General features: G+C 41.2%; 7 protein-coding genes and 1 pseudogene across 22 annotated transcripts in view; 3 read left to right on the top strand and 5 right to left on the bottom strand.

Moving 5' to 3' along the window:
- The first annotated feature begins 3,490 nt into the window (after window positions 1–3,490).
- On the top strand, window positions 3,491–36,842 carry LOC116044563 (multidrug resistance-associated protein 4-like). 2 transcript variants are annotated; one of them, XM_031291849.2, is made up of 31 exons: window positions 3,491–3,740; window positions 4,440–4,550; window positions 9,304–9,424; window positions 9,824–10,048; window positions 10,595–10,684; window positions 12,543–12,706; window positions 13,848–13,973; window positions 15,056–15,305; window positions 19,902–20,009; window positions 20,416–20,505; window positions 20,672–20,863; window positions 22,170–22,264; window positions 23,151–23,237; window positions 25,009–25,105; window positions 25,747–25,929; window positions 27,038–27,175; window positions 27,573–27,610; window positions 27,733–27,836; window positions 27,931–28,077; window positions 28,649–28,728; window positions 29,792–29,942; window positions 30,065–30,184; window positions 30,284–30,394; window positions 30,673–30,773; window positions 32,290–32,481; window positions 32,583–32,738; window positions 34,005–34,094; window positions 34,184–34,356; window positions 34,973–35,078; window positions 36,089–36,223; window positions 36,321–36,842. In XM_031291849.2, exons 1-31 carry the CDS (start codon window positions 3,670–3,672, stop codon window positions 36,408–36,410), a joined length of 3,942 nt encoding a protein of 1,313 aa, XP_031147709.1. In that variant the 5' UTR covers window positions 3,491–3,669; the 3' UTR covers window positions 36,411–36,842. The 2 variants fall into 2 exon arrangements, with proteins under 2 accessions (XP_031147709.1, XP_031147710.1); XM_031291850.2 differs by lacking the exon at window positions 19,902–20,009.
- Window positions 36,843–44,075: 7,233 nt separating this feature from the next.
- On the top strand, window positions 44,076–45,562 carry LOC116044702 (annotated as a pseudogene).
- A 49-nt stretch (window positions 45,563–45,611) lies between these two features.
- Window positions 45,612–50,293, bottom strand: LOC116044598 (multidrug resistance-associated protein 4-like). The gene is made up of 7 exons (XM_031291924.2): window positions 49,985–50,293; window positions 49,245–49,400; window positions 48,850–48,939; window positions 48,586–48,758; window positions 46,581–46,686; window positions 45,939–46,073; window positions 45,612–45,860 (listed from the first exon to the last, which is right to left on the bottom strand). The coding sequence occupies exons 1-7, from the start codon at window positions 50,174–50,176 to the stop codon at window positions 45,834–45,836; spliced, it is 879 nt and encodes a 292-aa protein (XP_031147784.1). The 5' UTR covers window positions 50,177–50,293; the 3' UTR covers window positions 45,612–45,833.
- Window positions 50,294–52,963: 2,670 nt separating this feature from the next.
- timmdc1 (translocase of inner mitochondrial membrane domain containing 1) lies at window positions 52,964–59,761 on the bottom strand. 3 transcript variants are annotated; one of them, XM_031291920.2, is made up of 8 exons: window positions 59,504–59,761; window positions 57,532–57,872; window positions 56,893–57,058; window positions 56,425–56,513; window positions 55,694–55,761; window positions 55,316–55,394; window positions 53,619–53,729; window positions 52,964–53,487 (listed from the first exon to the last, which is right to left on the bottom strand). In XM_031291920.2, exons 2-8 carry the CDS (start codon window positions 57,849–57,851, stop codon window positions 53,337–53,339), a joined length of 984 nt encoding a protein of 327 aa, XP_031147780.1. In that variant the 5' UTR covers window positions 57,852–57,872; window positions 59,504–59,761; the 3' UTR covers window positions 52,964–53,336. The 3 variants fall into 3 exon arrangements, with proteins under 3 accessions (XP_031147780.1, XP_031147781.1, XP_031147782.1); XM_031291921.2 differs by having other exon boundaries at window positions 57,532–57,877; window positions 59,510–59,723; XM_031291922.2 differs by lacking the exon at window positions 59,504–59,761 and adding an exon at window positions 58,940–59,184.
- Window positions 59,762–59,773: 12 nt separating this feature from the next.
- Window positions 59,774–66,792, bottom strand: poglut1 (protein O-glucosyltransferase 1). Its single transcript, XM_031291914.2, has 11 exons — window positions 66,669–66,792; window positions 65,924–66,014; window positions 65,489–65,632; window positions 65,169–65,304; window positions 64,945–65,066; window positions 64,719–64,778; window positions 64,436–64,535; window positions 64,164–64,222; window positions 63,844–64,011; window positions 62,230–62,286; window positions 59,774–61,776 (listed from the first exon to the last, which is right to left on the bottom strand). Exons 1-11 carry the CDS (start codon window positions 66,739–66,741, stop codon window positions 61,620–61,622), a joined length of 1,167 nt encoding a protein of 388 aa, XP_031147774.1. The 5' UTR covers window positions 66,742–66,792; the 3' UTR covers window positions 59,774–61,619.
- Window positions 66,793–67,213: 421 nt separating this feature from the next.
- Window positions 67,214–75,594, top strand: LOC116044590 (calsequestrin-2-like). Of its 2 annotated transcripts, none has more exons than XM_031291913.2 (11): window positions 67,214–67,701; window positions 70,828–70,912; window positions 71,192–71,292; window positions 72,083–72,191; window positions 73,626–73,699; window positions 74,021–74,151; window positions 74,236–74,281; window positions 74,405–74,454; window positions 74,543–74,648; window positions 74,743–74,817; window positions 74,897–75,594. In XM_031291913.2, exons 1-11 carry the CDS (start codon window positions 67,459–67,461, stop codon window positions 75,104–75,106), a joined length of 1,230 nt encoding a protein of 409 aa, XP_031147773.1. In that variant the 5' UTR covers window positions 67,214–67,458; the 3' UTR covers window positions 75,107–75,594. The 2 variants fall into 2 exon arrangements, with proteins under 2 accessions (XP_031147773.1, XP_031147772.1); XM_031291912.2 differs by having other exon boundaries at window positions 74,405–74,459; window positions 74,548–74,648.
- Window positions 75,595–80,756: 5,162 nt separating this feature from the next.
- LOC116044577 (vang-like protein 1) lies at window positions 80,757–130,580 on the bottom strand. Of its 11 annotated transcripts, none has more exons than XM_035998633.1 (11): window positions 130,380–130,580; window positions 128,705–128,841; window positions 120,234–120,512; window positions 108,914–109,040; window positions 94,070–94,501; window positions 93,334–93,509; window positions 86,454–86,587; window positions 85,465–85,503; window positions 83,088–83,238; window positions 82,641–82,875; window positions 80,757–82,225 (listed from the first exon to the last, which is right to left on the bottom strand). In XM_035998633.1, exons 3-11 carry the CDS (start codon window positions 120,302–120,304, stop codon window positions 81,965–81,967), a joined length of 1,626 nt encoding a protein of 541 aa, XP_035854526.1. In that variant the 5' UTR covers window positions 120,305–120,512; window positions 128,705–128,841; window positions 130,380–130,580; the 3' UTR covers window positions 80,757–81,964. The 11 variants fall into 11 exon arrangements, with proteins under 11 accessions (XP_035854526.1, XP_035854527.1, XP_035854524.1 ...); XM_035998634.1 differs by having other exon boundaries at window positions 128,745–128,841; XM_035998631.1 differs by having other exon boundaries at window positions 128,758–128,841.
- Window positions 130,581–140,407: 9,827 nt separating this feature from the next.
- Window positions 140,408–143,852, bottom strand: part of LOC116044608 (helix-loop-helix protein 2-like) — a 10,344-nt gene continuing 6,899 nt past the window's right edge. The window contains exons 1-2 of one of the 2 annotated variants that reach the window (XM_031291934.2): window positions 143,825–143,852; window positions 140,408–142,806 (exon numbers count right to left, since the gene is read on the bottom strand). The exon at window positions 143,825–143,852 is cut by the window's right edge and continues 685 nt beyond it. In XM_031291934.2, coding sequence (XP_031147794.1) covers window positions 142,394–142,765 — 372 coding nt within the window. In that variant the 5' untranslated portion in view covers window positions 142,766–142,806; window positions 143,825–143,852 and the 3' untranslated portion in view covers window positions 140,408–142,393. The remainder of the gene's footprint in view (window positions 142,807–143,824) is intronic. The other variant, XM_035998762.1, reaches the window with a different exon arrangement.

Below are 143,852 nucleotides of genomic sequence, written 5' to 3'. Positions count from 1 at the left end.
GTTGTTTTTATATTCTGTTCTGTGCTGGTGCCCTTGGTTGTCTTAAGAGCACACTGTGTGTCTCAGTTGAAATGTTACTGTAGTAGGATGACATGATTCGATTTAATACTATGACTGTCATTAACAGTAAGATGAGCAGAAACAAACCAGAGAAGCCAAAGTAAAAAAACAAACCCCATGGGCTTAATTACTGTACTGTATAGAATGACAACATTTAGTGGCTTCTCGTTTGTCCTGTGTCAGCTCCCTAAGGGCTGCTAAGCAAGCAGCAAGCTTTAAATGGGGATCAGAGGAAAAACATAATGGAGAAAGTAAATCAAAAAGTAATTGAAAGGCAGTCATAAACTTACAAGTAAAAATATAACATGTTGAGAAATGTGGAAGCAAGCCAGGTACTAATTCAGTGAATGTCTAATTGTGTAGGCCTACTGACAAACTGTTTTCAGTGTTATGGGTCACCCTCTTTTATTACAGAGGTTTTTCAAACAATGATTAGATGTTAATCTCTTTTATAGAAAAGGATTGTGTTGTTTCCGGGGCAAATAATTACCCCAAACATTTCCACAGTGGCTGCCGCCATTGATCCTGATCCTACAGTAGTTTCTGGGGTCATAAAACAGGCACAGTTACAGTGTTCTAGTCAGCATTCCATGAAAAATAAACCCAGGTGTTTTACTGTCAGTAAATGAAAGGGAGAAGGTGCTGAGAACATTGTTACGTAACTCTCTAGATATTTGAAGCTGTGATGGGTTTCCATGTTCGCGGTTGCTAAGCAATCTCAGAGGGGACTCTTATCCTGTAAATCTGCTAATGCAAGGGGAGCTGCTTGAACAGGTTGCTTGTTATCTGTGTCAACCTGTTGATAACATCCCAATGAGACCACAAATATGATAAGATCAGACATCAGCAGATATCCTTCTTGATAACAAACTTGAAATGTGATTATAAAATCATGAATGAAGTTTCTAGTACAATCATACATATCCACAGAATGAATGAATGATAATAACTTGGTAACGTTTCACATAGCGCCATTATCAGGTAAAAATTTAGATTTCTCTAATGATTTGGTTTATGTTAACATGCATGCAGTAACATGCTAAACTAAGATGTTGAAAATAGTAAATATTATGCCTGCTAAATATCAGTATTTTAGCATTGTCATTGTGACCATGATGCTGATGTTAATATTTAGCTTAAGAGCCCCTGTGCCAAATTACAGCTTTAGAGAGTTGTTAGCATGGCTTTAGCTTTGGTCAAGTTTTTTGGAGTGGAAGAATGGTGGACATTTCAACAATTTATCTATTACATTTCGTTAAGCACATTGTCTTTTCTCACTTTCTTCACTATACGACTATGGCTTCTTGGCCTCATTTCACCTCCGTTGTATGTCTTTTATGTTTTATGCTGTTAGTAAAAGTAGAATTTGCCCTGTCATGTTGGACCCGTTGATATTTTACATATTGTTTTGCATATACGTTTCCTGATGAAGACAGTTTAATTGAATTACTGTTTTCACGAGGTAATTATGACAACAATAAGACATGCTGCATACATCTTGTAAACTTTGATTAAAATGAAACAAAGTGAGCACTTCTTCCTTAGTGCTCATTGAAGGGAGAAAAGAACCTGGGAATATGTGAGGAAAAAAATAGGCTTATCACACGACTGGGAAAGAGTGTTGATCCCCTGCAGATGAATGTTATTGGACTGAGTTCAGCTGCTTGTAATAATCTGCTGGCTTTTCTCTTTCAGCCCTTACCCCAGTCTGCGCTTGCTAAACATCAATAGGAGGATAACATGCACGTGTGAGGGCCAGGGACACACCAGTCTGTTATCATTAGATTGTCGGCGTCAGGATAATAGTTTACCTTGTAAATGGATTTCCTTGTGACTGAAAATTTCCTTGAACACTGTAATGGGAAAAGGAGGGTAAAGGGCGTTTAGTTGCAAGAGAAGAGGAGGGAGGGGTTACCTACCTCTCCCAGCCAGGTCTTTTATTTCAGTGCAGGAAACACCTGCAGTGTCTCAAAGGGCATCTGTCATCCATAGCCGGTTCTTTATTTATAGGATATTCTCCATGTGTGTACATAAGGTATCTCTGTATGTTTGTTTAAGGGACCAGAAAAACAGTGAGAGACAGAGAGCAATCAAACAAAAATCTTAAAAGGGGAAATGGTATGCAGTTATTACCACATGGCCAAATTAACATTAGAGATTTTGCTGAGTCATTCTGATAAATTTGCCACAGGCCACACCACCAACTGGAAGTTTACTTGGACATCTTTGAACTGTTTAGTAGTACTGAACCTTTGAATTTCAAAACTGTGACTCAACAGCACATGTCTGAATGGCACTGGTGACTTTACAGTATACCTAGTAAAAAAATGTTTTAGTTTCATAAATCATTTTCATTTTTGTAAAAATATTTTATAGTTATAAGACCCTATTTGTCCAGGTAGGATAAATGAAGAATATGTCAAGAACAATTGTATCCACAAAGTACACAAGTAACAGATTGTGTGAAATTTAATGAAGAGCTTAATGACCCCGTGGAATTGTATATAACACTTTCAAGAGTAAAATAGAAAAGGTATATAAAAAGATTTATTGTAGACGAATATCATAGCCAAATATGTTGAATAAAAACATCTACAAAGAATGTTATGAAGACCAATAGCATGTGAAATGTAATTAGTATAAGAGCCATGTGATCCCATTAAATAGTGAGAACACTTATAAGAGTGTATAGACAAAATATAGAAAAAAAAATATCGTAAAAATATCATAGAGAAATACATGTAAACAATGTAATAAATACACATAGTATATAAATGGAAAACAAGAAAAAAACAATGAAGACTATGGCAATGTCAACTGAATTACAAGAATAACCAAATCTATACTATACATACATATAGACAATAGGAATAGATCCGATATGCCTCCCTCTGTAATAGAGATCTGTCCATATCACCCTTTTTTAAAGGGCATATTTACACCCTTATATTTAAGGAAAGAGACATCTCATGGCCGATAACTGATAAGTCTAACCAATGACTCGTATGAATGTGGACTTATGTAGTGGCCCTATGTTCATTTTTAAACAACTATAAAAACATATTTCTCCCTTACTTTCGGAACAGTCATTTCATGTTTTGTTCCGTATGTAGGACTTTTAGAAATATTTTACGTCATATCTTCACAAGGCTTCCACATGATTGCGTAAATTGTGACTGTTATTGTGTAACCCATACATCCATGATTTTACCCAATTTCGACAGCAAATCCAGCTGTCTTAATTCCCCCCAAAAGATCTAAGTAAATATCAAACTTTAATTAGTTTATGTTGAATACACAGCCAACTGTATGCGCTGTCAATATTTTTAAGCCAATCGTGTGAACGCAGAGCAAGAAACAGAGCCAATTGCGTGGAACGGTAATTGTTTTCAGCCAATCAAAAGTCTCCGGGGCGGAGCTATTTACAATGCCTTTTTTTAATGTCTTTCTTTCTTTTCGTGCTACTAGTCTAGCACCTAACATACCTTGTGGCTGCCGACAGCTACAGTATGTGATTTGAGTGTAAGCTAAAGTTACGCAAATAGCCTGGAGCAGCTTTTTAGAAGTGGAGAAAGTTGAAAGGAAACTACCGCGTGAGTGTGGGTTATCATGGAAAAAGTGAAGAAAGATAAGACTAACCCGGCAGCCACGGCGAGCATTTTGTCCAAGATATTTTTCTGGTAAGTCGACTAAATGCCCCGGATGGTAACCGTTGTTAGCTAGCTACCGTTAGCGGGGCATTTAAAAATGTTTTCAACGCACCGCGTGATAATATTCATATCTAACATATTTCGTGTCATAAACGTATAACTAGCTATGTCACTTTTAACTGAAAGCCAACCGAAACCAGAAGTGTTACTCTTTATTGTTAAAATAAAATGTGACTGAGCTTTTACATTTGATGGAAAGAAAGTTGTTTCACTTAAATATTTGATAGTTGGTCATAAACACCCCCTGATGTACTTCCTTGCACGTTCATGCAATGATGGTTTCCTGTTCATCATCTGCTTTTTTCAACGTTAGGCTACTCAAGTCTAATGGGAAAGTTGCTCATGTGTCACTTCCACCTGTCTATCAAATTCACCGAAAACAGTGGTTGCTTTTGGCACCATGTACCCGTGATTAAACCCGTTTAACCGTTTTATTTTTGACCTCCACATCAGATCATGGAGTATCGGTTCACCACACTTTAAGAGCTAAAGTGACACCATTTGCTCACATTAATGCATCTGACAAGTGCATTTTGTGACTATTTATGCTCTAACACTACCATGTAGAATGGATCATCTGAATAAAATCATGAATGATAACGCTGTGCTCATCTCTGTCAAACTCCATATTCTCCTCCTTACTCCTGACTCTGATTATTTCTGTGTCAGGTGGCTCAATCCTTTGTTTCGCATTGGACGCAAACGCAAGCTGGAGGAAGATGACATGTATGAAGTGCTCACAGAGGACAGGTCGGAGAAACTGGGACAAGATCTGCAGAGGTATATAGAGGGAGACCTTCAAAATCATCTTTCAGCATGTGAATAACTACCACAATACACTATCACAAGTAGTGTTTACAATTTAATAGCTGCACAAGATTCACATCACAGATATCTAACAAAACAAAATTATATTTTCAATTGCCATTTAGTTGCCCCAATTCATGGTATCAACAATTTAAAAAGTCCGAAACATGAATTCCAGATATCTTAGATTTAAGGTACTGCCACTTTAGTTTTGACTGCTCACAGTCGAAAGAAAGCATAATTCATTGAGACTTAACATATGTAAATGAGTCTTCTGATATCTACAAGTATGATATTATAAGTCAAAATGCAGTTGTAGATCTCGAAGTGCAGCTATGACAAATCAAATTCAAATTAGAGTTAACTCAAGTTCAAATGTATTGTCGTGTAATAAAAGTACAATAAAATGCTTGTGCTCAGTAGGACTCCGTAAGAACTACTTGTGGTAGTTCAGTCAAATCAACAACAGGTCAAACGACTTTAAATCACAAAGGAGAGATGTGCTCATAATTGACGGTAGTTTTGACCCAACAGATCCTTCTGACACACAAGCATGTATTTATAAAAATCGAATTATCAGTCTGACAAAACAAGCTGTTGCTGTAGATATTAATGCCAACGTTAGAGGAGAGCAGTGCTCTAAGATTAAACAGACCATTGTCTTGTATGTATCAGGAAACAAAAGATGTATTATTCTAAGTGGATATCTTGAATAGCTGTCGATAGCACGTGGTGCACCTTCACCCCAAATTCCTTGATGATGAGCTCCTTCCAATTCACAGCACATCCTTGCTGTTGTTGGCAGAGCAGCCACTTTCATCACTTAAAACCAAATTATTATCTCATTCTTAGACAGGGTCTTCATTTACGATCCTAGTGGCCTGAGGGTAGAAGCTCCTCCTGAGCCTCTTAGTGCTGGCCGGGTGTATCCGGTCCGGTACATTCTACCCGACCTCAACAGGGAGAAAAGGCTGTCATCTGGTTGGTTTGGATATATAATGATTCTCCTGGGGTTTTAATCACAACGCCTGTTCTAATATCCTTTGGGCAGGGTAGGGCACTGCCTATTGTATGTTCAGCCGAACGTACCACTCTTTGCTGCTCCTGTTCGGAGCTTTTTCTGTACCAGGACACTCATTGATGCAGGAGTAGAAATTGCTCAGTATTTGAAAGGGATATCTGGAATTTCTTCAGTCGTCTGAGGTGAAACAGTCTCTGCCTTCTAGGGCTGGACGATTTTGGCTAAAATCATAATCACGATTAATCAAACAAGTTACCTCGATTACGATTATTGAACGATTATTTTAATTTTTTTTCTTTTCTTATACTGTAAATATATTCACGGTTATTTTTTCTAATGAAAGCGTGCATAATCCTATCCTTGTGATTCTAAAATAAGGAAACAGCACACAGATAGCAATTAATGCTTATTTATTAAATATTTCAAACAACTGAACTGAAATCTACAACAGTAGATTTTACAATGAAATAAAAACGTCTTATAAAAAAGTAATTTAAGTTTTAATGTAAAAAAAAAAAAGTTTCCTAAAAATGTAGAAAATAAATAATAAATGTCCATCATAAGATTAACGGGAACCTGTGGTTAACTGTCTTTTCAGAGTTAAACTCCACAAGCGTGTCCTGCGGCTCGCCAGCTGTCACACACACACACACACACACACACACACACACACACGTCCACAGCGCTGCAGGCAGAGGCGGGGTCTGTTCCGAGTATAATAAAGCCCCGTCTGTGTTGAGCAAAACATTACGTGAATTACTACGAGAATGGACCTGCATTTAATATAGGAAAAGTGCTCAAGTATTAACATCATTTGTTGTTGTTGTATGTGACGCTAAGGTCTAGTGACGATGCTATAAAGACAGTTGCCGTGCTTGCGTCGCTCCCTTACCCCTCCTACCAGTCCCTATGGCCACTTGGCCAGTGGGAATGCAAACGGGAAAAAAGATTTTGGGGGAGAGTAGTTCTTAGAACTGCTTAGAAGTGTACTTTTCCTCTAAAAAGTACAAGTACTATCCGATCGGAAAGCACCTATGGTCGCAGACTGGACAGGGCGGAGTCACGTGGCTACACACGCGGCGGCTGTAATATGTTTTAAGGGGAAAGTACATTAACACACAGTGGGCGGCCGCGGAAATATTGATAGGATTAAAAGACCAAAATAACCGACTTGGTAAAATTACGTCGGTTATAGGCTCTGAATTTCGGTTAGGATTATTTTTCGATTAATCATCCAGCCCTACTGCCTTCTCTTTCTCACCACTGAGTCAGTATGCAGCGGCCAGGTCAGCCCCTCTGTGGTGCGGTCACCAAGGTACTTGAAGCTGTCCACCCTCTCCACCGAGGCCCCGTTCATACTGAGGAGGGGCTGGTTCCTTCCTTGCTTTTTCCCAAAGTCCACTATTAGCTCTTTAGTCTTGCTGACATGATTAGGTTGTTGTTCTCACACCAGCTGTTCAGGTCCTCTACTTCTTTCATGTAGGTCTTTTCATTAAAGAGAACTAGAATCGTGTGAAACCGTTTACATGGATGTTTTATTTGCTTTTTGGAGAATGACAGGAAAGTTGGGGGATAGAGGGGATGACACGCAGCAAAGGGCCGCAGGTCTGCCTAGAACCTGGTGAGCTAGCGGTGTCCCCAGTAAACACGTTTACACGATAAACCGACATTTAAAAGAAATGTGTAAGCCTAGCGACATAAAGGCTGTGTTCATGCTGACTTGTGCCCTAGTCGTCGGTTTTGGTCAAGCATGGTCCTTTGGCTAAATATCTTACCTATCAGTATTTCTGAGCGTTAACACATAATGACTGTAGATGTCTAAAATATAATGGGCGGTGTAAACCAATGGTCCCCAAATCTTTTTGGCTAGCGACCTCTTATAACGAAGCTTTGCTACTTGCACGCCCTCGTTTGTGGTTGCATATGTCAATTAAGTTGTGACAAAATGAAAATTATTTTTTAATCGCTTTTGTGGACAACTGGAAGACACCAGGTTAATAATTAAATGTACAAATGTGACTATTTTGTAAAGCCTACAACATGTGCAGTAGGGCTGCAACTAACGATTATTTTCCTAGTCGATTAATCTGTTGATTATTTTCTTGATTAATTGATTAGTTGTTTGGTCTCTAAAATGTCAAAAAATGCAACAGCAACAAAAAAGTCAATCAGTGTTTTCCAAAGCCCAAGATGACGTCATCCTCAAATGTCTCTTTTTGTCCACAGCTAAAAGATATTCAGTTTACTGTCGCAGACGCATGAAGAAACTAGAAAATATTCACATGAGAAGCTGGAATCAGAGAATGTTGACTTTTAAAAACCGATCTATCAATTATCAAAATAGCTCTTGATTCATTTAATAGTTAACTTATGGATTGATCTTTGAACCCAATGTGCAGGCTGCTTACAGGAACAAACGGTGGAGTTTAGGGCTAGCTTCTAAACACAAACTTCCCCACCAGACACACTCCACTCCTCTTCCAAACATAAACCAAAGTAAACTCCAAGGCTGCCAAAGACGCACTGGTTGTGTCCTCCAAATATAGGGAAAAGTAGGCTTGTTGGTCTCTTTTTTTTTTTAAATTTAGTCTAGAAATATGGACTACACAGGACCCAGTTTTAAAATTTTACGCACAGCTTTTGATTACTTGGTTGTTTAATGGTCTGTTTTCTAGCAAGAATACTGTATCGCGCTCTTTTTTTTTTATTTAACAAGCAACACATTTTAGAAAAAAAGTCTTATTACTTTACTGCCTGTAATAATGAAGTTATGTCTGCACTGTTGTACCTGTCCTTATGATTCTCCTCCTCGTGACTCGCCTTGTAAAGTAATCGCCGATTCTACGAGCCATATCTGCAAAGCTTAAAACATTACACTGATGTGATGGAACGTTCATTTAGGAAACCTTTTTATAAGAAATTGCTTGGACGCAGAAGAAACAATATTCACCTGTTTGAACAGCCATGGAATATCAGGGCGCTGCCTGACACATTTCTGCTGTAGGGAAACTAGACTGGGTTAAAACCTGTATGTGGCTGGACTGTGGATGGTCAATGTGCTAACTTGTGGCCAAATTGTTGCAGGTATAGAGATACAGTGGTAGTGTCTAGCATGGGAATCCCTGGACACTAAATGTTCACCTGTCATTTTTGTTCCTAAGTTTATGAAGTAGCATATCACATGACATGGTTAAGTTGTTTGTTTGAAACATGTACTGATACAATAATTATCCTGTAAACAATTTGAATCTGGTGGCAACATATCACTTACACAAAGGTAGATCTCCTGTTTTTTGAAGCATTTTAAAATAAATTTGCAAAATAATTGTAGTTTAAGTTATCCCCTCTCCCACACTTTTACAAGACACTTATATAAGACAGTTATCCTTTTTTTTTTTTAAATAACTTATTTTTATTATTTTACTTCACCACTGCGACCAGCAGCCATTCTCCTGTCATGTTGCATTTTCATATGTCAATGGACTAATTGGCCTAATCTTCACGGGTCTTTAGTCTGTGGTGAAAACGCAGGTAAGACGTTCCAAGAAGTAAAAAGTCCCTGGAACTTTGGCTCACCTCTTTTTGATTATGCATAAATGATTTCTGCCTTCCATATGAGTCCTGACTCATCTTTATGCAAGGCTTGTCTTCTTATTACACAATGGGAAAAAAAACATCAAATAACATGGCATATTCAAATGGCAGATGCTGGGATCATCAGCTTCAGATGGCTACCAAAGAGCTGCGGACACCTAGCCTTGCCAAAGGCATCATTAAGTGCTACTGGAAGCCATATGGAGTGCTGGGACTCTTTACCCTCGTTGAAGTAAGTGTTTTAGGCTTTGGGAATTAGGTGAGAAGGGTGTATAATCTTTGGCTCTCAAGTGGTTTTAGATGAGAAACTTCTTTTTGTTAAAGCAATCTGAATCAAATTGTACAGGCTTTAACAGACCAAAAAACAGGCCAGATATAAAACTACATGTTCATATGTTCAGCAGTAATTCTATTGGTTTGTCAGCTGCAACGGTAACCCAAAACAAATGTAACAAATATTAAAATGTGTTGATTAAAAACAGGAGATCTATTCTCGGCTTAACAGCCAAAGCACAGCGCCGTTCTACAGATTTTGATCAGAACATGCTGTGGTTTAATTGTTAATTTCAGACCCTTGTAAATCAGTCTGTCGGGGTGCTCACCATTCTTCATCTCCTTCCCTGCATATCAGGAGGTCATCAAAGTGATCCAGCCAGTCATCTTGGGGAAGATGATTGAGTACTTTGAGAATTATGACCCAGATAACATGACAGCTCTGTACGAGACTCTGGGCTATGCAGCTGGCTTGTCTATGTGCACCATCTGCCTGGCCTTGACCCATCACCTCTACTTCTTCCATGTCCAGAGGACGGGCATGAAGATCAGAGTGGCCATGTGTCACATGATCTACAAAAAGGTCAGTAGGAGGACAACTTGCTTGTTCTTCTTTCTTTTTCTTTTTAAGATTATTTTTTTTGGCATTTTAGGCCTTTTTATTTGAGAGGACAGCTTAGACATGAAAGGGGAGAGAGAGGGGGAATGACAAACAGCTAAGGGCCACAAGTCAGAATTGAAGCCACGGCCGCTGCAGTGAGGACTGAGCCTCGGAACATGGGGCGCACGCTCTACCAGGTGAGCTAACCAGGTGCCCCTGCTTGTTCTTCTTAAAGGAGAAAATAAAGTTCTGAATAATTATTATTAATTATTGATCGCTTCTCAACTTAAACGCCCTGAAAACAACATTTTATACCTCTGCCCCTTATCTGCATCATGTACATCAAGTAGTCTTACTTGAGTTACTTAATATGGTCATTGAAAAAAAATCTACATCTACATGTAGATCATCATCATTTGTAGATCTGTGTAGCATTTAGCACCGGTGGAATGGACAGTGTTTGTAATATTTTGAAATGTGTTTGCAATTGATGCTCCTTCACTGATGATGATTCCTGTCTTTTTCTAGGCTCTGCGTCTCAGCAGTTCAGCCATGGGAAAAACCACCACAGGCCAGATTGTCAACCTGCTATCCAATGATGTCAACAAGTTTGATGATGTACGTGAAATTTAAGGCTTTTAGAGAGGAAAAAAGCAGAAGGGCTGCTATTTTTGCTGCAAGGTCAACGTTGGCCAACAATTTTAGATTCGAGCTTGGCCCTCCGGTTAACCTGTTCTCCAGCATCTGCTGTGTAACAGCTCCTCACTTCCACTGATACATTTCTAGCACTGTAGACGAGAGGCACAGGAGACGGTTTCTTTGTCATTTGTGTGAGGGTTTGCAAGACGCGTCTCTCTCCTTACCGACTCCGACTCGATACTTATATTTACTTAAAGGGAGACTTTGCAGATTTTCGACCAGCAGCAAAACTACACATGATGATGCAAAGTGACGTGTTTTTTGCATTGAAATAAATAGCCTGACATCGGCAGATCAAATCGCAAATGCAAATTAGTCTGGAACCTCAAAGTTGTCACTTGACTTATTTCTCACAAATATCCACATAGTTGTTCAACTGGTTGTGTAGCAACACATTATGTAATAACAACGCATTATGTAATAAAAAGTCAAAATGTATTACATTTTCACTTCATTAAAGCTATAGTGCGTAGTTTCTGTCGCCCCCATGAGGAATTCTAAGTAATGACAACAAAACTGTCGGCGCGTCCACATGATACAGCCTTCCGTGATAGCGCACCCCCGCTCCTCCACGCAGTTGCTAGTAGCCAAGGAGGACACGGAGGATTAAAAAAACATGATGGACTCTTCAGAAGAGGTCATTATCTTCACTCGAGTTTCTGCACGGGAAAGTCGCCAGACGACACAATCTTCTAAACATAGTCATACTGAGAAATCCAGAGAGAGTTGTGTGGAGCTGATAGTCTTAATTAGCTTTGTATCAACTCATTTGGCAATGGCTTGAATGTAACGGACGTTCATTAATATCACAAAGTTACGCACTAAAGCTTTAAGTAATAACGCCCGCATTATGTAATAATCTGCTGCTGGACTAAACACAGAATGGATCAGACTTTTTTCATTTTAGCCGATACGATGCATTAAAATATGCTTGGCTCGGCCCCAATGCTGACCTCCAGCACCTCTCGCAAAAACACTAAGAGGCTGCAACTTCAGCTTTCTTTTGATAATACACTCATAGTGAGTGTTTGGCTGCATTTACCTCAGCATTCTAGTGAGACATCAGCTGTATAAACAGTATCTTCACCTCCACCTGCTGCTGCGTCCTTCACTTTCTCTGTGGCCCATGACCAAATCATTTAAATATCCTACCACCTGGATGAGCGAGATTCTACATAGATGAAAAACGGGATCATGTTATGTGTAACAAAAAAAAAGGGAGCGTAGTCTGGCGAGGAATGCGTATTTGACCTAATTTTGCAAGTCACCACTGAGGAAGCATTTGAGTTCTGGCATGATTATAGCTGCAGGGTAAATTGGTTTAATGGGTTGAACATATTTTCATATGTGCGTGGTTACAGTGTCTCACGACAGCACTGTCTCGACTGTATTCACCCAGAGAAACACAAATCTCTCCTAGCATGAGGCTCGGGCTTGATTATGCTCTGAGGCTTTTGGCACCAAACCCACTTTGTCTCATTAGAGTGTTGAGTTTCGTTTTAATCAGTCGGTCAGAGCCTGCTGTGAAAACTCCAGTTTCTTGGGCATTTTGTTTCTTGGCATTGGGCTCTTAATTACACCATGTCATGCTATCATGCTGGTTTGAATTAAAGTATTTTAAAAGTAACTGTTGAGTGACTCTACCCCACCTGTACAAACTGCCCAGTACTGAATGTGTGTGTGTGTGTATATATATATATATATATATATATATATATATATATATATACTTTTCTGATGGTGTTGCAGCTCATTTAAAGTAAGTTCTCTTGCACAGGTGACTATCTTCCTGCACTTTCTGTGGGTCGGGCCCCTCCAGGCAGCAGCGGTGGTGGGACTGCTGTGGGCAGAGATCGGCCCATCGTGCTTGGCAGGGATGGTGATTCTCATGTTCCTGATGCCCACGCAAACCATGTTTGGAAGGCTCTTTTCTAAGTTCAGGTAAAACACACGCACTCACAAAATTCCGATATTCCAGTCATGCTGAACCCAATCAAACGTTGCAACCATAATGATTGATGATGATAATTATTTGGTGATTTGGCTCCTGATGTGCAGTCTTGTTCTGCAATTGCAGACGACGACGAAGAAGAGATTTAGCAGTTTTTTTCAAGTGTTTCACTGTGAACAGAGGTCTCTACTAAAACGACCTGGAAACTGGTGTTTTGAGATATCATCTTTGCTGCATGTCCTCTCCTCTCTCCTTCCCCTCATTTCCTGTCTTTCTCCAGCTGCTTTATCAAACAATAAAAGCCACAACAAATGATCTTTAAAAATAAATAAATGAGCTTAGCGTAGACGTAGTCTCAGACTTTTTAATGTTTTTAAATAGAAAGAATAGAATTGGCTGCAAGTTTGTGTTTATTGGTGTTTTAAGCCCCCAACGTCTCCTTCCAGGCAGCGCTAGGATTAGGCAATGGTTATGGTTATTAAGGTATCATGCATGTGCATGATATCAAGACTGAGGCTGAGGTGTGTGGTCTTTGGCAGAGAGATGACCGGATGATTAGCAACTCAACTGACTAAAACAAACCATCAAACACATTTGTGTATTGTATGAAAGTTAAGGGATGCTAATTTAGATTTTCTTTTCTGACCGATAGCTGACCCTTATTAACCATTAGGACAAGCAGGCAATGAGTCCTAGCTGACCTGTCAGGGAGGCTTGGACATCCGTTCCCCAGCCACGGACAGCTACGGCCACGATGTTGCGTGCATTGTCGTGGACACAAGCAGCCCCTTTCATGGAACTGCTTGCGTGTCCACGCAACATGAAAGTCAAACTTCAATTCAAAAGTCATAAAGGGAAGAATGTACAGGTTGTCAAGTAATATGGTGTTTATAGGTATTTTGTACCAATTTTCAAATCTGATTTCAATTTACTTAAAATAGCTCTAAGTGGAAGTAGCTGTTTGTTGTTATTGTAACGTTGTAGAAAAATATGTTGCAAATTGTGTAGGAATCAGTACACATTTGCAATAACATACAAACTCATTTTGAAAGTTGTCAACATTGTTTCTTTGTGCTAAACGATATTTTTGCAGTATTTAATCATACTTACATTTTTGACTTTTCTTTACAGGAGTAAGACAGCTGTTCTCACTGACGAAAGAATCCGCACAATGAACGAGGTGGTGTCTGGAATGAGGATCATTAAGATGTACGCCTGGGAAAAACCCTTCGCTGCTCTGGTCACCGAGGTCAGAAGGTAAAAATATGAAAGGATTCTTTCTTCAAGTTAAGGATATTTTTAGATCAAACTTTAGGGAGGCACTGCCTCACAAATAAAATCTGTTCACTTTATAAAGTAGTCTTCTGTTAGTTTAGTGTTCATAGAATATGTCATAGTTACTTTCATAACTTGCCGCATACCGAATATTTACATTAAAATTTCACATTTATTGTTTATATTATGTTATAGTGGACAACCACCAGTGATAGAAGTCAAGTCACAAATTCACAACATCAACTGCATAAAGTTTTATAAATAAAATAAAGCACACAGTTACAGTACTTGTGATTCCTAAATCAAAGGTATGGGAAACTCAAAATCAAATCAAAAAAATGTGTTGCTAAATACTACTAGAGGTAATAATTATGTTTGTGCTCTTGCCTCTCACACTGTACGCACAACCCTGCCCCCACTTGCTCGCAGGCTCTCCTGCATCATGGAGGGAGACACAGACACCGGTCCACACTGCTGACATTTGCCTACATTTTTATTGTTAATTGCACAGCTGTATATTTTGTTAAGGAGGAGAGGAAAACCTGTAATTGTTCAAGTGTGGACGTAGGATCAAGATGTGACCCATGACCTATTTTTAGTTTATAGAAATGCAGCGCAGTGACGACACAGATTTTATACACAAGACTTATGTAGCACATCAGCGTTAAGTGGACCTGTACAGTAACAATTGGCTTCGTGATCAAAGGAAGTTTTCGTATCATACACTGCAGTCCAACGCACGTAATAGTCGGCTCAAAACCATGGCAAAAAAACGACAAGACAAGTGGCTGCAGCAAACTTACCATTAATTTATTTACAATGTAACAAAAACAACTACTTGCCTAAATAATGCTGTATAGTGTGGCAGTCAGTAGTGTCATCCCTAACTAATGTAATCTGGATTAAAAGTTTCTGAGTAGAATCATGTGCTTCTGATAGATTCTACCATTCGCCTCTTCATTATTATGAGGAAATTTCAAGGGTACAATCCATTCATAATGCTCGGTAAAAGTGAAGCTTTATGCCAGTCCGTGTGATAGTTGGAACTCTCTGTGTCCTCTTAGGAAGGAGATCTCCAAGATCATGAAGAGCTCCTACCTACGAGGCCTTAACATGGCCTCCTTCTACTGCGCCAGCAAGATCATCCTCTTCGTCACTTTCACCCTTTATGTCCTCCTGGGAAATACCATCACGGCCAGCCGTGTGTTTGTGACGGTCTCGCTGTACACTTCTGTGCGACTCACCGTCACGCTCTTCTTCCCAAGTGCCATCGAGAAGCTGTTTGAGAGCCGTGTCAGCGTCCGCAGGATTCAGGTATGCTGCTTTAATGTTCTGATTTCCCATCTGAACATGTGGTGTAGTATTGAAATTTAAAACCGCTGTATTCATTTTTTACCTTTTTTAAGATGGATGCAAATGCCCACCACCCAAAATGCACATTATGTTAAAAATGTGATACACATTTTTTATTGGAGGGTGAAAAATACAAGTCAACAGACATGGCTCCCGCTTGGACTTCAGATAGGCCTGGCACACACGTCAGTTAATGTTTAAGGTTAGGGCTGCACATTACGAGGAAAATATGTGATAAGCAATAACGTTGTTGAATATCGCGATAACGATAGGGGTGTGCAAAAAAATCGATTTACATTCGAATCGCAATTCAAGCTCTACCGATTCAAAATCCATTCATAGAGTTCCAAAAATCAATTCTTATTTTTTAATAAAAAAAAAAACTACTGTACTATTGTCTACTGCAATCACATGGGAAAAGTAACTACATTTACATACTGTGAATCATTTTTTGAATCGAGAATCATTTTTGAATCGAATCTTGAGCCTAAAAATCAATATTGAATCGTGACATTTTCTGAATCGTGCACCCCTAGATAACGACATTACTTACGATAAATAAACATGTATTAAAGTGTACTCAGTTCTGCCTTTTTTTGCTGCTTTCAGTATTCTGCTAAAATACAACAAATTGCCTGTGTAAAAAAGAATGGCATAAAGTGCAGTTTTTTACTGATATTTTCTTTCAACTAACACAAAAAGTCTTTGAGTGTCTTTCGCGATATGTCGCAGCCTTTCACAATGTGTATATTGCACCAGTTGATATTCCGATGACAATAAAAAAATCGATACATTGTGCAGCCCTATTTAAGGTCATTGTCTCCTATTTTAAAATAAAAAATATAACACTATTTGTCTTAGACGACTTTAACGTGATAAACTTATCTCAGCATAGTCTTTGAGGTCTTATCTGGTCTTGCTTTCAAAAAAGCAGTCACATAATAGCAGATAAACAACTACGCTGTTCTGGCTGCATCTGGTTCTTTTGCTGATATCACAGTTCAGGCTGCTTACCTCTTATCATTGCTGCTGTCACATGCATCATTTTGAAGGTCCGGCTCCGTAAAGCCACTATCTCTCTCCTTGAGTATTTTTCTCGTAAAGATATGGTTAGCTTGAAATGTAATTTTTAACCTGCTAAACCTGCAGTTGTGAAACACTACCCAATGATTTACCCGACCACTGTAGCAAAAGACTCCTCTTAAAACATACCTTGATCACTTACTACTAGTGAGGACTATTGTAGAAAAGGCCGCAAAGTTACAAGTTAGTGTTGGAAGACTGTGGAAGATTTGGCCTCAAGTGGTGTTCTGGCTTGTGGCTCAATGGCGTTCCTCCAGCCCACTGATAGACATGGTGGAGTGCATCTGTTATTCCTGTTGGCTCGTTACAGAGTCGCTCCAAAGCAATTCACTCTATACCCTGATAAGAACTCTGTGCTGCCCTTACTATTGGAAAGCTCTCAGAGGTAAAAGAGAGGGAGCTTACCAACATGCCCCGCAAGTCTACCGTCTATGGGGTCACTGCAGTTGCATCAAGTCAGCCTACTTCAGACCTGAGCCAGTATAACTCTTGGAAGGAGCTGCATGGGGCGGCCAACTCTAATGATCACCCTACAGCTGAAGACTTCAGACAGGCTGAGCGGTTGATACTCCAGCGGGCTCAGAGGAATGGTTTCCAGCAGGAGTACAGCCTACTGAAAGCTGGTAGGCAAGTCATTAGGAGCAGTTGACTTATTACGCTTTCTCCAGAGCTGGATGAGAATGGAGAGCTCATCCGTGTTGGAGGACGATTCCGTCGAGGCGAAGATCTAGAGAGCAGATAGCGGAGGAGAACAGAGCGCTGGCCACAACAGACTGGTAGAACATCTCCAGCATCTTGCTGCACACGTTGAAGGATCTCAGCTTCCTCAGGAAATAGTCTGCTCATCCCCTTCTTGTAAACAGCAGTGCTGTTAACTTTCCAGTTCAGCCTGTTGTCGATGTTGACACCCAGGTATCTGTACTCCTCAACCATGTCCACATCTCCACCCAGAATGCAAAGGGACTGCGGAGCCGTTCCCTTCCTCCTGAAGTCAATCACCATCTCTCTGGTCTTATCCACATTCAGCAGCAGGTGATTCTTACCAGACCACTCCAGAAAGTTGTCCACCAGCGCTCTGTACTCTCCCTCCTGTCCATCCCTAAAACACCCAACAACTGTAGAGTCATCAGAGAACTTCTGTAGGTGACATGACTCTGAGTTGTACTGCAAGTCTGTGGTGTATAAGGTGAACAGAAAAGGAGACAGCACAGTCTCCTGTGGAGCCCCCGTACCACTCACCACCACATCAGACAGAACACGGTCCAGACGGACAAACTGTGGTCTGTCTGTCAGGTAGTCAGTGATCCAGGAGACTGTGGACGCACCAACACCCATCATCTGCAGCTTCTCACCTTGTAGCAGTGGCTGGATGGTGTTGAATGCACTGGAGAAATCAAAAAATGTGATTCTCACAGTGCTGCCACAGCCATCCAGGTGCAAATGAGCTCGCTGCAGAAGATAGATGACAGCATCGTCCACTCCCAGACGAGGCTGGTAGGCAAACTGTAGAGGGTCCAGAGAAGATCTCACCTGCGGCCTCAGGTGGGCCAAGACCAGCCTCTCCAGCACCTTCATCACATGGGATGTGAGAGCCACTGGGCGGTAGTCCTTGAGGCTAGATGGAGTCGACTTCTTGGGGACCGGGACAAGGCAGGATGTCTTCCACAGCAGCGACACCCTCTGCAGGCTCAGGCTCAGGTTGAAGACATACTGGAGAACACCAGACAGCTGACTGGCGCAGGTCTTCAGGACCCTGGGGCTGATGCCATCTGGGCTGGCAGCCTTGCGCTGGTGAAGCCTCTCCAGCTGTCTCCTCACCTGGCCAGGTGTGAATGAAAAGCAGGGGGGGGTGCTTGAAGTGTCTGTGGGGGAGATGAGATGTGCTGTAGTTGTGGGGGGAGTGGGCAGACCACAGGGGGGTGAGGAGGAAGGTGTGGGAGCAAGAGAGGGGGGGGGGAGGAGGCAGAGAGGGGGTGTGGTGGGTTGGTGGAGTGGTAGAAGAGGGAGGGGATGGCTGTGAGCTAAACCTGTTAAAGTAACAGTTCAGCTCGTTTGCTCTCTCATGGCTGCCTGGTGTTGGTCTTCTTCTACCCCCACACCCGGTGATCTCTTTCATCCCTGTCCACACCTCCCTCATATTGTTCTCCTGTAGACTGGCCTCCAGCTTCCTCCTGTAGGAGTTTTTACATTCCCTCAGTTTATCCCGTAGTTTGTGCTGTGCTTCCCTCAGCTCCTGTCTGTCCCATGACCTGAAAGCTTTCTTCTTCTCATTCAGGAGAACTTTCAGGTCATTGGTGATCCACGGCTTGTGAGTGGGAAGGCAGTGTACAGTCCAGGAGGGCATGGTGACATTCTCACAGAATTTGATGTATTCTGTGATGCAGTCTGTCATATTATTGATGTCCTCCCCATGTGGTTCACAGAGCACGTCCCAGTTTGTAGACTCAAAACAGTCCCGCAGAGCCTCCTCAGCCTCCTGAATCCACCTCCTCACAGTCCTTGTTTGGACAGGCTGCCGCTGTACAAGAGGAACATACTCAGGAGACAGCAAGACAAGGTTGTGATCTGATTTGCCAAGGGGGGGAAGGGCAGTGGCACTGTATGCATCCTTGGCATTAGCATACAGGAGGTCCAGAGTTTTATTGTCTCTTGTGGGGCAGTTAACATATTGTTGAAAGTCCGGGAGGGATTTATCCAGTGAAACATGATTGAAATTCCCAGTGATAACCATGAACGCATTGGGCTGCTGCGTCTGAAGTTGTGAGACAGTGGTGTGAATGACAAATAACAGAATGACAGAACACTGCTGCTCGAGTCCTCACTAAGACCGAAGAAGTAGATCACATCACTCCAGTTCTGAGGTCTTTACACTGGCTTCCTGTCCTTCAAAGAATTGATTTCAAAATAATTTTGTTGGTTTATAAAGCACTGACCAGTTTAGGGCCAAAATACATTTCTGATCTTCTGCAGACATGCTGCTCCAGACCTCTCAGGTCATCTGGGACAAGTCAGCTTTGTGTCCCCAGAGTCAGAAATAAACATGGAGAAGGAGCAGTTTTTTGGCACCACATATCTGGAACAAACTCCCAGAAAACTGCAGGTCTGCTGCAACTCTGTTCTTTTAAATGTTGGTACTCGGCAACGGCAAGTACCCAAATGTATTTACTTGTACGTGGTCTGAAAACTCATCGGTGCATCCGTAATAGAAACCACACACACAACCAGGCATAAACAGACTGGAACATTTGTATATGTGTTACTGAAAAGGGAAGAATTAAACAGCATATAAACCGTGTCTCTTTATTCCATGCTCTGTAAGATTTGGCCTTAAGTGGCGTTCTGGCTGACACACGGGTGAACCTAGTGACAAACACGATAGTGGAAGGGATTTTACTGATAAACATTATGACAATGGGTTTTTGTTTAACCTCTTAGAACTGGGCTCAGACTCTGTTTTGTTTTTTTATGGTGAAGGAGTTCTTAATGCTGGATGAGATCACAAAAGGTCCAGCTGCACTGCCACAGGATGAGAAGAAAGACGCCTTCGTGGAGATCCAGGACCTAGTCTGCTACTGGGACAAGGTCAGATACCTTGTGCTCACTGGTATACACACTAGGAATGCCCTGAGCCAATACACTAGATATATACTAACAAATCCAAGAATTTCCTTTAACATTTTATCACCCACTGTTTTGCTCCTAGAACATTAGCACTCTGTAGAACCTCCACAGACTGCTAATATGATGACAAAATTACATACATATTAGTCTTGCATTGCCAGACCTAACGTTACCTCCACACAGGGTCTGGCTAGTCCACACAACATTCCGGGACGGGAGAAAAAAAACGATCCATGGTCTATTGGCATTTCTTTTAACCAATCAAAATTGTCTTGGGCGGCGCTAAGCGCCGGACGGAGCAACAGTGCCTCTGCAAAATAGCCTCGGGGAGAAAAAACAAATTTAAATATATGTTGTACCCCTGCAGAGTCTGGATGCTCCATCTCTGCAGAACCTCTCCTTCACTCTGAACTCAAGTCATCTGTTGGCTGTAATTGGACCAGTGGGAGCTGGAAAGGTCAGCTATCTCACGTCATCATTTTAGCGCCAGGAAGCAGCTAGAATTGTGACTTGTAGTAGACAGTCACTGCTTAGCTGGAATAGTTCAAGTAGTTTGTGTACATTTTTTCTTTCCCCATCATAGCTTATGTCTTACATTTCTTTGTGCCTGTATGTCCATCCAGTCATCCCTGTTGAGCACCATCCTGCGAGAGCTGCCTCATGAAAAGGGGGTGCTGACGGTCAAAGGTCAGCTGACCTATGCTGCCCAGCAGCCGTGGGTGTTCCCCGGAACCATTCGCAGTAACATCCTGTTTGGGAAAGAGCTCGACACCCAGAAGTATGAGAGAGTCATTCGAGCCTGTGCTCTAAAGAGGGTGAGAGGTTTTTAAATTATTACTTTAGATTACATGGAAAAGTCAAGGCAAGAGGGAAACAGAAATAACAATCCATTTTTTAATCACAACAAATTGAACACGAGGAAGGATTACGGCAAGTAAAATCTGTTTCAGTGTCCATATGGGTTTAAGACAGGTTCACATTTTTTCTAGTCACCTTTTGATAAATAACACCTAAATATAGTTTTATTTTTTAACTTTGATCTTTGCTTGTATATCCATGAATGCTTATACTACTAATTTTTTTAAGCCATGCACATCAGTTTGAACTCAATCAAAGTGTCAGACAGTGTCCTCATTTAGGATCGTAGTGGCCTGAGTGTAGACGCTCCTCCTGAGCCTCTCAGTGCTTCTACCCAACCTCAACAGGGAGAAAAGGCTGTTACCCGGGTGGTTTGAAATATTCATTATCTCCTAGCCTTTTTCTTGCTGCGCCTGGTGTTAATGCCTTTTAAGAAGAGTAGGGCTCTGCATATTGTATGTTCTGCCAAACAAACCACTCTTTGACCTGGCAGTAGGAGATTAGCTGTGTCCAGAAAATGAGTTACTGTGTTAGTTGTTGTTTTAGATTAAACGGTTTGGGAGTGGCGTAAGGATCTACAGAGGTAGAATTATTCTCAACTCCCTCTTCTATTTTATAAAAGAACAAAATATTGGGAAAGTGACATATGCATTCATCATGTTCAGACATGTAAGAATCACATCACCAGAAGGGCAGCCCTAATAGTCCCCGACTTAACTGTGTAAGGCAGGTTGTATAGGTTGTTGCAAGGTTGTATAACACAGCTGTGTCTGTTCCTGAGTCAAGTGATACTTTCCCTAGTATCCATGTAAAGATCAAGTAAAGCATCTTTAATATCTTGTTTCTCTTAGTATTGCAACATTTGTTTCATTTCTGAATTGAAAAATGATGTGTGCAGTGAGTACAGTAGGCAGGCTGGAGAGCAGGAAGAGTCTTGTTGTCCATGCTACCTCAGAGATCACTGTATAGGGGTGCCCTGCTGGCCTAGAGCTTTAGGGTGCTGACCATGTGGTTTAGGCGTCTTTGGTTAATGCCCTCTTTCTGACTCCCCTCATTTTCTGTCACCTCACCATTGTCTACTGTCAAAATGTCTGTAAAAAGCAACATCACTTTGTCGTTGATCCTGTCCCTGTGGGAAGTGAACGCATCCCATTTTGCACACCTTTTTGAATATATAATACAAGTTCAGTGTGATCACTCCTCTGTTTGGATGTTTGTGAGTTCCACATTATTTACTGTATATTGTTCTGTCTGTTTGTGCAGGATATGGAGCTGCTCCCAGATGGAGACCTGACAATAATCGGGGACAGAGGAGCCACACTCAGCGGGGGACAGAAAGCTCGTGTCAACCTGGCCAGGTCAGAGGACATCCAAATTATTATAAGAAAGAAACCAGATGGGTTTTACTGTATATGATTAGACAAATTGTCACTCCTAGAAAAATAGTGTGTGATTAAAAAAGAATTGATACAGTAAAAACATATTTTTTTAAAGGAGGATTTATTTAATTTAAGAATATATTACTAAAGAATGTGTGGCATACTGTAAACCAAGGTTAAAGTTGAGATCAAAAGTTAAGGTAGAGCAAAAGCACTTTTATTCAACATCAAATGGAGCCTTGTTGTCATTCAGCTAGTCATGTTCAGACCAGCTTACCTGCTGTATTAAAAGGTAAGCTTTGCATTTACTGGCTAAAACTGCTGCTGTTTCCCTGTCTCAGCATGGGTGGAGAGAGCTGGTGGCCTAGAGGACCAGCCTCCTGGTTTGGGTGGCTCAAAATCACCATAAATCCCCACAGTCCCCTGTCTGTTAGACTGTCTAATGAGAGCACATTTTAACAAAGTGACCGAAATATTTTTCAAATGAAAATGAGCATAGATGTATGTAAAAATACAAAAGGCTCCTGCACAGAAACACAGTAATTAATATAGACAGAATAGAAGCAAATCATCTTTAACGGTGAACTCCACCGATTTTACACATCAAGGTGTGTTTCTAAAGGAGGAAAAGGGCAAAAGTCTGTCCTATCGAAACTAATACTTTAATAGGCAAACCATTGCAAAGCATGACACTGAATGACAACATATATGTTGCAGTCCAAGAGACTAGAAAGTTTGACCTTTGTCCTTAAAAGCAACAAGCAGAAAACCAAGTAGAATGAAAACCAGTGACTGAAACTTTCCACATAGTGTAGAAGCTACATGCTGTCTGACAGTAGGTGCTAACAACATGTTGTGTTTTCAGGGCTGTGTATCAGGATGCAGACATCTACCTGCTGGATGACCCTTTGAGTGCTGTGGATGCTGAGGTCGGAAGACACCTGTTTGAACAGTGAGTGATCTAACAGTTACATGAAGTGTTTCAGGCACGAATTCTCAGGGTGGGTTTGTCCTCGTAGACAAACTGTTCTGCTCAGTGGTTGAATGCTGGAGACAGGTCTGTTAAGGTCTCATATGCTGTAAGACCACAGCACGGGGGATTTATTTGATCTACCAAACAGGAAGGTACTGGAGTGTTCTGGACAGTGTGTGGGAGAGAGCTTCAAAGCTGAAGCGGAAAGCCTTAGCAGCGGAAAGTTCCTGTAAAAAGAGCTGGGAATGCATCTGCATTGTTTAATAATGTAGCTTTTTCCCCTTAGTTTTCGCCCCTATATAGTTTATACTGAGTGATAAATATGTCCTCTATTTACCAGGTCCAGGTCTATTTACCCTGAGATGGGAAACTCTTGAGTTCGGTTCGGTTCCAGAACAGCTGATTTGAGTTGGTTCAATCAACTCGGAGTGGGTTCACTCGGAGTGGGTTCACTCGGAGTTAAGCGCGTGCACCACCACAATAAAAAGGCATCATGAATGGAGCCATGATACGATTCACCATGGTAACCACAAACAAACTGGTCGGCAGAAATACTCATGCGCACATACAGCGAGTTTGAACATGTATTTCGTTAAAAAAAGGAAGATGTTTTTGACGCCTTTTTTTTCACAGTTTGTTTTTGCTTTTTCCAACGTTTTAAATTGTTAAGTGTTTTTCTTCTACACATTTTCAGCGCTTATTTCTACGTCCCATATTTTCTGATAACGGGTCAATTTTACCCGAAGTCAACACAAGGGTTAAGTTCCAATATAGTGTATTAATTTCATATTTAATCATAAGTATAATATTACTGGTGAAATGGTATTGAACCTATAATAATGTGACACAAAGAACCTGCTGGGATGTAAGAGCATATCCACGATGGGTGACGTTAGTGATGTGAGGACAGATAAGGTTATGTAGGCTACATAACTGATAGACTGGGAAGAAAAACGATACCGCTCAAATAGGTAGTTATCTGGAAATTGAAATGCATCTATAGTCGGGGCCTCAATATCATCTTCCGACGTATGTTTAACTCCCTGCGAAGTAATACAGCTTCTTCATCAACGGGATCGTCGACAAAAGGAAATGCCATGTTTTGAGAAAAAAAAAGGTTTTATAATCTGCTTAACACAGCAACCTTGTTTTTTTTATTCATGCAGATAAACTGCGCTAAAATGCGCCTGATACAGACTGAATGAATGAATGAATGAGGAAATGAAAGAGTGCTGTGTCAGAGGGAGGAGACTGAGAGAAACTCGAGGTTTATTGAAGAAAACCTGCTCCCGACCAGGTTAGGTTCACAGACTCAGTTACCATAGTAACTGACTCTGAGGTGAAGTTCCCTCTCTTTCTGAAACGGGCTGGAGTTACCCCTCTCTCTCAGGTTTGATTAACAGAAAACCTGATGAAACTCTGACGAAACAGAAAACCCAGAGTTTCCCTCATCTCAGGGTTAACAAACTCAAGCGTTTTCACTACACCTGCTTTCTGAAACGGGCCTCTGAACTAAGGCTGAGGCAGGAAGAGGTGCGGTGCTGCTAGTGTCAGGCAGACAATTGAAGTTGGCCCCACGCTTCCTGTTACAGTTTTCCGCTTGGATAATACAATACCGCTTACAGTTACCTAACAAAAAAAACACACACAGTAAATCTAGTTCAATTCTAGACTTCTGCTGCAATTCACATACAGTAGATGTGTTCATACTAAAACCTGACACAATCTTCACTGTATGTCCATGTATCAGGTGTATCTGTGGCCTGCTGAAGAACAAGCCTCGTATCCTGGTCACTCACCAGCTGCAGTACCTGCAAGTAGCCGACCAGATTGTTGTCCTCAAGGAGGTTGGTACCTGTACAGAGTGAAATAATCTATATGTACCCAAACTTTACTAGATGTACAGTATTTACACGTAAGACATACAGTACACATATTTCTTGCTCTTCAACACTGGGCCTCATGAAAAAAAAAACTTGTGAACTTATGTGTTTAAGAGAAATGATGGCATTCATCCATTGTTAATTATCTCTATGGTACAAATGAAGTCTGAGTGAGCCATCGTATGAGTCAAACAGATAGTTTGGCTTTATCTAAAGGATTATAAAATGCTAATCTGAATGAATTTGGAGATTAAATATTCTCTTCGGTGTTGAGTGTGATGTGCATCATGGGTGCCAATTTACTGTATTGACAATTTATACAATTTCATTTAATTAAGAATTACAGCCATGTTACTGGTCATGTTTGTAGGAGCAGAATCTGACAAAATGTTGTTGCAACATTAACATTACAGCCTGCTGAGGTCACTAGCAGCTTTGAGATTGTTAGTGTATTAAGAGCTCAGCACCAGCATCTTTGTACAATGGAATGTATTAACCATAACCTTGTTAAAGTGTGTTTATTCATGATGAGATAGTGTTTATGAGTTGGCAGTGGTAATGTAAACACAGTCGCAGAGTATCCTAACTGTGTGTGCACGTGTCAGGGTCACATGGTGGCAAAGGGGACGTATACAGAGCTGCAGCGGTCTGGAGTGGACTTCACCTCCCTGCTGAAGGAGGAGGAGGAGAAACAGCCCCCTCCAGACATCGTCACCAGGAGCAGAACTCTGTCCCAGAACTCACAGACCTCATCTGTGCACTCGATCAAAGATGGAGACCAGCTACCGGTTTGTATACAATTTCCCTCTCTAGGTTTGTTTAACACACAAACTGCAAGTGTCAAAAGATTGAACTGTTACCTTAATTTCTCCAGAGGGGAGTGCTGATCAATTTGTAATGGCTTGTAGTGGTTTTAGAACATTTAGAATTTCAATTTGCTCTTGAAAGTGTATACAAAGCTCTAGACTATGTCTAACTACTGCTCTAGAATCGATCGCTTTTCCTTGGGTTTCCGGATGTTAACACTGAATTTTAAACATTACATTTTGCAGCTGAATTTGGCAAGTTGACTTTGAGCAACTTGATAAGATTAGTTGAATTTTAAACATTGTATTTTGCATCTGAATTTGGTATATGGATTTATTTATTTTTTAACGTAGATTTTTTGATTCTGAATTTGTGAACTTAGAAAAATAAGGTGAAAATTAGTTGTTGAAAATTTGAAGAGTAATATTCAGAGGCAAAAAAAATCAGATACATAATTTCAATGCATAAATATTCAGTGCTACAAATTCAATGGCTTTTTAATTTCAAAATCCGATGAAACAGCGAGTTTGGTACGTTCCACAATGTCGCTTTTTTGTGGGTTTTTTTGTCTGGGTTTTATTATGACCAGGCTTAGATGGTCAAAACATAGAGGGAGACAACACCATGTTAAATGTTTAGCAATACATTATTAAATCAAATTGAACCAAATTAGACCAAACTAACAGATATGGGATGTAGAAATCAGTGGAGTCGGTGGCAAAGGGTGTGCATGAGCGACAGAGGTAAGTGTGTACTGGTGTTGTAAAGTGTGAACTTAACAAAAGGCAAACTTAAGACACCTAACATAACCTTGGTGTGCCAGTGGAGACAGCCAGAGCAGAGAGAGGGAGAGACAGAGAATACTGCAGCTTTAGAAACCTCAGCACACTGGGCCCAGGTGAGCTGAGTTGCTTCTTTTTGCATTTTATGTTTAGCTCCACCCAGCTGCATCATGTCTGTTACAGTTTTACATACGTTGTTGTTAAATAGTCATTCCTAATAGTGTCAGTTGGTCTTGCTTAGAATGTTCTCTGTGTGGTTTATAATCTATTAAACTGTGCACTGTGATCATGATGTTTGTCCATACAGGCAGAGCATGTGCAGACCGTAGCAGAGGAGAGTCGTGCTGAGGGAACTATTGGAGTGAGTCTGTATGTCAAATACCTGAGAGCTGGAGCCAGCATCGTTGTTCTGCTGGTTGGCATAGTGGTCAGCATTCTGGCTCAGGTACGCAGCTCGCAGAGCTATTTTTATTTTGGTTATCCAATCTGTCAGTTGATACCAGCTGCAATCAGGAGCAGAGCGGCCATGCACACAATCTTTTCGGCGTCTCCTCTATTTCTTCACCCACAGGAAGGCCACAGCGCAGCAGGATACTCTACAAAATCAAAAAATACAAATCAAAAATGTTTTAGTGTCGTCTTAGTATATGAAGACGACACTACAACATTTTATTTATTTTTTATTTTGTAGAGTATCCGGCTGCGCTGTGGCCTTCCTGTGGGTGAAGAAATGGAGGAGACGCCGAAAAGATTGTCATCGAATGTACTTAAAGAATTAGCTATCTCCTCTTGAGATTTAGAGAAACACACTAACCTATTGGCCATTCTTTTTAATCATCTAGGTAGCATACATCATGCAGGACTGGTGGCTGGCTCACTGGTAAGAATGAAAACCACTGAAAAGAAGAACAAAAGTACACTAATCCCCAATATTGGTATATTCCTCAGAGGTCTCTGCTTTTGTATGACTTTATTTATTTTTGTAACGTTTTGATTGATCAGGGCTGACGAGCAAGATAAGCTGACTGCTAACAGCACTGTCATCCAAAACGGGCTAAACATCACTGCAGAGCTGAATACAGATTTCTACCTGGGTGTTTTTGGAGGTAATCTGACAACACATGCTGTAATATAAACGTGCACTGTATGTATTGTATTTCAGTAGTTTAAAGGAGAACATTCTGCTGCTTGTTTTTACAGGTTTGACTGCAGCCGTCATCTTTTTTGGCTTCTTCAGGAATATTGTCCTGTTCCACGTGTTGGTGAGGTCTGCACAGACTCTGCACAACCGCATGTTCAACTCCATACTCAAAACACCTGTGCACTTCTTTGACGTCAACCCTATTGGTAAGCAAAATTTAAAACATTACCTCAAATACTAAGCATATATCGATAGTATTTGGGGCATTAGTTGAATTATTGCATGGAACAATATGTAATATTTCTGTATCTAAAAACGACTATACCTGTGTTATATATTTTGTTGAGTTGTGTGCATATACTATCCCAAATGTTTCCAACAATGTTTAAACGCAGAGAGATCTCCAATTTTATTTCAATGACACAGACATTTCGTTTGGTCGCCTGTCAGTGGAGTCATATAACCTTTGACCCCTCTAGTTCCTCTAACTACCGTCAAAACATAGGAGTTTGAGAGTAATTGTAAGTCATACAATGTCAGAGGAGAATTATACTCCGTAACCGTAATACAGCTTCATTAAAGACGTATTGGAGCATTACCATATCGTGTGAGGGGAAATCTCATTACTAAAAGAAAAGCTGTGATGGCACTTAAACCTACACCAAACCGCAAATAATTCTCCGCATAAATATAAACTGGAAAACAAAATATTACGATGTCTCTAGTTAATATTTCCATAGTAAGATATTCTCCATATTCTCTCCTGTCTCACCTCAGGAAGAGTCTTAAACAGGTTTTCGAAGGATATTGGCCAGCTGGATTCTATGTTGCCATGGACTTTTGCTGACTTCATTCAGGTAAGGATAGATCTCACAGCAATGACAAAGCTCGTGAGAACCTGTACACTAAAGCTACAGAGTTGATGAAAACTAACCACTGGAGAGCCTCTTGGTCATTTAGTATATCAGCATAAATGTAATGGGTTCAAGAATATTGCATGAACGTTAAAATAAGATGACTGCTGCCACCAGAAATATAAATACTCTGCCATTTGCTTACCAGTCTTCTCTTGTGTGTTTGCCTGATTGAAATCAACCCTTAAATGTACAACTTAAATCACCTTTATGCAAAGAAAATCATGAAATTTGATTCATTACCCATTTATATTTATTTTACGCAACTCAGACTGCCTCAGAAATAAGTGGAAAAAGGTTAACGTAAAAGAGAGTGGCGAGTGTCATCAGAAACAATCTAGTAACAGCAAAAAATAACCGAAACATACAGCAGATCAAGATGCATTGACCATCATCGTACAATAAAGGCAGGAATCTTTGTGAGTGAGGGAGTCCCTTTCCTCGTGAACCAGTGTGTTTCACCGGTGTTTCTGACTGTGAGTAGCCATGACTACTGAAGTTGATGAGATGAGCGCTTCTCCAGAAAGCTGCAAGCAGCAATACTCCAGGCCAAGCAGTCGGCCCATTCTGAACAGGCATGTTTTGAACGCACACTGCACGGGTGTCCTTTTCAAAAGCACTGTGGCATTTTCCGTACATGTCCTGTCATGTCTGAATAAAGCTGCAAGGAACACTTATGGGGCTGACACCTATCTTTGAAGCCGGCAGTGTTACACATTCCATGTCTGAAATGGGCTCCACATACATTAAAAAGATCAGCTGGACCTTTTCAGCCTGTTGTGGCAGCAAGAGAATTCTGCACAGTAGTCAATGCTATTGTAATTCAATTGTTACTGTGAGTTATTACCGTCACTAGTTTTGACTTTGTCCTATTGCTCAGCTGGGAGGTCAGACGTCTGTGCCCTAAACTGCATTGATTAATCAGCTGAAATCCACGTCAAACAGTAATCCGTAAACAAGCCAACTTCAGAATTTAAGTAATTTTTTTTTTTTTTTCTCTGAGCAGGTGTTCCTGCAGATTGTCGGGACGATTGCTGTGTCGGTGTCAGTGATCCCCTGGATCCTCATCCCTGTTGTCCCCCTCCTCCTCGTCTTCCTCTTCCTACGTCGCTACTTCCTGCAGACCTCCAGAAACATCAAACGCCTCGAGGCCACAAGTGAGTGTCCCAAAATGCTATCTATATCACGTACAGTATGAAGGCTGGGCACTTTTGTGTGAAATGTATTGAATCAAGTGGCAGCAACCGTGACTAAAATGGCTTTTTCATCTTTCCCGCAGCTCGGAGTCCGGTGTTCTCCCACCTCTCGTCATCTCTTCAGGGCCTGTGGACCATCCGAGCCTTTGGAGCCGAGGAGAGGTTCCAGCAAGCCTTTGATGCCCATCAGGACCTGCACTCAGGTTCTCCTCAACACTGTTATATTCACTGTTCATCAATATGAAGAATTTGGGAGCTCTGTTAGTCCTGGGTCATTAACATATATTTTTTTTCCTGAACAGCGGCCTGGTTCCTGTTCCTGACCACCTCCCGCTGGTTCGCTGTTCGTCTTGACGGCCTCTGCGCCATCTTTGTTACTGTCGCCACATTTGGCTGCCTGCTGCTAAGAGACCGTAAGGAAGGTTCTAAATCTTTGAACACTGACTTTGTACTGCTGTACCATGCATCTGGCGCCTGGGTAGCTCGCCTGGTAGAGCGTGCGCCCATATATAGAGGTTTTTCCTGCCGCCCTTTGCTGAATGTCATTCCCCCTCTCTCTCCTCATGTCTTAAGCTGTCCTATATTAATAAATGCCTAAAATGCCCCAAAGATAATCTTTAAAAAAGAAATAAAATACCATGCATCTTCTATTTCAATAAAATATGAAATGTCTTTTTCCTGCTTCTGTTAGAGCTGGACGCTGGCTCCGTTGGTCTGTCTCTGACTTACTCTGTTACACTGATGGGCATGTTCCAGTGGGGTGTCAGGCAGAGTACAGAGCTGGAGAACATGGTAAGATATTCCTTCTTTTTTTTTTTTTTACAACTTGTATTCAAAGCTAATATATAGGATTTATTTAGTTCACTTTGCTATCCAGATGTCATTGCAACTTGTAACTTCAAGCCTTATCTCCAGTTAGTAACTGACGGTAACAATAAAAACCAAAGGTGCAATTATTTATTATAGTCAATTTATTGAACAAAACTAAATACAAATACAAAATAGAACATTTTAAGAAATTAACAGAAAAGAAAAACAAACAAGATCATCAGCAACATACAGTATAAGCAACTCAGAAGTAAAGAACTTTTCTAGTCCTACCCCCTCTTAATTTTCATTGTTCATAATATAAATTCAAATCGCATCCATAAGTCGGCTTGCACAGATCAGCTGTTATAGTCAAAACACAGCTGTAAACGGTATCACGTTGTTTCAATGTATTACAGACGTTTTCGGAGACGTAAGAGCCACTGGCCGGGTCGCTAGCCACGAAAATGTTGAGCCAGGGTAAAAGCTTTATTATGTTGCTTTATAAAGTTTTTCATATATTTTCAGGTGAGAAAGTAACCGTTTTAATTTGAAATATGTGGTTAGTTTATCCAAATAACGCCTGTTTGGAAATTTGCTTCAACGTTTTCAGAGATGAGAGCCGCCTCAGACCAGCTGGCGGCCATCTCTGGTGATCCTGCTGCCCAGATTCCGGCAATAGACTTGTTGCGTCTGTTTCCGTAATCGCCATCAACGACTACTAATGGCGGATCAGTGTCTTGAAGGGTTGTCCAATTACATAGGGGAAGATTTCAACCACTACCCCTTATAATACTGTTCCAAGGGGGAAGTCAAAAAGCGAGCGGCACTCGAAATCAATGGGTAGGGTTAAAAAGAAGAAACTATTTAAATAACTCAAAGCCCCATTGTAAAACTGTTCTATTCCTGCTTCAGCTTCCAAACCGTGGTCAGGAAGCACAGGGGAGCCTTCATTTTGCCTCCAGGGCTGAAGTTGGTGCTCACTGTGAGGGCTAACCATCTTCACTCTACCCAACAGTTGGGAAGCAAGACACGGGAACTTTACTTGGGTCTTGATGAGCTGCAGCATTTGTTCATGGTCAAACTCAAACCTATGCTGTTCATTTACTACCACTTCCTCTCTGCTCCGATCAGCCTACAGCTGTCTGTTCTAGGGCTACGCAATATATCGTTTTGTTATTGTCATCGCGACACCAACTGGCGCAATAAACACATCGCGAAAGGCTGCGATATATCTCGAAAGACACTCAGAAATTTGTTTGTTGAGAGTACCAGACTTTAAAATGTAACTCATTCTTTTTCAATGTTGCTTTTATATTGAATTTAATTTGTTCAGTAAAATAATATTGGAGATGGAGGTTTTATGTTGTTTTAAAATTCATCAAGGAACTTGTTGCATTTTAGCAGAATACAGAAAGCGGCAGAACTGATTATATTACATTGCAATGTCGGTGTAAATTTGATTAATCGCTCAGTCAGCCCTAATCTCGACTGTCTTCAGATGACCTCGGTCGAGAGAGTGGTGGAGTACACTGAACTGGAGAGTGAGGCACCCTGGGAAACCCAGAAGCGTCCTCCTCCTGATTGGCCCAGAAAAGGCCTGGTGACCTTTGACCAGGTCAGCTTCTCCTACAGCACCGAAGGACCGCTAGTGCTGCAGAGCCTGAAAGCAATGTTCCGACCCAAAGAGAAGGTCAGACATCTTTCTCTTCAGAGGACACAATACTGCTCATTTATCATCATGTTAACCCAAACTGATATTATTAAACCGGATTCTGCTTTTCTCTGTGTCAGGTTGGTATTGTGGGTAGAACAGGTGCTGGGAAAAGCTCTCTGGTCTCAGCTCTCTTCCGCCTGGCCGAGCCTCAGGGGAAGATCTACATCGATGGTGTTCTGACCTCTGAGATCGGCCTCCACGACCTGCGCCAGAAGATGTCCATCATTCCTCAGGTAAACATCAGCTGACCTACTATTGTGGATTAAAACTGACACATGCAGAGACAACACGCTAACACAAGCCCAGTGATTAGCTCGTTGTATGAAATTGACAGTTATTATTGTAGCCCAGGAGGATAGCAGAGGAAAAAAAAGCGTGTATGACTGACAAGTGCCAGGAAGTTACTGGGAGTTTGATTATGTGGACTCAAAACGGAACAAAAAGCCGCCTGTGTGGAAAGGATCCAAATGACCGTTTTGTTTTCTTAGTTCAGTAGCAGAAAATCACCCAACCAAGCAGAAAGTCTTGTCGGCTGTCATTAAGGAGAGCTTTGCTGCTATGCTAGCGGGCTGAGTTGGACAAAACAGCAGAGTTCAGTAAACACCTGTGCTTTTCCTACTATGACAAGTCAAAATGTCTGCTGGGGAAAAAGGCCTGTTGTGGCAAGGCAGCCATGACTTTGATGAGTGGTAGCAATGAGGAAGTAGCAAGCCAATGAGCAGTAGACCCCGTCCTGAATGTAAGATGGGTCTGAGCCATTCACAGCACTGTAGGCAAGTGCCAGTGTCTTGAATGGGACAGGAAGGTACATCACATAAGGAGAATCAGGTATTTAGACAAAGGGAAAAGATACCAATACTCCTTTCTTTGTCTGCTGAAGCTGCCGCTTCAAATAACAAGTGACTTCTTCTTCTTCAACACTAGTGCTCTAGTGCTACTGAGCCTGACGGTGTCATGGCTGCTTAACTGTTTTAAAAAAGGTCTCTTAACTACCCTGGAAATCCAGAGTTCTCGCGAGAGCGCAATTTGAATTTGCTCAGCGAGTCACTCTGGCATCGAGTAATGCTGCTCATTAACTATACCCTTGTAGCCGAGCTGCACCAATCACATCGGTGTATCTGATGTAGGCGGGCCAGAGGCGAGCTAAACAGATGACGACAGTTTAATCTACCAGTTAGCTCCGCTGCTAGCTAAGCGTATGGGGCTCTGGATACGTCACCCAATGTATTGTTGTGATTGGTCGATTGTTATCCAATTGCGTGCAGTGAGATTTTCAAATGCACGCTTGGTGCCGCCCCTCGAGATGGGCGACTTTCATGACTCTATGCCAGACCTTTAATCCTTTCGGATTTGGGTCTGGATTTCCAGGCTATCTCTTAACCCTGGTTTGCAAAAAACTACTAACACCATAGGTTAAAATAGTTGGAGACTCAACTAGATTAAAGTCAACTGATTCAATGACTAACCTGGGAAGCACCCCCCCCCCTCCTGTTTTCCAGGACCCAGTGCTGTTTACAGGCTCCATGAGGAAAAACTTGGACCCTTTCAACCATCACACTGATGAAGACCTGTGGAAGGCTCTTGAGGAGGCTAGTATCCAATCAGCACACTCCAAAAGTTGAGTTTCTAGCTCATGTTGTTGCGTGTGTCAGGCAAACTCACTCCGTGTTCCCTACAGGTGCAGCTGAAGTCTGTGGTGGAGGAGCTGCCGGGGAAGTTGGAGACGGTTCTGGCCGAGTCGGGCTCCAACTTCAGCGTTGGCCAGAGGCAGCTGGTGTGTCTGGCCAGAGCCATCCTCAGGAAGAACCGCATCCTCGTCATCGACGAGGCCACAGCCAACGTGGACCCCAGGTACTGCTGACACAACTCACCTCAGCGGCAGTATTTGCAGAGCACCCCTTCACCCCTGGCCGTACCCCAGCAGAAGCCGTTGCTTCACTGCTGTTGGCCCCGGGGACAACCATGAACTTCAACTGATTTAATGAGAAGACACAGACGTTCAATATCTGGGTTTAAAGGAGAGAGAATACATGATTGTTCGGGATGTGACAAGACCTGATACTACTTTTGTCTAGACTGCGAAAAATAAGTTACAGTACACAATATGTGAGCTTATTGTTGTAATATTTAAAAGCTGACCAGCACAGTGACACTGGGCTGAGCTACTTAGACAAGGAAACAACTGACGCCAGCTTCCGTCTCTCTCTCTCAAACCCTCCATCTGCTATAGTATATCGAAAAAAGTGATTAAAAGAAGTCATAGTATGTCGAAAAAATAATAGGTCATATTTATAAAAGTCATATTAAAGTATGTCAAACAGTCGTGAAAAGTCATAGTATAGTACGTCAAAAAAGTGATTTTAAAAAAGTCCTTGTATAGTACGTAGAAATAATTTTTTTAAAGTCATACTATAGCATAGTCAAAAAATGCATCCCTATCTTTAATGTATGTGCCGTGTCTCTGCAGGACAGATGAACTGATCCAGAAAACCATACGGGACAAGTTCAGAGAATGCACCGTACTCACCATCGCTCATCGTCTCAACACCATCATAGACAGCGACAGAATACTGGTGAGTTGTCTTACTTGTAATGGAAATAAGTCTTTGGGCTTTATTGTGTCATCCCTGACTATTTATGTATTTTAATGTAGTGTACAGAGTACTGTTTCATATTTTATATTTAAGTGGTCAAATAAAATCAATCAAGCAATCAATCAATAGATTCTAGTAGAGGGTACTTTACATTTAATTTTTTTAAAGCATGGGGTTTACACTCAAGATGTCTGCAACTGTTGATCCTGACGCGGTCCAGTTGGTCAGTTAAGACAGAAGACAAACATTTCTCTCATTTAAGGTGGTTTATTATAGCTGGAATAATAATAATAGAACTTGTAATACAAGGAATAAAGCAAAAGGATTACATGACATGACACACATCAATGTGGGCCATCCTACTTCACCCTGGAGCTCCGTAGAATGGCCCCTTTCTTTGGTCTAACAGAAAGTTCTTATCCCCCACAGGGGTGTTGTCTCTTCCTATTGGTTGGTTGGGGCCAGGATCCTTTGGCCCTTTGCTTCAGAGCAATCCTGGCCCAATGACTTCTCCAGCCACCCTCTGAAGGAGGAGTGGGCCTATAAACATATAGTTCCCCTGTGTCCCCACACCTAGTTATGATATGTCTAACCTACAGAATGTGGCAACCCCCTCATTTTATGGCCACATTCCTTTCTACTCTGAGAGTGACTGTTTGACTTACTTGACTGCTCTCCCTCTCAACCTACACAAACAGATTTCAGAAGACATTATAAATGATTGTCTTTTGATCAGGGCCTTGGTGTATCCTTAGCATGTTAACTTTTTTTTATTTCTTCACAATCCCTAGTGGAGAAATTCCATTGTTGCAGCAGTACAACAGAAATAAATACAGGCAGAAAAGCAATAGCTGCTTCCAGATTGATACCTCTCACCATAGATTAAATATGGACCTAGAGCTGCGAGTCACTTAGTTTAGTATAAAGACTGGAAGCAGGGGGAAAATTCTCACACAAACCTATTTTTTTTTTATAATTTGTGTCTCTAGGTTCTAGATGCAGGGAAAATCCATGCCTATGATGAGCCTTATACCCTGCTTCAAGATCCAGATGGCATCTTTTATAAAATGGTGCAGCAGACTGGGAAGCAGGAGGCAGCAGCTCTACTAGAGGCAGCTCAACAGGTGAGTTTTACCCTCTTACTTTCTTTAGACGCATTTTAAAATGTGAAAAAGTTTTATCGTAAGTGAATCTAACTTTGCAAAACATTTGTTTCTTCAGGTTTACAACAGCAGAAGCCATCCTAGCATAGCAAACGGACATGCAGTTACAGCAGACGGTAACTTAGTTATCTTTGAGACAGCTCTGTGAGCTCCGTGAGGCTCTGACTCTCTACTTTGCAACAAGACTTGAGTAAGTGCTCGTACTGCGCCCCTCCAGCCTCTGGTGACCGCACACGGGCTGATAGAAGGACCCCATCCACTCCGGCTGCTGAGGAGACAGGATCTGAAGAGGCTCAGGTGGGCTCAGTAGAGTTGTGAATGGCTGAGCCAAATACACGCACATTATGCTGTTGTTTTCTTCAAGCCGAGAGAGCTTGGAGATCACTGCTGTAAAACTGTTGAAATAAATCACTATTTATTTTCAATGCTTCATATTTATCTTATGTTATTTGCTGCTCAGTATACTGATGCCTTGGAGAAATTGCTTTTAAATGGCTGCATAATCCTTTGTGCCTTATTTTATGTTTATACACACTAATTTAACCAATGATAGTGTGTAGATTTATCCAAAGTTGCCTTTTTTTTAATACAGGAAACATTATTGCACTTGATTTCGTACCAGATTTAAGGAACATCACACAGCAGCATTCATTTCTGTAATCTCTGCGAATGTTTTGTTTCAGCCTTTAGATTCTTGGTAATAAATGTTCTGTTTTTACCGTTCCTACTCAGTTTACAGGGAGGAAGGGAGGGAAATTATTTGACACTTTGTTTTGTTGGTTCTTACCAGTTAAAATGCATGACTATCTGACATGTTAATACTTTGTCTGTTGTTTCAACTGCCAATTTGTACATTTGTTATGTCAACTGCTGCATAAACACCTACTAACCTTACTTTGGTGATTTCCTTGGGGTCAAAATATACACTTTAACCACTGCTATAACTATTACTTACACAGAAAGGGGGAAAAAGTGTTTTGTCATTTCATAATGTCAAAAATGATATCCTGAAAACATTTCTTCTCATCAGTTCCTGTAATGCTTTCAGCAGATTTCTAAGTGACAGTTCCATGTTTGTTAGCTCCTATGGAAGCGCAGGATGGACAGCCTCTCATTTCCAGCTCTGGTCGACAAGCACGACTCTCCCCTCAAACCACATGTCCAGTAAACGGATAATCTCCTCTGGTGAGAAAAGGAAAACATATACTTGTTATCCAGAATGTTTCCTGCACTGAAAATCATTTCCGAGACATCAGTAAACTCACCTGGATCGTTGTCTGCTATAGTAATGAGGTAGAATAACCCTTTTCTGCCCTTTGTTTTCCATGCTGCCCGCTGAAAGAAAAGCACACATTGATCAAATGCTCCTCATCTCTGAACTGAAGATGGTGCTGTACAGAGCCTCGCCACCTCTTCTGAAGGTGTGACCACATAGGGAGGGTTGAAGAGAAGGACTTCCACTTAACCAGGACAGGAGACACTCCGCCTAAATAATAAAAAGGAAGGAAAGGAAAACCACCTATACAATTCAGAAACTTGCACTCAAAGCATGTGAATACCTGAAATGTGAATGTAAAAGTCTCCCCAGTGATGCGTTGACAGGCTGCAGTGAAACATTGTTACAGGGACCTATATAGATAGAGAGCTGAAGGTCCAACCACTGATGCAAGAAAAGCTGACAGCACTCCTGAGCCACAGGCCTTCTCCAGACACACACATGGGCTACAAACAGCAGAACACATTTAAACATCCAGAAGTGATGTTCAGGTGAGCTAAAGGGAATATATGACCCAATCAGGAAAACCACAAAGCTGTGCTTGACGTCATCAGCTGCAGCCTGTCTGCGTCTTTCTCCAGGGCGTCAACCAATAACGGAGTCCTCCGCCGGCTCATAAACATCTCGGAAGTCTCCTCTTCCTGTGTGACGGTAAACTGGTGTGGGATAACTTGCAGACATGTTCTCTTCAGTTACCAGACTCGCTATACACCTGCACGTGCTCCTGGCTCTCCATTTAGTAAGTGACTTAACGAGTTCTGTGTTGTTGGTAGACTTGTACACGGTGTTGCTGTTTAAACGCTTGAGTCAGATTTACCGCTAGAAGTGCCGCTAACTTGCTGCATAAAAGCTGTAAATTAAAGCTACGTAGCTAGCCAGAAAGTGTTAGCCAGCACACTCACAATCCACTTCCTTGTATACAAGCTACGTCACGATGACGAACCTTCACCCCTTCATGTATGATGATTACACATCAGTCTCAACTAAAACAAAATACTTACTACTATTTGTACTAGTTGTTGTTGTTTAATTAGAGATATTTTATGTGTAACTATCGGACACAGAAGGATTTTAAACAGTTCAACCTGCCTTGTTGGTGTAAAACAAAACAGAAACACATCAGTTTCCTCTGCTGTTGAAAAAAAAAAGATGGCTTAATATAAGTTACACATATTTGGCTACATAGTGAAATAAATACTAAAACCAGCGGTGGAGGAAATATTCAGATCCTTAGCAAAACTATAATACCATACTGTAGAAATACTCTGTTACAGATAAAGGTCTGGCATTAGAAATGTTACCTGAATAGAAATATGTACAATCAGGAAAAGGTATTTGACGTATTCAAAGTATTAAATGCAGAAAAATGGGAATTAAGTCAGTCAGGCAAACTGATAAAAGAAGCAGGAACCATACATAAAAATCCAAACGATTTACTCTATGACTTGGATAATTATTCACATTGTGGAGTAAAAGAAGTAAAACCACAGTGTAAAGAAACTGAAACAAGAGCCACGCACTGAAATATGTTGGTTAGTTGAAAGTATGCAAGTATTTTCAGCAACGTGTACTTAAAGTATCAAAAGTAAAAGTACTGATTATGCAGAAGAATGGCCCACATCAGTTATTTTATTATATATTATTAAATTACAATAACTAATAGTAACTATAATAGTCTATGCATAATCTTCTTCAAACATTTTATTTGACTGCTTTTTAAGATGTTTTTTATGCTGCTAAATGTACGTATGTCATGTATGTATGTCTTTGTGTCAGCTGGATTGCAATGCACTTGTCTTTTATTCCTCCTTAAGAAAAAGAAATTTACTGAAGCAGAATAATCCAGTAAATTCTCTTTTTCATGTCATGTCATTATTTATTTTTTAATAAAAAAGTAAGTAATAGTGGTAGTATGTATTATGTACTCTCTACACTGTGCATGCCATAAAAGTTGACGTAAAACATTTTTTTTGTCTACTCTAGTTTCTACTTTTCTCTAAGTTCCCCTATTCTAGTCTCAACTCTTCTGAGGTTCTCTACTCTAGTTTCTACTCTTTGAGCATGAGTCCTATTACTCTACTAATCTTTTCTACCCTGCACACCTTTCCTAACCTCTTTCCTATTCTAAGTGTCCTATCTAAGTGTTTACACATATGCTGGCAGCGAGCAGGTCTTGAGCCTGACGACACAACCCCATGTTGAAAGAAGTCATAGTATAGTATGTCGAAAAAAGTGATAAAAAAAGTCATAGTATGTTGAAAGAAGTCATAGTATAGTATGTCGAAAAAAGTGATAGTCACAGTATAGTATGTCGAAAAAAGTGATAGTCATAGTATAGTATGTTGAAAAAAGTGATAGTCATAGTATAGTATGTTGAAAAAAGTGATAAAAAAGTCATAGTATAGTATGTCGAAAAAAAGTGATAAAGTCATAGTATAGTATGTCGAAAAAAGTGATAAAAAAGTCACAGTATAGTATGTCGAAAAAAGTGATAAAAAGTCACAGTATAGTATGTTGAAAAAAGTGATTAAAAAGTCATAGTATAGTATGTCGAAAAAAGTGATTAAAAAGTCATAGTATAGTATGTCGAAAAAAGTCATAGTATGTTGAAAAAAGTGATAGTCATAGTATAGTATGTCGAAAAAAAGTGATAAAGTCATAGTATAGTATGTTGAAAGAAGTCATAGTATAGTATGTCAAAAAAAAGTGATAAAAAGTCATAGTAAAGTATGTCGAAAAAAGTGACAAAAGCCATGGTATAGAATTTTCACCGTAGTGGTCAACTAATGCAAGTTAGCTTTTTCTCCTTCCAGTTTTAGACTTTGAAAATGATGGCACCACGGCGGGATGGAACCCTCAACCTCCAGTCTTCATGAGAGTTTAACCTTCACCTTATGCAAAGCTTGTAAAGGCTCTGGTTGGAAGATGTATTTATTGTTCAAACTACAGGTGAGAAATTAAAAACTGTAGAGACAAAAATGGGATTCAATCCTTCAATCTCAGATTGTTGAGTCAGTAACTTATCTTAGTTTTTTCCCCTACGCCACTAGCCTTATTAACAAGGCCCGGAAACCACCCTGACTCTCCACCCCTGGCTCTTTATGCCACTGTTCTCTCTCTGCTGTAATGCTATTTGCTCTTTATTTATTTATTTTTTTCTATCTTTATTTTTAATTTAATTTAATACATACTGTGTACATATACCTATACTTATATTGTTTAATATTCCATCTAGAGAATGTGTGACGTGCACCAACAACACCAAAACAAATTCCTTGTATGTGTTAAAAAACGTACTTGGCAATACAACCCTTTCTGATTCTTATCTCTGTGAGCTATTCCTAATTAATAAATTAAGTAACCAACCAATTAACCGATCAATTAATACATTAATCAACCAATTAACATATCAATTAACCAATTAATCAATTTGATTTGTCATATGAAATCAATTAGTCTACAAGGACAAAGTGTGAACAACAAATAATAGAACGGAAACTTGAACTATCAGCTTGAGGAATAGCTCACTGAGATAAGCTTCTGACTCAACAACCTGAGGTTGAAGGATCAAATCCCACATTTGTGTTGACAGTTTTTCAACTTCTCACCTCTGAAATGTGAACAATAAATACAACTTCCAACAAGTTCAGTGTATTAGATCAGATAGCTCAGTGTGATGGAATGCTGGTTGGAAGGACACAATGGTTGTGAGTTCAATACCCATGAGGTCCACTTCATTAAAAGGTTTAACACCCAGAAACACCAAGTCTTTCACAGAAAATTTATTTCTTTCCTAAACCCAAGAGTTCGTGTTAACTGCGTACTGTAACTGTTGGAGGTGGCGGCAGAGGTGGCGGCAGAGTCGAATGAGCATTAGCCCTTCACCCAGGAGACTCAGGTTCACATCCAGTGTGCCCTGGTAGGATGCATGCTACCACACAAGGTACCAGCTACCCCAATGCCGCCCCGAAGGGGCGGCATTGGGGTAAGACAGTAGCAAAGTACTCCGACTGCTACCAGGGTTTCCCCAACTGTCTTAAAAGGTGCGCACAACCCCGAAGGGGTTGTGCGCACCTTACCTTTTGCCGACTGCAACCATGAATTTTTTCTCTAAGTGTCATAAGGACAACACGGGACTTTCACCCAGGAGACCAGGGTTCATGTCCCACGTGTCATGGTTAAGTACTTTCCTAATTCCAACTGTCCTCGGCATCTTTAATAGTAGTAGACTCAAACAGTTGGGTTTTGGAAAGTACTTTTCCATGACACACAGGACACATACCCCAGTCTCCTGGGTGAAGTACCTCATGTTCTTGGATGTTGAACCTCATCATAAGGTGCACTCCTCATGAGTATTGAACTCACAACCATTGTGTTCTTCCAACCAGTGTTTCATCACACTGAGCTATCTGATCTGATGCTCTTTACTGGTTGGAAGTTGTATTTATTGTTTACTTTTCAGAGGAGAGACGTTGAAAAACTGTTAACACAAATGTGGGATTTGATCCTTCAACCTCAGATTGTTGAGGTAGTAGCTTATCTCTGTGAGCTATTCCTCAAGCTGACAATTCAAGTGTTAGTTCTATTATTTGTTGTTCAAACTTTGTATTATAAACCTCTACATAATTGTCAGTTAGGAGGATTGAATTGGATGATTGGTTGGAAGTTGTATTATCACTTTTTTTCGACATACTATACTATGACTCACTTTTTATCACTTTTCGACATACTATACTATGACTTTTTTATCACTTTTTTCCAACATACTATACTATGACTTTTTAATCACTTTTTTCGACATACTATACTGTGACTTTTTTCGACATACTATACTGTGACTTTTTATCACTTTTTTCGACATACTATACTATGACTTTTTTATCACTTTTTTCCAACATACTATACTATGACTTTTTTTAATCACTTTTTTCGACATACTATACTGCGACTTTTTTCGACATACTATACTATGACTTTTTTTAATCACTTTTTTCGACATACTATACTATGACTATATCACTTTTTTCGACATACTATACTATGACTATATCACTTTTTTCGACATACTATGACTATCACTTTTTTCGACATACTATACTGTGACTTTTTATCACTTTTTTCGACATACTATACTATGACTTTTTTATCACTTTTTTCGACATACTATACTATGACTATCACTTTTTTTTCGACATACTATACTATGACTAGGGGTTGTGTCGTCAGGCTCAAGACCTGCTCGCTGCCAGCATATGTGCAAACACTTAGATAGGACACTTAGAATAGGAAAGAGGTTAGGAAAGGTGTGCAGGGTAGAAAAGATTAGTAGAGTAATAGGACTCATGCTCAAAGAGTAGAAACTAGAGTAGAGAACCTCAGAAGAGTTGAGACTAGAATAGGGGAACTTAGAGAAAAGTAGAAACTAGAGTAGACAAAAAAAATGTTTTACGTCAACTTTTATGGCATGCACAGTGTAGAGAGTACATAATACATACTACCACTATTACTTACTTTTTTATTAAAAAATAAATAATGACATGACATGAAAAAGAGAATTTACTGGATTATTCTGCTTCAGTAAATTTCTTTTTCTTAAGGAGGAATAAAAGACAAGTGCATTGCAATCCAGCTGACACAAAGACAAAGTGCGCAACAAATGACGTGTGATACATACTGCTTAGAAAAGTGCTTTACACATTAATTATAAATATATGGTACAATAAACATACACATTCTGCCTGCATGACTACTTTAGATACTTCCTGTACATTTAGCAGCATATAAAACATCTTAAAAAGCAGTCAAATAAAATGTTTGAAGAAGATTATGCATAGACTATTATAGTTACTATTAGTTATTGTAATTTAATAATATATAATAAAATAACTGATGTGGGCCATTCTTCTGCATAATCAGTACTTTTACTTTTGATACTTTAAGTACACGTTGCTGAAAATACTTGCATACTTTCAACTAACCAACATATTTCAGTGCGTGGCTCTTGTTTCAGTTTCTTTACACTGTGGTTTTACTTCTTTTACTCCACAATGTGAATAATTATCCAAGTCATAGAGTAAATCGTTTGGATTTTTATGTATGGTTCCTGCTTCTTTTATCAGTTTGCCTGACTGACTTAATTCCCATTTTTCTGCATTTAATACTTTGAATACGTCAAATACCTTTTCCTGATTGTACATATTTCTATTCAGGTAACATTTCTAATGCCAGACCTTTATCTGTAACAGAGTATTTCTACAGTATGGTATTATAGTTTTGCTAAGGATCTGAATATTTCCTCCACCGCTGGTTTTAGTATTTATTTCACTATGTAGCCAAATATGTGTAACTTATATTAAGCCATCTTTTTTTTTTCAACAGCAGAGGAAACTGATGTGTTTCTGTTTTGTTTTACACCAACAAGGCAGGTTGAACTGTTTAAAATCCTTCTGTGTCCGATAGTTACACATAAAATATCTCTAATTAAACAACAACAACAACTAGTACAAATAGTAGTAAGTATTTTGTTTTAGTTGAGACTGATGTGTAATCATCATACATGAAGGGGTGAAGGTTCGTCATCGTGACGTAGCTTGTATACAAGGAAGTGGATTGTGAGTGTGCTGGCTAACACTTTCTGGCTAGCTACGTAGCTTTAATTTACAGCTTTTATGCAGCAAGTTAGCGGCACTTCTAGCGGTAAATCTGACTCAAGCGTTTAAACAGCAACACCGTGTACAAGTCTACCAACAACACAGAACTCGTTAAGTCACTTACTAAATGGAGAGCCAGGAGCACGTGCAGGTGTATAGCGAGTCTGGTAACTGAAGAGAACATGTCTGCAAGTTATCCCACACCAGTTTACCGTCACACAGGAAGAGGAGACTTCCGAGATGTTTATGAGCCGGCGGAGGACTCCGTTATTGGTTGACGCCCTGGAGAAAGACGCAGACAGGCTGCAGCTGATGACGTCAAGCACAGCTTTGTGGTTTTCCTGATTGGGTCATATATTCCCTTTAGCTCACCTGAACATCACTTCTGGATGTTTAAATGTGTTCTGCTGTTTGTAGCCCATGTGTGTGTCTGGAGAAGGCCTGTGGCTCAGGAGTGCTGTCAGCTTTTCTTGCATCAGTGGTTGGACCTTCAGCTCTATATACTGTATACTGTATATCAGAATCAGATTTATTGGCTATTGGATTTATACTTACATACACAAGGAATTTTACTTCGGTAGGTGTTAACAGTCTCTATATATTCAACGAATAGACATGTAGTAGTAGAATATACCAAACCTATCAGTAGACACATACAGTATCTCACAAAAGTGAGTACACCCCTCACATTTTAGTAAATATTTCATTATATCTTTTAATGGGACAACACTGAAGAAATTACACTTTGCTACAATGTAAAGTATTAAGTGTACAGCTTGTATAACAGTGTAAATGAGCTGTCCCCACAAAATAACTCAACACACAGCCATTAATGTCTAAACTGCTGGCAACTAAAATGAGTACACCCCTATGTTTTCCCATAGAGGCAGGCAGGTTTTTATTTTTAAAGGCCAGTTATTTCATGGATCCAGGATACTATGCATCCTGATAAAGTTCCCTTGGCCTTTGGAATTAAAATAGCCCCACATCATCACATACCCTTGATGAGCCACACCTGAGTCTAGGGCTGTGCTCGACTGAAGAAATTCTTAGTCGACTAACACTCATTCAATTATATCGACTAATCGATTAGTTGATTTAATCGACAGATCTGTAAATCTGAGTTTCTCCGCAACGTGTCATGCAAAAGCACCACTTTAATTCTTGTGTTTACCAGAGATGTGCTCGTACGTTTCTTGGAAATAAGTCATTCAGCACGAAAAAAGCATAAAACATGACTAATCGACTAAAGAAATCTTAGTTGACTAAGACCAAAACGACCGATTAGTCGACTAATCTACTAAGAGGGGGCAGCCCTACCTGAGTCCACTCTTCCTGATTGCCCTTCTCTTCCTACTTAAGGGCTGGAGCTGAGCAGTTCGCACAGCCAGCAGGGTCTGTCTTTGGTTGGGTTTGTCTTTGGGTTCTGTTTTCCATACACTCACCTTTATGCATGCACTCACTACACTACTGATACTACTGAAATACGTGTTTCATCCTATTTTATAGTTATATTTAATTTGGGTTAAATAAATTGGTTTTAATTTAATAATATGCAGTCTTCTTGTGTGAGTGTGATGGAAGGCCTCCAGTGCTCAGAGACTACTTACATCTGGAGTCTCTTATACAGCAGGTACCGCTGGCCTCAGGCTGTCAAGACTTCTTTGTTGCCCTTGAACGTGTAAAAAAGTATCCCATTAGTAAAAACAAGTTAAAAAAAAAAAGTTTAAATGGGGCCTTTTCATCTCACCCGTCTGGCTGACTCCAGCAGGGCTGCTGCCTCGACCTGACCCGTCTGTTGCACCATCTTGTAGAGAGCACTCTCTTTGTTTTGCAGCAGAGTGAAGGGACGGTCTAACTCCTGGATGGTACCATTGTCCAGAACCTTAAAGCAGGATAAAGGCCCACAACAACCATTAATCACCAAATCTGTTCGTATCTGTCTCAGTGGCACTGAGTGCGGACAGTGAACATACTCAGCCACGCATGGAGTACGTTAAGTTACAGTACTGCTTCACAAAAACAAAATCAGAACATGAAGACCATATGCAAATTAAATTAAAAAAAAATAAAAATAACCAAAGCGCTTCTGTGGTTTTTTGATAGCCACGCGTGCATTTAATGCACATGGCCATGAAAGAACGTAAATGTTTTATGGAACGCTCTACTTCATTCACTAGTTTCATAACTACCATGTAGTCATCATGTCCATCCTGCTTGTGGATGCAGCTGATCTTCACTATCTTAAAAGATATGTTTTCCTGTAGCAAGCAGACACTAAATGTATTTAATTAATTATATTTTGATAATAGTTGAGCTACAACAAAACACGATGCTTATCTTTATATGTACATTAGAAGTATATTACACTGAAGCAGAAGAGAGGACTCACCAGTATTCGGTCGCTGTCTATGATGGTGTTGAGGCGATGAGCGATAGTAAGCACTGTGCATTCTCTGAACTTGTCACGTACAGTTTTCTGGATCAGTCCATCTGTCCTGCAGAGACAAGGAAATGACAAAAAACTAACTAAGCAATTATCCAATAGATCAAATGGGAGAAGTATGTTTACCAAAACTCTTTAAGCTTGAAAACCTACTCAATCCCTGGGGGCTATTGCACAAAAGTAGAATTTATAAATCCAGGATAACCGATAAACCTATTTCTAATCAGTGTGTATCCTGGCTAGGTGTGTTTCACGAAGGCCAGGCTGAGGAGGAGCAACTAGGTCGAGCCAGGATGAAGTAATTTGGATAGATGCGCGTTCACGGGTTTCTATGACAGTCCGCGAGGTCGATCGCAGATTTACTGATGCTTAAATGGAGAATGCCAGTTGTGCATACTTTACAGTGAGCAGCAGCTTCTTATGGAAGTATGATAACATGAAACACATTATTTGTAAAAAAAAAACAAAAACAAAAACAGAAACAGCCGCTGTAATGAAACAGCGAGAGAAAGCGTGACAGGCAATCGCAGACCGACTGAATGTGTAAGCAGCCCCAAAAACACACATTTACTGTACTGACCACTGCTCTGAAACCGTCAAAATTATACCATTCAAGGAGTTAGGCTAATTATTTGCACAAATGAACAGTTGTACTCTGTGCCTTAAAAGTGAGCAGAAGATGATGTTACTCAGGAAATGTACCATGGAGATCAATTACAACCACTAATCTACAATGCTAGAATATCATATATATATATATATATATGCCAAAAAACTGTCTCTCATGGGCTAAAATATAAATGTTATAAGTAACACATTTCCACTGCTCGCTTTTCAGGCAAAGTGTACAACTGACTCCTTGAATGGTTTCAGTTAAGAGCAGTATTTTGTGGTTTTTTAGTTATTTTTTCTTCTTTACATATATGCTTTGCTTCCTCGTAGGCCTATATACGGACATAGAAAAGAAAGACACTCAAGAAATTGGACTCTGAAATCTAGAAACTATAAAGATAATGACGTTATAAATATCATACACACTGTAAACATGACTATCACAGCGTATTCATTAGTTATTTCCCCCCCATCAAAATATAAGGTCAAAAACCATTGGGGTGTCCTCTCCCTGTTGTACAGTAGCCTCCATATACTATTATAATACTACAATAATGTTACTGGTCCAGTGAACTTATACTATAATTAGTGAGGATTGTACAATTAGGATTAGTTTTTATGATTGTACAATACTCCCAAATTATAGTCCCAGTTTATTTTAATTAAAAGTTACAGTTTACACACATTGTGTGCCAAGAATGCCAAATAAAATGCACATGATCCTTTGTTAAATACAAAAAGAAATAAATCAAGTAAAATGAGTATTGGTCTCTGACCAGTCTGCCATTGTTAGAACCACTAACACGTGTATAGCACTTTATATATTGCCCTTCATCACTGACTTAATTTAAAACACATTTGCAAGCTTTTTCTAATTATCTCAACAACTGGCGTTATATATTCATCAAACTTCTAACAACAATATGAACAGCAGTTTTCATACAGCAATATAACAGTAACAATGACAGTCACATGAATAATTATAAAAATAATTGTCACAATGTTAAGATAATACTTTATATATATTATAAAGTTTTTTTATTATATAACTATAATTTAATGCAGACTAATAATAAGGTACAACCACTGCTGAGTGAACAGAAAAGGCCCCAGGATTAATAAATCCTGGCTGTTAGCCTGGTCAGGAGCAGGCTAGCTGCACAGACTAAATCTCCATGGTAATTTAGGTGCCTCTGCTTTTGTGCAACCAAGTCAAGGCTAAATGCATCCAGGATGACTGGAATATCCCGGCTTAATCCCTTATTCTGGTTTTGTGCAATACCCCTCTCAATTGAGCTGCATGTGTATATTGTGTGTAGTATTTTTGTGTCAGCAGTACCTGGGGTCCACGTTGGCTGTGGCCTTGTCGATGACGAGGATGCGGTTCTTCCTGAGGATGGCTCTGGCCAGACACACCAGCTGCCTCTGGCCAACGCTGAAGTTGGAGCCCGACTCGGCCAGAACCGTCTCCAACTTCCCCGGCAGCTCCTCCACCACAGACTTCAGCTGCACCTGTAGGGAACACGGAGTGAGTTTTTCCCTGACTCATGTGACAACATGAGCTACAAATTCAACTTTTGAAGTGTGCTGATTGGATACTAGCCTCCTCCAGAGACTTCCACAGGTCTTCATCAGTGTGCTGGTTGAAAGGGTCCAAGTTCTTCCTAACTGTGTCAGTAAACAGCATTGGGTCCTAAGGTCAGGTCAGACAGAAACTTGGTTAGATTCAGCACAACCACAAGCTTTCATTCCAAAGTGGGAAAACATCACATTTAAATCTAAATTCAGCAACTCAAAACAAAAGCTTACATGGTTAAAAAAAAGATTTTTTTTAATTTCGCACTGTTAACTACATTAAATAAGCAGGAATTACTGATATAGCCCAAATAGAACAATGAAGTGGCGACAGAAAGCAGAACTGTTTCCATTTTATTTATTGAATTTCCAAGTTTAGAAACTTTTTAGACTACATTACGTGATGCCATTAGAGGAGTTTACCTGAGGAATGATGGAGCTCTTCTGGCGCAGATCGTGGAGGCCAATGTCAGAGGTCAGAACACCATCGATGTAGATCATCCCCTGAGGCTCGGCCAGGCGGAAGAGAGCTGAGACCAGAGAGCTTTTCCCAGCACCTGTTCTACCCACAATACCAACCTGACACAGAGGAGAGAAGAAAGACTATAGCCCCTTTCAAACAAAGAATGTCTGCTGTTATGCTGGTTTTGTTTATTCACATAGAACCAAGCAATCCACCGTGTAAACCTGACCCACAAACTGCTAATTTTTTTGCATTATGGTGGCACAATTGTGAATAGAGAGAAGGACAGACACGGCCGCAGCGCCAGCGTGTGTGGGTGATGGAGAGAGCGAGTGGAAGAGAAGGTGGACTCTTGCATGCAATGTTTCTGTAGGTTATTGATAATTTTGGCTACTCGAAACGCTGCTTTTTCACTTTTAGACTTGCCTGTGGGTCGACTTGCATGTCATACTGCACGTAGTCCCGCCATGTTGGCTTTCCCTTTCACATAGACGCGGTTTGGCGCCGTTACGGCCCTGTGACACTCTACACTGCCAGCTTAAAGGCACAAGTCTGTGCCCCCATCCCATTTATGTAACTTCCACACAGCCGGTGAGGCAGATTAAAGGCGCAGCAGTACAGCCTCGACCATGCTGTGTGAAAGGGGCTCATAACTGATCGTCTGCAGACTGTGGCTGTAGGCCAAACAGAGATGTGTTACCTTCTCATTGGGTTGGAAGGTGGCGCTGATGTCTTTTAGGACTGGTAGTCCATTGCTGCTGTAGGAGAAGTTCAACCGGTTAAAGATCACAAGGCCTTTGTTGGGCCATTCGGGAAGAGGGCGTTGTTGGGTGGTCCAGGGTGCCTTGCTCTCCAGTTCAGTGTACTCCACCACTCTCTCCACTGACGTCATCTGAAGAGAGTGTCTTTCCAATTAGCTAATTATGCTTCCTTGTGTTCTCACACCTTCAGTCTGTTTCTATCATTTGAGTCAACTGTTTAATATACTCAGCAAAAAAAGAAACGTCCTGTCACTTTCAACTGCTTTTATATTTTAAGCAAACTTAACATATGCAAATATTTGCATGAACATTAAAATATTTAAAGGGGTGATTGAATGACTATATAGGGTATTTCACACTGTTCCTTAAGGTCTCCTAATAGGGTATGTAACATTGGTTGGGCTGAAAATTGCCCGAATGCTATTTTATTAGGCCCTTAACTACCCTGTGAATATGGCTATTTGGAACAAGAGCTTTTCTTCCAAATATGGTATGCGCATTAATATTTAGATGAGCTGCGCGCTGATTGGTTTGAGCGAACCCCATAGAAACACATTGGAGACGAGACAGCAAGTCTCATATTTCAGACACTGCAAAGTTATACATTGTTTGTCGTGCTATTTCGTTATTAAATTCACTTCTGAGACTAAGTGAGAAATCAACTATATAAAGCTCAAATATGGGCCGTTTTACGAAAATTGATGGCTAATTGCAAATTTGGTAAGACGTGTCGGACTTTAGCTAGGAGCTCCACACAGTCTGACGAGAAAGCGGCAACCTCCATACCCAGTGAAAGTCACCGTTTCCCTGGGTACTGGAATACTCGGGGCTCTGTGGGGCTCTGCGGAGCTGGCTGGCTGCCAGCTGCTGGCATAACTAGAGTAGCTATATTTACAGTTTGAATTTCGTCACGCCACTTATATAACGTCTACCTCAAGGTCTTATGAAGCTAACAATGGTGTTCGATTTCAATTTAATGATTTTTTGTGAATTTCAGAGGAATTCTAAGAGGAGGCTAGCTAGCTCTCATTGATAGAGCTCCATCCAGCCGCAGGCTCCATCAATGAGACTCGCGGACAAGAGGCGTTTATTTCCCCGATCGTTTGTTTAAATAACTCAACACATTATAATTACACACATTATAAGATTAACTGGAACCTACGGTAAGAGATTGCTGGCGTAACAAGCTCGCTGACCGCGCTCTCACTCACACACACCGGCCATTTAGCAGGAAGAGGGGAGCTGCAGGCCCTGGAGCTGTCAGGGCAGTGGCGTTTGGTAGTCCATCAACCCAAAAAACGGTGACTTTGCGCGGGTATGGAGTGCCGTGGGCTGCCAGCCGTGACGGAGTTCCATCTACCTCACAGCAGGCCGGGGTCTGTGAAGGAAGGCAGGCCGGGCGGCGAGGCAGCAACACAGGCAGCACCACAGGCAGTACCGGCCGCTGAACTCCGACACACAGTCGGACAAAATTTGCAATTAGCCATCAATTTTCATAAAACGGCCCATAATTGACCTCTACATAGTTGATTTCTCGCATAAAAAAGTCTCAGAAGTGAATTTAGTGGTAAAATAGCAGATGAACAACGTATACAATTTCTGAGATCTGTGAGACCTATTCAGAAGACTACCTGACCTCAGGTCAGTGGTGTAGCCTATGTAATGTGTGGGCGTGACAAAGGAAAAGACTGGAGCCAAATGAGGAGGAGCTGCCGAGTTGACGTCAACTCGGCGGCTCGTTGAGATTTGCCCGTTTTCAGAGGCAGTCTCAAATTGTGAGATTTGCAGAGGAAAGAGGTGTCAATGGGATTTTGAGGTTCTATATATGTCCTAGTTACCCACTAAACTGTCATTCAACTATGACAAGGTAAAATCGGTTTTGCATTCAATCCCATTAAAAGAGACTGGACCTCTTACAGGAGAGAGAGGAAATAGCTATGATCATATTATGTCAGTTAGAATTTAATTCTGTCTGGTCAGATAGTATGTTATTGAAAACTGAGATGAATGTAGCATCATGTATAGTGTATTTGTTCTCCTTTTTATTTAGGGTAAATTTGCAGTTTCACAAAGCCACCAACAGAGGGAACTAAGAGCCAATTTTAAAACGTTAATGCTCAGATAGCGGTCATCCCTTCCCATCTTGTGTGGAGAGAATGACTACAGTATTACATTACAGTACATAATCCCACACGTTTACAAGTTGCCAGTGAAGCCCAGTTTCAAAAGTGTTTAGACATCGCATTAACATTTTGTATTGTATTAGAGTGTTTTAATAAAAGGTTACATGTCCTAAAACTCTACAGTGAGAATGTGGAAGTGCTGCAGCTTGGTCATGATGGGATGGGACCAGTGTCCATTTAAGCAAACCCGTTTTAAAGGATCATCAATGGTTTAACTAAAACTGCTATTCAACAATAGACATTTTTACAGGTGTTTCATAACTCAACGATGCTGGGACACAGCCAACAGACAATTAAAATTTTCTAAACCTTACCGCCAGGGTCTACCTGCAATAGTTCAAAGCTTGCCATCTTCATCATTTCTACTGGCTGTCCATCTGCATGTCAGCAGTGACTGCTGCATCCTGGGCCCCAGCTGTTGCTGTGTCACATCTTGTTTACACCAGGGACCAAGGCTATGTTTGACCTAGTTGCTAAAAAGCCCAAGAGGCAAAGCACACTACACACAACACAGACATGGGGAAAAGAAACAAGCCATTTTGTAATAGACATGAATTCCCATTTGTTGTTTGGTGTCAAAAAAAATAGGTGTGTTAAACATAATGAGCAAACATCAGTAACTACTACAATAACTTACAATGAGAAGAAAGGTCAGGTCTTGGCAGGCCAGCTTAAGTGCTAAGCTAATACACTTTGGCGGTTTTGTGAAAATGTTTGGTTTTAATGAAAGGGGCATTTTGTTAAATTTTTAATTGTTTATTCTTAAGGAGACAATACTGAAGGACACAAGCACACTAAAAACATGAGCTGAGGTGATTTTGAAAGCTAGAGGAAACATTACTTAAATATAGGACAGTGTATTTCTTTGAGGTTAAGGATTTTTGATCAGGTCGTATCCCTTACAATGGCAACTTTGTGATTTTTGACAGGTATTATTGGTACATATTGACAGGTACAACAGTGTCTTTTAATTCTGATGCGAAGCAGTTTTCATTCAGTTAGAAAGAAGATGTGGAGTCCAGGCAAAGAAGTGACCCATTTATCCTCCCAGTTGTGTGAAGTCCCACCTTCAATGTCCAACAGATGACAGGCAGTGAGGCAGCTCCTGTCATTGGCTGTGTGAGTCCTGAGTCACATCCTCATTCTGTGGTAAACTAAGCAGTTCCTGGATCCTTTGCATGTCCTTATTGGTTTCCTCTGCTTGAGAGCTGACATTCAGCTCTCCAATCAAATCATCTGTCAACTGCAGACGGGCCGTCCTTATGATTTAAAAGGAAAAAAAAGGAGAGTGACTGGTGAGCAACAAGACATCAGGATAACAACCACTTACATCGTGAATGTAAATTTGGGTTTGTGTTAATTATTATTAAAATCTTGTAATATATCTCACCATTCTGAGAGTCTGAGCTCGTAAAGTTCTCTGCGCTCTCGCCTCCTCCTCTCTCTGGCAGTTTCTCCTGATATTGACTGCATGCTAATGATCAAAGCACCAGTGGGAATCCTGAGCAGAAGTTACCTTATGTTATTGTAAATATCATAAACATATTTAGAACATGTTTAATTGCTTTATAGTGTATTTTTGCATTAGAACACAAAACAGAAAATCCATTGTGACAGCACAGTTGTTACTACCTGCATAGTCTAGCACTGCCAGACCTATGTCCACAGCGCTGTGTCGGCGCTGGAGTATAGTCTGGCTGCATCCCCTATCTATTCTGGGATAGGGGAAAAATGCTCTGGCTTGTTTGTATTTCTTTAAACCTATCATAACCATTCTGGGCAGCCTGATAGCGGAGATAGCGAGAGGGGAGGGACATCTGGTGTTTGGATGTCAGGCTTTATCCCAGCAATGTTGAGCCAGACTAGTACCTGCACAACAGATGCATCAGCTACTGTAATGTTTGAAACTATCCCGTTGACACTTTACTGGACACACCAACACTGGGGAAACTTGGTATATAATAGATCCCTAAAACACTTCCTGCTATTGTATCATTGATTTTTAACACACCTAGCTGTCACATGTAAGTTTGTCAAAGCTTTAATTGCATAACCCTTCCAAGGTGTCTGTCATCTGCCTCATTGTAATAAGTTAATGCCAAATTTCCCCTTAGCGGTGTCTTACAAAACCACGCCCTCCTCTGCCCCCCCCCTACCCCACTCAAACCTTCCAGTCACACCTCTGCCATGTGCCCGGACAAGAAGATGATTCTTGGGTGAGATCTGGAGCGTGATGTGCTTTTCCGATTAGCTGCCTGCTTTCATTTCATCCCCTTTTGCCCCGGCTGCACCTGGCATAGCCAGGGCTGGGGCTGTTTGCACACATGAAATGCTCCAGGTGGCTGGTCACTCAAGCAGACAGTGAGATGAGGAGGAAATAGAGTATGGAGCAAACAGGAGAACAGACTAGGGCTGAGCCAACACGGAGCTGATGATCACAGAGACAATCCAAACCAGCCCCCTCAGTCTGTTACACCATCAAACACCTGACCCTCAATCTCCATTAAACAATAAAATTCAAATCTGCTCTTGGCTCTGTGCACTCAGCTGAAAGCGGCCAGAGGAAGGAGTGAACAGTGGGACAGAGAGGAGAGAGGGTTGAGAGAGGAGATGGAGTGAAGCATAAGTCCAGATCAGACCACGGTAGATGGAGATGAGAGGCTGGAATAACAGAGATGGCATAAATGGAGAGGGGCAGCTGCTGCCTTGGCCTGCCTCCTTGCTTTAGTACCCAAAACATGGCCCTCTGCAGTGCACATGAGTCCCTCTGGCACCATGAACAGAGTTAGGGGTGGGGGTGGGGGGTTCAGCTGGGCGACAGAGGGTTGCTGGGAGGGGCGCAGCTGGCTGCCAGAGTGCTCACTGCTGTCAAGCACACAGGCATGAACACACACAAGCATGAGCAACTATTCATGTCTGTTAAAAAATGAATGCATAGCAGATTCTGATAATGAAAATCAATTCTGAGGATCGAAATGCTTCAGGGTAGAAACTAGATAAGTTACTGTAACAAGTTGATGTGTTGGGACGGTTTGGGTAATCAATAAATATGAAAGGACAATTGTGTGAAGCAGAAGCCAACCTTACCCCAACACTGCTCCAATGATTGTCCCTGCCACCAGCCCTCCCAGGCCCAGGTTTAGTCTGAAAAGGCCTCCAGTCACAGCTACACACACACACACACACACACACACACACACACTATCATCATGCATAACTCAATGTGTGTGAAATTCGACAGTACAGGCCGACAGTACACAGCAACAACAGAAGTGAATGGTGGATGCTAAGTACAAAACATAAATTTGTACAGAACAACCCCCAGATGGAGATGTGTTGAGATGTGTGAATGTGAAGCAGCCATGTTGTGACACAGCAAGTGCGCTCAGTTCGCTATCCCAGGATAAATAAAAGATTTTAAAAAAATAGGTGTGATCAGGCCCTGTTGAAGCCCATGTGACTTACCTCCAGCTGCAGCATAATGGCTGAGGGAATATTTGTCTCGGTACACAGACAGCCCTGTGCTGACAGTACTAGAGAAGGAAGTGAACAGACAGACAGATGAGGGAAAGACGGTTAGACTGAAACCAAAAGATTTAAGGGGGATGATCATTGGAAATAAAAATATAATTAATACATTCTCTAATATAAATACTATTCTGCTAATCTGTATTACTGCAGATAAATTACTGTTAGAGCTAAAAACTAAAACACTAAAACACACAAAGTTGTTGCCACAGAGCTTGTTTCACTCTTCTCTCAAATCAGGGCTTAAAACGTGTTGCCACTTTTATAAAGTTAAACTTGGGACTTTATATTTATATCTTGCACTTGCACTGCACTGTCATTTTTAGTATACGGTTTGGTTTGTCTTATTCTATTTTGACTTATTTATATATTCGGTTTTAAAAAATACCATGTATGCATCTTTTTATATTGCCTTGCATTTCCCTTATATGTTCTCCGAATGCCTTTCTGTCTTTTGCACTTTGAATTGCATTGTGGTTGAAAGGTGCTATACAAATAAACATTGGGTTGACTTCAGTTGCGCTTGGCTTAGAGGAAAGTTGCTGAATCTAATGCAGCTTATTTGTTATATTCCTCCTTTGTAAACATTTTCCTTTATTTAGTTTATTGTCTCAAATATAACTGTAAACCTAATGATATGGTCTGGAATAACCAATTTGTTTGCTTACTTGAACAAGGTGACAAAAGCAGCCACTCGCCAGCTCCATCTCCATCCATATCTCACGAAACCCCTGATTGCTGCATTATGAGCTGAGCGCTGATTTAGACAGAAAGGACACAATCATAAGGTTGCTGCTGTGTTATTACCATGATGCTATAACATTAGAGGGTAACATTATCTATTAAAGTTTTCCCAGTAGTGCAGTAATTTTCTACTGAAACTTGATCAAGTGTTAGGGTGTCACAATTTACAGCACTTGGAATTATCATTTTCAACACTATCACTAATCAATACTAACTGATCAGTGTCCAATCTAATTGTTTTGAGAAAAAGTTACTCAAACTTCACTCTTATATTGTGATCTTGAGTGATTGCACCTTTGTCGCAGATTTTCCCTAAATCCTCTGCCAATACTGTTATTCAACTACAGGGTTAACGGCACATGCACAGCCATATACTTTCACTTTCCACTCACCACTGCTTCCACTCGGCTAGTATAGATTTCCGCCTGGCTGACTTGGATATACCTCTGCCTGGCATGGCGAGCTGCTGGCAGGCCTCCGTAGAGCAAGCCTGCTAGCGCTGCAACTACACCGCTCTTTATCACGTTCGTCAGCTCCTCTGGGTACCTCTGTGTCGCACTACAGGGAGACAAGAGCCATACATCTTTTGATAACCAACTCTGTGCCACTTATTCCTCATCTTTAGATACAGTAAAACTGCACTGTCAACTACGGTAACTGCCAAAATCACCTAAGAAATTGTGGAGGGACTGAACAGCTTAAGTAATGCAGCAGACATGTGTTAGTTCAATACTATATTTGAGTATATGCAAAGTTTTAAAAATTGGTGTATTATGGTACAGGAGTGGTTGTTTTTGAAAGAAATACCCATATTTACATATTTTTACACAATTTTACATAATGAAACAGTCATGTTCAATGCATTCAAGTCTGTGGTCTTGTAATTGTACCCTTTCTCTCACCCAAACAGCAACACAAACAAAATGAATGCAGAAAGGAGGACAAACTATTGTCTTTTAACAGTGTTAATAAAACTTTTAAGAGAGCAAGGAAATAGAGGTGAAAAACAAGAAGAAATCAAAAATACGAACTCTTTGTCAAAGAGATCCTTGATACGGTCCCATCCTGTGTCTGGGAATTCTGGCTTGCCTATGTTGCTTGGCATTGTGCTGGGAGAGGGGATGGGTGCAGAAGCAGGACTGGTGGTGGAGGAGGAAGAAGAGGGCATACGTTCAGGCTGGGCAGCAGCCACATCAGCTGCGTGGACCCTGGGGAGCAGGAAGCAGAAGGAAGGAGGCCTGGCACTCTGGATGAGGCCCTGCAGTAGGCCGGTGCTCAGTGTGCCCCGAGGGGCTAAATCTGCCCGTCGTCTCTGCAGGGTGAAGCCAGTTCTGGGCTGCTCTGGATTCATCACGCTTCAGCTGGCATTAGGCTGCAGCAGAGGCAGAAACACATGGCCATGGGTTGGGATGTTGCACCCTCTGCCTCATCTTCAGCTTCATCCTCAAAATAAACAGCCTTAAGGCAAATGCAGTCCTGGCAAGACTAAACAGGCTGTCAAACTCAGCAGATGTTAAGTGGTGCAGTCCTATCAAAACACACTGGGCACACAAGCAGACTTTCTGAGGAAAAATTCTTTGACTTCAAAATGCGTCACTGATGTTTCAATGAACTGCTGGGACCCTCAGATCCTCTGAGCAGGGTCTGTTGGCTGCCTGGTTCAGGGTCAAAGATCAATACAATCTCTAAGACTCAGGAAATACCACTCAAAAATATATATAACTGATATCTGCCCTCTGTTGTAAGAAATTACTAAAGAGAAACATTTTTTTAGGTTTTTGGTTATGCAAATATATGTATAATGAAAATTATTTTTATCTGGAGTGACATAAAGGTGACGATAAGGGACTAAAGCGCATGTATGTGTGTGTAGGCTTTTTGTCTATATCTATCTATCTATCTATCTATCTATCAATCAATCAATCAATCTATCTATCGATCTATCTATCTATACACACACACATTTTTTCTCTCTTCAGTGGGACCCTGTAATAGTTCCGCAATATGTTTGTTATCTATCCGTTTATGTTCATTGGAGTAAAAAGCTGAAGTATGCTTCCATGACGTGTATCCTGAAACCAAAAGTGTGTGCCATGTACCAAGCCTGTGAAAAACATAAAAACATTTTAGTCCACGCTTTGTTTCATTTCTATTTTTATTTATCCTGCTTTATGTCCTTATTAGTTGTGTCAATGTAAGGATCCCTGAATGTAATGTACACCAACATTGCTGCTTGCAGCTTCACAAATGTGAACAATTGTTTGCTTTTGTTTTATATCATTTTAAAATGCAATACATTGAATGGTCAAGTAAGTAACTAGCTAGCAATTTTTCTGACAGCGTTGGGCTGTTAACTTGAAATGTACATTTGTCAATACCCGTGTCACCTAATAAAATATATTTCTAATTGACTAAATATTTGAAAGATAAACAACTTACGAAAATAAAGTCACATGCAGCCCGGCTAATGTGTTGGAAGGTGTCTTGTACAGCGTGTTCACTTACTGACTTTTCCCTCAATTAGCTTGATATGGTACAGCTGTGTCAGGTCAATCTTACTTTCCAATGCCGTTAGCTAGGCTAAAATCTCACAACTTCCCTATGACAAAACACCTAACGTTAGCTAACTACCTAACATTAGAATGGCTCATGAAACGTAACATTAAGGTTTTAATTTCCGTCGTCTGTTAACATACGTGCAGTTTAGTGTCACAAATTCCCCATACAATGTCCTTAATTAATTATGAACCTGCTAAACCACCTGTGCTACCCTAACCCTACCCTGTCTCAAATAAGACCCTCATCATTTGGGACGCTCAGTTTTTGGAAAATAATTTGAGACACTAAACTGCACGTAAACCCTGTTAACATGCCTTGGTCGATTAAAAACTACAAGAGAAACGTAAATCATATCATGCATGTCCGATAGTGGGAGCCTTTAACACTTAACGTTAGCATCATAGCTTGGCATGCTATAAGTTTCTGTCGTTGGAAGCATCTTACCTGCAAAAAGCGCAGAATTTCTCAACAATTTACTGTTTGTTTTATAAGGTAACGCAACCCTGGTTAATGCACGTTCAATCTAAATATTGTCCACATTGCTTTTTTCCATAATTGTCCTTCTGTTGTTTGTTTCTGAACGGTGACTTTCACACAAGCTGCCGGTGTTGTTCCGACCTTTGACCTCTGCCAGAGTATACAGCGTCACAAACCAAATGGGAAAACAGCGTCCCCTTCGGTGGAGGACTGAACACTGTGTTGCATGTGCACTACTTTAGAAACCAAACTGTTTATTGGCACAAAAAACTAAAATGCTGCCCAAGGCGATAACAACCTGCCTGTCACACTTTGACCAGGCCCCCCGTCACAGCTTTTTGGTCAAATCAACATATTAATGGACCATCTTTACCTCAGTGTTTAACAATAGTGTAAAAAAATAACCTTACATTGATGAGAATCTGCTTGTTTACAGTACAATGTGAATACTACAACATATTCAACATTATCTGTATAAACTAGCATATCTTAACACCAAGACCCATTCTTTTAAAAAGGTAAAAACAATATGAGTGTTTCTTGGAAACTCCACGCTTACTTACTCAAATGTCATTATTGACACTGTTGGCACTTAAGTGTGGAATGAAATGCAGACTGTGAATATGTATTTTGTGCTTTCTTTAAGTTACAAACTTATGGCAGACCCATGCAAATGCAGACATTGGCATCATTGTTGCAATAAACAAGTAAATCAAACGACACATGGATATGTTGCTGTAATTATGCTTGATAAAGGACTGCTAGTTTCCTCTGTTGTCCAGTAGAGGGAAGTGTAGCAAAGCTCATGTGTAAGCTGCCCATCAACAGATTCCATGTACTTAACATAGAATCTAAATCAGTATTACTTTTGGCCATTACACTTAATTAAAGTAATAGGACTTGGTTAGATGGACTTTTAGATCAGGGTTTCTGAGTAGAATATTTCCCATATTTCCCCAGTTAACCGCATTAAATATGTAACAGCATAGCATCCGTAACAAGTATTATTATTGGTACATCCTTTGTGGATATTTGAGCAGCAGATGAAAGTCAACATCATACTATTTTTAAAATTAGAGTTTTAGGTGCTCCACAGTTGAATATGCAATGTTTTCATGATTTTGGTGGTTGGTCTGCAGGAAAAGGTCAGATGGTCAAGGGTTCAATTCAGATTGATCAAGAGCAAGGAACTGAACTTCTTCTTCCACTCAGTCTTTGCAGGTCACTAAGGATAACCAAGTTAACACTTAATTACAATTTTGAAACAAAAAATAAAATAAAATCTAATTTCCATTCTTCCTCAGTTTTCTGCAAGTGGTCTGATTTTCATGAAGATCTGTCTGAAGCCCAGTCCAGATGACTAATGTTACAAAACAATGCAATGTAAAGACATTGCATGTTAAAGGGTCACTTCAACTATTTAGTATGTCACTTCATAAAGTTGAGGGATTCGCAAGAGACTTAATAAATAGAATGGTCAAAATCGAAGCAGCAGAGGCCTGACTTTTAGTCGATAGTATGGGTCAAGCTCCAAAAACACTGGATCCTACACTTCTCTTAATGCAGTTTGATAGATAGATGATGTTTCATTAGACACTCAATGGCATATCTTTTAAGCTCCACACCCCCAGTTTATACTCACACTTTGCTCACATAGATAGACTTTGCTGGTGAGTATATGCAGCAGCCGTAAAAAAAAAAGTTGAATCAGAAAGTGATCAATCAACTCAGAATTGGCATATAAGCTCCCTTGTGGCACTTGAAGGTATGGCAGCATCCACAGTCAACACACTAAACTACACCTATGACTGTAATACTAAGCTATATGTCCTGTAATTGTAAGGACACATGGTCCAACCATGCTCCACATTAGACTAAAACCCTGGACTCAATAGAAATAAATGTGAAAAGTATCTGGGCACAGTTTTCGATTAGCTAATTTAGGTGTGATTTTGACAAAAACATGGAACGCCAACATTAACATGTGACGTTGCTTGTGAGGAAATCATTTGTTGTGGTGCAGTGATTACATTCATTATCTAGAGTTTTACTTCAGCTGCCCTGGTCCTGCAGAGTCTCACTCTTATAGCTCCGTCTTGCTGGGTCGGTGGACAATCTGGTTGAAGTTGTTCTTTCTTTTGGGTTTGTAGGTGAGAAGATGGCTAAACTCAGTGAGGAGTCTCTCCCAGTAGCAGGAAACATCTTGCATCCGCAGGTGGTCGAGGATGAATTCCTTACCCCTGTGGGAAGAAATCGAAACAGAAAGTCAGTGTGCTTTTGGGACAAGAAATAAAGTGTGTAACTTTAACACTGTTGTGAACGTGTTACATTCCACATTGCATTCTGTGGCAACTCTGAAGAAATCATCTCTCATTCTTTCGTATCTTACTACACGTCATCTAAATGAATGTAGCGGTTGTTAGAAAATATGTATATACTTGTGTCTCATTAACCCTTTAGAACATTGTGAACTGAACTCTGCTTCGTGTCGCTTTGTTCTCTAAGATCTCACCACTGCTTTCCGAATCAACTCACAGGAGGTCAAGCCAGTATATGATAGGATTCGAAGCACAAAACAATTGTGATCCGGAAACAGAAATAAACAGTGAGTAACGTCAACACTCACCTTTTCAAATACATAGCTGCTACAGTTAATTCCCATTAAAATACAATCACAAAATATGACCCGTTACCTCATTGCAATCTCCTCTGCAATGGCATCATTCTCGTTGACAAACTGTAGTAGTTCCCTGAGGAGAGAGAACATGTAACGGCATATCAACGTTTAGCATACATACTGTACAAAGGAGATTTAGACTCTATTCATTCAAGTACTGACCTGCCCATTTGTAAACTTCACCATGAGTTTCAATCAAGGACACAAGTGTGTGAATTTGAACATGAAACTTCTCAAGTTTCTTCTACTATAATACCTTTACATGTGTTTTTGTATGATGCTGACATTCATAAGACTACAAAAGTATGTTTTGTGTAAATATCAAATGGAAAAAAAGAAGAAAGATTTTACAATGTGTGAGAGGACACATTTAAACTTGCTTTGGTTGCATTTGTTTTTCTAAAGTCAGTCAGTGTTTTCCACAGATTAGAAAGCAATTTGTGGCGCGCGGCCCTCCTACTTCAATGCCTAACAAATCTATCTCTCTCTCTCTCCCTGACCCTGTCTTTCACTGGTTGAAGCCTGAAAATATTGTAAACAAATTAATAACATAACTAATTAACTGGTCGGACTGTTCAGCTCAGTTTCAGACTGATACCTCCGGTTGAGGCTGGTCCTTATCCTCAACACGTGCATTTTTCAGTGGAAGAGTAAAAAAAATGACATAACATTATTTATAATACGTTTATTTGATTCACAGCTGCTACATATAGTGTTTTGACCTCGACAACCCAACTGCATTACACCGCAAACTTGCGACTAGTTAACTTTCTAAAGCAGGCGCAATCGCTTGTTTGCCAAGAGTCGGGTCGGGACTCCAACATTAACACACTGACAACATTGTATTCAGAATATAAAATATTTTTATAGCACTTTTTAATGTGGGATTGTGTAAAGGTGTTCACGAGATACCAACCTTTCGTGAACTTGTGAATTTCGCCAGCCGTCTTCTCTCCTTTATGGAGACAGACGCTGTGTGCACGGTAGGAGGGGCTGTGTGTGTGTGTGTGTGTGTGTGTGTGTGTGTGTGTGTGTATGTGAGCGAGACGCAAGTGACAGAGAGACAGAGGAGAGCAGGGAAAGGAAATGCAGCTGAACGAGTTTTAAATAGTGTTTCAAAAAAATAAAAAATAACGAAACGCGAGGTGCGGCGGCTGGTGTTGATAGTGCGGCGCACCGCCACACATTAGTCTATGTATGGGAAACACTGTCAGTGAGTTATTCATTGACTATGCATTTAACTCATAATCTGCAGGAATATTTGAGGTCTCAAACAGTAAGGGCCATATTTACTAAGGATTTGTGACCCTTTTTAGGCCCTAAACTCAAAACTGCATGTTTGGTCTCATGTTAGACTTATTTTAAGGCGTTCCTATTTAGAGATGCAAAATATGGAAGGAAGGAATGGAAAGACTATTTAAACTCAATTAACATGGAATATGATTCCATTAGCAATCTTCATTTAGAGCTAATGACATGGACAAAGACAAAAATCAATACTACATCTGATCTAAGGCTGTGAAAAACGTGAAATCTGTGACATCACAGTGTAGACTAAAAAAACATTTAGACCAGGACTGCAAACAATCATCATAACTAAGGAGAAAATGTCTGACACTAGTTGTGGTACCTGACATCAGAGAGATCCTGCTTGACTGGGATGTAGTGGACCCAGGGCTTGAGCTGAGGGTAGAAAAACTCCTGCCATTCATCTCCCACATGAAACACCAGGGAACCACAGAGGAAGAGATGTTTGAAGCGGAAGCTGGCTGCCACACCTCGGAAGTTGAATAAATATCTGCAAGGGTATAACAAGGCCAGGGAGGGACTATTAAAACTGGTCACACATGGTATGTGCATAATTTTATGGACCTTCAGTAAAGCTGTTGCGGTTTAACATGCTGTCATCTTAAAAGTTACATTTTGTTGTTGATGCAAAATTGAGCCTACTTGTATTTGCAGTGATCGACCAGTGGGATTTCTTTGGCCGGGGGTCTCCCTAGTGTGTCCTAAAACAGACAGAAAAACACAGGTTGGTAGATCATTAACACAGATTTCCCTTTTTTAATCAATATAAAAGTAAAGTCACAAGGGTGTAATGTGGTGTCAATGTGGTGTGTTTCTCTGTCAAACTGTCCGGATGCTTTTAATCTCAACCAATCATTAGACAAGACAGGGTCAGACAGGGTATTTGACCCTGGCGTGGTTTCAGTATGACTGACCTTCTCAGACCTCCAGGCCTGGTTTTTTGTGTACTCTGCATCCACCAGCTCTGGAGCTTCTCTGGACAGAAGAATCAAAGGGTCGCGCTCTGGACTGGTTCTATCAACAACAACAAAAACGAGAAGAGAATGACTAAACAGTCACTTTTTAATATGTCTGAACTGTGCAGTCAACTGTGGTAAGAATATAGCTGAGTAAAGAGTAACGTGAAAACATTTGGATTGTTGTATAATGTCATGTTATTACACAAAGGAATAAAGTCACAGGACTGACAAGACTGACCTGGAGCCTCTGAAGAATCCTTTGGACTCCTTCTTCTTCCATGGCCACTGTGCTGCAGACCTACCACAACACATCATATGAAAATGGCACACTGAAATGATATACTTCCTATGCTATGGCTGCAAATGATTATTATTTAAGTGTTGCATTAAATGCATTTCTTATTTTGTAAATACTCATTTAATGATTTATTCCACCAAATAGCAAAAAAAGTGCTAAACCTTACTTTTTAAGGTCATCCCTCATCAGATCCCATCTTCCCAGTCCAGTGGGGTATATGGGCCACACAGCAGGCCCTCCCTCCCAAAACGTCCATGCAGGGTACATGATGTCCTGGTAGTCTGCTGTCTACTTAAATCAAACATACACATATCCAAAACCAGTTATTGCATTTAATCAACATTTGTGTGTGATTTTAGCTGTGCATAAAACTAATGCGTAGAGTCTGACCTTACTGAAAGAGAAGACAGGCAGGGTTGGCTGCACCCAGCTGGGGACTTGAGGGTAATCCCTGACATTTACCACCATCTCCAAGTCAGGTAACCTGTCAATCACATCCAGGATGAAATGCTCTACCCCACTGCATCTGAAACCGGAAGACAGACTTAGGCAGGGCAAACAAACAGCTGTATACATATATACTGTATATATTCTCTTTCAGTCTGTTTTGGCTGATTGGGAGTAAATAAGTAACAATGTATTCAATATAAACCTTAATCTGAAGTGATCAAACATTAAGAATAATCACATCAAGTGCTTTTTCTCCTCACCTGGCAGGAAACATACAGTTGTGTTCCCTGTACAACTTGTGTCCGATGATCTGGTAGTGGGTGCCCACCCCTCTCTGAACCGTCGCAGCCATGAGATCCTCGGAGATTCTCCCTTTAAAGGGCCGCAAGTCATCTTGTAGGACACTGGCACAGAACACATATCCACATTATATAATTAACCCTTTAAAATGTAACCCTGCATAGTGGTAATGCAGCAACTATATGTCTGTCTTTTTATCTTAGTTACTTATCTGTACTATTTATCTTTAGAAGAAATCTGCACGAAGGGGTATATAAACAAGTCTCAAAAGGTTTAATGCAGCATGGTCAGCTTCACTAATCTAATCATGCCTTGTAATTCCTGTTAGTTAAGAGAAAGCCAAGTTACAATATACAGTATGAGGAAAAGCAAAGGCATGTTGGCATTACACGCACCTTAGATGGCAGCTACAGTTGACAGGGTTGCATGGAGTGTGTCCTTTAGCAACATCAGAAATCTTGGCTCTAATTTTCTTCCACTGTTGACCTAAAGATAAATGCAAATCGGATCAGAATAGATTTTCATATTGGACCAATACTAGAATTTAACGATGGGTCACGAGACGGACAGTTAGGAAAGATAGTTCACTATCCCCACACAAGGCTACTGGGTCAACAAGCAGCTCAATTGTCCTAAAAAGGAGCTCAAATATCCTGTATTTTTCACTGCTTGTATTCACTGTACAGTACCATAACTTTAAGTTGCAATTGCAGCATAAAATATACTTTGTGGCTTTAACTGACTGAGTAAATACTATCAGGGCAACCAGCCAGAGCATTTGTTAGTGCTAACTACCCATAACTGACTACTACTACTACTACTACTACTACTACTAAAACTACACCCAGCCTCAATGCATATAACAATTTTAATATAAATCATATTTTACATATTTTTTACATTTGTTACAATGTTACTGTAAGCGAAACTTCACACAATTCATGCAAACCTTAACGTTAGCACAGTAAGCTTAAATGAGTTAGCTCGTAGGCTAGTTAGCTAATGTTAGCTCGTGAAGTGATGAATGACTTCAACATCAAAAGTTACCCCAAATATGTACAGCGAAACAAAACGCAGCAAAGTCTTCCTACCATTTTTAAATATGATTTCATGAGTCGTATCTGTTTAAATATGTATTACCTGACGCGGGAACCAAACACAAAACACAAACTTGCAACAGTGTAAAAAACATGCAGAGCCAAAAGCGCTCCATTTTTCTTTGTATCCTCCAGCTCTGTCTGAAGAGGAGAAACAAAGCGGTGATCTGTGATCTGTTACTTCGGGCTGAATAGAGTCATTACGGTAATGCGCACAACAAAATTAATTTACAGGTTACATTACCGTAACATTTAGAAGACTATCACAAATGATTCTGTCTTTTTATATTCACATGCACATTCTGCCTGTCTAAATAAACAAATAAATTCTACATTTATTTCCTAACATGAAATGTCATTTTCCAGTGCATATTATTATAATCATTGCTGATTAATGGACTGGTGAAATCCCCACAGTTCCTCTGTTCTAATTTCAGAATGTATGTCAAGGGCAGAGATGACTATAACATGGATTATTGTCCATGGATTGTTGAGGTAAGTTTATCTGTCAGTGAGATAAAAGGAGGAAAGAAAGAGACCCTCCTAGGAGATTTGGGGCAGTAAGACTGTGACGAAAAGAGGAGGAGACAGAAGACAGGTGGAGAGGGAGAGATATAGAGAGAAGCAGAGAGACAGATAGAAAATAGGGATTACATATTTGTGAGAATATTTCATATTTGCTAGAGAGGTAATAGAGATCAAATCTGTAGATGGATTTTAGTAAATCTCCTTTGTATGGTATATACTGTACTCTTCAAGTTGGGCCTTGAGAGGTTCTTTGATTTCTCTGCAAACTTCATCTGGCTTACAAACACCTCCACAACTGAGCAACAATGCAGCAAATCTGGCTTTCTCTATTGTGTGGCTTTTGCCTTCGCCTGGTTATCTTTTGCAGGGCCGAGGAAGGTCTTGAATTCCCTAATTTTGACGGGAAGGACAGGGTGCTGGACATCAGCGAGCGCAACTACAAGAAGGCTTTGAAAAGATACGACCTGCTGTGCCTGTTCTACCATGAACCACTGCCTGCAAACAAGGGCCTGCAGAAGCGGTTCCAGATGACAGAGCTGGTGCTGGAGGTGAGAAATAGGTTCTACAGGGGTGGGAAGCGGGGAGCTGGAGGAGTTAGGAATAGACAGAAAATCAAATGTAGAGTTAAAGTAGAGGACATGGAGATTAGTACTGATATTCTGTCAAAGTGTCCCTGAGCAAGACACTGATCCCCAAGTTGCTCTCCTGATGCTGTATGTATAGCTGTCCACTGCTCCTAATGCTTGGTTAAATGCAGTAATTAAAGTTAATTACATTGTACTGTTTGTATGTGACGAATTAAGAATACAATTTTGTTTCTTTATTATGGAATTTGAGTTAATTCCAATCTGAAAAAAGTGCAATGCCCTTTAATGCTGCCTAAAAACTGGGCATATTTCTACATTTCAGAGATACCACTTTCTTTTCTTCATTAATGGTCATCAAGCATGAGTAAATGATTTATTAAACGTTAACAAATCCATTGGTTACAACTTATAAACCTTGTATAAAGGGTGCCTTAGAACGTGTTGGGTCGGTTGACCACTTTGGTCCAGACTGGAATATCTCAACAACTAATTGATGGGCTGTCATGAAATTTTGGATTTTGGTGAGTTTGCATGTAGCACCACCAGTTTTTACTTATCCAGTAAAAGGATTTTCAAGTTAGTAACATACAATATAATCAAGAAAAGCAACAGTTTATAGGTTTACAAGGATATCATTTTAAAATGATAAAACATTTTTACTTGACAAAACAATGAATCGATGACCAACCTTTCTGATTCAATTTCCGTAGCTGGACTAATCAATTCATCGACTAATAATTCAGGTTTACTTTGATTAATGAAATACCATTGTCATTGTGAGCTTATCAGCATGCTGATGTTAAAATTGAGTCTTTTTCCTTGATAAATGGCATAAATGACTAATCAATTGTTAGCTCATAAATTACAGTTCTAATCAACTGATTCTTACAACAGTCTACTTCCCTACAAATCCTTCATTTTCCAGTGACACTGCCACTGACTTCTTCAGGTATGCACCTGAATCCTGCCAAGAGGACGTCATTACTGATCAAACATGTATGGGTTGTGTCATACATTGCCCTGAACTATCTGATGCCACTGGTAACATAAAAATCTCTCAGGAAGCTGGAGCTCAAATCCCTGTGGGTTAGACTTGCAGCCTCAATGCTGGGCTCATTTGATTCTAACCTGTCATAACAAGTCATTGTATAGTCAGTGATCCCCTCACAGACACGGAATGCCTCATTCTTCCTCTGTCTTCTTGACGTGTCTGCTAAACCATACAGTGAAGAAGGATTCACAGTTGTCAAACGTTTTACCTGCACACTCTCTTAACTGGCAAGCAGTGATTTTCAATCCCATTATGTGCCCTCCTCTGCGGTTCACATGTATCCAGGGATTGTTTCTAGGTCATTCTGTTAATTATAGATTGTTCCCAAAACTCTTTACTAAATGGCTGTGGACTAGAAATAAGTAGATGTACTTTTGCATCCCTTGCCTTCTCATTTATGAGCTGTAAAGTATAACAAAAAGGGGACCCATATTTTCACCTTTTCAGTTATCACTTTTCCATTCCCGTCATGTTTCATGCATTGAAAGCAGAAACCCATTCAGTTAAACAGTACCAGACTTTGGTTCTCTTCAATATATCAAAATCTGTTTTCCTTCCTCCAGAACTGTGAGCTGAAAAGCAAGCTGTCCTGACTCATAGCTTCCCTCTAACAAGAAAACTCTGCAGGCGTCTCTCAGCGCACACACACACACACACACACACACACACACACACACACACACACACACACACACACACACACACACACACACGCAGACACACACACACACGCATGCACGCACGCACGGACGCAGACACACACACACACACACACACACACACACACACACACACACACACACACGCACACACGCACACAGACACACACACACACACACACACACACACACACACCTCTGAAAAGATGTATTAACGAAGACAGCAGCAGCTGTGGATGCCAGCTCAAATATACAGTGTAGAAAGTGCCAAGCTAAATACAGAGTGCAGAGTAGAAGGTGTTTGATCCCAGGCTGATCCGTGGATTATATTTTAACAGTTAAGGGGATTTCAGTTAGTATCTTTAAAGGATAAGATGGTCCAACGCATTCTCCGTGGTCTGGATTTTAGAAATACTGTAGTCTTAATTTCCTGGAAATTTTATCTTCCTACATCAGTGGTTCCCAAACATTTAACTTTTTGACAAAAAATGTGCACTGTCTACTTGGGACCCCTCGTCACTCATTTCATATGTTGTTGAGTTAATAATTTGTATTGACCAAACAAAGTACATCTTTCCAGCATTTCACATAAAAAAAGCAAAAAGTACAGAAAAGTCAGAAAACTTTACTCATCTTTCCTATCCTGTTAATCATCTTGCGACCCCAAAGGTTTATTTTGGGACCCCTTCATGGGGTGGGCTTGCTACCCCTCAGGTCGGGAACCGCTGCCTTGTGATGGTCACACTCATGCCATAATCATGAATCACTGTGAGAAGGAAGGCAATTTAATTATAAAGCAGACTCAGTACACAGTAGTGGTTCAAAGTGCTTTTCAAATGGCATATAACATAAATAAGAGTCTGCATGCTAACATGCCCACAATTAAATTGCTAACATGCTAATATGGTAGATTTACCATCTTATTTTAATATGCTTTTAATGTTAGAATGCTAATATTTGCTAAACACAGTAAAGATTTATATATGGTATCATTTGGACAGTGCCAAAGATCCTTAGGAAGGTTGTTCCGAATAGACTATGTGTAGCATAGTGCGAAGGAGTTAGCACGTCCAAGTCAAAAAACCTAAGAAGACTTCCATAAGGTTTATATGGAGAAAGCATGTCAGAAATGTTGACATCCTGTTTCAACTTGAGTCCTCTTATGCTAGCAAAATTTTTGATCTGAGTCCAAAACAATGCCTACATATCTGGCCTGACTCACAGTTTTAACAGATATAGAGTTAAGTGGGCAATGATTTTCTGTCTTTTTTTGCTAACAAGATAATATTGTGCACATCCAGTCAATGTGTTCAACATAGCCTACATCAAAAAATAAGAGCTTTAAGCTGACTGACATTTGTCTGTGTGAACACCCAGCTCACAGCTCAGGTCCTGGAGAACAAAGACATCGGTTTTGGGATGGTGGACTCCCAGAAGGATGCCAAAGTAGCCAAAAAACTGGGTATGACTCATGTGTCTTCATCATTTCACGGATGCCTACCACAGTATCAATTGCATTGCTGTGCATGCTGAATGTCTAAATTCAGATTTTGCTTTAAATACTAGATCAGTATTTTCTAATGGCATCTCATGCTTTCTTTGTGTGACTTTGCTTTGCTCATACACACCTTGCCAGTAATGTACTGTTATGGAAATGGTTTCTTTGCTACTTTTCTCTAAATGTGAAGCCCTAAATTTAGCTTTATCAAAGTCATATACTATATTCCTGCTGTTCACTTAGGTCTGGAGGAGGTGGGCAGCTTGTACGTCTTTAAGGACGACCGTGTCATTGAGTTCGATGGGGAGCTCTCAGCAGACACACTGGTGGAGTTTCTGTTGGATGTAAGTGGAAAATCTGATTCTGCTATTTTTTAGATGTGTAATCTTGGCGGCCATTGAGAGAAGAAATCCTCAAGCAATTAACAGCTGCAGTCTCCTTAGAATATGTGTACATGACGTATTTCACTTTCCCCTGAAGGTATTTCTTATTAAAAGTGATAATCTGTGTCAATCATGTGCATTGACTGCATTGAATGAATACATTTAAAGGAATAGTTTGACATTTTGGGAAATTGATTTGCGAAGTGGGAGGAGACGCAGATTCTTGAAGTGTTTTTCCCCCATTTCCATTTTTATAGAATCACAGGACTCTACAGGATAATTTAACGATTCTATAAGTTTGTGTTATGGCCACCAGTTTAAAATATTTCAACTTTTTTCTGTCATTTTGGCAGACAGCTCACAAATACTACAATACCCATGTTTCTGACAAAATGCACCTTGGGAGTTGACTCGTACGTTTTACTTTTTTTTTGTATCAAAGAACCTAATATCTTTTAATGCAGTTGTTAATCTTTTGTTCTGATGATTTAACTGGGAGAGTTAATGCAGAGGAAAAATGAATGGGACTTTCACTTCCAGAACCAGCCATTCCCAATTCACAACTGTATATGCTTATTCACTTTTTTTCTGGGAGGGAGCCTAGATGAGAAGATTAATACGCGTGTTGTCAATCTCCAATAACTCTTGGCAAGAAAGTGTGGACCATACACTGTTCATATTTACATTCGTAATTGAACATTGACCATTTCTTGGCAGTAAAATACCTTACCTGTATTATACCTCTCCATAGGTGCTGGAGGACCCAGTGGAAATGCTCAACAACGCCATGGAGCTGCAAGCCTTTGAGAGGATGGAGGAAGACATCCGCCTCATTGGCTACTTCAAGGGAGAAGATTCCTGTTAGTTTACCACCAAACTCATGCTCAGTGGTGGAATGTAACTAACTACATGTACTCAAATACTGTACTTAAGTACAAATTTGAGGGACTTGTACTTTACTTAAGTATTTTCTTTTCATGCCACTTTCTACTTCTACTCCGCTACATTTCAGAGAGAAATACTGTACTTTTTACTCCAGTACATTCATCTTACAGCCTTAGGTACTAGTTACTTTACGAGTTAAGATTTTTGCACACAAAACACATGTAGTTTATGAAATACAATATTTTATCATAAATTAAAGTACCAAACAATATAACGGCCTACAAGTACAGCTGAAATGATGAGACCATCGTGGCCGGGTTGGGTCAGTGGGTAGACGGAGAGGTCCAGGGTTCGAATCCGACCTGTGATGATTTCCTGCATGTCTTCCCCCTCTCTCTCCCCTTTCTCACTTGGCTGTCGTATCCATTAAAGGCGGAAAAGCCCAAAAAAATAATCGTAAAAAAAAAAAGATTAGACCATTAAACACTTAGCTGATTGACAGAACTGTTTGTATCGTTTCCAGTTTCTAAAATGTGAGGGTTTTTACTTTTAATACTTTAAGTACATTTTCCTGATGATACTTACATACTTTTACTTAAGTAACATTTTCAATGCAGGGCTTTTACTTGTAACAGAGTATTTTTACAGTGTGGTATTAGTACTTTTACTTAAGTAAAGGATCTGAATACTTCTTCCACCACTGCTCATGCTAGCGTCTATTTTAGCAAGTGAAGTGTGTGTTAATGCTTTTGTGTTTGCATTAACACACATGAGGAGTGTGTGATTGGGTCATCTACAGTGTTTCTCTGTCCCCTAAAAGTTGCCTCACTGAGTTCCCAAGACGCTAATGGGATCTAGAGGCTAATGGAGCTACATCACCATGCGAAAGGGAAACCTGATTCCAGACTGTGGCACTCTCACTCAGTCCCACGAGAGACTTTAAATAGCTTCTAGTTCTCTGTCTATTAGGTCAAACTGCAATTATAGTTCCTCGCAAAAAAAAGGGAGAAAAAGTGAGACAGGGAAGATGCTATCTGGTCCGATATGACAGTTGCATGAAGCTTCATTATGGAGCCTATTTCTGTCCAGAGATAGGTTGCTCCTTGGTTGTGACCTTGTTGGGAGCAGAGCCAGGAGCACATTGCAAGCGTATAAAACTGTATTAAGGGAGACTTTGTTACTTGGGTGAAGACAGTAGAATCATGATGGGAAATTGAATGAAGCGAGTGTGTTTCACTGCTTGCCTTCCTGATCACATACTGTAGATTTGGGCTAGGGATGTGAGCAGAATGTGAATGATGAAGTTCCACACTTAAATCTGTTTTACTCAATTTTGGTTTCTGCCATTCTCTCTTGAGTCCCTCATCAATTTCTCTGTCCCCCCCCCTTTTATTTTTATTTTTAATCAGACTACAAATCTTTCCAGGAGGCCTCAGAGCGTTTTCAACCTTACATCAAGTTCTTTGCTACATTTGATAAATCTGTAAGTCTTGCTGTACAAAATAAGATCCTAATCTGCATTTATAGTGTCTAAATCTAAGGATCGCTATCAATCCACTACTGATTCCTCTCACATACACATTGCTTGTTAATGCACTATTTAATGGAGTAATAGTTTGGTTGAAACCCTGTTATTTTCAGGTTTTTAGTGTGAAATGCATTTATTAGCAAATGGATTTTTTGAATAAAACCGTTCAGCTTATTTGTTTGTCTAATAAGCTTCATCCACTCATTCAACAAAAGCCCATAATTATATCCTTCACACGTTTATCATGATGTCATCCTGGCATGTTGTATGTTTTAGGTAGCCAAACACCTCTCCCTCAAGATGAACGAAGTGAATTTTTATGAGCCCTTCATGGAAGAGCCAGCCATCCTGCCTGGCAGACCTCTGTCTGAGATGGATATTGTCGAATTTGTCAACCAACATAGAAGGTTTACTTGATTTATATTGTTTAAGGGTTATCGTAACGCTTTTAAAACCTGGTTAAACATTTTACGAAAATATGCTCTTTACAGGGCTACTTTGAGGAAGCTCCGGGCAGAGAATATGTTTGAAACATGGGTGAGTAGGTGTTCGGTCTTTCCAAAGTAGACTGAGTTGGCTCCCCAAACCATTTTTCATACATTTTCATAGATTTGTCTTAAGCAAGTTTGAGGTAGTACTGAACTTTTTTTCAATTCCTAGGAGGACGACATGGATGGAATCCATATTGTTGCATTTGCCGAGGAGGAAGATCCGGGTCTGAGCCTTTTCTCTTTTCATTTTGCAGTTGTATACCTTTGTATTTTCTTATGCGAGCTCATTCTGCCCTGTTCTGCCGTCCCCAGATGGCTATGAGTTCCTGGAGATCCTGAAAGACGTGGCCAGAGACAACACCAACAACCCAGAGCTCAGCATCGTCTGGATCGACCCTGATGACTTCCCTCTGGTTCTGCCTCTTCCTTAGCTTAGTATTTCTAACAAAGAGTATCACATTCGTCACTGATAGGTTAAGTTAACTTGGGTTTGTCTCGCCCCTCCAGCTAACCACTTACTGGGAAAAAACGTTCAAGTTGGACCTGTTTAGACCTCAGATTGGTGTGGTCAATGTCACAGATGTAAGTAATGGTTAGAATCTTAGACTGTAGGAAAGTAAATTAACCCTAACCTTATGATTCTTGGTGCTCTGTGGTCCAGGCGGACAGCGTGTGGCTGGACATGTCCAACGATGAGGACCTGCCCACCCCTGAGGAGCTGGAGGACTGGATAGAGGACGTCCTGTCTGGGAGGGTGAACACGGAGGATGATGACGAGTCTGCCGACGACCTGGAAGACCCTGACGGCTATGTTCCAGCGGACAGCTACGAAAGTCACGACCCAGATGAGGAAGATGATAATGATGACTAACTGAAATGTCAAGGGTTGGTGTCCTGGCAGTTCACACCTGGGTCAAAATACTGAACTTGCTTGGCACATTAGAGCCACATTACTGATACGTTCTCTCTCTTTTTTTCCAAATCATTTTAAAAGAAGTAACATTTAAAGGAAACGTATGGTGTTGCAAAAAGAGATTCTTTGTAGATTTTGGTTTTAATAGTTAAGCAGATGTAACAGAACAGTTTAAAAGGTCATCATGGGAAATTTGTGGCCCAGTTTATAATATGTTAGCACAGTGCCTGAAGCAGTAATTCTCCTGTACTTCCCAAGGATCAAGATATCAGCATACTGAAGCTTCTGTGTCGCATACTGTACACATGTAAGTTAAAGCTCTATTTATAGATTTTGGCCATTTTGAGGGCAACGCAACAAACTTTAAACACTGACATTTAATCAACCTTTAAGTTGCTATGGCTTCCAAAGTTCCTATTTGAACATCCAGCTGACATGGAGCACCATTCATGTGGAGTCAAATGATACATGTTAGTCCAATATTCACTCTCCTGTTAGCTCCGTTTTGGTCTCCGCCAACTAGTGAGTCAAATATCTGGCTCTTTAGTTTCTAAATGCTCCACTATGTTCACCAGCTATCAGCTAACGTTGCCTGACTGTGGTTTGGTGCTGGTCAGGTAGCATGCGGTGGGTTTTTAGAGCTTTACGCAGAACTGTAACAATGCCGATGAGAGCCTTGAGTGAATCAAAACATTAAACCTGCGGACCAAGAAACCAAAACAATGACCTGAAAGGAACTACAGAGTCAGGTGATAATTATTTGTGTTGTTTGTCACTATGAGAAACATCTATCACATACATTACACATGTATTGAAAGTATTGATTACAACAGCTTTAAGGTTGACATAAATGATAAGATAATTGGGAGGAATTGTGTGTATACATACAGTATCTATGTGAAAATAAATGACACATGTTTTTGCTCTTCTAAGTAGAATAGTGCTTGGATTGTTTTCTTGTGATTAATTCAGGGTAAATAAAAGTACACACCAACGATGTGCACGTCTTTTAATGTGAACCGTCTCTGCTGTTTTTAGAACACACACACTTCAGTTCTCTCCCTCATTAGGAAGGTCCAGACTGATGCTCAAGACAGCAGATTGGCACATTTTCTCCCTCAGTCAATGAGCGTTTTCACCTTGAATTATTCAAACATCAGTGAATAATTCAGCATCATTATGCCTCCTAATGGGAAAAGGGACCTGGACAGTGAGGCTGGGGGAGTTGGGGTGAGACAAGCTAAGAGGCTGCCCACTGGGGCCCAACAAACTGCATAAGGAGCGAACACACTCCTGCTGGACATGAATTAATAATACAGGGCCATGCAAGAATAATTATTCCCCTGGAGGTGGATGTGATGCAGCGTGTAAACAGTATGTTTGTAGCAAGGTGTGGGATTTACACATAAAGCCATAGCCGAGAGATGAGAACATTTAACTACGTGTGTGCATTTAAACGTGACCTGAGGCAAGACGACATGTCACACTCTCTCCTGAGGAAAAGGAAGCAGGCAGTGTCATGGTGCAGGTGTTGTGATGTTCTGCAAGGCCCGAATGTCAAGTGTGATGGTGGTTTACATGAAGATTGACTAAAAGCAGGGCAGAAGGATGGAATTCACACACACACACACACACACACACACACACACACACACACACACACACACAGTGCGTTTCACTATCTTTGTGGGGATCCGTCATTTACATAATGCATTCCCTAGCCCCTTACCCTAACCTTAACCAACTAAATGTCTAACCTTAACTCTTACCGTAACAGTAACCATAACCTAATTCTAACCCTAATCCTAAAACCAAGTCTTAACCCTCAAACAGCCCTTTAAATTTGTGGGGTCCAGCATTTTGGCCCCACAAAGCTGTCCGGACCCCACAAGTATACTGTATTCCCAGTTTTTGGACCCCACGAATATAGTTAAACAAGAACACACACACACACACACACAGTGCGTTTCACTATCTTTGTGGGGACCCGTCATTGACATAATGTATTCCCTAGCCCCTTACCCTAACCTTAACCATCACAACTAAATGCCTAACCTTAACCTTAACCCATACCCTCACCCTAACCATAACCTAATTCTTACCTTAATCCTACAACCAAGTATGGACTCCCAGACCCCACAAGGACTCCCGGTTTTTGAACCCCACAAATATAGTTAAACAAGAACACACACACACACACACACACACACACACACACACACACACACACACCTCCTCACTCCCAAAGGATGAGAGAGGAGGCGAGAAAGGATGAGAGCAACACATAGCGGGTGGGAGGGTCTAACAGGTTCAATATAAAACGGCAAAAGAACAAAGAAAAGACAGGCGTAAGATGTGTTAAGGGTGTAGATTTCTGTTCAAAACTTAAGCCGCTAGAAGGATTTCCTCTCACGTCTTGATCTGCAGATAACCAAGTCATTACCAAACAAATATAGAGGGAAGAATGAAGGTAAGAAAAACATTCCATTTAGATGCAAATGCTCATTTTCCTCTCTCTTCACCTCTCTCCTCCTCGCCCCGGCCCTACACAGAGCAGGCGGGTACGGGAGGGGGATTAAGACTGGGACAGATGAGTTCCGACAGGCGGCCTCGCATCCCAGGCTCGCCAAGGTATGAGGTTGTTTGTTTTCAGCACCGGACACCGACACGGACATTCATTTACCCGCAAGGCCCGGCTGCGCCACTCTGACAGGCTGATGGCAAGCCAATTACCATTGAGCTTCATGACAACAAAAAGCCCCCAAATCAAGGCCAAAAAAACGGAAGTTTTGCACCGGCCTGTCACACAGCAGGGCCAGACGCCTAATAGGCAGCGACAGAGCAGAGTGTTAGCAAGCCTACAGCCGGGGCAAGAAACTAGTGCATATGGAGATGCTGCGGAGTTAAGTCTGGAAGACTATTGAAACTGCAATAGGAAAAAATGGCTATGCAGTTTGATTGCAGGGAACATGGGACAAATCTAAATCATCAGTGGGGCACGTTTTCATTAGGGAAGCCTAGAATGGCCATGGTCACAATAATCAAATTTTATTTCATACATTTATTTTTTAATTCATTAAATTGAATTCATGATAAAAGTGCCATTTTAAGGATTTTTTAATTTGTACTCAGGACTGTACGTTTTCACCTTTTTTATGGTTTTTGAAGTTTTGAACTCTTTAAACCAGGCAGTTAATCAATCAAAACAGTAAAAACTGAAATATCTTAATATATTAATTATTAATTGGTAAGTTAAATATACCATTAAAATCATGTTACAAACACCTTAATTGCAATTTTACGGTAAAAAAAAAAAGAAATCCATCCGTACAAAAAGACACAAAAAGCCTCAACAGACCAGAATGCAATGCAGCCATTAAGCATGTTGGATATTGAGCACATAGTCCTCATTTTCAGAAAAAAAGTTTGGTAGCTAAAAGAATTCATATACTAACTGGCCACCTGAAAACGGAAACTTCATGTTCCTTCTGAAAACTGAGAGACATTCTGGGATATGTAGATAATCACAAAAGGAGGTAAAAGGAGAGGAGCAGTGAACCACGATACAAGGCAATCAAAACTCATTCGTTTTCACATGGTAGGAATATACAAGGTGGAATTTCTGCACAATACAATCCCATACGGCAGTTTTACAAATGTTCATAAAAATGTTTATTTCTTTTTACAATTACGAATGCTGTGAAACTGAAACACGTCTTACATTGCAATGTCACGTCATCGTCATACAGCTGTCCAACAACAACCAAACCGTGGCAACAGCGTGACAGATGGTGGTGATGATGTAGAGGAGAGGGGCAAAGGCTGGTCATGTGAACTGGAATGGCATACATACATACATACACACATGCTTGTTAACATAAATAGATACAGTGTAAAAACAGGAGGCACGGGTCACATTGGGATCACACAAAATCCATCTGTCAGTAGGTACAAAGTGTGACCAGTGGCAGGTGTTTCAACACAGATACGTGCTGTTTGCAGTAAACGGCAAAAGTGTTTTTGGGAGTTCTTCCCCATGTGATTGAACGGTTACACTTTTGCTAAAATGAACAGTGTCTTTGCGTTTGATATGAAAACGTGTTGCTGCTGCGCTCAGGCAGATAAACAAACTGACAATATTAGGTTTACCAGCCAGGGGGCAGTAGGGGACAACCCTGCTCACAGCCACAGAAGATATGATCAGTGTGACAGTTTTCTTCTTAGGGAGTTACACATAAACTCAGTGTGACAGTTATGACAGGGACAGAGTGCCGAAGTGATCTAAAAAAGTGTCATTTTAGTGCCATTAGCTTAATTTAACTGTGTTATTCTGAATTTACAAGATAGGCTGATTCAGGTGAAAGAAATAATTACAAAAGTCCCTTCTGACCTCGAGGGATTCACTGTGAGCATGTTTGTCAGACAACAGAGGTGAGACAAGGTAGTAAAGGAAAACCAGACGGTCCAGTTGGGAAGGGTTCCGCCCTGCTGCAGCTCTCACTATTGGTACACACTCTGTTGATTCTTTATCATCTATTATGTATTCTAGTGATACAAGCAAACCCTGTGACGCCTGACAGATTACATCACACTTTAAATACCATACATTCTCAAATAGTGGCCTTTATTCAGAACCATTTGCCCTAATATCTTTATAAATGTAGTATGTCAGCTTCAACAGCACCAGTTCCATCAGTGCAGCAACAGTCTCTTCACGTGTTCTTCTTCGCCTTTTCTCCTGAACGATGTTAAGCTGCCATAACTGGAAAACACATGGTTTGATTCCTATCTAAGGACCTTTGTTGCATGTCATATACTTCTCTCTCCCCTTATGGTTCTTGTCTTTGTAAACTGTTGACTGCCAAATTAAGGCAAAAATTAAAAAAAGCTTGCCCTTTATAGGTATGCTTTTAATGTGCAAAAATATGTGTTGTTTAACATCGACCAGTAGTACGGCAAAGACGAAACATCTTGAGTTAAAGGTGCTGTAGGTAGGATTGTGAAGATCCAGGACTTAGCCACAACATTTGAACATCAACAACTTCTCAGTCCCTCCCCCCTTTCCGCTAAAGCCCAAACGGTCTCCTAAGCCCCTCCCCCCACAAGGGAGAATGAATATGTGTGCATGAGCAGTGATTGACACGCAGTTAGACACCCCCCCCGGCCCTGATTGGTGCATCTGAACAGGTAGCGGTGGATTTTTGCAAATCCCACTACAGGCTGTAGGTGGTGCCAGAGGAGCCGGATTTCTTTAAATGACCTGCTTCATGTAGTTCTACTCCAACATAGGGTCAGTTTCAGCAAATATGACAGAAAGTTAGTTTCATAAGTCTTACCTACTGCACCTTTAATTAGAGTATGGAAACATTTCTGTTAATATAAACTCAGAGCAGCAGAGGGGTGAGTATGACACAACTCTGTTGTACTGATAGAATTAGTTAGTCATGTGAGCTGTAATTTCACCCCGTTAATGTTTTTGGTTTTACCTGGCCTAGCGAGTGGCCTTTACTTGTTCATGCTGGCTAAGCTTACTTGAATACCGGCTTTTATATGAGAATTTACGCTATTTAGATTTTCTGCTATGTAACCCACAGAGGAGGAATTCTGGTTTGGAGTAATCAGTAGTACTTTTTATTAGTGACATCAAGGCTCTGTCTCTCGTCCTCGCTGCCTCCCCTCTCCGTCGTGTCAGGCAGATAACGGCAGACATGAAAGCCCTGAGAAGGTTACTGAACCGATGAGGCAGGGCAAATGTTTTTGGGCATGTGTCCACCTCTGAGAGTCTCTTATGATACGGATCATTGCAAGTTCACCGCTGTGTTTACCATGGCATGTGTGTGTTATTCCCAACTGAAGTGGAAATATTTCAGATTTTGCTCCATTGCACCTGGAGACAAATCATGCACCAAAACAGCTCAAGGCGATCCACTTTGGCTGCTAGAATTAGCACTCAAACAGTGCTACTGTACGCCTTAGGCTGGACATGAGGCGGGTCAGAGTTTGACATCCCAACTGTCAAGAAAAGCGTTTGTCTGGAGCTCTACAGATGTCCTGAAGTGATGAGTAGCTTGTGGAGAGGAAAACAGTCCGACATCCTTTTTGAGCAGGATAAGATCATTCATTCCATCCTTTTTAGGCCTATTCTTTTCATTGATAAACATACATAAATGAGCATTTAATGCAAAGTCTGAAGTCTTTTTGTTAAATGCATTTAATTTGGTTTTCAAATGGAAAGAAATCCATTTACTTCTCAACATGTTGACACCCAATAGAGCATCTGAATACTTTCAAATGTTGTAGACGAAATGGCAACACAGGCGGGATACTTGTCATGTGTTTCCATGAGGAAACAATATCTAAATCCGAGTCACACCATCACAGTCCTTAGTGGTTTGTCTGTATGTCTGTCGGTCTCATGGAAATAAAGACAGATTCTCTGTGGGGATTTCCTTAAATGTTCCTATCTTGTTTGGCTCCAGCATCTCAAAACAGAAAAGGAACGAGTGATTATGTTGACACAAAATGACACGCGTGCGTACACACTTACTGTACACACATATACACTCACACATACTGTATGTGCACACAACCATGTCAGAGTCCGCCGTGAGCATAATCCTGCCTCAATTCTTTCTTTTGATTCCATCCAAATCAAATGTAAAAAGATCAATATATTCAAACATGAGTGTAATATATAGATTCATATATAATATATAAAAATTCAAAAAAAGTACAAATAAAAACTGCAAACCCAAAGTGAAAACGTTTGAGAGCGACAAAACAGGGGGAGGAATAAAAAAAAGAAAGTTTGGAGTCCTACACGGAGGTTTCGGACTGTAGCCGCAGGACAAACTTGTGTGACTTGGGGTCGATGTATTCCTCTGACATCTGGATGTACGGAATCTTCTTTGTTGTCACCACCAGGCTGAAGTCCACACACTTGAGCAGGAAGATGGAGCCGTCCTTAAGGCCGCTGGTGACAGACGCCTCACTGATCAGTGTCCACTGGCGGGCCCGCCAATGGTCCCGGCTGTACTGCAGGGTGGGACCTGGCGTCAGGTAGCTCTCCAGGAACGCCTGGGTGGGAGGGATATATACAAACACACCTTTATCATATCTTAGACTGAGAAATCTACAATGCAAATGTGACCGTCATAAGAGACAGACAGACAGACAGACAGACAGACAGACACACACACACACACACACACACACACACACACACACACACACACACACACACACACACACACACACAGACAGACACACAGACAGACACAGACACACACATATATATATATATATATATATATATATAGCTTTATTGTCTATCCCAAAGCTGTGACAGAAATTCTTCTTCGACAGGGCTCATTAAAAACCCACACATTTAAAACATATAAAACACAGCTTCATGTCTATGATATGTTGTTCTGAGTTGTTATTGCAGATGGAATGAAAGATCTCTTGTGAATGTTATGGTCAGAGGCCGGACCTTGGGCGTCATGTTGTTGGTGATGCAGAAGGCCAGGTGCTGCTGGATGCTCTCCATGCTGTGGCAGTGCTGCTGCTTGGTGGTCCTCAGGTACTTCTGCAGGGCGCGAGCCATGGATGGGAAGATGGCTTGTGCTGCCTCTCGAGGGTCCATCACGTCCCCTGGAGCCTTCTTCTGCTCCTCCTCCTGCATGCGCTTGATATGTGTGAACGCCTCCTCTACTGCCACCACCAAGCTGCGAGAAAAAAAAAGCAATAAAAAAGGTTCCACTCAGAGCTGGTATGAGTGGGACTCCTGACTGGAATATCCTGTCACTAAAGATGCTACTTTTTGTACTTGCAATTTTGGGTTAACACTTGCTCCAGTCCAGTCAAACCACAGCAAACATGTTTTTTTTGTTTTAAGACTCCTTGAAATATCCCTACATAGATGCTTGAAATTAATTACCGTGCTTTGCGCTTGCGAACGCGCCTCTCGTGCTCAGCCTCCTCGTAGTACAGCTCGTTGTGGCTGGTGTCTCTGCGGCGTGCGGCGGCTGCGATCATGGCTCTGGACTGGGAGTGAACCAGTCCTGCTGCTGCTGCATTGTTCCCTGGACCTGTCATGACAAAGATTTAAGAAAGGATTGCTTAGTATACGTGTGTGTGTGTGTGTGTGTGTGTGTCTCCTAATCTCACAGGTAAAGGCTTAGAGACGAAGGTAAAGGAACAAAGAAAGCCTTGGTGATGACATACAGTGCAACATGCTTTTAGAGTGGAGGGGTAGATTATTGATGCACATAAACCACGGTCCATTTCCTTTTATCACCAGCAATATTAAAACCCCAGGAGCTGACGTGTATAGCCACACAAAGTCGTAATTTTTAATTGTTCCGAGCACTGTGCTCATTGGAAAATTAAAAAAAAAATACTGCTTACCCACACATGGCTATTGATATTCAAACACTCCCTTTACTCTGCCACTCGGTGCCTTTAGGGGGCACCGGGCGTCCAATTAAAGAAGTGTCTCGGGCAACTTCAAAAGTTTACATTTTTGGAGGAGGATGCTCAAGAACCCCGCCTGACGTTAATGCAGGTTAAAAGAAGGCAGAACTGGTGAATTATTAATGCGGGGCAGGGATTGTGCATGAACAGAATAATTCATAGGCGGAGAGGAGGGAATTTTCGGCACACCCTGCTGTTGGTATTACTGCACTTAGATGAGATTTATGGGAGAGAAATATGCTGAAAGCCATGTGTTGCCATGTCAGAAGCAGGTAACAGAATTGTTTTACCACTTTTAAATAAAAAGAAATCAATCAAAGTAATAAAGTGAACACAGACAATCAGAGGTGGACAGAGTAGCCAAAAACTAAAAAAAAGTAAAAGTACTGTTACTTTGTAGGTAAAGAAGTTTGTGAGGAAATTACATGATTTCCTGATTAGATCATTTCCTACATATACACCAGTATATTCTGTCCAGTATATCTCTCAAGTGTGATCACAAAAATCCCATGTGAATATTACCTTAATATTATTCTCTTTTAAGTACACCAACAAGTAAAGACAATTTTAAATTACATTATTTGCCTGTTGTCTCCTATATGATATTATGATTTGGCATAACAAATCAGCAAATTAGATACGAGTAAAAAAGTATGCTGCATTAAAGCTACCCATTAAAACAACAAGTACAATTCTCAAAAACGTTACTTAGATACATGTAATGGAGTAAATGCAAATTGTTACTTCCCACCGCTGAACACATTACACATGGTTACAGGTATTCCCTTTTTATGTACGCATCAACTGTGCCATAATGAAATATTTTAAAAATGCAAAACATATAAAAAAACATCAACAGTGTTATTTAATTTGACTGTGGAATGGAAAAAAATTCATTCATGTACTAAAGAAGAAAAAAAAAACGCTAAATAACCTTAACATGTTTTTATTTAGTTCTGACAAAAAACACAACATGTCTCTTGTATTAGACTTTGTTTCTTTGTTTGACCTTTAAATCTTTTCTTTCTTTGCAAACACTTTCTATCCGCTGGGATTCATTTCCAATTCCCAATATCTAGAGCTGAGAAAACAAGATGGAGACCAAATCGCTTGTCAGGCGTTATAAAAATCACCTGAACCCATTTGGATGCAGTGTAATTGAGTGCTGCGGCCGCTTTGCGTTCAGGGCTTCACCACTCTTTAATCAAGGAAAGATTATTGTCTGTCCCTGAGTTCGACTTATTTATTACAATGTTGGTGCGGCTGCAGGAAGAAAAAAGGAATGGGAAGTAAAAGCTCCAGACAGAGATGATACAGAGAGAGAGGGAGAGGTCCCTGAGCAGCTGCTGCAGGATGAAAATGAAGGAGGATGAGACACGAGAGAGAAATAACAACGCCAGCAGCATAATAGCTATTGATTTATCAGCCATCTCCGCGACTGTCTCCCACTAACATTTGAGGGCAGGCAGAAGAAAGGAGGGAGACAAATGGCAGAAGACAAAACAGCAAAACGAAGTGGGAGTCAAGTTAGTGCACTTGAGTGAAACTGGAGTACACTTGAGGGAGAGCAATCCCTTAATATAGAGGGTTTATGTTACATTCTGCCAGCTGTTGTAAGGACGACTTCAAACTTTTTCATCAACCTGTGGCATGCAAAGAGTGAAGAAAAGTGGGGGACAGCGAGTGTGTGAAGCAGTGTGTTTCACTCAGTGACATTACTTCTGTGTGAACGGAGGCTTAGCTTCAAAGACGTGGATAGAGATTTAACGATGGCTTTTGTAAAGTGAACACCAGCAGTCTGTCAGGGTGCTTTAGTTAGTAGCAGCGCTGCATTTACTTACTGTCCAAAAGGTAGGCTTTCAGTTTAGCTCTAAAGGCATCTTAAAGGGTTAGCGTCAGTGTAAGGAGACACATAGGGAGAGGAGAGAGTACCAGAGGGTGTATTGAGGCACATATCAAATAACCACATTTGCACACGTTTGCATGTCTTTAAACTATTAACTACAAATCACCTATGCTTTATTTTACTGTCGACAATTTTCCAATTATATGCTTGCAGATCCATTTCCTACCTTCCAGGCTGTTTTAGCACATTCCAGTACAGTATGGAAATCAACTTGCAGAGACTTGAAATGTGCTTTAGATAAGTGATCCGTCGCAGAAAAGTTAATTTATTGCTTCAGTTTTGAAAAAGAAAAATGTGCAAAAATGTCAAGTTGCTGCAAATGCCCAAAAGTGTGCGCTTACAATTTCTGAAACATGAATATCTGCCGATTTCATTGGTCTTCTTTTATAATATACTAATATCTTTGGGTTTTGAACAAAACAACAAATTTCAATGCATCAAGATGGGCTTTGGGAAGTTGTGATGGGCGTATAGTCTGACATTTAATGGACCAAACAATAAATGGATTGAGCGAGTGTCAAGTGGATTTTCACATTATACTGAAGCAAATGTAAATGAATGGCTGCCTGAAAGTAATAATGGAACCTAAAAACATTATAACAAAAGTAATGGTTAGCTGCAGCCCTACAATAATCTAAATCAAGTTAACACTACACATTATTTAAAAATGAGAAACCGATTCTGTGTTACAATGGATATACAGTACAGTGTTTTTTAACATGAGTGCTAAATAGATCAAATCCTAATTATAGTATGATCTCAGCATATATGTTGACATAACCGACTAGAATTAGGAAGAAAAAGCAGACCTTACAGACTTCAACACACCAGAACACACAGAAAAACCAAAGCACTGACAAAGACATAACATGGAGTTAAAAAGGCCATCCCACTCACCCTCGGCGGGGGCTGCTGGGAACTCACCATCCACGTTGTAGACCTTGAGGCCAGCCAGGTGCTTGGCTGCACGGGACTTGGAGGCGGAAAGCAACGCCGGGTTATTGACTGGGAAGTCACAGTAGTAGTGCTCTAAGATGGCCAGAGCTGCCCGCTGAATGCTGGAGAGGAGAAGAAATGGAGATGAGCTATAGCCAAGGGAACTGTTCTAGTTCAAATCCATGTAGCTCTATGCCAGTGTGAGAGGCTGAGCTCTAAAAATGGAGAGAAGAACGTGAGAAACATTAGCCACAGGACGTTTTTCACTTGTAATACCAAATGCTAAGAAATCCCTGCAGTAATTCGACAACTCTTCTTGCTGAATACAGAAGAACAGTAAAGAAAAAAGGAGAGGGCAAAGAGAGAAGGAAGTATTAGCTGAAAGACCTTTTTGGCTTTCTTTGAAAACTTGCTAAGACTGAAAAAAAACACCTTCTGGTATTTGTTTTGATCACAGCGAGTATCATCTGCTGAGTGGAAGCAAGGAGGTGGAGGGGGGGTTTGGAGCCGGGTAGCATGGGGGAGAGAGACATTTTCAAATGTAAATCGCTTACTTTTTCAGAATAAACAACAGGACTCACAGTTAAACAAACCCCACATATCAACGTGAAATGACAAAACGTGAAAGAAAAGAGAAACTACAACTGTAGAAAGAGAGAGAGGGAAGGACAGAAGCGGATGAAGAAGGAGGAAGGGAGATGAGAAACAAGAAGTCACCACCTGAGAACTAAAAGATCTAACAGTAATACTTCAATTAATGCCTTAGTGGGGAAGTCCCTTAATGCTGTGACAGCAGAAACACAGAATGAACAACAGACCACAACACTTCTAGAATAACTTGTATTAGTTAACCCTTGTGTTGTCTTCCCGACGACTGTGCAACTTTTTATTTTTTTGGGTCAAAATTTACTTTTTTCAACATTGTGGTCGTCTTTTTCGACACTTCTGTCGCTTTTCCCCAAAGTTTTTCATAAGTTTTTTTTGTTACTTCTCACCGATGTTTTTGTCACATTTTTCCTGCGTTTATATTTTTTTCCCCCCACATTTTTGAAGCTATTTCCGACAATTTCTTTTAATCTTTTTTTCTCTCGAAATGCTATAAAATTGAATAAAACACCCAAATTCAATGAAAGTACTGAGCTGATCTTTTATTTTACTTGTGAAGAGTAATGGTTGTATGGAACCATCCATGTTATTTTTTGACAATTTGGTTGAAAGAAACCCAAATTTCTGATATAGAAACGTTTTGAATATGGGTCAAATTTGACCCGAGGACAACAGGAAGGTTAAATACAAAAAGAAACACAGAAAATAAAAGAGTCATCACAGGGTGAACAGGAAGGGAAGAAAGATGGGGGAAATGTTCTTAATGGCACATTAACACGGAGAGCAACGTGATCAACAATTCACTGGAACTCCTAAAACAACAAATCAGATTATGCCATTTCTTTGGGTCCAAATGATTGTGATTTTGCTTCAGCTTTTCCTGTTCATATCCGTTACCAGGATGTATGAAAGGGAGGGAATAAGTAGAAGCAGTCAGAGCCCCTGTCCTGATCCTTTACACTGTGGATCACGCAGCATGCCACGTCTTGTCCTACATAACACAGCACTACTAAACCAATTGTACACAAGTAGAGTGTATTCACGTTATACGACATACATCATCAGCTCTTTTCTAATATACTGCCTCCGTTTTCCTGGAAGTGAGCTACATGAGAGATTAAAGAGAAGATTATGTTGCTTTTGAAAGAAGACATATAGTAACACAATCTTCATATTACAAAAGTTACACTAATGCTCATTCTGTTAACAGGTTAATACCTTAATATTAAATCTGCTCCAATCTTTTTTTTTTTTTTATACATTAACCATGAATCAACTAACTACATGTAATATACAGGGAGTTGCTCAAAATGACGAACCCACACAGAATTATGGACTTTGCAGTTCCCCTTAGCTTATTTATCTTGTAATTCATTGTTTCGGTTTAACGGCCGGCAGCTCTACTGTCATCATTTCCAGGTGTAAGAGGCAGCTGTTTTCAATTTAAAAAAGCTAGGATAAATTTAGTGTACACTTTGTGCCCAGCACCAAACAGACAGGCAGACAAAGTGAACACAGAATAGCATTTAGCAGCTAAAGAGCTAGTAAGATATAACAGAGCTAAAAAAGAGTGAATATGGGACTTATATTCATTAGGTGGACACGGACATGATGTCTTAATGAATGATGTTAGTCCGTATCGGCTAGATATACAAAGAAGACAACGTTTGATAAAACATGTTCCCCATTTCAATTTTGTACAGTAATACAATCACCAATAAAATCAATGAATGCATAAATATTAATGTCATTTTAAAGCATACTGCTCTGTTGTGACGCCACAAAAGCCAGTTCCTATGACCTGAATTTGGCTGAGAGGACGGCAGCAGATGTTGACAGCTGTTTACTGACCCACAACACGACTTTACTGCTCAACACTGGGCCCCTTTCGTTCTGTGTTTGTATGGATGTATTCATAGGTGTGTGAGCCCTCACTGTGTCATTCTTTAGGCCACGTGGAGAGCTAACTCAATATACAATACATGAACAACAGCACATGCTAGCCTGCAGCATGCGCTTCCTATTATCCTAAATCAGGATCACAGTATGACATCCAAGCCACTGATTAAAGCACTTCCAGATACTTTCTGACTTTGTGTAACTTCAATTCCTTCCTCTGAACAAGTGATGGGTCATTTCAAATACCACAGGCAGATACAACCCACCTAGGCAGCGAGTCAGAATTAAAAAGTCATTCATACTGATTTCTTACTGCTTTGCCGTCTGGTGTCACGTGCAGAGCTGACAGTCACATCATGACAGGCTAACAGAGTTACAACTAGGGTGTAAGAAAAAATCGATACACTTGAGTATCGTGATATATATATATTTTTTTTTAGTTTACGTGCAAAAATATTCATATTTCGTGCCTAGCAGTGCCTGACTTTTTGCTAGAAGCTAACAATGTAGCTATGGCTGAACTTTGGCCTACTTTAGAATATAAACATTTGCTCACTAAGAACCTGTGAACCACAATCCCAAACTGACAGTTTGATTTTCTGTGTACTGAATTGTTTACCTAAAGTAAACTTCTTTGACTTTTATCCCAATATATATCGCCTTACTCACAGTATCAAAATATATTGCAATATATTGAATCGTGACCCATGTATCGTGATATGTATCATATTGCCAGATTCTTGCCAATACACAGCCCTAGTTAACAGTCTAAAAATACACGACTTGTGAAAAGAGGATTGGGGTGTCTGTTAATGTTCATCAATAGAATTTCACTGCATCGGAAGAAAATAAAAAACAGAAAGAGAAAATGGTAAAAACAAGGGGGCAATGCCTCCATAAAGGCTCCTCTTCAGATTTTCTGAAGATTAATGTTTTCCAATTAAGTCTTGTTCATGCAGGGGGAACTTTCTAAAATATTTTCCATTTAACTAAGTTACAATGGTAAATTGCCTTTTGTACACAAATTACAAGCCTACAAAGACCAACTATTGCTGTAGTTCACAGCCTAAAAAAGATCCCCACTGTGGGTGACTAGACCTTGATGATAGTGGGATAATGATGCTGTTGTTGTTTTTTTGGACAAAATATTTCAATTGTGTTTACCGGCCTTTATACTGGAGCGTGTGCCAAGAAATAGGTTTTACTCTATTATTGGATACCTGAAGGTACAATGTACACATAACTGACCTGATTTATAATAAATTAGACAATACAAAACAACTATATCCAATTTGCTAATTGACAATTATGTGTCACCTACAAGCACTAACAGTACATGATTCATGCAATTCTGGTTTGATGATTTATTTGCCAGTTTAATACTATAGGCGACAACAAGCATAGTGCAGCATTTTAATACTCAGATGATTTCAGCAACAGTGCTTCACTCATAAGAAAGACCATTGTAGGAAAACAAACACATCAGACGGTGTATTTATAGCAAGGCCAGAGGCAGCGCTCATTTCTGCCACAGGGGCAGCAAGGAGTGATAGCAACTCCCACGGTTAACTCAAGAGACCCAGGCTGCCCCTTCCTGCATTAAGCATTTAGACAGACAGGACCATTGTTTAGTGGCCACTTGTGTAAGTGCTGAGTCAGAGTTTCTGGCGCTGCCTAACTTCGATCAATTATTAAGCCACGCAAACATGACACACAACCATTCAAACCAAGCAGCTCCCCTGGCCTACGTAGCAGCATCTTACGCTGAAATAAAGAGTAACTGCAGACCACTTTGTAAACCAGTTGCCTTTGAGACCAAGGTAGCCGACCATTGCCTTCTCTCATGTTGCTGCTCAGGACTGACCAGTCAGAGAATGTACACTGGGAAGTCCCCAGCAGTGAAAGGGTTTAACCCCCACCCTCTCTGGCTGTGAGGAATGCGTTCATATTCAACTTGTCTGGTCAGACAAGGGGACAAAAAAGGCTTCCTCCGGCCTTCAGATTGGCATCAAAGGCCAGGCACACATAGACAATCCTTCAGGGCCCCAGGGCCCCAGGGCCCAGGCTAGGTCTCCATTATGATAAGACAAATCATGGATGCCAGAAAAACAGGAATGTGAGCAGCAGCCGGCGCCTGTTAGTAGAGGAGATACATGAGAAATTGGCTAAGAAAATACACCCCCTCGTGTCTGGGTTTCTCTGAATGATGCATTGTTCATGTTTGTGGCTACATGTGCATGGATCATTAGCATGTATGTGGTGCAATTAGCCATGCACAGACACTCATATGTCTGTGTTTGTGCGTGTCCATGCATGTGTGTCAGGCTGACCAGATGCTGCGCCCCAGTCCGCAGGGAGCACTAATTAGCAGCGTGTTTACAGTCACAGACGGACAACAGAGTGAGGCCAGGCCTGCTGCTGGCCAAGCAGGATGAATGGCACAGTTTACAAAAGGACAACACCCCCAAGGCAGCCGACAAACACACCAAACAGAACATTACACACACACACGCACACACACAATTTGCACTTTTCGCCAAAATATGCAGATATATCTACATACCCCCCTAAACACTGTGGGTGCAGGGCACATAAAGTATGAACCAGTCCATCTGCAACTACAGAAAGATACAGACCTTAGTATAAGAGTAGAGATAGGATAAGATTTCATCCATCCTGTCATGTCGGTCCATCTATAAATCCATCATGCTTTGTTAGTTGCCCGTAAGCAGTGTATGTCAGAATGGGGGCTGCATATTGATACCAGGGAGCAACAGGAGAGCTGCTTGGCTAAAAATGGGATCTTCCTGTTTTTCCTCTGACACAGTACGGTCATAAAAACCTGGTTGGTCTAGTCTGAGCTGTTCTTTCCTACACACACACACACGCACGCACGCACGCACGCACGCACGCACACACACACGCACACACACACACACACACACACACACACACACACACACACACACACACACACACACATACACACCTTTCTTTCATTCCCACACACATTTTAGGATGCTTCAACACTACCCGCCCATTAACTATTAATCCCACGTTCTGTATTCTGCCATTCACTGCCTCCCGTAGCGTTCTCCCTGCCTCAGTCTCTTGCGTCTTTCCTCTGTACTCCGCCCTTTGTCTGCAGGAGTTTCCTCTCTGAAGTCTTCCCCACCCTCCTTTTTTCTTCTGACACAATTTCCTCTTCCAATCAGCCACTTTGTCTACAAGCCTTCTTGTCTCTGCATTTTCTTCCATCTCTGGCTAAACTGTCAATCTCCCTTTCTACTCGATCACCACTCTTTTTCAAGTAAGGCACATCCCTCAGTTTCTAAACTTTCCGCTATGAATTCCTTCCTCCCATTTCCGAGTATGTAACCAGTGAGTTCCCTCTTCCTTTCCCATGTCTCTAACTTGAGGTGTCCCAGTTTCTATCTTTCCTTCTGCCTTCATCTCACCCACACATTCTCTTTTCCCTCCCTTTCATCCCCCCACTTTCTCCTCGTCTATCCCCTGGTGGCTCACATCAACCTAGCTCTCTTTACCTTCTGTCTTGTCCCTTCCTCTCACTCCTTCTGCCTTCAATCACTACATGCACAGAGGTCACCTGGGTATTCTGCTACCTTGCTTGCATTGCTAACAGCATCCATTAAGTAAGGGATAATGTAGAGCGAGCCGGTCATTATTGTGAATTAGAACCCTGACAGGATGATGCAGGACCCCGACGCAAAGGGGTTCAATGTGCATTAACAACTCGCTTGTGGGACATTATCCCGCTTATTACACGGCTGCTTACTGAAGAAATCAATCATTTGACAAAACATATTGATTTTAAAATGATTTAATTGGTTTAAAAATGGTCCCCCAGAGTCTAGGATCAGAACTGTGTCCATAACGGCGGTCTGCTATACAGAAATACCAGACGGTAGAATGCCATGATTGACCAATCAGAATCGAGTATTCAACAAAGCCATGTAATAATTCTTATTCATCTGTGCCACTGTTGTCCAAAAGATATTAAAAACGTATAAATGAGCCACACTATATGAACACGTACACTTTAGTTTATTTTGACTCAACCCCACGTGCAACATCCTGCTGCCCAAATTACCCACTAGAGCACCAAATGTGTTAATCCGCAGCTGAAAATAGACCCCAACATATTCTTTTTTTCCACCTGTTTGAGTAATGTTTGCTAAAAACTACAGTGTCCAGCTGTTGTAGGAAATTACAGAGCCTTTGAATAGTTAAGAACTCTCAATAACGACCATTTACACAAATCACTGAACATGTCTGCCATGATTTGAATGAACATGAGGATACAACATCAAACAACTATAAGTTGAAACACTGTGCTTCTCACCTGAGCTGTCCCAGGTTGTAGTGCCGTATCTCGCCATCTGTGGAGCGTGTGACGCACACCGAGAAGCACGGCTGGAGCTGCCGGAGCTCCAGCAGGACGATGGCCAGGTAGTGGATGAAGAGCAGAGCATCCACTAGCGACACGGCGTACTGCACAATGCCCTGGTAGTTCTCGTCCTATGAAGGATGATGTTTTAAGGGGTCAATTGTGGCTCTTAATGGAATATATGTACACAATACAGAACACAGACAAGATGCAAATCAGTAAACACGTGCAAAGACATTTCCAAAGCATAAAATACTCCTGCAGGGTTAAAAAGGAGATCATACACATGTAAGACAAAATGTAGAGCATATGAATATTTAGATACGTTTCAAAGGATTGCAAGCTTTTTAGACTCTGTTTCTGTGTGTGTTTTCCTACATGCATTCTGAATGAGGGGCCAACTGGGATTTTAAATTATGACTCACACAGTAAACACATTGCACTGGGGAAACCAAATATCTGTGTTTTGGTTGTTTGTGATTTTGTTGAGCTTCTAAAAAGGCATTAAAAATGAATGTGTCTGCAATATATGAGACCTCTCCCACTGCTATTGGAAACATTTGTTTCTGTGTGTGTGTGTGTCTGTAGACTTGAATTTCCATATATATTTTTAGTTGGTTAGTTAGAGTGTACACTTACAAGCAATAATAGCTATACTATTTCATGCCTGCATTCCCTTCTCTTAACTCACCTGTGAGTCAAGTATTCTGACTCCGTAGAACAGCCAATAGGAAACCACGAAGAGCAGCACCAGCACGGCGAGCAGCGCCCGGAAAACAAAGACCCGCGGGAGGCCGGCCCGCGGCGGCCTGAAGAATAACGCCCAGACGGCCAGAAGCAGTATGAGCAGCTTGAAGGCCACGGAGATAAAGAGGCCTTCGCAGGCCGTGCCGCAGCTCTGTAGCTTCTCCGGCCAGAGGAGGTGGGGGAGCACCAGGAAGGCCAGCGGCGTCAGGAACACCAGCAGGCCGAGGATCACGGCCAGGGCCAGGGTGAAGTAGCGGCGGCAGTCCAGCCCCACGCTGTCCTCCAGGTCCTTGGTGATGCGAACAATGTCCTCCTGAGAGAGGCTGTGCTCCGATGTGCCCGTGACGGCTGTCGTGGTCTCGCCCCAGTTGTCATCCTGAAAAAAAAAAGGATTTAAGGTAAAGGGTACATCCTAATTCGCATATTTTATCACTCTTTGCTTCTCGATCCTGACTAGAAAGAGACTGGTCTGCCATCATAAAAGGATCTTCTAATGCTCATATTTCTGCTGGACAGTGCTTTACTGGATCAGATAACTATATATTTATTTTTGTTTTGTTTTTGTGAATGTCTATATTCTGTATATTTGTCATATTTCTTTTCCATGCAGTTGTGTATGTCAGTGTATATGTATACAGTCTTATACATTTTTAACATATATGTATGTAGATATGGGATTTATTTCCTTTTTCCTAAGGGTGCAAACTAGCCAAACTGATGATTCTTCAGATGATGCCTGGGAGAAACAAGAAGGTCTCATTTTAATAAAAAGGTGTTTCCGAGATTCACAGATTTCCTCGCGTCTTCAGTGAAAGGAAGAATGAAAGGAACCGAGATGCACCTGGTGGCTTCAGCAGGTCTAGCAAATGCACAATGACAAAACCACAATGGTAGAGTGGGGTTTGGCCCAATATAGCTACGTTGCTCAAGGGGGAAATGTGAGTGAGAGATGGCATTGGAGGATTGAAAATATTAGGAGAGAAAGCTTTCATCTGACCTGTACTGCATCAGACTTAGTAACATTTTCCTATAGCCAGGGCTGCATTATTTTTTGCTTTTGACGTCAGCTCAACAAAAGGCGTGGAAGGTTATTTCCAAGCATGTGAGAGAGAAAGGGAATAGAAGATAGGAAGTGGAAAAAGTAAACAGAGCGAGCTGCCAACTGGGCTATGCGCTGACGTCTGGGTCTGACTGCATCCGCAGATAATGAGGGTCAGCGGAGTCAAAGCAGAGTGAACAAGAAAGATAAGGACTCTTTACACAGCAGTAATAACAAGCTGCTAACGTGGCTCTGTGAGGGGCTGAGTTCCCACTGGCAGTTCCCTGCCAGTGAGAAGGGAACTGATAATGTACCGCCATCAGCTACAAGAACATTCAATAACCAAAGGCACTGTCGCCAAAATGCAATACAATTGTAGAATCCTATTTTAAGGATTGTATTAGCCTCGCACTAGCAGAGAGGAGATGCATTATGATCACTTTAGACTGAGGGGGTTGGGAGGTAGAGGAGGAGGCTGATGGTGCATTGGGACAGAGAATACCCCACTGGCCTCAGGGGTTAAAACAGCAGAGAACCAGACAAAGCAGAACAATGGGAGGACCCAGGCAGAATGCTCAGGTAGTCTTTGAAGCTGCCAAGTATACTCATATACTAGAATAACATTTTCACTATTCAGAATAGCAATACTGCATACACAAATATACTGGATGGGAAGAAAATCTGAGGAAAATTCATGTTTGCGCCATTATTTTTTTTACCGGATAAAGATGGTGAGACATAAAACCCAGGTGAAAAGCAGTTTAAAAACAATCCAAGTATCATACGGTGGAAACCAAAAATTATGAGCCTAAACATGATGCAACATTTTCTATTCATGGAAACATTATTATTCATTGGAGACGACATGTTACATGTTGGCTTGTTGGTACTGGTTTTCACTGACTGTCTTGTTGATGATGTCCAGCACTGAAAACTGTCTCAGTTTCATCTGACCTTTGACATGACAATGCGGTTGTAAATTCTCATCTCCCCGTCTGCACTGCTGTAGAAAGACTCAAACATCTCATGAGCTGTAAACCAGACGGTGGAATGCATGACTCAGGTTCAAAAGGTCAAAGAGTGAAGAGTTTAAGATGTCTCCACGAGGACGCAGCCTGACGTTTAGGTGTGCTAGAGGGCCAAAGTGCCTGCATCTCATTTATTCATGCAAGTGAATAGTAGACATTTAAGCAAATATAAGATTTAAGTCAAACTGAAATCAAAATTAATTTAGAATGTAATTCGCTGAAGTTTGACTTGACTTGTGTCAAAATTACAATGGATCGAAGTAACAATGGCTCAACATCATATCAAGTTTTATATTTAATTTGGGAATCTGAGGAGATTAATATTGCGTTCCATTTGTGCTCGGTACTCGGATTTTCCGAGGTCAAAGTCGGAAACACGCCCCCTGACCTTGGATTTCCGAGCTCTGAACTCGGGCAACCACTGAGTAGCCCGAGCTAGAAATCCAACATGGCTGCTCTGTGCATCAACAGTTGTGAAAGCTGTAGTAATATACAGTTATAAGCACTTCTGTGTTATTTGTGTCTTACTAAATCAGTCGTAAACGCAGCGCTGTCCATATTCTATCTGTGGATAATGTTTTTACGCTGTTTGTATGCACAAAAACTGCGCAATGAGTTGTTAACAACTGGCATTGCTAACAATGGCTGACCTGGCTAGAGCTGACGAAAACAATGAAAATCAGATTTGTAAATGGAACGCATTCAACTCGGGTGTGACGTCATTCCCAGCTTCGGCTTCCGAGTTCCAAGGTAAATGGAACGCACTACAATTGTATCTGACAGAATATAGTTGGTACAAATGTCCAATAACACAATGCAACATACACACAAACATAAATAATGCATAGTTCAGTCCACTCAATTGGAGTGGAGATTGCTTTTTAAACAGAACGATGAAAGCCACTTCATTAATAATGAGAGAGGCGGATTGAAGAGGCCCTCAGCCTCTCCACAGAGACTTATGCAACAGGCCTTTTACTCACATGAAGCAATTATCCCCTACAGAGTACAAAAGTAAGCAAAACCTCATTATTTTCTTGTTGTATTAGCAGAAATAAGTGCTCAACAAAAGGCGAGCCACGACCATTGCTTACACGAAGATCATCGGCATCAGGGATGACAACTAGCATTCCAAAGCAGTTACACAGCAGTACTGGAGATATTTTGTCAAAACGAAGGTTGGAAGCCCTTTTACTTGCAGAAATGTTTTAATGTCTCCTGATGGAACTTTTAAAATCTAAAATGTACAAATGTTTTTTGGAATGGATCCACTTGGTGTTGAGTACAGTGCGTCTTGACTGTTGACAGATTCTCAAGTCTTAATCTTGTCTGACTACCATCTAGCTGGTGAACACAAGCATGCTCCGTGTGTGTGTGTGTGTGTGTGTGTGTGTGTGTGTCTGAGAAAGGAAATCAAGAGGCATTACTTGTAAGGAAGAGTGTCGGACCCTGTGTACCTTGAGAAATCCCAGGGGAGACATGAGTCACAGCTTCTCATGCCGACACTCATCAACACTCATCGCTCATGGCGCTTGTTTCATACCTTTGAATCACACACTGCTAAGGACTCCTTTAGGAAGTCTATCACCAGTTTTACACAACAAGGACTTACAAAAGACACATCAGGGTAAAATTAAGTGATACTACAACTACAGTAGAGTCAATTTTTAAAGCAAAAAAATAAATCCACTAGTTCCACCTCCTCCAACGTGAATATTTTCTGGGTTTTTTAGTCTTCTATGATAGTAAACTGAATATCATTGGGTTTTGGACTTCTTGTCAGACAAGACAATTTATTTTAAGATGTCACCATGGGCTTTGTGAACTTGTAGCAGACACATTTTTCGCTGACATTCTACAGAGTCCGACAAGAGCAAATAATGGATCAATAATGTCGTTAGATGCAACCTGCTCTGAGGCACCTCTGGTGTCACACACGGCTTCCTATTTGCACTAAATCACACAGATAATGATTTCAGGCTGTGTTGAAAGAATACATCTGTATGTCTGACCCCTAAAAACAAACTAGAGCCAGGAGACGGTTAGGTGTGCTTAGCATGCAAGCCTGGCTCTGTCAGATGTTAAAAACCCATCTAAAGATCTCTGAATCTGACTAATTAACACATTATATCTTGTTTCCCTTCCTGGAATCTACCCTGAGATAATTATGTCCTGGCTCCATCTTAATAGCTAAATGGACAGTCATGAGAGTGGTATCAATCTTCTCATCTAAGTCTTGGCAAGAAAGCAAATAAGCGTATATCCCAATATGTGGAATAGTTGTCCATTCATTTAGTTGATTTTTTGACCAATTACTAGACCGACTACTAGTAAGCATTGATAAGTACATTAACAGAACCTTGTCTGATGTTCCAAATAATTTAATATGAAGCAAAATTGGCCTGCCAGTTCACCTCCTGGGCACTGCCAAGATGCTCTTGAGCAAGGCACCAAACCCCCAACTGCTCGGGGCGCCTTTCCATGGGCAGCTCCCTCACTCTGACATCTCTCCATTAGCATGTATAGGTTCTGAGCATGTGTGTGTAATTCAGACCTGTGTGTAATAACAACAGTGTATCATACACTTGGAGTGAAAAACGTAATTTCCCCTTGCGGGAGTAATAATAAAATATACATCATATATTGCACAGCTCTAATCGCTACTATGCTCTTCTTCAAGGTATCCACAAATTGTTGTTTTTGGATCCTTTACTACTCTTCCTGGGCTTTACCTCAGCCTGCACAGCTAAAAATAATCATTAGTGACCCACATTTCCTGGCGGGATTAACCAACCAACCACCACAGGCTGATCTGGTTCAGTACCAGCAGCCTTGCAGGAGGCCCAGTCCCATTCATCACATGAAAATAGGTGAAACTGAGAGGAGCAGTGAAGGGAGAGGAAACAAAGAGGAAAAGGGCGAGAGCGCGACAGAAATGTTCGATAACAAGACAGCCAATTAAAGGGAGAGGGATTGATCCAGAGAGGGAGGCAAAGTAAGGCCAGTGGCAGTTCAAGGGCTAGACAGGATTACCGCACACACAAACCAACATGTGAAACCCTCCGCTCACAACTACGTATGCGTCACGAATATACGCATCTCAACTAAACACCTGTCAGGTCTACTCTTGTCCTACGTCTGCAGTGATTTATTCAACTCAGACGAGGTTTAACAAGCAATTCCTCTGATCTGGGAGGAGCTGGGGCGTTACGGTGGAGACTAAACATCTGAATAATGGAAACATCCGATATGACGTGTTCTCACATACCACTCAACAAGAGAAGAGAAAAATGAAAAAAGGGTTGGAGACAATGTAAATCTACAAAATACATGGGAGATGTAGGAGAGTACAATGTGGTGTCTAGCTAAAAGTGGCTGTTTGTATTTTTCAAACTAGCTAGTAGAAACTGGATGATAAACCAAATAGCTATGGTTGTAGGCACCGATCTTAAATAGCAATCCCCCATTACAGGAATAGATTTGGGATTCTTGCTGAGAAGGAGATAAGAAGATTGATACCACTCTCATATCGGTCTCATATCTGTCTTAAATTTGAAGCTAGACCCTGGAGCTTAGCATAAAGATTGAAAGCAGGAAGAAACAGCTAGCCTGGCTCTGTCCAAGGTGAAAAAATGTCTACCAGCACCTCTAAAGCTCACTAATTAACAAGTCTCGTGACTTCAATGTGCTAATTAGTACACTACTACTTTGTGTCTTTATGCTAAGCTAAGCTAAGCTGTCTCCAGGCTCTAGCTTCATATTTAGTGTAAAGACAGGAGAGTGGTATCAATCTCCTCATTTAACTCTTGGCAAGAAAATAAGAATAAGAATAAGCCTATTTCCCAAAATATCAAACTATTCCTTTAACACGTCTTAGTGAATGAGACACAGCAAGCAGTAATACACTATCTTACAACTTTGCGATTATTTTGGCACTGCTTCAAAGGAAAACACCGGCAATTTGTTCAGCCACTAAGGAGAGCATAAAAATTATATATAGCCAGGAAACCAAAGCACGGAAAAAATACTGTGTCTAAAAAGAGCAGTAATCTAGCACTAAGGCAAGCATCCCAAACAGCAACATGTGCAGCCAACTCTTGAGGAAATCACTTTCTCCATCACACCCACCCAGGAAAAGACACAACATCATTAAAAACACTTGAGCAGAGCAGTTACAAAAGCACGGCGAGAGCGGTTTGATAAGAGGAAGAATGCGCCGTCAAAGCATTTCTTTGATGAAATGTTGGCCAGGCTGGAAACTAAGTGCTGCAATATGATACAGTAGCTGCTGAGCTTTAAACACATCCAGCACGACATTTGAACTGCACACAGGCACTTGTTTGGATGCATCATATTGCATTACAGGACTGCTTGTTGGGATTGGAGAGATTTCCTGATGGTACAGGCCCTCGCTCAAAAGGCCTTTAGGGTGTTTTTAAGATTTTTTTTTTTTTGAGGCATTTTAGGCCTTTATTTGTATAGGACAGCTTAGATTTGAAAGGGGAGAGAAAGAGGGGGAATGACATGCAGCAAAGGGCTGCAGGTCGGAGTCGAACCTGCGACCGCTGCGTCGAGGAGTAAACCTCTATATATGGGCTCCCGCTCTACCAGGTGAGCTAACCAGGCGCCTACCTTTAGGGTGTTTTTGATGATACATTAAATGGCAGTTCCAGCTGTTTTTGACAACAAAAAAATAAAACTGCTTACAATAATGCAAAATAACAACTACATTTTGCAGTTAAAATCAGAGAAGCCAGAATATCTTGCACATACCGTCCTGAGGAGATTCTTTAGAACTACAATAACTAGCATAAGCTTTCAACTGGTTTATCACGAAAAAACACTGAGCCGGTATTTATAGCACACTGAATACGTACACTAACATGCTATGTCGTGCATTTACAAAGCTTTCAGCTGTGTACTTTCTGCATTCTTCATCCACCAGAGTATAAATAACAGCTATTGTTTCTCACAGTAAATCAAAAAATCCACTAAAAGCCTGTTTTCTGTTGTTCAGCTATAAGTGGGCTGCAAACAAAGCCCCTTGCTCAGTGCAGGAACCACTGCATTTAACTCACTCCTGGGAGGCAAGGTGTGTGTGTGTGTGTGTGTGTGTGTGTGTGTGTGTGCGTGTGTGTGTGTGTGTAAAATATAGCAACATGCATTCCCAAAGAGCTCTTTACAGCCATTTAAAACCACCGTCAAACTGTGGACAGCGTGCAACGCCTGCCAAGAACTTGTCAGGACAAGGGAAGCACTTCAAAAAGTTTCCTCGACTAATTCGCAGGATAGAGGAGTGACAGTGAGACAATGGGAGACTGGCAGCTGAGCAGCACTTAATAAAGCGGTACGTTGCAGTATGGTTGAAATGGAGTATCCACAGAAATGTCGGTTAACCATCAGTACAGGGGAATAGAGAGAACTCAGAATGTGGTATGACAATTATAATTTGGTATTAGAGCATTAGAGTGAGAGCTGATGCAGAAACCTGGGCTAACTTTGTAGAATTACACTTGATGGTTGAAATAGTCTATTTAGGAGTAAAGAAGTTCTTTGCTGAGTCGGAATAATAAAATGTCATTCATTACAATCATTTAAGTGGCTAACTTGAAGTGCGGGAGCACTTTTTAAGAGATGTTCTGTTATATGGAACTTCGTTTTTTGTGAAATATCTCCACTAGGGCTGCAGCTAATTCTTTTTTTCATTATGAATTTCCGCATAAGGTGATGTCATCAACAATAATCATAATAGTGACATGGCTAACCTGGAAATAAAGCCAACTGGAGAGGAAAGAAATTCTGCTGCAGGTAGAGGAGGTCCATCAGAGAAATCATATAATAAGGAGAACTTAGCATCACAGTGACGAGTGCAGACAGTGAAGATACATGGAAACGGACTCAATCAATGCCAGCTCAGTGTTTCCCACAAGAGTTTGTGAGAACATGGTGGATGGACCTTGGAGGGGGGTCTGCGGGCCTGCTACCCAGGAAGAAGATTTTGTACATTTTAAAGTTAAATCAATCTGGTGGACTCAGTGACAGAAACACTAGTGTCTCTTTTCCACATCATCATCTCCTGTAGTGCCGCTACATACGTATACTGTGTACAGTACAGCTATAACCATATAAAGCAGTTTGTGCCTGAGCAGGGCTGCATTACAGATCGCACAACTCCCTCTCTATAAGAACTGGACATCCAGCTGGACATCCAGCAACAGTGAGCATCAAAACTAGACATCCTCACGTAGAATAACAACTTTTGTAGTCCTATCATGTAACACTGATATGTCACTGAGACATCAGGGAGCAAGTTGGACCTTTCTGTCCTACCTGGCTTGGTTTAGTCCCTGGTCCAGAGCCGGATGCTGGAGGTGAGTTAGTGTTAGAGTCTTCTTCTACGGTGGTGACGATCACTTCCTTTATCTCCTCTATAGTCTCGCAGATCTCAAGCACCTGCAACACCTCATCCCCCGCCTCCATCACCGCTGGCGACTGCATCCCGAAAATTTCAAAAAACAAATTTTACCTCGGTCCAGTTCCATCAAACATTGTCTCTGTACTCAGCCACTGCTTTCCTTTCCCCAATCCATCCCAGAGTGATTGTGTGTGTGTTTGACCTCCCTGACTCTCTACTGATCTGCAGCCCAGCCCTGCTTTATCCGTCTTTATATAGAAATATCTCCCATCATGCCTCAGGAGGCATTGTATGGGACTGTGCGCTCACTTGCCACATAATGTCAGGGGCTTTATGGAGAAAGGCAGAGAGCGATGGAGCGCGGAGAACAGTAGAGAGGAAGAAGAGTGTGTGTGGGGGTGGAGGGTGGGGGTTTGAAAAGATGATCACATGGGATGTCCTGACAGCAGGAGGGATGGGGGGGGGGATAAATGGAGAAGGAAAGGAGGAATACAGTAAATAAATATTAGAGTCCAGAGAGGAGAGTAAACAACAACAATTCCCTCGCTATACTTTCTCCCATCCTCCTCCTCACTTTCTCTCATAGTCCTCCTTCCTCCCTCCCTTTTATCCGTCTTTCCCTCAAGGCATCCTCTCTCATTCTCCTCCTCATTCTCTGCTCGCCTCTTGCCTCAGCGCCACTCTCCGGCGATTGCTTCTGACCCAGTGAGCACCGCGGTGTCGCCGTGCTGCCACTGGCAAGACTGCACGTGTGTTAATGTGTGTGTGTGTGTGTGTGTGTGTGTGTGTGTGTGTGTGTGTCTGTGTGTGTGTGTGTGTGTGTGTGTGTGTGTGTGTGTGTGTGTGTGTGCATGTGACGAAGGTAAGACAAAACCTGTTCATCACAACCAACCGATCAACAGTAGAACACAACAACATGACAGTGTGTCTTAAAGGATCAAAGGCTGATATATCGTATTCCTCTGTGCCCCCAGAGTGCTATTGTTGTCCCAAAACTATTAAAAACACACCTGGCTGGGTGGGCTCAGTGGGTAGAGCAGGCGCACATATACTGAGAGGTTTATGCCTCGACGCACAGCTCCAGGGTTCGAGTCCAACCTGTGACGATTTCCTGCGTGTCTTTCCCCTTCCTTACCTAACTGTCCTATCACTTAAAGGTGGAAAAGCCCAAAAAAATAATCTGAAGTATGTATTTGTGACAGGTTTTTAAAGATGTAGAGATTCAAGATTTTGAAATATTGAGAGATTGACTACGCCATTGTAAGCTTTAGTCTATTCATGGGATTTGTTGACAATACAATAATATAGAGCATTAGCAAGTTCCTGGCTAGCTAGCAGTTAGCTTACCAGTTACAGTAGTTCACCAACTACCCATGAGTCTCCAAGCCCTAAACCAGATATTTTGGAAAGACGTGCAGATGATATTTTCAGTGTCATTCTGCGATGCTAATGATCTTCTCAAATCACAATGTCATACAGGATATTACTATACCATGGCCTTCAAAAAACACTGTCCTAAAATACTAAAGCAAAGTCAGAAATCAAGGAAGAGTTATTGGATTGTGCTGACCTTACCTTGAGTCTTGAGTGTCTGGTTGCATGTCATCCCTTTTCTCTCTCCCTCTCTCTCCCTCTCTCTCTCTCTCTCTCTCTCTCTCTCTCTCTCTCTCTCTCTCTCTCTCTCCCCTCTGTTCCTGTCATCTCTCAACTGTTGACTCACTGATAAAGGCAGGAAAAATGCCTTAAAAAATCTACCCCCAAAAAACACCTTCAATTCTACCGTGGAAAGTGTTAAGAATATCTTCCTCTCTCTCTCTCTGGCTTTGCCCACCCACAGAGGCTGCAGCCTGGCCGTGGCACGCAGCTTACAAAAAAGCACACACACACACACACACACACACACACACACACACACACACACACACACACACACAGCGACTGAGCCAGGAAGCACTCACCGCAGGGAAGGGTTGCCAAACATGAGCGCAAGTGCACTGCCTGTTCAAAGAGCCTGCCAGGGCTGCCTGTGCGCCCCACAGAGTCGGGGACGGCGGAGCTACCTGCGCCATGGTCTGTCAGGGAATGCAATAAGCTGTGCTGCTGTTACCATACCGAGGTAAGCGAGCAGCTGCGATCACAAAGCAGTTGAGTTTAATTTGAGTTGAATGAATGGAGCTGCAGGGAGGACTAGCAGAAGGTAAAACAGGCTGAGGGGTGCAAGTTGGGAGAGTAACACTGCAGTCAAAGTACAACAATAGATTTATTTTACTCTACTTTTAAGTCTTTACTTCCATTCCACATAACAAGAACTCTGTGTGCTGATATCATAAACCATTAAATGTCTTAAATTTGCTACAAAGTTTTGCAATCCCATGCCAGCCATGCAGGTTTTTAGTGCATTTTGAGCAAAATTGTCTTCACCAGTTATTTGCCAGAAAGCACTTGATCTCTGCACAAATGAACACAAGAACGCAGGGCCAAAATAGTTCCTTCTCTGAACTGCTCACAAACATCTCAAAATATACCCAGCTCCACTTTCTCTCTCCACTTGTTGGGATAGGAAGGCGCTAATTCTCAAAGAATGCTTTATGGTTTAAACATATCACATTTCTCCTGTTTGACACCTCATACAATGCCACTTCACATCACACTACTAAGCCGCAAAGCTGCCATGCTGAATTGACTTGAGCTACTCCAATCCATCTCTCACTACCCACTCCAATATCCAGTTTCGTACAACTGTAACAGCAGGATGAACTGACCCCATAACTCACATAATTTAGTGTCAGTTCACCTATAGAAGTTCCATACCTCAGTCCAAGGTATACTCACCTCCATTGTCCTTTGCAAACACCCAAATGGCAAAATACAGCAGAGGCGGACTTGCCACAGACATCTACTGATACCATTTGTTCCCACCTTAAGATTTTACTGCTGAACGAGTGCTATGTTTCCATTGTGAAGGTCAAAAGCTGCAACAGCGAATGTTCTTTTTATGGAAACTGTCCATTTTTAATGTGGATTTTTATGTTTTGCAACTGTTTTACAAAGCTGTCCTTCATAGCATCCTGTAATTTGGTCTGATTTGCGTGTTTGGAAACATGCGCAGCCTGGATCTGAATAAGTTGCGGCGCATGTTCAGTATGGCGAGTAAGGTCATTGGGTGTGACCAGATGTTAGCTGCTCAGTTGTGTAAGGACCTCATTCTGATTAAGCCTGAGCGCATCCTCAATGACCCGGCTCACCCTCTGCACAAAAGGTTCCAACTAAGCTGTCGGGGCAATGGAAGGATTCTGCATAGGAAAATAAGAACAGCTACTGTAGGTTTAGCAAGCCTTTTGTTCCTTCGGCAATTAGACAGTTAAATGAGAGGGACAGTACATAAATATAGCATCTGATGGTATTTTGGTCTGGGCTGTGTGGAATGGTAATCTGTATGCAATGTTTGTATGGTGCAATATATATATTTATTTAATAGTGGATTGTAATGCTGTTGGACATTCTCAGGGATCATGTAGCCCACTGCATATCATAGTATATATGAGTGTGTGTGCCAGCGTATGCTAGAGTGAGCGTACTTGAATGTGCTCTGTGTGTGTGTGCACAAATACGTGCTTGTGTGTGTCTGTGGGAGTGTTTATCCGAGCAAGAGTGCTTGGAAATGCACTCCCTGTTTGAGCATGTGCATATGTGTGTGTGTGTGTGTGTGTGTGTGTGTGTGTGTGTGTGCGCGAGGGGGATGGAAAGGGGTGGCATATTGAATATTCATATTTACTTTACAGTTATATTTATATCAATATTCATATTTATCTGTTTTATGATGACTGTTTTGTATATCTTTGTTCATGCACCTTGACCACCCAAATTTCCCTATTTGGGAAAATAAAGTTGACGTTGTAAGTGCAATAAAACCGTTTGTGTGTGTGTGTGTGTGTGTGTGTGTGTGTGTGTGTGTGTACTTTATCAATACACCTGTTCAACAATCGTAGACATGTAGAAAGCGATATGTTAATCTGCTCTGTCGCAACAACATCCACCTTGTATTGTGGAAGTTAATCAGCTGATTGATGGGCGATAGTGGAGCTAAAAGCTTGAGTCGCGCCAATACAATTTGGGGAAACACCAAAACTGGCGTCATCACACTCATTCCATGCAATGTTGGAACTTCATCACTCAGTGACTCTGCGACAGAACTTCCACGTCCTAGTCCCTGCGGTCCAGCCAAACATTTACACATACAAACACCATCTCTCAACGCAGGCAAGCCCTCTAAACAATTCTCTGGCTCAAATCTCCAGTCGTGTTTATGCCACATTTCCATGTAAAGCAACCCCTCTTCTTTTATAATTCCTGTGACGGAGAGGCATCACAGACACATCACAGCCATGAGAAACTTTTGTGCTGGATTGTGAGGACACCCCTGCCAGCAGTGATGTGCTGCTCTGTCAGCCAAACTCTGATTAAGTCCCAGCAGTGGAGTAATGAGCACAGTTAGTCTCTGAGACGAGATCGACGCACACAGACCCAAAATATTCACATACAGGAGCATATGTGAGAGCAGAACACACAAGCACACACACAGACACACAGGGATTTGTGCTGAGCCTCTCTCTCAGTTGAATTGGTGGCCCTGATTACACAAACTAAAGCCAAACACCCCCGCCCTGTCAGCAGCACCACTGCAGGCCACAGCATGAATAAGAAATGAAAAGCAAAATACTAAGGATGGCTGTGCTCTGTGGCAAATCCTGTCATGTGTTAAAATTAGACACAAAAAAGCAGTTGCACAAACACGAGCACTGCTAACGAGTCTTGCCACAAGGCAAAGTGAGCACCAAGTAGGTCAGTAAATGATGGTGAACGATGGAGCGTCTGGGTGCGTTTGTGTTTGTCATCTATTCCCTTCAGCGAGTTAAGCCGAACACTTGATGAAGACCACTGTGCCAGACAGTTGTTTGGCTAAAAGAGCGGGTCAGTCTTGGGTGCTTAAATCTCTTTTTTCTTTAAATGCATTTGACTCTTGCCAGCAGCAAGTGTTGAAATTCCTGCTTTCAAAGAATGCTGGAAGAAGAAGTGCACACATTTGATCAAGTCTCTCCTCTTATTTATCTGACATTTTTAACCTTTATTGGTTTACGGTGGTTTGCACTTTATGAATGCACCTGACCAGTGCCTAAAGAAATTGGATACCAATGTACATTTTATTACTGAATGCAGAAATGAAAGGAGTTGTGTTGTGTGTGACTCAACAGTACCACACAGTACTTAAGCTAACAAAACTCTTGTATCCCTCAAGTGCTACCAGGAATTTCACGTCTTAACATGCCAACTTGCAGCCAACCTGCCCAGCTAACACAGTGCAATCTGATCGACCTGTCTTTTATTTGTTCTACCTTTTATCTGACTCCAAGACCCATAATCACATGGTAGTCTGATTTCTGAAATGAAAATGAGTCAGCACATTTGGCAAGAACAACATGAATAAACCAATGGCCAAACCAACCCATCCTGACAGTGTAGCCTATACCAGAAAATATTTGAGTTATTTAATGAATGCTAAAGGAAAAAGATTATTTGATTAACAATTGCCTACCTTATATTTCTCTATTATCAAATAATCCATCACATTATCCATTTGTTGCGCTTGCAATCACTGACATCATAGTCAGCATGGTTTCTGTGGGTAGAGTTTGAATTTTGACTGACAGTCAAAAACAGCTAAGCTGCTGGTTTTGCTTGGTCTGGTCCATTTTAGCGGGGGCCACTGAAGTAATCCCCCCACCTTCCACTGGACCATATTACAGATTGGCCCACTCCCTGCAGTGAAATACAGTGTTTGCTTTTGACAATTTGGACAAAACAAAGTTATGATGACCAGAGAAGCAACATTCTGCATCCATATCCTGTTGCAGATTTATCTGTGATAGATTTCCTGAAAGTAACAGCCCAAACCTTGCCAAAAGTGGACTGGCCCTACTGGCTTTTGCCCTCAAATACCAGATGGCCTGTCCCAGCCCAGGCTGATAAACATAATCATTATTCCAACTCATTTTGACTAGTGACTGATAAATCTCCTGTACTCTAAATCCTTTATAAATCAGAGTAGCAGAGAGATACTATCTTGTATTAGAGGCATCCATAAAGAAACATAAAAACATTGTTCAGTAATGGTTAATTTAAAGGTGAATGTACAGAAATGTAAAAGGAGATTTTTGTGAACTCATGTGGAAGAGGCTTCTAAGGTGGTTTGGATGCAGGATTGCATTTAAGTGATGGTGCAGACAGTGGTGCTGTGTTCAGTCCTACCTGGACCTGCTCACCCCGAACAGCTGAGTCGCCCAGGAGCGGCTCGGCGGGGGGCGTGTTAATTGTAACAGACTTTTCTGAGCGGCTGTCTTTATTGCGGGTCTTGTGGCGGTCCCGGCTTCTCTCCCTGTAAAACAAAACAAAAGCAAAAATCATGGTTAGTGTAGTACGGATGTTGCCTTAAAGAACTACTAGTACACAAGCTTGGAAACAAAATGGTCTTAGAGGGGAACATGTTTTATACATGAAGTTCAATTTACTCGTCACAAGGAACCCATTACAAATATACAGTTCAAGGTGCATCTTCAAATGTCTTATTTTGTCTGACGAACAATCCAAAAACCCAAAGATAGACCATTAAAGAAAACTAAAAGAAACAGTCAATTTTAATATTTAAGAAGCTGAAAACAGATTTTTGCATTAAAAAAATGACTCGAACGCTCCATTGACTATTTCAATTTTCTGTCAATCGACAAAACGTTTTACCTCTAGAGAAAACGGTTTCCAAAGCTAAACAACAATAACCACCTGGCAATTGAATGCCTCTGCCAACCAGTCAAGCAGTTTGCAGTTTACATCGATGTCTGTCCAGACTCATATGCAGCCATGACAGTAGACAATGCTTCAAATATGGATGTTGCTGCAAAGAAGCCACATTCTAATTCTGAAACGTGGACCACCGACAATCACCACAGTTTCAAGATGGGCACCCAGGATTCGTGTCACCAATTAAGTATCCTACCAAATGGTAATAAATCTCCATAGTAATAGTGTATATATTCTCGGCAAAAAAATAACCTAACCAGTTCATCCTTGACGTGAAGAAATTCCCTCCAGGCGTTCCTGAGATATTGTGTTCAAGAGAATGGGGACGGATGGACAACCCAAAAACTTAACGCCTCCAGCCACGGCTGTCGCTGGTGCAGAGGCATAAACATATCCTTGGGTCATCAGAGACGCTGTCGGGTGGCATTATGGGAAATGTAGGATCCAATATTTTTAGCACTTTAAAGGTCCCATGACATGGTGCTCTTTGGATGCTTTTATATAGGCCTTAGTGGTCCTCTAATACGGTATCTGAAGTCTCTTTTATATAGACCTTAGTGGTCCCCTAATACTGTATCTGAAGTCTCTTTTATATAGACCTTAGTGGTCCCCTAATACTGTATCTGAAGTCTCTTTTATATAGGCCTTAGTGGTCCCCTAATACTGTATCTGAAGTCTCTTTTATATAGACCTTAGTGGTCCCCTAATACTGTATCTGAAGTCTCTTTTATATATGCCTTAGTGGTCCCCTAATACTGTATCTGAAGTCTCTTTTATATAGACCTTAGTGGTCCCCTAATACTGTATCTGAAGTCTCTTTCCCGAAATTCAGCCTTGGTGCAGAATTACAGCCACTAGAGCCAGTCCCACAATGAGCTTTCCTTAGTATGTGCCATTTCTGTGTCTGTAGCTATTGAGGAGGAGAGAGGGGGGGGGGTGTAAGGTGGAGAGTGGGGGTGTGGCCTTGACCAACTGCCACTTTGCTCGTTTGAAAGCCATGATGCCTCTCTCTCATGATTGGGCCAAATTCTCTGGGCGGGCAAAGCAGAGAAAGGGGAGGTAATCTTTCCCCTTATGACCTCATAAGGAGCAAGATTCCAGATCGGCCCATCTGAGCTTTCATTTTCTCAAAGGCAGAGCAGGATACCCAGGGCTCGGTTTACACCTATCACCATTTCTAGCCACTGGGGGACCATAGGCAGGCTGGGGGAACGCATATTAATGTTAAAAAACCCCATAAAGTGACATTTTCATGCCATGGGACCTTTAACCATATCAGGAACTAAAAATCATGATATCCCAGTCTTTGCTACTTTGATTTTTATTTTTTATTATATATATATATATGCATTTTGTGAGTGAGTAACCCTTTAAGAACCAAATATTAATGTATTTTTGCTTTTCTGTCTTCAGTCTTTGCACCTTGTTTCCGACCTCGAGCCCCCGGTAGAGTGTGTGCCCCATTTAGTCCTTAGCAGCGGCCCGGGTTTGAATCTGACCCGTGGCCCTTTGCTGCGTATCATCCACTCTCTCTCCCCCTTTTCCTGTCTACCTGCACTAATAAAAAAGTCCAAAAACTAATCTTTAAAAAAAGAAAAGAGATTAACACACACACACACACACACACACACACACACACACACACACCCCACAAAGAGAGCAGGGACAATGTGAAAGGAGTCGGCTGCTGTTTGAGTCAGATAAGACCAGAGCAGCTCACTGGGTTTCAGTCTCCATCTAATTTCCGTTGACTGAAGCCCATGTGAACTCTGCCCCTCTCTCTACATCTGACCTTCCTCACTCTACATCTGACCTTCCTCACTCTATCCACCCCCTCGTCCCTTCATCACTCTCCCTACAAGGCCCTCTGTCCATATGAGCTCCATTAGCCAGACTGACTCGCTGCACTTACAGCCCTAATCCTGCACAGAGCACCAATAGCGGTTCTCCACATCCTTAGCCCAGCATCACCATCGCCACATGGCACGGTGCCCACTCTGCAGCTCCATTACCACAGAAAAGCTCAACAGTCCCAGTTAATCCCTCATCTGTTTCCCTCCCCCTCCGGATTCTGACATCTTGGACATACTTACAGTGTTTTATGGCACACATCAAAATGCTGCAGAACTGATTACACAAAAACACTGCAAAACGCAAAGTTATATTTGTCTGGCAGCAGTTGTATTTCCCAGCTGTTGGAGGGCGCTCAGACGGAATGAGAGACAGACAGACACCAGAGCCAAGGCTGTCAGCTCTCATATAGATATTACAAGCTGAAGATGCTGTATGGAGATTACTGGACAAACATATTGGACATCAGGTGAATGAAAGAGACATCATGCAGTTCTTTTTCATGTCTGAAGAAGACAAAAGACATTTATAGATGCTGTTGTCTTACTAAATGATAATTACGTTTCCTGCTGTCCCTAAGTCGTTTCATCACATTATCACTTCTTTTGTATGAGCGACATTAGAACAGAAGTGTAACAAATCTAACTTCCACAACATTCTCTCCGTTAAGACAGTCCAAGATTATTTTGCCATTGGCATTACATAGGTGTTTGTTATCACCTGACAAATCTAAGTCTAATATTCACTCTTCTTTTAGCTCTGTTCTGGTCTCCACCAACTCCTGAGGGAAATATTGATTTGATTAGGAAAACGCACATTAATCAACATTTCTGCAAATGCACCAGTGTTAGCCAGATGGCTCATTTTTTAACTGTAGTCCTAGTTACCTAAAATGCATGTCTTTATGGTGGGAGGAAACCAGAACACCCAGAGGATACCCACGCAAACACAGGGAGAACATGTAAACTCCACCCAGAAAGGCCCTGCCTGGACCGGGGATCGAACTCTGCAGTGTCAACTTGCTGTGAGTCAGAAGTGCTAACCACTGAGCCACCGTGCCGCAACAAAGATCAGGCTCTTTAGCTTGCTGGCTAGCTTCACCAGCTAGATGATAACTTTCTCCATCTGCTGTTTGGTGCTGGGCAGGTAGCGTTTATCAGCTGCCTTCTGTGGTTGGAAACGAAGCTGATAAGAGTGGTGAGACTCTGCTGTGAAGCTGTGGGCCATGCAACCAAAACAATGAGTTGACCGATGCTAAAATGTTCTGTAGAGCTGAATGAACTGCAGACAGGTAATCATTTTCTGTGGATGATGAACTACAAGCGACACCTTTCATATTATACAAACTCATTTGAGCCATTGTTATTATAACAATATTGATTAGAGCAGGTGTAATCTTTTCAAAGTCACACACAAAAAATGACAAAGACAAAAAGTTTGGATAATGAAAGTCTTACACAGCTAAATAAGATATGGTGCCCATTAACAATAGCCTTATGCTGAAGTGTAAAAACAAGTGGCCCTTGAACGCTACTTTCTCACACAATAACAATTCATAACCATAATGTACAGGATATCCTGCCTGCAAGGGTAACAGTGGAATCAGAATGATTGACAGCAGTGGAACGGTTACAGTCTAACAGAGTTAGCAATTGGATGGATGGAAGTGTTTTGATTAAAGGGTGTTAAACAGCATGCTTTCCGCCTCTATTCTTGTACTTCCCTTGAATGTGGACACGATTTCCTATAGAAAATCACAACAGCAACTTAAGTTTCAAATCTGCACACAGTGAGAGAGCTCATTTCCAATAGCCTGCAGCAGCTTCTCTCACGGACAGAGTGACTGACATATTCTTGTCTGATAAATCCAGGAGATTAGGTTGACTTAAGCTCTTAACTATATTACAGCTATCATTATTACTTTAAATATTATTATGGCTATAATGATCCCTGTAGAAATGGTTCCTCCAGTGGATGTGATCATCAGTCAGAGGCTGTCACTGATTGTGATTATTAATTGGGGAGGAGAGGGAACAGGGAGGAGGCTGGGAGGAGCAGCAGGGCTCAAAAAGGATTCTACTTCAAAGTCATCAGCAGAATAAGAAGCAGCTCTGGGGGAAAGGAAAGGAAAGGTAACAGCTACAGTAAGTAAAGAGCAGAGTCTAACAGAAGGTTGTGTTAAAAAGAAAAAAATCACTCGACTACTTAAAAAAAAAAGAATTGGGATGAAAGTTGCATTTCAGGGTCTGTCAGATGTTTGGTGGATGTTATCCTATTCCTGTGGATAACTGGACTAATGTGACAAAAGGTGCTCATGTTAAGATACTTTAGCAACTATTGAGAGGGATTGTGTTCTTACTGTAACCAGAGAACAATGGAGACAGAGCTGCACTTCCTAGGTCAGAGCAGCCAATATCAGTCAATACAAAAATAATAAAAATATTCCTAGGGTTCCTCTATCTAAGCGACTTGGAGAGACTTCCTGTCCTACTGGGAGAGAGGGAGGACTGCTGCAGACTGACAGCAAAATATATGTAGCAGCCGGCCACGAGCTCCGCAACTTTGTGAGCCCTTCTCACATCTCACAGCTCCGTCTCACATGGCAAATAATGAATCATCTGTAGTATGTATTTATATCTTGTGTTATTCACATCCTTTTTTCTGCCCTTCTGTGATGCTTCTTTGTATTTTATGCACCCATTCCAATAAAGTCACTTAAATTGAAATTGCAATGTGTCACGTTCACCAAACACATCAGTTAGACTTCACCCTAAAAGCCTTTTCTCCAATATGAACAAGTTATCATAGTTACAGGATCTACTACACTGATATACAAGAGCAATGCTGTTTCTTTTTCTCCACTCATTTATTAGAATGCAATGCAGCCAGTGTTTACATCTGTAGAAATAATCTCACTGACAGTGTTACTTTAACTGGAAAACAAATGACTGTAATATTTCTACTGATCCTACCTACACAGCCCTCTCTCTCTCTCTCTCTCTCTCTCTCTCTCTCTCTCTCTCTCTCTCTCTCTCTCTCTCTCTCTCTCTCTGAGTGCAAAGCAATCTGGGAAATCAGAAACCAGTAACTGAATAAGGAATCAGTGAAGCAAATTGAAGGATAGTAAGGAAACTTCTGGAACAAATTATAATCTTACTAATCCTACATCTAAGGGACAGAGGGGTCACACAATGATTAAAGGAATGACATAAACATGTATTCATTTGATAAGAATGACAAAATATATATATATATGTCACACAAAACTGTTTTTTATTATTTTGCATTCTATTTCTCTTGTGAATTACTTCAGGCCTTTTCTAAAAATCCTTCAAATGAAACTATCTGAGAGGGAGAAATCCCTCTTTGATTAAAATGCCCATAACCCAAATCCACATTAAGAGATAACCTGTAATGAGGAGTCACATGTACTTCATTTTAAGATCGGGAACCACCGGCTTACAGTAAACAAGGTGTGGATGTGTGTCTGTACACACAGCATGTGTAATGTCCATTTGTGTATCCCAGCAAAGCGTGATTCATTGTGAACAGAAGGTAAAGCAACACCTGGTTCTCAGCGTGCTGGCGAGACTACAGATGTGTAAGAAAAACGTGCAAATGATGATGATGCAAGTTAGACAAATTGTCAAATTGTGAACAGCAGCATTTTGAAATGGGCAATTGTGAATGCACCTCGAGGAAATACAGAGGCGAGCAGACCTGTGGGCAGCCAGGGAGTGGTTTGAACAGATCGGCCTCTGTCTACCAGCCTCTCCCCTCCCCCAGTCCGTTTTCTCATTCTCCCTTCAGCATGCTTCTGGGGTGATCGCACCGTCTTGAAACCTCGTTCCAAACACACACACACACACACACACACACACACACACACACACAAAAAACACACAAAACACACACACCTTCTCCCCTCCCTTCCCACATCCTCTTCCTGCCTCATTAACATGCAGCCGGCTCATTGGTATTCCAACAGAGTGCTGTGCTATGATTTGATTAATGGAATGTGACTTCCAGCGTGGATCCCTGAAACGCGTATTGCGTTTTTGGAACAGTGAGGATGGGAGGGGAGGGAGGAGGGGGAGGGGTCTCGTGAGGGGCAGAGATGCCTGGCAGAGCTGGGGCCGAGTCCTGCCAATTAGGCTCTGGAAGCACCGTTTCCATCTAACACCTGAGGATGAGTGTGTGGCTGTGGTCGCAATCTCCACCTCACACAGAGGGAGAGCGATAGCAGGACGCTATTGGAGAAGTAGAGCCAACTAGCATGGAACGTCAAACTGTCTGTGGACCAATTTGTTCTCTCTGTGGCTGGCAGGGCAACCCAGGCGCCTGTGTGCCACACAGCTTTGTGTCAATGCAGCCATCTGAGCCACGGCACTGGTGGACGACTCAAGCTCGGCCAAATGGGCAGAGTCATGAGGCCAAATAAAAACTGACCGACCAACCACACACTCACCTGAGTCACCTCAAACCCATAAACACGTTTTGGAACAAGGGAGGGAGGGCGACAGCAAGCAGTCTAGTGCTCCGTGTGTGATGGGGTTGTTGAAAAGAAAGTCTCCGTCATGAACTTTGATTATTGATTATTATATTTAAATCAATATTACATTTCCTTTAAAACACATTTAGCTTAAAAGGTCCAACAAGTATGATTTCAATCCTCTTGGTAATGATAATTGTAACTTGACTAATAAGCTCTACTTAATATAATCCCCACTGTAGCGCGTGCAGTTTGGTGTTGACCCAGGTTGAGTTGGAGGGGTACTGGGTGTGATAAGCAGTCTTGTGAACTGGCCGCTCCCCAGGATAAGCCTCATACAGATAATGCTACAGTAAGGTGAGACATTCCAGTGACAAAGAAGGGTCGGGTTGAGCTGGAAAAGAAGGAGTTGTATGACATGTTGTCCGAAAGTCAGAAATTAGCTGTTCTACATGGCCACACTGCAAGATGGAGTAAAAAGCTGTCCGTCATAGAGAGGGAGGAGACTTGATATTGTTTAAATGTGTGAATAACAGATTTTCAGAAAGTCTCTCCTGGAGGACATTCATAGCGTTGCACTCTGCTGTTTCACATTAAAACTACCAGAGAAATAGTTGGGTGAAGCATGAAAAAAGTGAGCTTAAACGGATCAAACCCTAGCACAGCGTGAAGTGGGTGTGAGTGTTGGATTGTCGGTTTTGGAAACTTTCAGAAATGGTCGGACACAGCCTCCATGCTCTGTGTTGAGAGATTGCACAGTCAATCATCATCAGTATTTAGAGTATTCACTCTCCTAAACATCTTTATTACAACAGTATTCAGACTAATTAAGCCAGACGGTCAACTTACAAATCTATATAAAATGTATATAAAACGTCTTCTTCAAGAGGCATATCGTTCAGGAACCTCCAAATGGAATTGTAATTGTGAATGAATTAGTTTAAATGACTCACTCAGTCCCATGTGAATGCTGTGTGCTGCCCTATAATTGGAGTTATACCAATCAAAAGAAGCAATTTTCCACATGAGCAGCTGCTAATATGAGATTTGCAAATTCACATTCATTTAAATACTTAAAACTGACAGAGTGCAGGAGCCATCTTTAGGAAACTTTTGAGAGAAAAAACTGAAGTAAAATGACTCGACACCAAAATACTGCACTGCACCAAAGAATATATTGGAGAAAAACAAAAACAAAAACAAAACATGGCAGCCGCTTGCTACTTCCAAGAAGTTATGTGGTAATGGAAAATTATGACCAAAGAGGGAAATTGTGCAGCTCTGGATTCTGGCTAAATACAACAATGTATGGATCGCTGTAATGTATAAAGAAACCAGCGTCATCAGCATGTGTTGTCTCAGCTTTTGGCAGGAAGTAACGTCCACGGACAGAGATGCTACTCTTCCATTACTGAAGAACCAGGGGACTATTTTGTGAAAGTATCTTGGACACCAGTTAAGGATAGTTTGACATAGGAGAAGGGCAAAGAGCCAGCTATGAGAGGGAACAACTCCATGGTCTGTTAATGAAAACCTGAGCCAATTCCATTCCATCCTTCTATTATATTCTGACAAATTGTGTTTAAGATTGCCTCCCAAATTATGCATTCATACAAATACAACGACAAGATCATGTTACCGTGTGTAATTATTCGTATGTGATTGTGCGCCCACGTTCCTGCATCTGTTCCGGGCATCAGTGTAATTAGACTACAGCGATCCAGAACTGCCTCACGCGTGGCACCCCTCGGCGTAAAAAGATTACCTTCAGACGACGATGGCAAGGGGTTTCAAAGGCAACAATTAATTTTTTTTTAAATATCAAATTAGAGGCCAGCCGGTGGCTTTGGCACAGTCATGGTAGGAGCGGAGCAGCAGAGGAGCAGCAGAGGAGCGGCAAAGGCGCTTGGCGGGGATGCCCATAATGTTCCTTTCCAATTTGCTGTCACTCACTTGAAAGGCTTCAGAAACAGAAGTAGTGGGGAATAAGAGCTCCCACCACTACCCACTAACCTCTCCCCCTTATCTTTGATTCCAACCGAAGCAAGACTTTTGCTCTGCGTAACTTTGAGCTACAAGGGCACATTCCAGCCCCGGAGAATGCGAGTGAGTGGGGAACAAGTGATACGCCTGCGCCTACCCATCCTTAGAGAGTAGCCAGGAATCCATTTAAGAAGGGGGGGGGGTTTCAAGAGGAGAGTTCAAGAGCGAACGAGAAAGGGGCAGCTGCTGCATTCATATCGTGACGGACACATGGGAGCAAAAAATGAGCAAGGGTATGATGAGGGAAGGGAGAGTAAAAAGATAAAGATGACAAAAGCGTGAAGGATAAAGAGCGACGGGGAAGAAGACAGGGACAGAAAGTGGCTAACGATAGGGCTGTGCAATTTATTGAAATTTGAATAGCGATTACGATTTTGGCTTCCAATGATCACAAAATCTGACTAATCGAGAAAAACGATTATTTAACACGTTACTTTTTGCAAGTAAACTCTTATTTTCTCATGTGTTCTGAATGGAAAAAAAAAAAAACGGGGGAAGTATTAAGGGAAATTTCACAGTTCATGGTGCTTCACTGTTGATTTGTTTAACCTGTTTCACTGTTTTCTTAAGTTCAATAAATGCAACATCTCTCCAAAAGACAATGAGTAATCGGGGTTAAATAATCCTGATTTCAGTATTGACCAAAGTAGTCGCCATTATGTTTTTTTCCGTAATCCAGCAGCCCTAGCCGACATGGGACACGAAGTTCCTTAAACAGCAACAGGTGACAGTGAGAGTGGGGGGGCGGCAATGGGGAACTGAGAGAGATATATGGCGAACAAGCAAGAGGGGGTCGTCAGTGACAAGGGAGGGGCTGTTGTGGAACAAGAGCCTTCTCTCCAATACCCTCCTCTCATTCCCTCTCAGGCTCTCAACGGGTCCACTGAGCCATCAGTCAGTCAGCCCTCTTCAGCACCTGTCCCCTGCTGCCTTCCTGAGGCCTGTCAGCCGCAGCCATTTCACTGCTGACAGACTAATGCAAGCTGTGGGCTCCACACATGCTCGGCCAGAGAGGAAGACAGAGATACACGGGAGGTGGGATCAGTGGGTGGACATGTGTAGGGAAAGGAAGGTTAAGGTAGTGGAAATCCAGGCATAAGAAAGGGAATAAAGATAAACTGACTGGTTGATTCTGTCAATTAGTTGATTATTCAGTTAGTCTATGAAATGACATTTCAAGTAATATTTTTAAGATATGTCCAAGTTGGAGATTAAGTATGTAAATATTAAACAACCTTTGACAATGAAACAAGACACACAACCACAAACAATGCAAGATACTGTTCTATAGGGATGTTTGTTCCATATGTGACAGAAGCCAGAAGCAACTTTAGGCAATATTGTAGTTTGTTTTCGTGTGTTCTAAAATCCAACTCTTTTCGTCCAGCATTTTTGACATTACAGATGTGCGAAGAGAGAGAGAGGAGCTATTTCAGGTGTCCCTGGTTTCAGAAGTAAAAGTCCCTTTCATTTTTCCCATAGACAGTGTTACGTGACTCACAGTCACAGTGCTCTTTGGCTTGAATGGACATGGAACTCTCCCAGCTGAACCATCAGTACACAAGATAAACTAAATATCTTACAACATATCTAGTTCTTTGAGGAAACAGTTGAAGGTGAAAACCTGTGTCTATAAAACTGCATGTACCAAGGTGCATTTTGGCAATGAACATCCAATCACAAAGCTTATAATTGTATGACATGAGCCCCAAACAAGAAAAACACATATTTTACAATTTTACTAGTTGTACATGTTTGTCATTTTTGCTTGATAAATGACTAATCAATTATCAACATTCGATTTTAGTAGAGATGTTCCGGAGCCGATACCGATACTGCCTAAAACGCTGGTATCGGTATCGGGAAGTACTGGAGTTAATGCAAGTAGTTTATTTATGTTCTTTTTCCGTTATAACTGACCGTCAAACTGCAGAATAAAAGAAAGTTCTGTGGCATTCATGTTTCACAAAGAGTTTAACCTGAGCCAGACCGACAACAAAGATAGAAATCATATCACATCCATACAGGGATAGTAGTATACAGTTGTTAAAACATAATTAAATATATGACACACTGGTATCGGATCAGTACTCGGTATCGGCCGATACGCAAGTTCAGATATCAGAATTGGTATCGGGAAGCAAAAAATGGTATCGGACTATCTCTAGTTTTTAGTTAGGCAATTGAGTGATTAGTCAACTACGTGTTACAATAGATATATATTTGGTCTTCTTTAGAGAGGTCAAAGTGCAAGTTCAGCTGCCGAACAGCAGCCCCGGCCCTGGTAGGGATTTGCTGATTAAAAAAGGATACTCTGGCCGCTCCCCTCCAGGTAAAAGCAGAGACGGGAGGAAACAGAACTATTGACAAAAAAGGATTTAGTCTTACCCATGCCTGTGGGATCCCCGGGAGCGTCCGGAGTAGTAGGAATAGCCCGAGTAGGTGGACTCTGTGTCCATGGCGATGCAGTCCTGCCCAGGCAGCTGGGCTCTGGGCAAAGCAGAGGCTGCTCGGCTGGACCGCTGGCAGACGCAGCGGAACCTTGCGCGCGGTGTTGTTGACCTAGAGGCAATCAATTGGCTCGCTCAAGAGGCTGACAGAGGTGACGAGCTGTCGGCAGTCAGGCTTGAAAGCGACCCTGGGGGCGCCCGGTGAGGAAGCATCAACCTGGAGGGGAGAAAGGGGGGGGGGCAGACGGGAAATTTGAATTCAAAATGTGAAACGTCTGGGAAACCTGCCCACATCTGACTGTTAGGGACAGGAGGAGCCGGCAAGACAGAGACAGTGTCTGACAGTGAATAAAGAACATTACACAATTAATCATTCAAGTCACAGGCTTTTTTCATCACATTTCTTTTTTTTTTTTATCATTTAGTATTTTGTTAGCACCCCACATGCATACAGTACATACTCAGATGTGCCCTGTGTTTATCTGCAGCTGCAGTACAATCTTCTGGCTACAAACCTGCAGTGACAACACTATGTTATAGGCAGCTCTCAGGAGGTTACAGCTGAGCGTTCCAGATAAAAGAAACACTGCAACTGTGAAGCCGCAATTTGCTCTTATTCCCATACGGCTGACAACTGACACACAGCAAACTATTTAAGCCACTGACACGCGTTGAGAGGATGAAAACAGCGCGAGTGTGGTGAAGATAAACGCCTCTCTTTCACAGGAGAAGTTCAATAAGATGGAGGTGTTGCCAGTTTGGGAGCGAGTCTCAGGGAGTTGTGACATCACAGTAAAATAGGAAGAAATTCACAGAACTGTTCAAATCAACGTGTCCTCGTTCTACCTACATGTCATTACTTTTAATAAACAGTTGATTGTATCAGTGTAATACATGTTAGATTTTCATTACTTCGCTCCCGAGTGTCACAGCAGTAATGCATTAATAATACTGAAAAAAATGAATTGCTTGTGGCTAGGACATGCTTCATTTGAATGTAAAATAAAGCATGTAAAATATAATACGGTATGTCTATACCAACACTTCTACACAACCCCAGGATGCATTTGTTAAGAGGCTTGGATAACATTTTCAATCAAACAGCTTTCTAAGGACTGAAGAAATGCTGTTGTATCATTTCATTTTTAACCTTCGACTAGACATGCAAATGCATGTATTGTATAGTGGAAACACGTAGGCCTGTCACGATAACAAATTTTCCTGGACGATAAATTGTCCCAGAAATGATTGCGATAAACGATAATATTGTCGTTCTGAGACCATTTTCATCTAATATAATGATGATGGCATAATAATGCAGGTACACCTTTTCAAAGATCAATAAACTTTTATTTCTAAAGAATATTTTAACACTGGAACTGGAAGACAACCAAAAACAATAAATAAAATGGACTCTCAGTCTCCAAAAAATGCACTGGAATAAAAACCAAACACAATCAGAAACAATAAATACAATGGAAATTTTTCCGGCCGCGATAATTTCCATTTAAAAATGATCGAGCTCATTTTTATTTATCATGCGATTAATTGATTTATTGCATATTGCGACAGGCCTAAAACGCGTAAAACACCAGAAATCGAATCTATTCCAATTTTGATTCATTAACTTACAGTTTCAGTCATTTATACTAAATGATGCCGGCTGGTTACAGCGTCACAAAGAGTTACTTGTTCTTCCTTGATTTCATATCATTACATATCTGATACTTGTTGGACGTAGGTTTGGTTTTAGAGAGTGGAACCCAATAGCCTAGGGTTCTTCAACTACACAAAAAACAACAGAAAACATATGGGGATGCTATTGATTTGCACCCATTTGTATTCAGCTAGCAAATAACCATAGACAGTATATAAACTGGACCTACAGATCCCGTGTCTCTGGACGGAGACCAGTGAAGGATATTAGAAGCACTTTTGCGGTGATGGCTGAGCGTTACTGAGCAGCCTCCAACTGAGAGAGATGACGTAGATGTGACGTGAGCAGCCTGTCTGATAGTTGGAAGTCTTCTGGTAGCTGTGCCAAGAGAAATCTCAATCATTCCCAATCTTGCAGAGACGGAGAGCGTAGGTATATGTAAGGAGATAACATAGGCACAGGCTAATTAATGCTAACTAAAATGCTAGTTAACATTAGTAATTAAACTTAAACAGCTAATGTAAGTCGAAACTGCCTGAGAGCTTCTCCTGTACTATATGGTAATTCCTCTACTATGCGACAGTAAGTCGCATGGTTATGACATAATCGTTAGCCTATTTTTATAAAAACGTCTGCTACGGAGCCATAACGTGAGATACAAGGTAATGGAGCCTTTTATACATTGTCGTGTTTCTTTAGAAATAAACAATGGACATAAACAAATGGACAAATACACGCTTCAGATGTAAAGTTATTCACTGTCAAAGTGGCGCCAAAATGAATGGCAGTCAATGGAATGCTAACGGGAGGTGATGGCTTGGTAGCATCAAAATGGTGCCATAGGACGCGTTCTGGGGTGAAATAACACAGAATAAAATTGGACTCTTTGAAAATTAGATTTAGTTCACTGATAGAAACAGAAGCTGCGCCTTCGTCTATACACTGCTATTTCCCTTTGGGATTAATAAAGCACTGAGACCGAGATAAGGCCTTATTTACATCTCTAACCACAAACGTAAAAAAGGGGGGGGGGGGCAGCAGTGGATGATCAGAGGACGTTTGTTGAGTGCACTTGATTTGGTATGGTCAGAGATTGTGAGCAGAGACGGTTTTATGGTAAAATAAACATACATTTGGCTCAAAGACTCAAAGCACATTTTTGATTAACTGCACAAAAGGGAGAGAAAAGTGAGTCATGGGTAGCTTGGGGCATGCTATAAACATTTGTGTAGCATACCTGCATGACACACACACAGCCTCTCAGACACCTCTGGGTGAGATCAAAAATGTGAAGTGTGAAATACACATGTAGTTAAAACTTAAAAAACTCAAAAAGTCATAAATCAAATTTCTGCTCAGATAACACTCAATTCCCTATACACAAACACTTTGAGCCAGCCCGCCTACACATGCCATTTAACATCCACAAACCCTATGGAGAGGGGGATAGAAAAGCTCTCTCAAACAGCAGCTTTAGGTTATCCATCTGGGGTGGTCTCTAGCTCACCCAGTAAGAGTGTTTAACCAATGTAGGCTGAGTCCTACAGCGCGTGGGTTCGAATCCCCCCTGCTTCCCTTTGCTGCGTGTCATCCCCCATCTGACACGCCCTTTCATGTCTATCCACTGTCATTACATAGTAAAGGGAAAAAATAAATGTTATCCATCTACAATATTTTAGGGGAAGTATGAACAAATTCCAATTTTCAAATATCTGCATCCATCATCCAGAGTGCTTTAAACACTTTCCTATCTCCTCTTACATACCAACACTTTGTCCTGACATGGTCTGAAGCTGCAGTATTCCTCCCCGATCGAAACCTGCACTATAACTCTCAGGCCAGGCTTCCAGCACAAAAGATTTATGGCTGATTTATGACTCTAGTCGCCTTAAAGGTGGTGATCAAACCCTCACTCACAAGACATCCCTGCTTTTCTGCATTCACAACTCCAGGAAAAAAAAAATTTAAAAAAATGAGTCCCTTATCCAGATTTAGTGCATGTACTGCAATCTTTATCTGCCACTTGGAGGGAAACACACTTCACTGGGTCCAAAAATACACAGTGGCACAGATCATCAAGTATGACCCAGTTCTGTGGTGTCGGCACATCTGTGAGTGACTGTTGTATGTGTGTGTGTGTGTGTGTGTGTGTGTGTGTGTGTGTGTGTGTGTGTGTGAATGCTTGCGTGACTGTCACAGACTACTGAAAGTGCTTTGAAGGTTGCACAACTTCATATTTGGAAATGCTTGTAGCGCAAATCATTTTTAAATGCCTGAATCATCCTCACAAGGTGACAAATCCTCCCTCAACTGGTTCTCTGCAGTTTCACCACCAGCCAGCTGCTGCGGATCCTAAGTCAAATAGGAGCTTCTTTTTTTTTTTTTTTAACATAGGTGACTTTTAAATCCTCTCTGACGTTAATATGTCTCAGAACAGATGACATTTTATTTTATTTAACCTATTTGGGTAATTCAGATATGAAAATCTTAGTTTAAAGCAGGGGTCTAAAACTGAAATGACCCGGGGGCCATTTCCCAAAATGTAATTCAAAAGTTAAATGTGAAATAAAAAGCCAATTTCTATTCCAACGATTTATTATTCCAAACAAATACAATAAAAACCAGAGGTATATTTAACAATACATTCTTGTAAAGAAATTGTAGCTAGATCTGGCTCATGGGCCCAATGGGTTTAAAGGCACCTGTATCAAGATGGAAGTGGCCAGACATTGCTAATGCTTCACTGTGATGAATGACTGCTAAGCAAGCTGGACAAAATCACAGAGGCATTTCCATCACCTGTTTTAATCCTCTTAAAAGCAAGGGCACGTGGCTAAATGAGGGATTAATAAGGGTTAAATGAGTGCGTGGTCCAGGTTCAGTCAGAGTGCAGCCACGAGTAAAGAGATTACTTCCTGCTTCGGTGTGTTTTCTCGCAGGAATCAACGTCTCCGCATATTATCTCTAACCATTTCAGATACTTCGCGCTGAGCCAACTGTTCAGTACAGTCCTGCACATGCTCACCACCAACCCAGCGAGAGGCCTGTCTCTGAGGTCTATATTGAAGTGAAACAGGATCTGCGGGTGTTCTCACATGTGGTTTCTGTCTTTGCCATGCCAGAGAAAATTGGTAAGCGGAACCACTTTAAGTTTGCGGGGAGAGTCCGAGGCTGAAATAGGAATCCCCCACTGTGGAAGGGAGGGAGGCAGGGAGCCCTGGCAGGTTCTTCACGGTAATCCAAGACCCCTGCTGAGCTGCCGGCTTGTCTGTTTGTCCTGGCAAACACTGGCAACGAGGAGCGGGAGAGGAGGAAGGGCAACATTATCACAGCAATCATGAAGCATGAAAGGTATAGTTTCTCACAAGACCATTTTTTTTCCCCCTTTGTGAAAACATAAATTATTGTTTCGGGAAAACTTCTGTGTGCCAAACATATCCCAAATTCCTTGATGTAACATAGCACCAGGGAGCTTTCAAAAAAAGAGCTACAAGGCTCAAATGCCCCCAATAAAATACTCAAGATAAAATATGTGTTCTACAAAATAAAACACACAAGCTAACAGGTGTAACAACCTGAGCGGACTCGAGGAACAAAGACAGAATAAACATCCAGCGGCGTAAACTGGGAATTTCAAACAACAACCGTGCGTAAACAGCCCAAGAATATACTTTCATCTCGGAGCGAGGAGCTAGAGCGAAGTTACACCGAAGCCACGAGACATCTGCTGTCAGCCGCCGCCGTAAATGAATCAGCTTTGCTCGGCTGCACCTTTCACATCACGTCCAATAAAAGCAGTCAGCGTGGCCACTTGGCGAGATTCGATTATCTTGACAACCTGACTACAGTACGTATGTAGTGTTACATCTCAAACATCATAATTTTCAATATTCTCATTTCCATACAGGACACAACATGCTCTGTGTAGTTTACACACAAATGCATGGTACTGTTACAGCTGCAGCTTGAGCCGATTAAGAGTCATTTTGAAACGGACCTTTCAGAAACTCTGGGAAAGGGCACGACCTACTCAGAACTTACTGGATTTACTGACCCCATAACACACTGACAAACGTTTAAAGCCAGTCTGAAGTCACTGAGCCACCCTGCAAACTGACCTGCTGAGCTCAACCTTTGAAGACACAATTACTGTATGAGTAGGAGTCAGAGGAGCAGAAAGAAGACTTCCAGTTTCCCTGTGCAAAGCAGCAAATTAAGCATCTAATGATCCAGATCAGATGATCCGTTAGGTTTTCATTCAAAACCTCCTTTCAGGCAAGCCGTTCATCCGTTCTTTCTGCAGAATCGAAGTGAAAAGCCCCCTGTAGCTCATTCACTCAGCAGTGATTCATCCTGAAATCGCACTGCATTTCATGGCACGTCTTTGATTCCTGTACCATTCCAACACTACTTTTTACACTGATCCGCTATGAAAACAACGGTTTCTCTTCTTAAGAAGAATAATAATCCAACTGAACCCCAGCGAAAAAGAGGAAAATGTTCAGAAAATGACAACTGAAATAACCAGGGCCGAATTTGTAGACAACATGTAGTCTTGGAGCAAAGCCAGTTTGAGCAAATATGCTATTAAAAGCTTATATGTATTTAGAGCTCATGGTGTATATGACCTAAGTTTACCCAACATGAGATGATGGGTTTATTGTAGATTAACACATAATTACCAAATTGTTATTGTGGATAACTAGGCTGTGACATTTGACCTGCCTCTTGACATAATCTGTTAAAAATATCTGTTTTAGTCATTCATAAAAATGAAGCCTGCTCTCTCACTTACCAGCCATCAGCATGCAGCTCATTCGCTGACACTTCTCCCTCTCGCCTCAACCTTCCCTCCGTAACCATGACGCCCATGTAGCTCTGCCTCTATTATCACCATCATAACACATCACCTAACACCATAACAAGAGACAACTAGCTCATGCACAATAATGACTTCACTCCAGCTTGAGAGAAGGTAACTCTGTGACGGCCGCAGTCATGAGACATGCCGGGACACGAGGGAACATTAAAGCAAGTCACAGTGGAAGTCTGGCCCGGTCACATGCTCATTGTGTTCCTGTCCATGACTGAGCAAATGAGGGTAATTCATTCTGTGGAATTCAATCGACATTCCAGAGTGTCACCGAATTTAACCCCTCAGATATCTTGTGCGATATGAACGAGGCAGCAGCAGATCCAGAGTCTCTATTAGCATTTAAAGAGATTGGATTATTAGAATCTGCATGTCATTGACTAAAAGGATAATTAGCATGCATCTCTTGTGCAGTGTCGATTACAAACCGCTATCAGTTTATATCTGCTCTCAACAACAGGTATGTCTGACTAACACTGACTCCAACCCTTATGCTTCATTCATTCACATTTGGCCTTTACCTGTTGCATTTTTGTGCTGGTGTTACTAGGCAACCACAACAAGCTGATCCCGAGCGGTCATTAAATAAACCAGCTGTTGATCATTGCATTAGCTGAGGTCATCAGGTTGTCATAAACCAACTGCTTTGGCAAATTGGCACCATTAAAACTATGCCAAATTAGCTATTAACAATTCTTGCTTGCAATGTACCCATACACTTGGTCGGTGACTCGTCATAGCTGGGGGCGTGGCCTGTGACGGAGACGCTGTGGGGGAAAATAATCCATTCCCCCTGACCGGATAACATAGTGTTAACCCACAGAGTCAGACACTGGATAACTTTGAAACTAAAGAAAACTTCAAAACGTGATGATTCTAAGGCATGTTCTGGAGATATAAGGAGCATGAATTTATAAATGTGTGTATCATGTCAGTGTGTTCAGATAGGACTGAGTTATCACTCAGAGAAGAAATGGTTAGTTCCATAGATACAGAACAATTAGTTATGACGTCATGTCATATCTATTGTTCTATATATATGGTTAGTTCATTATGTGACAAAAAAGCGGCAAAATGTCACCATGGAATATTGATGAATCATATTTAAATAATGCATTTATATTTTTTTAAAAGGCCTACACTTATTCATGCCTTTATTTTAATATTTGAATATTACTACCAGTGTTTGTACAGCTTCTTATGCTCTTGTGATGTGTGGTTACATTTGCTATATTTTATCTTGGTGAATGTCACTTTTTGGCGCCTCAATGACCTAATTTCCTTAGGGGTATTACTGTTTATCTCATGACATATCATGCATGACACAAAACCAGGCGAAAGACCCTGAGTTAACAGACAGTGGGGGGGCGACGTTCACATATTGCCTGTTTCCTCTCAGCAGACTAACTTATCAGCAATGTTTTTCTAATACAGCACTTAAAACAAACCAGTCCAACAGTGACAAACCAATTCATGAAATGGAGATAAAGGAGAGGATAAGCAATTCCTTTCTTCTCCTTTTTCTAAGGGACAGCACTATTCCCCTGCTTGACTAGGGTTATTCAACAACTTATGCTAGATCTAACCTCTTAGACATTTTGAAAATAATTAAATACTCAAGGTGTCAACAGTCATTTGAAGAGACATGAGGTGGTTGTAGGCTACCTCCTGTTTATTAAAATCACCATGGCAACATAAAAGCCATTGTAGTTGACTGACATATTGCCAGCCAATGCAGCCCTATGCCCTGTGGATACAAGAGATGTGAATGGAATATAGTAACTCTGTCCAACTACAGAAGAAAACTTGAGTTCAATGTCAAGAAAATGTTCACCCTGAAACCTGTACATTTAAATGCTTTTAACTGATATTAACATACATGTTTTGAGCTATGTTTGCAACACAACCACGCAGCTCACCATGCTCTCCCACCTCAAATCTGAGAGCTCTTGACAGGTGTCATCATCGCTATCAATACTCTCTCTGCAGCTGTCACGCAAAACCACCAGCACTTGTCTGAAAAAGAAGAAGAATCAATGCACAACTCTCAAATGTTAATCTCATCCAGAACATACAAGTTTTCATGATAATGAGGGTCTTGCATAATTTATTGGAGAGGAAGGAACAGTGGCTCTCACAATGTCAAACTATGTTCCCATGCAGATTTTGCTCAGACAGCTATAGATTTGAGATGACGTGTATGTTTTTATTGTAATTTATTTCACTCACTGTGTAAATAACAATGTTTACATTAGGCTAAATAATGTGTAGGCCTACCAAGCACGTCCATTCAGTAGTCATTTAATTTTAGGTGATAGTAGAACTCCCTTGGTATCACTTGTCTACTACACAGCAACAACAGGCCTATGTAAAAAGTATTGAAGTAAAGTTTCTGTCGATAAACATCACAAGTGAAGTGGATCAAAAAACAGAACAGACATCCAATAAGACGTGGCCAGACTGAGCACGTGCTACAGGAGCACCTGCTTAGCATTTTTGACCAATTTTACATGCCCTAGTAATTATCTTATAATAGCCTACATTTTAATAAACAGGAGATAAGCTGCTGAGCTGAACTATGGTTCTGAACTATGGACAGTCAACCAAAAAGGAAGAGTTATAGTAAGCCTAGAAGAATTTAAGCAAAGAGGGAAGTAGGATAGGCCAATATGAGGAGAAAACGGCTATACGTATCACTTTACAGTAACGTTGGTCACTTCATTGCCTGCCTGCTCCAGAGCAGGTTTACACGCCCAGCCCCTACCTGTGACCAGGCAGGCCGACCTAGAGGCAGGAAACTCCCTGGTTTCACTGTGGCCTCGGAACCCCCCTCTTGCTCTCTCTCACCTCAGTAACCTGATGTTCGCGACTACTTGAAAACCCAAAGCACGCCACAGTGGTTTCAAACGGGTGCTCAGTATATTTTGGGGTTCACTGGTTGTTTTCAGAGGCTGTTAGTGCTACAATGTATCCGTCCGCGTCATCCAACTCTGCCGCCGCAGGTTACAGTTTACAGCTGATCTGCGGTGCACCAGCCGGGGTAATGCGGATCCAGTCAACCGTATGAAACATAGTTGACTTTTTACTGTCTTACTGTGCTCTGTGAGTTTCTTGTTGGGAAAGGCGCTATAAAAACGTCTGTCTGACCAAATCGACAATGTAACAAACTCGAAACTGTAGCGAAAAATTAACAAATAGGGTTAACTTCGCAAGTCTGGGTTTGTGCGTTGGTCTGGCCGCAGTTTGCGGGCATTCAAATGAAGTTGAAAGCATTCCCTTTCATACAGGTAGGAAAGACAGCAAGGGCGTGTTCCCAAGTCTTTCTTTAAAACGCAGTCAGCATACTGAACAACAGCCTTTGTTCTGTGTAGCCTAGCCTATATAAAAAAATAAGTAGGCTAGACACTGGTATCCATATTTTGAAAGCTTCACGAATCGAGACAGGACATTATAACGTGTAAGGCAGAGCTTCACACACTACTGAGCCCGCACACTAACATCTGCAGAATACATATGACCGACAGTATCTTCAGCGTTATTAAATCATAACTCACCCTTTATTGGTGGAGATATCATTCCCGTAGTTGATCATTTATCCAGAGGTTATGAAATAGTTTGCCACAGAGCACACGGTAGGCTACAGTAGGAAGCAGCCCTTGGTGACCGTAGGAATCACCCTGGCAGTCAGGAATTTCACAGGGGGCAGTGCTTCTCAGCACATGGGGGTGTAGTACGGAAATATGTCGCCAGGGGGTGTCTTCAACACGTGAAGCCACTGCCAATATTACTAACACAATGTAGCAGTGAACCTGCTGCACATTGAGTTGGTTAATTACATTAAAGTGTTGTATACAGGGGAGGTAGTGATTCTCTAAGTGGGCACCAGTAGGGGTCCCAATGGGTAGTTTAAGTTCTTTATCATTAGTTGTTACCAGTCAGCAAATATAGCATACAGCATACTAAGATAGAAACTTAAAGCCCCCTACTGACATGTTTTAAGAAATATTAAAATACTCTACTTTGAATGATAATTTGTGTCTCTATGTTTTTTCCACAAAAAAGGTCTTAAAATGATATCTTCTTTCCACATCACGTGTGTGTACGTTTCATATTGGACCATGACTAGCTTCCAAACTAGTTGTGATGTCATAAAATCATCTCATATGTAGCTTACATGTCTTAAACACAGAAAAACACTAAAAAACAGCCTTCTAGTGTCAAACGCTGCACATACATCATTCTGCACAGTGAAGCTCAAACATCCAAGTCAAAATATGCAAAACACATTTTTGAGTGGAGGGGGGGCTTTACCAAAGTAAACATACAACAGCATCATACTTTAATGCAGGGGTCTTCAACGTTTTTTAAGCCAAGGACCCCTTATCTGAGAAAGGGCTAGAGCAGGGACCCCCCTACTACATATTTTATAAAATTAAGTTGCATATTTAACTGGGCCTACTATAAAAGCCTAAAGCCTTTATACATACCTTGTTAGTGCATAGAAAACTAAGCTATAAAAGTAATTGTTGGTATGATTTTATAAATCATGTTTTAATGTTAAACATGCATGAGACACAGTGAATCCTCAGGATGAACTGTATCTGGATCGTAATGACTACCTTACATATAGGCCAGTAAGCCTATCATTAATATGTCTTCTTTTCACAAATAGGCTGATTTATATTTGCTAATAATATGTTGGATTCATGTTAAGACATTTTAATTTTTGAAAAATCTTTCAAAAGTTGCAAAGAAACTCCCGTCATTAATTTTTCCAGATGAAGGTCTAGTACCAAAAACGTCATCTTCTATTAAATTTAAATTTCTCTGCAACTTTTGACCTACTTATCCCCCTCTGACACACCTGTCTCACGTTACAGATGTGCAAAGTATTTTTCTGTACTTCAAAAAACTTCAAAAAAATGATCAATGATTTGGAGGGACCCCCTGCTGTAACTCTGAGGACCCCCTGTTGAAGACTTCTGCTTTAATGTATAAAACAACTAATTTTATCATATTGCACTCTTAATATTCACACCTCATGTGTACAAAATCTAAACATTTTCTTGTCAGATCAGATACTATGGCAACCGGGACCACAAACTATTTTGACCTATGATCTTTATGTGCCACTTGGGCTGGGAAAGTGCTTATTTAAAAGTGTCTGCAAAATGCACTAGATTAATTCTATGGAAAGGTAAAATATACGTTTTAATAATATTGTATTTTTTTTTGTCAATACTCGTGATTTGTAATTGATTATCTCCTTACGATCAAAACATTAGAAGCCATTTGTCTGATTAGTGAGCGTCGCTCTAAACAAGCAGGTAGGAGCAGAGATTGTTTCTCACACAGTTACTGTTGCCAGAACAAGACTTTGCTTTACATGGATGTCACCCATGTCAGCGGCGAAAATCGACAGCGATCAATAAAACTGTTGATGCCATGGAAACAAGCTGGATCATCATCTGTTCTCTCTCCAAAGATGACACTGGTTGAAGTCAGTTCAGAACACCAAGCACACATATTACAACTAAATGAAATGAAAAATTGGTTTCAGAGGTTAAATTCTGTTGTTGTTAAGTGGCATTGCTAGTATACAGTTCTACTCAATTCACAAAGTTTTTTTAATTATTTTTTATATATTTAGACAAGAGCAAAACCATCTATTTTCTCGTCCATCCACGCAAAGGGAGTGTTTCTGTCACAGCTCATGAAGTTGAACAAGGTAAACAGTTGTTAGTGATTCAACCACTCACCCGCTCAAAGCAACAGAACAAAACAGTGGTGTGATAGCAATCTGGCCTGGACACAGTCAGTGAAAGAGACACAATGAAGTCACTGAGGCCTTGAAGCAGCCTCTTAAAAGGGAATGTAAACAAATATTCCTTTTTCTGTCAAATAACTTCCAGCCCTTTAATGAAGAAGAACACAGAATTATTTGATATTCAACACTGACCCTCCCCTACTGCTAAAACGGCTATAACTCATATTAAAGTGTTACAGGAAAAGCTTGGGGGCACTGGTATTTTTTTATTGACATAAAATACAGGAATGCTTTATTGTATTGTCCAAGTGTCCTCCAAGGAAAAGATTTATTTAAGAGTTATATTTTCAGTCTTGGAGATATATTTTAAATAAACTGTGGCTCACAAAAAGAATGTTCTTCAAATGCAAACAATCCATTATCCAGCAAGATAAACCTGAGAGTAACAATACAATTAACAGGATAGGACTACTAAAAGACAAAAAGATAGACATCTACAAAATCATTCTTCCTGAAATTCCTCCAATTTGTGCTCTATCTTCTTGTGAACATCTTAATATTTTTACCTTGTGAATTAAAACAGGGAAGTCACTCTTTGATTGACCTGGTCATAACCTACAAACAAGTAATCATTGCTTCCTTTTAACGAAATAGTTTGACATTTTGAGAAATGTGCTTATTCAGTGTTGCGCTGCGAGCTAGATGAGAGGATCAATACCACTCGCCTATGTGTACACTAAATATATCGCTGCTACAGCCAGCAGCAAGTTAGCTTAGCATGGCGACTGGAGCTCATGTAATTCTGGGCAAGAAAGCGAATCAGATCAGCAAATTTCCCAAAATGTTGAACTCCCACTGATTAAAAGGAATGAATGTGAAAACCAATTTTTTAAGTCTTGACGCTGCACCCTGATTGGTTGACAGCATCAGTTGGTATGATTTAGAATGATATCAAAATTACATGCTTTTAAGAATTATTATTCTGTTAATGTAATCACAGAAACTACATTTGAACAATTAATGCATTTCACTATTTATCTCATGCATGTGCATACGTAGACACACTTTCCAATTCCTATAGTACTAGTACTATATCCTAGTGCTCAATAAGTATATCTGGTTAAATAAAGGCTACAGAAAATCAATTAAAACATATATCCCCACCAATTGATTTCACATTACTCTGCTGTTGCTGCCATTCGTCCTCTATTGTGTCACGAGACAAAGGGGGTCTCGGACCAGTTCATTCAGACTCCAAACAGACTTGAAAGTTCAAACCACAAGGCAACAGATGCCTCGAGCAATTACACAGCTGTATATGAATCAATATTTTGTCCTCCTTTGAACTGCATCCTTACCTCAACACACACACACACACACACACACACACACACTCCACACACCCTTAGATATATCTCATCCCCTCCAGAATACAATGGAGGTCATGACTGGGACACGACCCCTTTCTGTCCCAATGGAGAGCCAAATAAACACCAACGCTGTGTCATGGATGGGGGATGTGTGTTTAATCTCTAACAATATCTGTATTAACAATATCTGTATTCACCCATATTTAGAAAAGGTCGAGGTCAGATTGGTATATGAACATGAAGGATATTACTTCAGTACTTCCAGCAGTGGTTATATTATACTTGCATATTTAAATTTAGATGTATTTTGATGTAGGCTATTGAAGAATAACAGACTAAACTCCTGTTTTATTTTGATTTGCATTTTTTATCACAGTTTAGATTCATTCTCTGTGGATACACATCTTTTTCATACTGATTCTCTCTCAGAATCTATGCATCATCAGCTGTCAAGCGTCGTAGTTTAAGATAAGCGCGCCACCATGTGGCACTTTGTCTCTATTACATGAGCTGAAAGCTTAAAAAAAGGCACATCAAAACTCTTCCACCCGGCAGACAGATGAATGTTCTCTATATATTTGCTGTACCTTACACCTCACATGTTTTATAAGTTTAAAAAAAAAGTTTAATCATTTAGCCTAATAATGTGTGTCTGTGTTCTGCTCTGTTTATTTTAGAAGTAATTTTGCAATTATTTTTTCTTGGTTAAAAGTAAAAAGTGAATTATAAGGGAAGTGACTAATTAAAGAAATCAATATAGCATCTACAAGTTAACCAAAGACCTCCATGGCCCGGTGTGTGAATCAATCAGCTGCAGTGAAAGCAGTGAAATCAGATTACACAGCGAGGTACGCTTGTAGGCACGCGCGTCGTGTGAAGACGAGAAGCAGCACGTGCTGTCACGTTTATTCAAAGAGGGAAGCGCGCGCAGATGGCCCCTATTGAAAAGGCGAGGTGGGGGCCCCTGAGATCAATTCAATTTGGTGTCCGGAAGATGGATGGATTCCTCCCCAAAGACACGGAGTTTATGAGTTTAGAGGGTTTTTTGGTAAATAGAGGAGAAAAATGAACGTGCGTAGAAATGAAGACGAAGTGGGAAGAGATGCAGTTTATGAGACCACACACACACACACACACACACACACACACACACACACACACACACACACACACACACACACACACACACACACACACACACACACAGAAAGAGAAAGATATTCAGTCTACTGCATGGTGAATGTGAGATTTTTCAGACCACTTTACAGTCAGCCAGATGAGATTCTCTGTTCAGGGGCCAATTACATTCAGTGTGTGACAAATAAGGTTTAAAGGCCCAATCCGAGTAGGTGTACATATACTGTGTGGTTTTCAAGATGGAATGACATTTAAAAAATGTATATGTACTGTAAATGCATATGTTTCATATAAAGGTACATCTTGTTTAGGGCAAACTTCTTTCTTTCGAGCATTTAAACCCAAAAAATGAAAAGCTAAATTTGAGATTGGACTCTCAATTTATTGCTAGCGTCACAGCAGTAGAAGTACAAGAACAGGCAAGCACAAGTATGTTTTAATGATTTTTTTAACCTTGGATTCTGTATACATTATAAACATCTTCTATATTGTAGCCTATATCTACTAGCCTATATAAAATTGAAACCCGGAACAAATACAGTAAAAGGCATATATACCATATACCAACATATATAATAACTCTAAAGTGTATTGAGACAACTATAGTCACAAAGAACCAATGCTGGATTACCAAAATAGAAATATAACCCGTGGCTCCTGACCTTCAGGGGTCCTGAAGGCCTTTTTTTGGCTCCACTGAAGTACAATATAAAGTGTAATAGTAAGGGCCTTAAGGCAGCTCTGGCATTTTTACCTCATTCATAAGGCCCAGAGCTAATATGCTAAACAATGTGAGGAGACCAGAAAAATGTAATACAAAAAATTGCTTTTGATATCTTAAGTTAAGAAAGGGTCAGTAACAAAAATCAAGATGGATCAGCACATATTTTGATGTAAATAAACAATTTAAGTATTTTTTTCAAGCAAAAACTCAAGAATTCACTGATTTCAACTTCTAAAATGTGAATATTTTCTGGTTTTGATATACAGTAGTAAACTGAAAACAGACTGTCTGTGTTGACCAAAAACAAGACATTTTAAGACGTCACCATGGGCTCTGGAAACTGGCATTTTTTTGCTATTTGCTGACATTGTATAGACCAAACAAATAATCAGTCAATTGAAAAAACAATCTCTAGATTATTATGAGAAATGATAAAATGTTTTGGGGAATTAAGTTCAAGACAGGGCAGTGATGAGCAAAGAATTCCTTTTTTAGTCATAATAACAGAGGATTAAAGTTGACATAATGTCTTTAGGATTCAGCAATTATAAACCTGCATCTTGACTGCGTATGCGAGCCTCTGAGACTCAAAAAAAGGGATAGCAGGATGTTGAATAAACTCCCCTGCTGACTCGCAGTGACTCACAACCAATGAGGCGTCCAGAACAAAGGGCCAACAATTGGATTTAAAAGATCTTAACCAAACCCAATGAATATCACCATTTTAACTCACCAGATTGGGCCGTGTGCCGGGGCCTAATGCATGCACACACACCTTATGACAGGCCGGCGGTACAGATGGTCAGAGCGTGAGTCTGAATGAGAGGGGGACCATCCGCCGCTGCTGACGCATTGTGGGGGGACGTCGTCTTCAATACAGCACTTAATGAGAACAGACTGACTCTTTCTCTCTCCCCTCCCCTCCCCTCCCCTTCTTCTTCCTCCGTCCATTTTATTCCTCCCCTCCTCCTCCTCCTCCTCTCTCTCTCTCTCTCTCTCTCTCTCTGATTCCCCACTTCTCCTCTCCTCTGCCCATTTCCATCTGTTTGGAGACAAAGGGCCACGAGCCAGCTCGAGCCCCGGGACCCTGCTGGTGAAGTAGGCAGGGATAATACGGCCCATCCCGGGGGCTGCATTTCAACACATGGACCAGGCTTTGTACTTCGTACTCTTCATACCACACACACACACACACACACACACACACACACACACGCACACGCACACGCACACGCACACGCACACGCACACGCACATGCACACGCACACGCACAAGGATGGGCATGCTCCACGAACTCCCTCAGACACACACCTCCATGAGAGAGAGGAGAAGGGGTGCAGAGCTGCAATATAGTGGGAGAGTTCTCGTTTTGAACATGAACACTTCCATAATACCCAATGACGTGGAGAATAAAAGAGGGGGCGAAAAAATGAGGCAGCACCAAAAGCCCCAAATGTTGTTCCTAGTACTGTGAACATATGGCTGTTTGTTGTCATACTCTTTCTCCCTGTCCAATTTACACAGAGCTAGTGAGCTCTCAGAATTAAATGGGTGTGTGTAGAACACTATGTGTGTGTGTGTGTGTGTATGTGTATGTGTGTGTGTGTGTGTGTGTGTGTGTGTGTGTGTGTGTGTGTGTGTGTGTGTGTGTGTGTGTGTGTGTGTGTGTGTGTGTGTGTGTGTGTATACCTGAATGATGATGAGGAGAAGGATGTCCTAACGCTGATAATGGCTGCTGTATAATCCCCTGCTGTCTACACACACCTCCTGACATATGGTCACTCCTCGGCCTCCACCATTACATAAGCCCACGGTGCAAAGAGGGTGGGGGGGTCGTGGTGAAACGTGGTACTTTCTCACACACACACACACACACACACACACACACACACAAGCATGCACCGGCCAGGCTGTTCAGTGCCCTCAGCAGTTTGGGCTTCGCCTGTCACTTTTCTTTCCCCTGCCCCTTCTGGGGGTTTGTAAAGAATAAATTGAAGAGGACTGATGCTGCGGAAGCTTTTGGGATGAGGAGCACAAATGGCCTTGTAGTGCTTCACGGGGACGTACAGATGGACTCCTCCATTCAATAAGCTTGAGCAGAAGTCTAACTCCACGCCATGCCAGAATCACAGAGCTTGTTTTGTGTTCTGAAGAGGACAATCTGTTGCTGCAACATATTGGGGTTCTTTTCTTTCTTTCTGTTTTTGTAAAAGCATTGTCAGAGCAGCCTGTAATACTGGACAAGTCAGGTTTGAATGATGTACAACAAATGTTCTAATGAAAATCAAGTGATTATCAAACATTTAAATTGAACTACTGAGAGTGCCAGTTTTAGTTCAATGTAACAAATCCGCCACCTTTATTTTGTGACTCATGTGATTGTCTTCTGCTAAGTGACATCTTTTGACTGTTTCTGTGTTCAGACGACAACCAAAAGACGCAAATGGGTGCAAATTTGCGTGGTGAGTTTCAACTGGAGTGAAAAATGTGCGCATCAATGACTATGCTTCATAAACATACAGAGACAGGAAGAAAAAGGAGAGAAATTGGAGGGATATCATTAAAAAAAAACAGAGTTTCTGCTGAATTCTGAGTTCAGCCAAAGGCTGAACTGAACTGCTAGCTCGCTTACAGCTAACGCCTGTACAGTACACAGGCTGTTTGGGACGAATAAACACACAACGGTCCAGCAGTCAAATTGGTGTGAATGACCCGAGGCCGAAATGTAGTAGTCTACTGAACAGTGGCCACTGTAGCATTAACAGTACGATGACACATTGTATTTCTCCACATTTCTCCTCAGTCAATTGCTTTTAACCTGCCCTAAACTTGCCACTTTGGAGCAGCAGAAACAAGCTGTAAACACACATACTATACCTTTTAAGTTAACATGGGGAACATGTCAGGAAACAGTTGCTTATTTACACATCCAGGAGTTACTTATCATTCATTTGGAATCCTGTTTCTGGCCACCGGACAAATGCACGCCAATATTCACCCTCTTTTATCTCTGTTTTTGGTCTCTACCACCTCCTGAGGGAAATATCTGACTCTTTAGCTGCTAAAACCACCACTATGTTCACCAGTCGGTCTCTCTCTCAGCTGCCTGCAATAAGAGCGTTGAGAGTGAACCAAAACAGTGAAGTTGTCGACTTGACAGCTAAACAACGAGACACTATGATTGGGCTACCTAACCAAGAAGGAGTGAAATGTGACCATGAACAGAAACTGCAGTAACTCACTAATGTCTGTTGTTGTATAGAAAGAGAAACAATGTGTTATTTCTTTTTTTCAAAGTTGCAGTCTCGCTTAAAGTTCATTTCCAAAATGTCAATCTGACTTGTAATGGCAGCCTTGTCACCATACAAACTTTCTTGGCCTGTGTGGGTGCAGCTGAAGGTCCAACAAGAAAGTCAGGCAGATGACTGACAAACTGACGGATGCCAAATAGAAAAACAAGACACAGGAGGCCCTTGAGCTGAATAGAAAAGAACATGTCATGCTACCTTCAGTCTGAAAAGATTTGAAACGAGAAACATGGCTTCGCTAAAGCCTCACTGCAGCTGCCACCTGAGAATAGATAGATAGATAGATAGATAGATAGATAGATAGATAGATAGACTTTTATTGACATAATGCATTCTGTTGCTCAATTGGAACAGCTTAACTGTGGCATTTCCAGGGTGAAGGGTTCAATTCCCACTAGGGCCAGCCATGCTTGTGCAAAAAAAAAAAAAGGGTTTACTCATGATAATCTAATGTGGCTTGGATAAAAACATTCACACATCCTCTACATCTCCTGTTCTGTAACTCAACTACAAGCTTTTTATAGCCCAATCGATGGGAATGGGCGTATATATCACAAATGAATATAAATATTTGGATCTTTTTGTTCATACCATTTGGCAATATTACATCTCGGCGCTCGCTCGCTCGCTCATAAATTTCCATCCCTCCTCTCTCCCCGTGTTTCCCACGGGAGGTGCCAGACGGCCAGTAATTTGGTTGTCTTGGCTCGTCTGGAGTAACACCTGCCCCCTCTCTGGGGAGGGAAAGAGCCTTTCAGCCAGGAGCACACATGTATGCTACCACTGCCTTTAGCTGCTGACCACTGTGTGCGTATGTGTGCGTGTGTGTGTGTGTGTGTGTGTGTGTGTGTGTGTGCGTGTGTGTGTGCGCGCGCGTGTGTGTGTGTGTGTGCGCGCGCGCGTGTGTGTGTGTGCGCGCGTGTGTGTATACAGTAGGGCCAGTTATCATCTGTATGCTAAACTGGGTTTGCGTATTTCACCTTGCATTGTGTATGTGTGTGTGTACAGTAGGCTCTGAGTGTGTGTGTGTGTGTGTGTGTGTGTGTGTGTGTGTTGATTTGCTTGAGCGCTTATAGCACCCCCCCCCCGCGCGAGTGCATGTACGCGCGCGTCAACTTGAGCGTGAGCCTGACGTCATCCATGCGCCGTATCCATCATTCCAATCAGCTGAATATTAACAGCTGTCGCTGTTTGCTCTTTTTTTTCTTCTTCTAAATTGCAAACTCAAAAACCGTCGTAACTTTCTTTTGAAAATATTTCAAAACAGGAAAGAGATTTGTTTTCAAGTATTTCCGTTTTAATTAAAAATAACACCGGAAAATATGAAAAGTTTGTCCATTAGAAACCAGCTGTCACACGACACCTCTACTACAAAAGATCTGCATAAAGCAACAAGTAGCCTACACAACCCTGAAGAGACAAAAAATCTTTGGATAGAGGATATGTTGTTTTTTTTCTTCACTATAAAATTACTTATTGAATATAGTAATACAAAGCAGACACAAATAAATAAATCCAAAACATAACATCAAAACATTGAAGAGAATAAATTCAGTCTATTTTCGAAATTATTAGTATTCATTTTTGGTAACAGCAAAAAAAGGGGTTTGCTTCTTAATCGCATGATAACCCCTTGGTGGTAGAAACTGTTTGACATAATCATTCTTCACATGATTACATTATTCTGTCATTTTTAAATTTAATGCATTTTTGTTTTCTAGGCAGCCCAATTCTTGTTCTTTGAGCAACACAACAGTTTAGGGAAATAAACATTTATGGGGCCATTGATCCCCGTTTTGAAGTGCTTATCGTTGCTATTGATAGGCAATAGACGTGACAGTAAAAAACAAAAGATAATGACATACATCAAACATAGGCTACATCAAACGAATAAGTTATGGATTAACAGAAAGTGCCATTTTTTTAAGAGTAGAACACCATCACTTTCCATTTTCAATTTCACAGCCTAAAATATAGAAGCAACAAAACAATATACATTTATACAAAAAGACGCCAGCCTATAATATCAACATAAATAAATTAGCCTTAAATATCAACACAATTAAATAAATAACTCCATACACTTTTTAAAAAAATGATTAAGGTCACAATTTTATATGTCATAAGTGGCACTTTTTCTTCTTTTTTTTTTTTCTTCCTTTACGGAAAACATCATCTAAACTAGATCTAAAGCAGCTATCTCGTTTACATCCTTTCATTTCGATGTGAAAATGCCCCAGTGTTTGTTTTATTAGACCTCAAATGAATACAGTGAGGGGAGGACTTCGTTTTTAGGCTTGAATATATTCATGTCATTGGGTAGGATTCAACTAATATCATGTATTAGGGGGATTTCATGTGGAAATTAAAGTTTCTCTGAAACCCAAATTCTTGATATCCATGATAACTCTCCACATTTTCCTCTCCACTATACATCACCTTTGGGAGGGAAACATGAATGGCTGCGGGGCTCGTGCAGCCCATCCTCCCCCCACATGTATGTCGGATAATAACCATTATTCGCATTATTGCATCTAACAGCTCAAACGACTCGGCGCTTGTTGCTTTTGTTCAGTGAGCGGTCTGGACTGAAAGTTGAGGCTTTCAACAACTTTTACACCGCCGCCATCAAAATAACCAACACTGGACTCACACTGGGGTCAACTCAGTCAACTAGCAGGTATGGCAAAGTCCCAGCATCCGGGGAGAAGTTGCTTTCATTTGGTAGGAGAAGTTGTTTCATACATTTTGCCTCTAAATTTATAATTGGCGGATTGTTTTTTTAAAGTTAGCTGATTTTGTTTTTGTTGGTTGTAGGCTAATTAAAAGCTCAACGATTGCATTTAAGTTCCTGAAATCAAAGTAAGATGGGCGCTCGTAACACAGGTGACAGGCCGATATCCGTTTGCAGATATTGACATTGACATTGTATAGGCTATCTGCCGTTAAAACATGGGATGAAACATGTGTTTATAACCTGCATTCATTAAAATGTTCATTCAGGTTTTTTAGTTTTATTTTGTAGGCCTGACTTGTCTCCGGAATCTAGAATCAAATTCCTGACTCATTTTCAATTGACAAATTTGAAAGTAACGTCTTCACAAAATAGCAGCTATGAAACAAACACACTGGGTAGGCTATAGCTGCTTCTCATCAGTCGACCCTAACTGCCAACCTTGCCATACCCGATTGACGCCCAGCATGCACTTGAGTCCTGTCAACCCCAAACCAAACCATTTCTCTCTCATGGAAGGGTGACTTTTAAACATCCAGCACATGATTGAGATAGGAGATGTAGCATATAGCCAGTCTGAGGATCTCGATCTTGGAGAGTTTCTTGTCCGGGGGCAAAGTGGGGAGTAATTTCCTCAGCTCCGCGAAGGCCACGTTGAACGCCTCCACCCGGATCCTCTCTCTGGTGGCGTGGGCCGAGCGGTACTTGGCCGTGGCCCTCCGCCTCCGCCTCTTCTCCTCCCTGCTCAGCGGCTGGTCGCCTTTACATTTGGCCCTCTCCTCGCCCTCCGCCGGCTCGTCCGAGGTGCAGCCGGCCGACTTGAGGCCGTTCAGAATGGACTCCGGGTCGGACTGAGTCCAGGAGAGGTCCGCCTCCGCCTGGTCCGGGCTCAGCATCATTTTTATTCTCTGATGTTGGCACTCACTCCTCCTTAAGAAACCTGTGGTGTGGACAAACCCAGCTATTAAAACAGTGATTTTCTTTTTAAAGATTATTTTTGGGCATTTCTGCCTTTAATGGATAGAACAGCTGAGATATGAAAGGGAAGAGACATGCAGGAAACCGTCACAGGGCGGACTCGAACTCTGGACCTTCTGCGTCAAGGAACAAACCTCTATATATGCGCGCCCGCTCTACTAACCGAGCCAAGCCGGCCACTTAAAACAATGATTTATGCTATTCTCTCCCAACCCAAGGGAAACTGCCCCTGCATGTGTGACACATGCATTTCTATTATAGGATAAAGATATCTACATTTTAAACAATGAGGCCTCCAATGTCCTATCTTCTTAATACGTCTGTTGTTGATAGAAACTCACAAAGAACACACAAAAAGAATGAAAAAAAGTAAATTAAATGTAATTGTTTTGAGTGTTTTCTGCCACCCCGAGGCCCCAGAATGAGAGCTGTCACAGCGGGTGCTTGTCTAGGTTCCAGGGCCTCAGTGTACATTCGTTGCATAATGACATTAAACTCCATAAATAATGAATGCCTCGAACAATTCGTGTAATGGTTAATTTTTAAAGCCTGCGGCCTTCGCACAATTAGGAAAAATATCCCATTCTTAAAGTGTCATATCAACTGATTAATTTTTATTTGATAATAAAAAAAAAAAAAAAAGAATAATTATGCGAGTTGGGCTCATTTTAGAAGGAGAAACTCTTTTTGGTGAATTAACATAATAAGAATTGGCCATCTGTCACAGTGTGATGAACACATCTGTTTGACTGAAGCCAGAGTGACTTGACAGCATGGAGGCACAAGACGGCAAAAATAATGTTGACATCTGCTTGACATGAAATTATTGGAGCTAGTGTTTTTATAAAAACGAGGGAAGTAAAAATGTCGAAATCAGCGGCATATAAGAATAGAAAAACCGCTGATGGAGGCACAAGCATTTCAAAACAAACTTCATTTGTGTAGGCTATGCAGAATTGGTTTCCACATTTGAGACTCACCTTGACAAAGAGTTGGGAGGCAAAATCT

This window comes from Sander lucioperca, chromosome 24 (genome assembly GCF_008315115.2).
Source record: "Sander lucioperca isolate FBNREF2018 chromosome 24, SLUC_FBN_1.2, whole genome shotgun sequence".
Lineage (NCBI taxonomy): Eukaryota > Metazoa > Chordata > Actinopteri > Perciformes > Percidae > Sander > Sander lucioperca.
The sequence above is the reverse complement of the archived record's forward strand: the minus strand, read 5'-3'. Positions and strand labels throughout refer to the sequence as shown.

What these genes read in the sequence shown, in the direction of transcription:
- LOC116044590 (XM_031291913.2), top strand. Translation starts at nt 67,459, where the DNA reads ATGCAGCAAATCTGGCTTTCTCTATTGTGTGGCTTTTGCCTTCGCCTG. An exon ending in CAAAGTAGCCAAAAAACTGG is followed by an intron (nt 70,913 to 71,191) that starts GTATGACTCATG and finishes CTGTTCACTTAG; the next exon opens with GTCTGGAGGAGGTGGGCAGC. An exon ending in TTGCTACATTTGATAAATCT is followed by an intron (nt 73,700 to 74,020) that starts GTAAGTCTTGCT and finishes TGTATGTTTTAG; the next exon opens with GTAGCCAAACACCTCTCCCT.
- poglut1 (XM_031291914.2), bottom strand. Translation starts at nt 66,741, where the DNA reads ATGGAGCGCTTTTGGCTCTGCATGTTTTTTACACTGTTGCAAGTTTGT. An exon ending in GTGTTTGGTTCCCGCGTCAG is followed by an intron (nt 66,015 to 66,668) that starts GTAATACATATT and finishes ATTTATCTTTAG; the next exon opens with GTCAACAGTGGAAGAAAATT. An exon ending in GTCGATCACTGCAAATACAA is followed by an intron (nt 64,012 to 64,163) that starts GTAGGCTCAATT and finishes ATACCCTTGCAG; the next exon opens with ATATTTATTCAACTTCCGAG.
- LOC116044563 (XM_031291849.2), top strand. Translation starts at nt 3,670, where the DNA reads ATGGAAAAAGTGAAGAAAGATAAGACTAACCCGGCAGCCACGGCGAGC. An exon ending in CTTTGACGTCAACCCTATTG is followed by an intron (nt 28,078 to 28,648) that starts GTAAGCAAAATT and finishes GTCTCACCTCAG; the next exon opens with GAAGAGTCTTAAACAGGTTT. An exon ending in TACTAGAGGCAGCTCAACAG is followed by an intron (nt 36,224 to 36,320) that starts GTGAGTTTTACC and finishes TTGTTTCTTCAG; the next exon opens with GTTTACAACAGCAGAAGCCA.
- timmdc1 (XM_031291920.2), bottom strand. Translation starts at nt 57,851, where the DNA reads ATGAATCCAGAGCAGCCCAGAACTGGCTTCACCCTGCAGAGACGACGG. An exon ending in CCATTATGCTGCAGCTGGAG is followed by an intron (nt 55,395 to 55,693) that starts GTAAGTCACATG and finishes GTGTGTGTGTAG; the next exon opens with CTGTGACTGGAGGCCTTTTC. An exon ending in ATCATTGGAGCAGTGTTGGG is followed by an intron (nt 53,730 to 55,315) that starts GTAAGGTTGGCT and finishes ACTTCTGCTCAG; the next exon opens with GATTCCCACTGGTGCTTTGA.
- LOC116044577 (XM_035998633.1), bottom strand. Translation starts at nt 120,304, where the DNA reads ATGGACACAGAGTCCACCTACTCGGGCTATTCCTACTACTCCGGACGC. An exon ending in TCAGAATACTTGACTCACAG is followed by an intron (nt 93,510 to 94,069) that starts GTGAGTTAAGAG and finishes CATCCTTCATAG; the next exon opens with GACGAGAACTACCAGGGCAT. An exon ending in CCAACAACATGACGCCCAAG is followed by an intron (nt 82,226 to 82,640) that starts GTCCGGCCTCTG and finishes CCTCCCACCCAG; the next exon opens with GCGTTCCTGGAGAGCTACCT.
- LOC116044598 (XM_031291924.2), bottom strand. Translation starts at nt 50,176, where the DNA reads ATGACGTCAGTGGAGAGAGTGGTGGAGTACACTGAACTGGAGAGCAAG. An exon ending in AGAGCTCCATCATTCCTCAG is followed by an intron (nt 48,940 to 49,244) that starts GTAAACTCCTCT and finishes ACCTGACCTTAG; the next exon opens with GACCCAATGCTGTTTACTGA. An exon ending in ACAGCCAACGTGGACCCCAG is followed by an intron (nt 46,687 to 48,585) that starts GTACTGCTGACA and finishes TTGTCTCTGCAG; the next exon opens with GACAGATGGACTGATCCAGA.